The 131246-nt window shown below is 42.2% G+C and overlaps 4 protein-coding genes across 7 annotated transcripts; 1 reads left to right on the top strand and 3 right to left on the bottom strand.

Moving 5' to 3' along the window:
• Positions 1 to 40120: 40120 nt before the first annotated feature.
• Positions 40121 to 55109, bottom strand: LOC116782627 (cystatin-A-like). Its single transcript, XM_032679442.1, has 5 exons — positions 55085 to 55109; positions 54195 to 54712; positions 53627 to 53718; positions 52807 to 52908; positions 40121 to 40343 (listed from the first exon to the last, which is right to left on the bottom strand). The coding sequence occupies exons 2-5, from the start codon at positions 54412 to 54414 to the stop codon at positions 40215 to 40217; spliced, it is 543 nt and encodes a 180-aa protein (XP_032535333.1). The 5' UTR covers positions 54415 to 54712; positions 55085 to 55109; the 3' UTR covers positions 40121 to 40214.
• A 3814-nt stretch (positions 55110 to 58923) lies between these two features.
• On the bottom strand, positions 58924 to 67111 carry CCDC58 (coiled-coil domain containing 58). Its single transcript, XM_032679441.1, has 5 exons — positions 66909 to 67111; positions 65744 to 65869; positions 65094 to 65240; positions 62738 to 62797; positions 58924 to 59217 (listed from the first exon to the last, which is right to left on the bottom strand). The coding sequence occupies exons 1-5, from the start codon at positions 66957 to 66959 to the stop codon at positions 59167 to 59169; spliced, it is 435 nt and encodes a 144-aa protein (XP_032535332.1). The 5' UTR covers positions 66960 to 67111; the 3' UTR covers positions 58924 to 59166.
• FAM162A (family with sequence similarity 162 member A) lies at positions 67070 to 75340 on the top strand. The gene is made up of 5 exons (XM_032679443.1): positions 67070 to 67280; positions 68309 to 68434; positions 70699 to 70807; positions 73905 to 74013; positions 75091 to 75340. The coding sequence occupies exons 1-5, from the start codon at positions 67265 to 67267 to the stop codon at positions 75178 to 75180; spliced, it is 450 nt and encodes a 149-aa protein (XP_032535334.1). The 5' UTR covers positions 67070 to 67264; the 3' UTR covers positions 75181 to 75340.
• Positions 75341 to 79689: 4349 nt separating this feature from the next.
• On the bottom strand, positions 79690 to 131037 carry KPNA1 (karyopherin subunit alpha 1). 4 transcript variants are annotated; one of them, XM_032679438.1, is made up of 15 exons: positions 130932 to 130968; positions 123212 to 123269; positions 118675 to 118808; positions 117169 to 117276; positions 115353 to 115452; positions 114738 to 114832; positions 111316 to 111447; positions 103283 to 103371; positions 101907 to 102006; positions 101167 to 101330; positions 99927 to 100005; positions 97599 to 97724; positions 85010 to 85137; positions 84117 to 84295; positions 79690 to 82716 (listed from the first exon to the last, which is right to left on the bottom strand). In XM_032679438.1, the coding sequence occupies exons 3-15, from the start codon at positions 118801 to 118803 to the stop codon at positions 82529 to 82531; spliced, it is 1617 nt and encodes a 538-aa protein (XP_032535329.1). In that variant the 5' UTR covers positions 118804 to 118808; positions 123212 to 123269; positions 130932 to 130968; the 3' UTR covers positions 79690 to 82528. The 4 variants fall into 4 exon arrangements, with proteins under 4 accessions (XP_032535329.1, XP_032535328.1, XP_032535331.1 ...); XM_032679437.1 differs by lacking the exon at positions 123212 to 123269 and having other exon boundaries at positions 130932 to 131037; XM_032679440.1 differs by lacking the exons at positions 123212 to 123269; positions 130932 to 130968 and adding an exon at positions 125880 to 125896.
• Positions 131038 to 131246: the final 209 nt, after the last annotated feature.

The raw sequence follows: 131246 nt of genomic DNA, 5'->3' as shown, positions 1-131246 counted from the left end.
ATGGTTGGCACGTTCATACTCGGGCTTTTCTTTCACATCTACCACTTCAAATCCCATCCTTTCAAACATACATCCTTGATAAAATAAATCCAGAACCCCCACTCTAAATCGATTTACACCAGGACCTCCAGCCCTCCCTCCTAGCACTGCCTCCAGCACTATTTAAAATCCTGTGAGAAGGAGATTTCCTAATTGATTTCCCCTGCTCCAAAACTGTCCAGCTGAACAGTCTCCTGCTCACTACAGACAGCAAACTGCTACTTGCTGCCCCTTTTGATTCTGGATCAAAGGACGGAGGCACCAAGCCATGCCCCCTCTCAGGGTACACCCTGTGTCAACCACACTGTTACACAGAAGTGCAAGCCAGCTCCCCTCACCTGGAACACCAGTGCCCACGCCAGTCAGCCTGGGAGGCTGAAAATCCCTGCTCTGTTTCACAGCCTCAGAGCTGCACTCAGGTCCTCTGATGCTTTTCTTCTAAAATATGCACAGTCTGGAAGCACAGAAGGACTGCCCAACATAAGGGTATTTTCCTTAGAGAACTATACCCAAGCCTCTGTGATGGGGAGGGACCAGGAAGAGTTCTCTCTCCTGCTCTCAGTACAAGGCAGAAAATAAAGAGCAAAGAATCATCTGGTTTCATTCTCCTGAAGTTACTGAGAATGAAAGAACACCAAAATTAAGATCATTCCTCTTCTGGAATCAAACAGAAAATCTCTACATCCACATTTCAAATGCCATATTTGCCCTGTACTTTGGGAGCATTAGCACAGTGATGCCTTAAGCCCCTAATGGTTTTTTTATTTTTCTAAGATTTGTAAGACCTCTAAGTTTTATAAGTAGTGGAAGTAGATTTTAAAAGCAGCAACCTCCCCCCCCCCCCCTTTTTTGTCCCTTGTTCCTTTCCCTTTCTCCAGTACCCTTGTTTATACATTCCTTAACCCTCTTACCCCATTCTATGCTCCCCATATCAATCCTACTTCTGAAGCTAATAGAAATGTTTAGTCTTTTGTCAAGGCAAGGCCTAGATGGTTGACAGAAGAGCATATCAAGGCCTAAACCACAGAATACGGGGCTCAGGTGAGTGGGAAGACAAGACGGGACACACAGATGGAGTCTTCCCATGCCACGTTGCTCCCCTCCAGCTCCTAAGGATGCAATTTATACTTATTTGAAAAAGAGCTGCTGTACTGCAGGGCTGCTGCTATCGCAGCTGCTTCCAGGACAGGACCACTGCCTGTGACCAACCACCTGCCTGCCTTGTGCCAAGCTCACCTTGCCCCACGGGCTCACTATTTGCCCTTGCATCATACTTGTGACTCCAGAAAACAATGCCAGCAGAGAACATAGCATTTATCCATTGCCTTGTCCTGTTTAAATCATTTTTTAGGGCAGACTGGCATGTAGTTGGTCCCATCCATGGCCTTCAGGGAGGAATTAGTTCTACCACGTACAAACTTCTCCCTTCAAATACGCCTCCTCTCGTTTCCAACAAGCCACTTCAGTGCTGGCATAGCAGAGCTGGGCTTTGAACTACATGTGAACATTCACTGAAGCTAGCCAGTTTAAACCCTGCTTCAGTATCACCATCTGGTCTCTCAGCCTTTACGCAACCTTCAGCACTCAGCTCTTTGCACACAGAGACTTCATCTAGAGACTAGGCACAACTCACCTCGTTGGTGATATCCTGCACTTCTTGAGTAGCAGGCTCGGGGGGAGATAAGCCCTCAACGACAGTTGACATGACAGGTGGTTCTGAAGAGGGAAGTTTAGCACAGTCTGAGCAGAGTCACCAGGCATCTCGCATATATATATATACATACACACACACACATCGATACACAGAGACACGAGTGTGTTGAATTAAAAGTAAGAAATCTGTCAGGAAAATAAACCCCCCTGCATTCCAGCTGGGCCTTGGGGCAAGAGGGGCTGGGTATGGCTACACTTAATTTAGGATTAGAAGCAATTCATCACTGTAACTCTAGTCATGTTCAATAGGAACTTCCACCAGCACAGATTCACAAATAGTGTGTTTTACACTTTGATTGCAATCAAGGAGAACTTCTGCGCTCACAGATTCACAAACAGTTCGGTTTATTGAAGCAACAGAAATTCAGATGTGAAATTGCCATTGGTAAATGCACCTGCTGCAACAAAGCTCTAACAACAATAATAATGTTTTACTAACCCGGGGAATAGTAACAATCAGACACAAAGGCTTACCACGAAGACGTTCCTGCTTGGGATGAGAGAGAGGAGAGTAGTCCGTTGACTGTCCCTGAGGTCTTTTTGGGTCTTCCCCGTACTTCGATGAAGTTTCTACCCTCCTTATATACAGCCCAATGGTCTCCTCCTCCTCCTCCTGTTACGTATGGCGTGATCGAAGTGGAGAGCTGAGTAACGTAGTCATGTGTGGTAGCACGTACTTCATTAACCTTGCAGGGGGGTTGCGTTTCCTGTTCAATGACTCTTAATTTTTGGGCCTGGTATGCTTCTAGGTTCCGGTCTTACGATTTTGTTCTGGTCTGTTCTGTTTGTCAGAGCCAAAAGATGATCATCCTGGCTCCACTGAAGTAGAAATGAAAGTGAAATAAAATTTAGCTATGTTAATTTAGCTATGTAAGTGTGACTTTGCAAAATGTAAAACTGTTTAAAAGTTTCTGCCCAAACTGTGGGCAATTAAGATAAAAATAGTTTAGGGATCAGGGAATGCTTTTTAGCACGTAGAGAGGGGTGGGGAACCTGAAACTGTTTGAAATGATAAAACTTTATGTAACTACTCTATAATGGTAAGAATAGGAGGTAAAACTAAGTGTCTATTTAGATAAGGCAGACTGCAAGAAACTACCACAAGCGTGTGTATAGATAATTTTAAACTTGCTACTTTCAAACTGTAGAAAAAGTTAGGGTATTCCTTTCCTCAGTGGAGTGCACGGGGGAAAACACCTGCCCCTTTTGCATTCCCCAGCTGTAATAAAAGTGCTTTTCAGATTGTTCAAAGGTTTCTTTGAATCACACAGCACCTCCTCCTTCGGCCAACACATCCTTTCTTGACGTCAACCATGCCCATCTCCATCCGCAAAGATAACGTAGAGGGTACCCACTGTAGGCCATAAATAGGCAGCCTTAACCATTGCCTGGCTCCTGGGTCATCATCCCACAGTGTCATGGAATCATGGGACCTACAACACATGGAGCCTACCATTGCTGAACTGGAGAAACCAACTAACTGGGAAAACGGGGGGGGAAGCAATGTAAAATGCTGATAATATTAAAAATAAATGTAAAAAGCACTTTAAGATTTTTGAGTTCAGTCTTCAGGTTAATAAGAAAAGCAAACACTGGACCCCAGCCACCTACATCTCAAGACAATTGGTTTGGGCTGCAAATGGAATCTCTTGCCTCTCCACCCATGTGCAGACAACTGCTCTGTGCACTTAGGAAATGGATCAAAGTCACATCCCATAAGTCCCAATACCTTTCAAGATCAGAAGAAAGCATGCAGTAGTTTCCCTACTGCAGGTCCTGTTTAACTTCGCATTTTATTACCTCAGTATCCTTCCCAATGCGAAAGAGGAGCAGATTGCATCTTGTCTTCAGTGACTTGACTTCCCTCTGCCTAACCAGAAAGGTGCCAAGGTAAACACCAGCACCAGAACTAGAAAAAATTAAATTCCAGCTTCGCGTAAGTACTGCAAGAATGGTATTTCTGCTTCTTTCCCATCACAAGCTCTAGAGCTGCATTCAGGCAATACATAATAACAACTGACTATCCAGGAACATTTACATTTCAACTCAAACCCTAGTGCCAATTGCTGGGAAGACAAAGTACCATCCCTCTTGCTGGAGCAGCAGTGTGTGCACAATTGCTGTCCTAATGCCAAGGTACACTGCTGAAACAGGCAACATGCAGAATAGATAGTCAGAAGGATTAATTCCCAGTTACAGACATGGCACAGTCACATTCATGACCATATCTGAATGGAAAAAGCTCAAAACCTACTGAGGGACGACTAAGAAGTGTTACCAGCCCTCCTAGGTAAGGGAGGACTAACACTTCCAGACTACAAAAAAAATTACTCCCCTTTGGTATTCCTGCCATCCCTCTCTCCAGAAAACAGGAGGAATATTGTTCCAGAGCAAGGAGCAGAGAAGCAGCAAGAGACCAGCCAATTTGTAGTCTCCAGGGGTGGGTACGTGGGAGTAGGTGAAATGAGACTACGTGCTGCACACGGGCAAAGGGCATTTCTGCTGCAATCTAAAACGAGAAGATGCAAAAACGAGCTCGAGAGTCCGAGACACATCCTCAGAGAGGTACAGTCAATGCTCTGACTTTATTCCAAAAATACACACATTATCAAGGGTCCTACAGGGTTCACACGCTCTAGTCTAACTTTCTGTTGGTTACATTTAATTTCACACGCTATATCTATAACTTTCTTGGCTCTACTAGCCAAGGCACATTTCCAGGCCCCCCCCATCTTCTGGTTTCTCACACTCTGGATAACAACCTCCTTCCTTGTTTTCCTCTATGCAGCTTTCTGATATCTGTTACTCAAGGACACACATCTGCTGCTGGACAACACAGGTCCCTGCCGTCCGGCACGCAGGCCGGATTGTGCAAGCAGGCCTGAAGCAGTGTATGTCCTGCATCATCTAAGATTCTTTCAACAATTCCCCCGTTTTCTTTTGCACAATCCAGGCCTGACTGATGGTCTTTCGCTTGGTTCAACTCTTTGTTCCATGTGGTTCTTGAAAACTTTTATTTTGCAAATGAAACTTTATTTAACTCAGGGTTATGTGTCTCCCACTCTTTATCCAAAGCTGCTTATGCATATGTGAGGTAATATGGTTTATGCATTTGTGAGCAAAACCAGAATATATTAATAATCATATAGTCATACCTTCACATGCATACATTCACACAACTTTCATGCGGGATGGCCATCACTTCATGCTCTCACACAAACATACTTTTGAGTTGTATTTTACTGTGTTTTCTGGTTGTGGACTGAGAAATTATCATTCTTGTGTTTTGCCCTCAGATGAGCAAGATCTAATTATGCATTTCTTGTTTTTATCAGAGTATAACTTGGAAAAGAGGAAAACATGAACATATTTCTGCCTCACATTCAATTCAAACCCCAAATACATACAAACATTCTTATAATTGAAAGATAAATATATACTCCTATTTTTACAGCAAAACACACACTTCTCTATGCAAATGGGCTTTTGGACTTCAAAGAGAACTTGTCAGTAGTCACTACAAAAACTTCAAAAGCTCCACTTCTCCACCACCTTTAAAACAATTCTGGCTATTTAGGCAAGCAACCTCAAGAAACAGTCAGCAAGACCACCTCATGAACTTATCTTTCCTCACTCCCCCCCCCCACCTTTTTTTTTTTTTTTTTTGTACTGAAATTAAACTGTTAGGCTAGTTGTTGCATGAATAAAAAGCTTAGCTTTGTTGACTTTGAGCTTAGTGTCCCGTGTAAGGATGGGTCTTTATATGATTTGCCCGTGGCGTGCTGTATCTCGGGGGTCTGTCTTAACATCATCTTCTTTTTCACTGTTTCTCTCAAATGTTTTTGGAGAGTTGTCAACTAATAGCAAAATACCAATTAATCTCAAGTCATACAAGATGGTTGTTTCAGGGACAAAGTTCCCATCTATCAGCACTTGCATCAGCCAATTAAGCACAAATACATTCCCACCGCATGGTCTGTGGTTGGACCACGCCATTGTTGAACAAGTTAAGCAGCATATTGATGAAAAACAAGGAAAACAACATCGAATATCTACAACAAAGGACTAATAGGAAAAGGGTAGACAATAATATCTTCGTAACCATATCCATCTTTAGTGAAGAGATCGGAATAGGCTCTAGCTGTTCCTGCTTCACTGGGTCAGCCAGGGTCACTTGCATGCTGTGCCGTGGTTGCAGGTAATCATAATCTCTTTGCAGTCAGCATACAGGGGGTCAGCATCCTGCTGTTGAATGCAGACGTAAACTCCAAGTTGGAATAGACGAACAGGAGTGTTTCATCTCACGGGTTCGGATTACAGAATGAATCTGTGGAATTTCTGCAAAATAGAGCCTAGACTATTAAACAATTTTCACAAAAGAATTTCAAATTTCAGAATTTTTGTAACTTGACCGTACGAGAGGAAAATAGGTTTTATAGTACAAAGCGGTTGGCTGTCAGTTACTAATAAAAGGCTGCAGAGAATCATGTAGGACCAAGCAGGTGGTGCAATACAATCTGGCACCAGGCACTGTCACTGCTTGTGTTAAATGCTCAAAGCCTGTGTGCTGTGAAGAACCCAAGAGCATTAAGAGCATAAAGAAAAATATCCAGGACACGATTAAAAGTCACTCAACTAAGGCATGCAGTAAAGGAATGCACAAGTTAGATAAAGCATTCAAACAACAGAAACCATCCTGCTATGAAGTTAGCAGGCTATCGAAAGATTGCGGGCACGATGCGAGCTAGGGCCTATGGGGGGGAAAGGAGGGGGAGGTCCAAAAAACATCAGCCTTTCATTTACAGCTTTGCTAACTAGTCACTGTCTTGCTTTCTAACACAGGGCTCTTTTTCTGTGAGGCTCAGCACTTCATGCATTGTTATTTATACTCTTGTGCGGAGTTGTAAATTAAAAGATTTCTTTTAGAAGTTGCAGCAGTCAGAGAGGAGAGAGAGAGAGAGAGATTTTAAACAATTCTTGCCACTTGCTATAAAACTCCTGGGATAAAGCATATGCAAACAATATCAACTTCCATGAGAGACAGTAGAAATATAATATCAATAACTATAGTATTGTCTGGTAATTTGACAGTATTATTCAAACTATACTAGCAATCCATTCTTTTAAAGTTTTTCCAGTTTGGATATTATGAAGTAAATTCACCGAAGATATCTCTAAAGCTAGTGAGAGATCTTCAAAAGTCAGTTGATATAGAATGTGGAGTTTGTTTTCAAATTCCAGCTAAATTCATAATACAAATTTAATCAGATTATGACTTTCTATATTGGAGTCAAAATGTAAGTTTTAATCCTAACTCTGATTCTTGTTTACGAGCAATACAACATAGAACAATAAGTTAAAATACACTGTTGGTATACCAATCTAACAAGCAAAAACCTTCTTAGCTCTGGTAATATTTATTAAGGCAAGAGACCTGCTACATAAGAAAGAAAAAAAACCAATGTATTTTGTTCTTTAAGATACATGGCCTGCACCGAATGGCCAATGTATGGCTGTGGTTGTTGTCCTGATTAATAGAAAAAATGAAAAAGCAACCAGAGTAGTTTCCTTAATTTCCTGTATTCTGCATCATCTTCCCAGCTTCTGGTCAAGTTTGCTGGAGCCACAGATTGGCTCCTCTATTCATGAGAATTACTAATGACAGATTGAGAATGAATACATTTTTACTTGTGACTCTTTTCATTAATTTTAATATTATTTCTAACTTTGTTTGTTTGTTTGTGTTTGTTTTTTCTTTAAATCTCTGCTGTGGTATGTGACTCAGGTTTCAGTTTGCAGTGTTTCGCTTCTCCTCCCCCTATCCTGTAGGCAGGGAGATTCAAAGCGAGACGGGAGAGGTTTTTTAGATTTTTTTGCCCTTCCTCCCGCAAACTGTAAGGCAAAAATATTTCTTTCCCCAATCCGAAGATTGCAAAGTTGCAGCCTCTATAAAGCAGGACGGTTCTACACGCCCCCCCTTTTTTTTTGTTTTCTTTTTTCTTTTTTTCTTTTTTTTTTTTTTTTTTTTTTGGCCAGAGGAGGTCTCCTCCTCAGTTGCTCGGCAACAAACTAGCTCTATTGTGAGAGCCACTAACACCTTATCTCTTTCTCTTCGAAGGCAAAGGCAAAGTTTTGCAAGAGGGCTTTTTATCCTTTTTGTCAAAACCCTGCTTTTTGCTTTTTTCTTTTTGCTGAATACGATATTTTTTCAGAAGGGTTTTATAGGGGTAAAACAGCTAAGAATAAGGCATTTCACTAAGATTTTCGTACAAATACTCATTTCCCGCAAAAATTCCCTAAAACTGTCTGCATACTAGCTTGCAGGTAAACGCAAGTCTTTGGGTTTAAGTTATCTCCAAGTGAGTAGAAGGACTAAAGAGAGAGATTTTGCGTTCTTTTCTCGACCACTTGGTTTTCTTTCTCACTGCAGCCTCTGCTGCTGTTCCCGCTCGCTCTCCCCCCCTACCCTCCCGGGGGGGGGGAAGGGAGAGAGAACCCGCTGAAGTTTTTTAGGCTCTGTTCTGGCTGCTGCAGCCCCGAGCCGCCTCTCCGCTGCGGCTGCCGGCACCGGCGGCAGTTTGAATAATCTCAAAGGCAAATTCCTATGCTCCCGTGTCATCCGAGACACCTCTTCCGGACCCTCATCCCTGGGTTTTAACAGTTACTAACAAACCCATGGTCGCTTCTCCACACACACGCACAACCCCTAACACACACACACACACACACACTAGCACGGCATAGTTTAGCAACACCGTGAGCCCACAACGACACACTGGACAGACAACAGAGTCAACACGAGAGTTAACAGAAACACGGGAAAGCAGCCTTCTAGCCTGCTCCCCTTCTCAACAAGAAGCGATACTTTTCCGGGGTTGCTCCATCCCAGTTTCCCTCTGGGGCCGCTCCTGGCTTTTTCTTGCACCGCTACTGCCGGGCTGCTCTCCTGCCGGCTCTCGGGCGCTCCTGCTTTACCCCCGCCGTGCTGCCTCGCCCTGCTCTGCTACGCCGTGAGGCTTTCCCGGCCATAGCGTCTCTCTCGTGTTCGTCTGCACCACGATTCTGCACGGGGTGGCGGCGGCCACCGTTCCAATTCACACAGTTCGGTCGGGGCACTGTGTGCCAGGCCGCGACGCACTCCCCTGTTCAGCAGGATGACTGCACGGCCGAGAAGTTTCGTAGTAGCAGCGAGGGTAATCAAGTCCCAAAGTCTGTCTCCCAAACCCCGCCGTTCGTCAAAGGCGAAAACGAGAGGGGGCACTTGAAAGAAACCGTTTTCACACGTCCAAGCAAGAAGCTCGTCGAATACCTTCTCAGCTACTGTTTCCCCTTGCTTAGCAAGGAGAGCTAACAGCAGCTTTTTAGCTGCAGCGAACTCTGCTTCCATGCTTGCAGCAAATGACAGGGGGAAGGTAGCGACCCTTCCTACCTCGGCTCGCGCCGACTGGCCCACGACCGAAACTCCTCTGTCCGGCTTCTATCAGCCTCTCCCGTCTCCAACCGCGTCTCACCGCAAGGAGACCAATCGGCTATCCGCATTCTTCTACCGTTTCGCGCTTTTTAGCACCTTTCCGGGCGCCAGATAAAAGGAGAAGATGCAAAAACGAGCTCGAGAGTCCGAGACACATCCTCAGAGAGGTACAGTCAATGCTCTGACTTTATTCCAAAAATACACACATTATCAAGGGTCCGACAGGGTTCACACGCTCTAGTCTAACTTTCTATTGGTTACATTTACTTTCACACGCTATATCTATAACTTTCTTGGCTCTACTAGCCAAGGCACATTTCCAGGCCCCCCCCATCTTCTGGTTTCTCACACTCTGGATAACAACCTCCTTCCTTGTTTTCCTCTATGCAGCTTTCTGATATCTGCTGCTCAAGGACACACATCTGCTGCTGGACAACACAGGTCCCTGCCGTCCGGCACGCAGGCTGGATTGTGCAAGCAGGCCTGAAGCAGTGTATGTCCTGCATCATCTAAGATTCTTTCAACAGCAATCAGCACGAGGGAGTTTGCTCAAAACAAGTGTGTTTATGGCCACAACAGTGGGGTCTGTGTAGCACAGACTTACCAGTGTGCTACCCAGGCTACTGACCCTCCTCCTCACAGGTGACAAGTGATGCGACAGGCTCTAAACTTCACACCTCACTTCTAGGCCCCTTCTTGGTACAAAGGACCTGAGATTCAGAATCTGGGGCTCTAGGGGCCCTAAACTCAACAGTATATAGAGCAGTGTTGCCGCCACCACCTGCGTCTCCTAGAACGCTTCCATCAACGCTGTCTCCGTTCAATCCTAAACATCCACCGGTCAGATTATGTGACCAATACATCTGTTCTAGAACAAGCAGCAGTCGCAAGTATTGAGGTCATGTTGCTGAGAACACAGCTGCGTTGGGCAGGGCACTTCTCCAGGATGAAGGACCACCGCCTCCCTAAGATCCTGCTTTATGGTGAACTTGCCACCGGCTGCCGCAAGAGAGGAGCCCCGAAGAAAAGATACGAGGACTCCCTGAAACAACATCTCAGCCTTGGCCATATTGATCAACATAACTGCTCTACTCTGGCCTCCAATCGGGAGACCTGGAGACACACCATCTATAACGCTGCTGCTGCTTTTGAGAATGCACGCAGGATCACCCTTGAGGAGAAAAGGCAATGCAGAAAGAATCGTGTCTTGCAGAATATATCATCTAAGGAGTCTTTCTGTTGTGCCTTTTGCAACCGGACGTGCCTGTCTCGTATTGGCCTTTTTAGCCACCAGCGCACTTGTAACAAACGTGGGTAGAGCCCTCCCCAAATCTTCCTTCACGAAGCCCAGCCATGATGATACATGAGAGCTGTTACTGATAAAGGTGTTGCAGAATTTCCCAAACTTGAGCAGCAGTGCTATGGGAGGGCATGACAAACATTTGAGGAGAAACAGTTGCCTTGAGACAACATCTTTCTGAACCAGGAGAAAAATGCTTCCAGGTCTCAGGAAGAAAAGGAATGGGAGCTGCCTGTCCTCTTTTAGGATTTGTGACATCTGATATTACGTACCATTCCAGCCTGCACTCTGCGTTTGCACAGATGAGAATTTCCCTTCAGTTTACTGCTGTTATATTGGAGAATCTCTGCTGGCAGAACATCTCTGGCATTCTTTATAGTCGTGAAGCTGAGTAACATCTTGCACCATGTACTACCCCAATAAGGAAGAAACAAAGTTAACAGTTTGCAGGCCACTATGCCCTGGTCCTGTATATGCAAGTTGAAGAACTACAAGCTACAGTAAATAAAAACACTGATACAGTAACAAAACAAAGCAAACAAAAATATAAAAATCCTCTGACCAAAATCCAAACCCCAGATTTATGTATTTACAACTCATCTTTAAGCCAGAAACAAAGGCAGCTCTGGAGGAACGATTGTGAACGCCCGAGTCAGTAGTTCAGCCTTCTGGTTTCACAGCGTAAAGACACCTCATTGTGACTGGATTGTATGACACGTGGTCTGAATGTTTTCAAGAACTAGAGGAAAGCAGCCCTCCACGCACCAGTTGAAGATCTGTTTTCATGATCACAGGAACATCAGCCTTGACTTTCGCCACGCTGGTCTGAAAAAAAAGGTTTCCCCTTCTGCTCCTCATCCTGATTTCAAAAGATTTCTGACATCATACATCAAGAAAGATCAGTAGAATCCTGACTTTCAGCAGCACAAAGATCTCATCCCAGCCTATGCTGAGCCTGTGGTACCAGTAAAGAGCCTCCTCCTCTTAGTCTGCTTCATGACGACCAAATTCTTCCAGCCTTCATAATTCGATAATTCTATGATTTTATAGCAACAGAAAAATCATGATATATTTGCTGGAAAAGCCCCCCCTCCCCCCCCTCCCCCGTGAAGGACTAGGAATCAGAATGGGGAAAATCTCAGAAGTGGAAAAGGATGTACAGTGATTGAACGGACTTTATGATGCAGACTTTATAGTTATTAGGTACACACACATTGTAGCTCTAGGCCTCCAGCTCCACAGGCTGCCTGAGAGCCACTCCTGCAGCCAATGGCAGTGACACACACTCTGGGCACAAGGGAAGTTCAGGAGCAAGGACCCTCTTTGGGAAGGTGATTTACAACCAAACCCTTTTCCCATGCACAGACAAGGGGATATATTCTCGTCCGGCTGAGTCCAAGGGAAGAGGAGGTCTGGTCAGGCAGGTGCCCTAAAGCCTGTTGTGTGTCACACAACACAGCACTGATGAAGACAAGTTGAGGAACCTCATTCTCTTGAAAGCTGGAGCCTGAGAACCTCCATTGGCATGTCCTTCCAGAAGATGCTGACATGGATGGCTGCCCCATCCCACTCACCATGGCTCAAAATCCCACTGGAAAGTATGCCCCAGTGTGGTGTTTCCTGAACCATTTGTTAGTGAAGCAACAACAGAGTGGATCAGCTCTGCAGGGAGATTTCCATCAGCAAATTTGGCTGAAAGGCAGGGAACCATCTCAACAAAGAGCCTGATCCTGCATCCCCAGTCTCCTCACAAACTTGGCAGAGCTCTGCCTGCTCAAAGCCCCAGCAGAGCATTTATTTATAGGTGATGGCAGGGGAAACAATGCCTTCTTGCCCAGTCTGGTTCATGCTTCTCACCATGTCCTCCCTGTTAGTCCACCAGCTCCGTTTAGTTTCTAATACCTGCTGCTGTTAAATTTAGGGTTCTGTTGACCAACGGTGGAAGCAGACTGTCTTCCCATTCCTTCAAGGCACACGTTCCTGCTCCCCGCCCCACCACCCCTCTCCTCCCTGTGAGTGAAGCTGCACTTAAGGGAGGATAGTTTGGGTTCTCAGTTCCCCCGTGCCAGAAATTGTCTATCTCCCACTCTTTCTGACAAGTCGCCAGTAGCTTGCATTTAATGCACTGAAACAAACCCAAAAAGCCCAAGATACCCAACAGAGTTTTGGAAAGAGGAGCTGAAGTGGATGGGCCCTGTCTTACAGCTGTAGTACCCCAGGTGGCAGAAACAGCTTGAAACAGTATTTTGGAGCCTACTTGAGCTTTAGCCGGGCAGCGGCCCAAGGCATGACACACAGCAAAGGAACAAATAGCTTTCAAGCCTTATTTTATTTTCATGCATTTACTGTCATGGTCAGAACCCCCACGTGACTTGTAGAAGTGAAGCACTGCCCTCATCGTGTCTCAGAAGTAGTCCAGAGGATCATTTCTGGTCTTGTCAGTCTGATAATTGATAAGGGTAGGATATACGTTCTGTGCAGGAGGGCCCACAAGCACCTTTAAGTGGACATAGTCAGTACCACTAACTTGGACCTAGAAAACAAAACAGGGGGAAAGTGAGGAGCATGGGCTTGAAGCAGGTTCAAACAAAAGGATGCTCTTTACATACTTGAAAGACTGTCTTTGCCGTGGAGCTTAATTTGAGGTTCTATCTCCACTTTTTACTTCCACAGCTCTTCACCCAAGTCTGGGGAGTACTTGCTGTCTACACCTGGAGAAAACTCTATTAAAAACCTTCAGTCTCAGATGAAGGGAAAATGAGCAGGACTGCTTGAGGGTGGAAGCACCAGAAGGCGGAACAGGAGGAAGGTTTTGATGGTGTCCTGTTTTGGTCACCAAGATGGCAGCACATCAGCTCTCAGCCTCTTGGCACACTCAGGGTGGAAGACAAGACGCAGTGAGTCTTAATGACTCCGGGCTGGGACAAGATGCAGAGACAACATCTGCTCTTTGAAAGTACAGAAAGATCCTTCCAAAACCAGCATGTGGTCCTGAGAAGCAATGACAACCTGAAAGCCTTGTCTGCAGATTGGGAAAGAAGAGACAAATCTGGGATGCAACTGGGCATGACTTCTGGCTGGACTTCAGCCCTCTAGTAAATTGTTACTCTTCATTACTCAGTGCTTTGTCCACAACGTGAAAGCCCATCTCACAGGAGCAAGGAAAGGATAAATATCAATCATGTAGCTAAGACACTGACTAGCCACAGAAGAGGTAGTCTGTCAGTACAGTCCCCTGGTGCCCACAGAGCACAAACAACTGGTGTTATGTTAAAAAAGCACCTGGGAGAGATGTTTGGCACTGTCTGTCCTTCCTGTCATCAACTAAATATGAGAAGCGTGGAGCAAATGCTCACCACATCTCTCTGCAGAATTACTCTCCCACAAATGCTACCAGACAATTTCTTTCCTAAAGATTCTGACTCTTGTCAGGGGAGCATGTCCCACCAGGCACATGTCCCCACACACGTGGGGTTTGAGAGACAGCAGTCCCATGCCAGGTGTGCTCTGCTCCAGAAGGCCAGCCTGCTGCTCAGCAGTGCTTGCTGGCCTTCAGATGCAAACCACAGCCAGCAAGTTCTTCCCTGCTACTTCACAGGAAGCTGCTCACAGACGTGGGTAAAGTTTTCTAGTAGAGGATGAATGGTGCTCTCAGAGGGATCTAAACTAAGCAGGACCGGGTTAACCTCTGCAGCAGAGAGAGGGGTTTGAAAATACAGAAAGAACTATTCCTCTTCTACAGTAGTGCCGAAGAGAGGAATTTTATAAACATCCTGAGATACTCCTCTATTACTCTATTACTCACATCAGATGCTTTTCTACCACATCTGCTTCTCTTTCCAGCTCTAAGCTACTCTGCACGTCACCTATATTGTTTAACTGCAAAGCACTCCCTCCTATATCATATACAAACCTTAATGAAGTACATTGTCCCAGCAACTTTTTGAGTCCTGTAGAGTATGGCTCTAAAGATGCTATATTTCCTGTTTACCTGCTCTTCAAACTGTTGTTTCACCTGTAAAAGAAAAGGAAAAATGGTTGGCACGTTCATACTCGGGCTTTTCTTTCACATCTACCACTTCAAATCCCATCCTTTCAAACATACATCCTTGATAAAATAAATCCAGAACCCCCACTCTAAATCGATTTACACCAGGACCTCCAGCCCTCCCTCCTAGCACTGCCTCCAGCACTATTTAAAATCCTGTGAGAAGGAGATTTCCTAATTGATTTCCCCTGCTCCAAAACTGTCCAGCTGAACAGTCTCCTGCTCACTACAGACAGCAAACTGCTACTTGCTGCCCCTTTTGATTCTGGATCAAAGGACGGAGGCACCAAGCCATGCCCCCTCTCAGGGTACACCCTGTGTCAACCACACTGTTACACAGAAGTGCAAGCCAGCTCCCCTCACCTGGAACACCAGTGCCCACGCCAGTCAGCCTGGGAGGCTGAAAATCCCTGCTCTGTTTCACAGCCTCAGAGCTGCACTCAGGTCCTCTGATGCTTTTCTTCTAAAATATGCACAGTCTGGAAGCACAGAAGGACTGCCCAACATAAGGGTATTTTCCTTAGAGAACTATACCCAAGCCTCTGTGATGGGGAGGGACCAGGAAGAGTTCTCTCTCCTGCTCTCAGTACAAGGCAGAAAATAAAGAGCAAAGAATCATCTGGTTTCATTCTCCTGAAGTTACTGAGAATGAAAGAACACCAAAATTAAGATCATTCCTCTTCTGGAATCAAACAGAAAATCTCTACATCCACATTTCAAATGCCATATTTGCCCTGTACTTTGGGAGCATTAGCACAGTGATGCCTTAAGCCCCTAATGGTTTTTTTATTTTTCTAAGATTTGTAAGACCTCTAAGTTTTATAAGTAGTGGAAGTAGATTTTAAAAGCAGCAACCTCCCCCCCCCCCTTTTTTGTCCCTTGTTCCTTTCCCTTTCTCCAGTACCCTTGTTTATACATTCCTTAACCCTCTTACCCCATTCTATGCTCCCCATATCAATCCTACTTCTGAAGCTAATAGAAATGTTTAGTCTTTTGTCAAGGCAAGGCCTAGATGGTTGACAGAAGAGCATATCAAGGCCTAAACCACAGAATACGGGGCTCAGGTGAGTGGGAAGACAAGACGGGACACACAGATGGAGTCTTCCCATGCCACGTTGCTCCCCTCCAGCTCCTAAGGATGCAATTTATACTTATTTGAAAAAGAGCTGCTGTACTGCAGGGCTGCTGCTATCGCAGCTGCTTCCAGGACAGGACCACTGCCTGTGACCAACCACCTGCCTGCCTTGTGCCAAGCTCACCTTGCCCCACGGGCTCACTATTTGCCCTTGCATCATACTTGTGACTCCAGAAAACAATGCCAGCAGAGAACATAGCATTTATCCATTGCCTTGTCCTGTTTAAATCATTTTTTAGGGCAGACTGGCATGTAGTTGGTCCCATCCATGGCCTTCAGGGAGGAATTAGTTCTACCACGTACAAACTTCTCCCTTCAAATACGCCTCCTCTCGTTTCCAACAAGCCACTTCAGTGCTGGCATAGCAGAGCTGGGCTTTGAACTACATGTGAACATTCACTGAAGCTAGCCAGTTTAAACCCTGCTTCAGTATCACCATCTGGTCTCTCAGCCTTTACGCAACCTTCAGCACTCAGCTCTTTGCACACAGAGACTTCATCTAGAGACTAGGCACAACTCACCTGGTTGGTGATATCCTGCACTTCTTGAGTAGCAGGCTCGGGGGGAGATAAGCCCTCAACGACAGTTGACATGACAGGTGGTTCTGAAGAGGGAAGTTTAGCACAGTCTGAGCAGAGTCACCAGGCATCTCGCATATATATATATACATACACACACACACATCGATACACAGAGACACGAGTGTGTTGAATTAAAAGTAAGAAATCTGTCAGAAAATAAACCCCCCTGCATTCCAGCTGGGCCTTGGGGCAAGAGGGGCTGGGTATGGCTACACTTAATTTAGGATTAGAAGCAATTCATCACTGTAACTCTAGTCATGTTCAATAGGAACTTCCACCAGCACAGATTCACAAATAGTGTGTTTTACACTTTGATTGCAATCAAGGAGAACTTCTGCGCTCACAGATTCACAAACAGTTCGGTTTATTGAAGCAACAGAAATTCAGATGTGAAATTGCCATTGGTAAATGCACCTGCTGCAACAAAGCTCTAACAACAATAATAATGTTTTACTAACCCGGGGAATAGTAACAATCAGACACAAAGGCTTACCACGAAGACGTTCCTGCTTGGGATGAGAGAGAGGAGAGTAGTCCGTTGACTGTCCCTGAGGTCTTTTTGGGTCTTCCCCGTACTTCGATGAAGTTTCTACCCTCCTTATATACAGCCCAATGGTCTCCTCCTCCTCCTCCTGTTACGTATGGCGTGATCGAAGTGGAGAGCTGAGTAACGTAGTCATGTGTGGTAGCACGTACTTCATTAACCTTGCAGGGGGGTTGCGTTTCCTGTTCAATGACTTAATTTTTGGGCCTGGTATGCTTCTAGGTTCCGGTCTTACGATTTTGTTCTGGTCTGTTCTGTTTGTCAGAGCCAAAAGATGATCATCCTGGCTCCACTGAAGTAGAAATGAAAGTGAAATAAAATTTAGCTATGTTAATTTAGCTATGTAAGTGTGACTTTGCAAAATGTAAAACTGTTTAAAAGTTTCTGCCCAAACTGTGGGCAATTAAGATAAAAATAGTTTAGGGATCAGGGAATGCTTTTTAGCACGTAGAGAGGGGTGGGGAACCTGAAACTGTTTGAAATGATAAAACTTTATGTAACTACTCTATAATGGTAAGAATAGGAGGTAAAACTAAGTGTCTATTTAGATAAGGCAGACTGCAAGAAACCACCACAAGCGTGTGTATAGATAATTTTAAACTTGCTACTTTCAAACTGTAGAAAAAGTTAGGGTATTCCTTTCCTCAGTGGAGTGCACGGGGGAAAACACCTGCCCCTTTCGCATTCCCCAGCTGTAATAAAAGTGCTTTTCAGATTGTTCAAAGGTTTCTTTGAATCACACAGCACCTCCTCCTTCGGCCAACACATCCTTTCTTGACGTCAACCATGCCCATCTCCATCCGCAAAGATAACGTAGAGGGTACCCACTGTAGGCCATAAATAGGCAGCCTTAACCATTGCCTGGCTCCTGGGTCATCATCCCACAGTGTCATGGAATCATGGGACCTACAACACATGGAGCCTACCATTGCTGAACTGGAGAAACCAACTAACTGGGAAAACGGGGGGGGAAGCAATGTAAAATGCTGATAATATTAAAAATAAATGTAAAAAGCACTTTAAGATTTTTGAGTTCAGTCTTCAGGTTAATAAGAAAAGCAAACACTGGACCCCAGCCACCTACATCTCAAGACAATTGGTTTGGGCTGCAAATGGAATCTCTTGCCTCTCCACCCATGTGCAGACAACTGCTCTGTGCACTTAGGAAATGGATCAAAGTCACATCCCATAAGTCCCAATACCTTTCAAGATCAAAAGAAAGCATGCAGTAGTTTCCCTACTGCAGGTCCTGTTTAACTTCGCATTTTATTACCTCAGTATCCTTCCCAATGCGAAAGAGGAGCAGATTGCATCTTGTCTTCAGTGACTTGACTTCCCTCTGCCTAACCAGAAAGGTGCCAAGGTAAACACCAGCACCAGAACTAGAAAAAATTAAATTCCAGCTTCGCGTAAGTACTGCAAGAATGGTATTTCTGCTTCTTTCCCATCACAAGCTCTAGAGCTGCATTCAGGCAATACATAATAACAACTGACTATCCAGGAACATTTACATTTCAACTCAAACCCTAGTGCCAATTGCTGGGAAGACAAAGTACCATCCCTCTTGCTGGAGCAGCAGTGTGTGCACAATTGCTGTCCTAATGCCAAGGTACACTGCTGAAACAGGCAACATGCAGAATAGATAGTCAGAAGGATTAATTCCCAGTTACAGACACATGGCACAGTCACATTCATGACCATATCTGAATGGAAAAAGCTCAAAACCTACTGAGGGACGACTAAGAAGTGTTACCAGCCCTCCTAGGTAAGGGAGGACTAACACTTCCAGACTACAAAAAAAATTACTCCCCTTTGGTATTCCTGCCATCCCTCTCTCCAGAAAACAGGAGGAATATTGTTCCAGAGCAGGGACCAGAGAAGCAGCAAGAGACCAGCCAATTTGTAGTCTCCAGGGGTGGGTACGTGGGAGTAGGTGAAATGAGACTACGTGCTGCACACGGGCAAAGGGCATTTCTGCTGCAATCTAAAACGAGAAGATGCAAAAACGAGCTCGAGAGTCCGAGACACATCCTCAGAGAGGTACAGTCAATGCTCTGACTTTATTCCAAAAATACACACATTATCAAGGGTCCTACAGGGTTCACACGCTCTAGTCTAACTTTCTGTTGGTTACATTTAATTTCACACGCTATATCTATAACTTTCTTGGCTCTACTAGCCAAGGCACATTTCCAGGCCCCCCCCATCTTCTGGTTTCTCACACTCTGGATAACAACCTCCTTCCTTGTTTTCCTCTATGCAGCTTTCTGATATCTGTTACTCAAGGACACACATCTGCTGCTGGACAACACAGGTCCCTGCCGTCCGGCACGCAGGCTGGATTGTGCAAGCAGGCCTGAAGCAGTGTATGTCCTGCATCATCTAAGATTCTTTCAACAATTCCCCCGTTTTCTTTTGCACAATCCAGGCCTGACTGATGGTCTTTCGCTTGGTTCAACTCTTTGTTCCATGTGGTTCTTGAAAACTTTTATTTTGCAAATGAAACTTTATTTAACTCAGGGTTATGTGTCTCCCACTCTTTATCCAAAGCTGCTTATGCATATGTGAGGTAATATGGTTTATGCATTTGTGAGCAAAACCAGAATATATTAATAATCATATAGTCATACCTTCACATGCATACATTCACACAACTTTCATGCGGGATGGCCATCACTTCATGCTCTCACACAAACATACTTTTGAGTTGTATTTTACTGTGTTTTCTGGTTGTGGACTGAGAAATTATCATTCTTGTGTTTTGCCCTCAGATGAGCAAGATCTAATTATGCATTTCTTGTTTTTATCAGAGTATAACTTGGAAAAGAGGAAAACATGAACATATTTCTGCCTCACATTCAATTCAAACCCCAAATACATACAAACATTCTTATAATTGAAAGATAAATATATACTCCTATTTTTACAGCAAAACACACACTTCTCTATGCAAATGGGCTTTTGGACTTCAAAGAGAACTTGTCAGTAGTCACTACAAAAACTTCAAAAGCTCCACTTCTCCACCACCTTTAAAACAATTCTGGCTATTTAGGCAAGCAACCTCAAGAAACAGTCAGCAAGACCACCTCATGAACTTATCTTTCCTCACTCCCCCCCCCACCTTTTTTTTTTTTTTTTTGTACTGAAATTAAACTGTTAGGCTAGTTGTTGCATGAATAAAAAGCTTAGCTTTGTTGACTTTGAGCTTAGTGTCCCGTGTAAGGATGGGTCTTTATATGATTTGCCCGTGGCGTGCTGTATCTCGGGGGTCTGTCTTAACATCATCTTCTTTTTCACTGTTTCTCTCAAATGTTTTTGGAGAGTTGTCAACTAATAGCAAAATACCAATTAATCTCAAGTCATACAAGATGGTTGTTTCAGGGACAAAGTTCCCATCTATCAGCACTTGCATCAGCCAATTAAGCACAAATACATTCCCACCGCATGGTCTGTGGTTGGACCACGCCATTGTTGAACAAGTTAAGCAGCATATTGATGAAAAACAAGGAAAACAACATCGAATATCTACAACAAAGGACTAATAGGAAAAGGGTAGACAATAATATCTTCGTAACCATATCCATCTTTAGTGAAGAGATCGGAATAGGCTCTAGCTGTTCCTGCTTCACTGGGTCAGCCAGGGTCACTTGCATGCTGTGCCGTGGTTGCAGGTAATCATAATCTCTTTGCAGTCAGCATACAGGGGGTCAGCATCCTGCTGTTGAATGCAGACGTAAACTCCAAGTTGGAATAGACGAACAGGAGTGTTTCATCTCACGGGTTCGGATTACAGAATGAATCTGTGGAATTTCTGCAAAATAGAGCCTAGACTATTAAACAATTTTCACAAAAGAATTTCAAATTTCAGAATTTTTGTAACTTGACCGTACGAGAGGAAAATAGGTTTTATAGTACAAAGCGGTTGGCTGTCAGTTACTAATAAAAGGCTGCAGAGAATCATGTAGGACCAAGCAGGTGGTGCAATACAATCTGGCACCAGGCACTGTCACTGCTTGTGTTAAATGCTCAAAGCCTGTGTGCTGTGAAGAACCCAAGAGCATTAAGAGCATAAAGAAAAATATCCAGGACACGATTAAAAGTCACTCAACTAAGGCATGCAGTAAAGGAATGCACAAGTTAGATAAAGCATTCAAACAACAGAAACCATCCTGCTATGAAGTTAGCAGGCTATCGAAAGATTGCGGGCACGATGCGAGCTAGGGCCTATGGGGGGGAAAGGAGGGGGAGGTCCAAAAAACATCAGCCTTTCATTTACAGCTTTGCTAACTAGTCACTGTCTTGCTTTCTAACACAGGGCTCTTTTTCTGTGAGGCTCAGCACTTCATGCATTGTTATTTATACTCTTGTGCGGAGTTGTAAATTAAAAGATTTCTTTTAGAAGTTGCAGCAGTCAGAGAGGAGAGAGAGAGAGAGAGATTTTAAACAATTCTTGCCACTTGCTATAAAACTCCTGGGATAAAGCATATGCAAACAATATCAACTTCCATGAGAGACAGTAGAAATATAATATCAATAACTATAGTATTGTCTGGTAATTTGACAGTATTATTCAAACTATACTAGCAATCCATTCTTTTAAAGTTTTTCCAGTTTGGATATTATGAAGTAAATTCACCGAAGATATCTCTAAAGCTAGTGAGAGATCTTCAAAAGTCAGTTGATATAGAATGTGGAGTTTGTTTTCAAATTCCAGCTAAATTCATAATACAAATTTAATCAGATTATGACTTTCTATATTGGAGTCAAAATGTAAGTTTTAATCCTAACTCTGATTCTTGTTTACGAGCAATACAACATAGAACAATAAGTTAAAATACATTGTTGGTATACCAATCTAACAAGCAAAAACCTTCTTAGCTCTGGTAATATTTATTAAGGCAAGAGACCTGCTACATAAGAAAGAAAAAAAACCAATGTATTTTGTTCTTTAAGATACATGGCCTGCACCGAATGGCCAATGTATGGCTGTGGTTGTTGTCCTGATTAATAGAAAAAATGAAAAAGCAACCAGAGTAGTTTCCTTAATTTCCTGTATTCTGCATCATCTTCCCAGCTTCTGGTCAAGTTTGCTGGAGCCACAGATTGGCTCCTCTATTCATGAGAATTACTAATGACAGATTGAGAATGAATACATTTTTACTTGTGACTCTTTTCATTAATTTTAATATTATTTCTAACTTTGTTTGTTTGTTTGTGTTTGTTTTTTCTTTAAATCTCTGCTGTGGTATGTGACTCAGGTTTCAGTTTGCAGTGTTTCGCTTCTCCTCCCCCTATCCTGTAGGCAGGGAGATTCAAAGCGAGACGGGAGAGGTTTTTTAGATTTTTTTGCCCTTCCTCCCGCAAACTGTAAGGCAAAAATATTTCTTTCCCCAATCCGAAGATTGCAAAGTTGCAGCCTCTATAAAGCAGGACGGTTCTACACGCCCCCCCTTTTTTTTTGTTTTCTTTTTTCTTTTTTTCTTTTTTTTTTTTTTTTGAGTTTGGCCAGAGGAGGTCTCCTCCTCAGTTGCTCGGCAACAAACTAGCTCTATTGTGAGAGCCACTAACACCTTATCTCTTTCTCTTCGAAGGCAAAGGCAAAGTTTTGCAAGAGGGCTTTTTATCCTTTTTGTCAAAACCCTGCTTTTTGCTTTTTTCTTTTTGCTGAATACGATATTTTTTCAGAAGGGTTTTATAGGGGTAAAACAGCTAAGAATAAGGCATTTCACTAAGATTTTCGTACAAATACTCATTTCCCGCAAAAATTCCCTAAAACTGTCTGCATACTAGCTTGCAGGTAAACGCAAGTCTTTGGGTTTAAGTTATCTCCAAGTGAGTAGAAGGACTAAAGAGAGAGATTTTGCGTTCTTTTCTCGACCACTTGGTTTTCTTTCTCACTGCAGCCTCTGCTGCTGTTCCCGCTCGCTCTCCCCCCCTACCCTCCCGGGGGGGGGAAGGGAGAGAGAACCCGCTGAAGTTTTTTAGGCTCTGTTCTGGCTGCTGCAGCCCCGAGCCGCCTCTCCGCTGCGGCTGCCGGCACCGGCGGCAGTTTGAATAATCTCAAAGGCAAATTCCTATGCTCCCGTGTCATCCGAGACACCTCTTCCGGACCCTCATCCCTGGGTTTTAACAGTTACTAACAAACCCATGGTCGCTTCTCCACACACACGCACAACCCCTAACACACACACACACACACACACTAGCACGGCATAGTTTAGCAACACCGTGAGCCCACAACGACACACTGGACAGACAACAGAGTCAACACGAGAGTTAACAGAAACACGGGAAAGCAGCCTTCTAGCCTGCTCCCCTTCTCAACAAGAAGCGATACTTTTCCGGGGTTGCTCCATCCCAGTTTCCCTCTGGGGCCGCTCCTGGCTTTTTCTTGCACCGCTACTGCCGGGCTGCTCTCCTGCCGGCTCTCGGGCGCTCCTGCTTTACCCCCGCCGTGCTGCCTCGCCCTGCTCTGCTACGCCGTGAGGCTTTCCCGGCCATAGCGTCTCTCTCGTGTTCGTCTGCACCACGATTCTGCACGGGGTGGCGGCGGCCACCGTTCCAATTCACACAGTTCGGTCGGGGCACTGTGTGCCAGGCCGCGACGCACTCCCCTGTTCAGCAGGATGACTGCACGGCCGAGAAGTTTCGTAGTAGCAGCGAGGGTAATCAAGTCCCAAAGTCTGTCTCCCAAACCCCGCCGTTCGTCAAAGGCGAAAACGAGAGGGGGCACTTGAAAGAAACCGTTTTCACACGTCCAAGCAAGAAGCTCGTCGAATACCTTCTCAGCTACTGTTTCCCCTTGCTTAGCAAGGAGAGCTAACAGCAGCTTTTTAGCTGCAGCGAACTCTGCTTCCATGCTTGCAGCAAATGACAGGGGGAAGGTAGCGACCCTTCCTACCTCGGCTCGCGCCGACTGGCCCACGACCGAAACTCCTCTGTCCAGCTTCTATCAGCCTCTCCCGTCTCCAACCGCGTCTCACCGCAAGGAGACCAATCGGCTATCCGCATTCTTCTACCGTTTCGCGCTTTTTAGCACCTTTCCGGGCGCCAGATAAAAGGAGAAGATGCAAAAACGAGCTCGAGAGTCCGAGACACATCCTCAGAGAGGTACAGTCAATGCTCTGACTTTATTCCAAAAATACACACATTATCAAGGGTCCGACAGGGTTCACACGCTCTAGTCTAACTTTCTATTGGTTACATTTACTTTCACACGCTATATCTATAACTTTCTTGGCTCTACTAGCCAAGGCACATTTCCAGGCCCCCCCCATCTTCTGGTTTCTCACACTCTGGATAACAACCTCCTTCCTTGTTTTCCTCTATGCAGCTTTCTGATATCTGCTGCTCAAGGACACACATCTGCTGCTGGACAACACAGGTCCCTGCCGTCCGGCACGCAGGTCGGATTGTGCAAGCAGGCCTGAAGCAGTGTATGTCCTGCATCATCTAAGATTCTTTCAACAGCAATCAGCACGAGGGAGTTTGCTCAAAACAAGTGTGTTTATGGCCACAACAGTGGGGTCTGTGTAGCACAGACTTCCCAGTGTGCTACCCAGGCTACTGACCCTCCTCCTCACAGGTGACAAGTGATGCAACAGGCTCTAAACTTCACACCTCACTTCTAGGCCCCTTCTTGGTACAAAGGACCTGAGATTCAGAATCTGGGGCTCTAGGGGCCCTAAACTCAACAGTATATAGAGCAGTGTTGCCGCCACCACCTGCGTCTCCTAGAACGCTTCCATCAACGCTGTCTCCGTTCAATCCTAAACATCCACCGGTCAGATTATGTGACCAATACATCTGTTCTAGAACAAGCAGCAGTCTCAAGTATTGAGGTCATGTTGCTGAGAACGCAGCTGCGTTGGGCAGGGCACTTCTCCAGGATGAAGGACCACCGCCTCCCTAAGATCCTGCTTTATGGTGAACTTGCCACCGGCTGCCGCAAGAGAGGAGCCCCGAAGAAAAGATACAAGGACTCCCTGAAACAACATCTCAGCCTTGGCCATATTGATCAACATAACTGCTCTACTCTGGCCTCCAATCGGGAGACCTGGAGACACACCATCTATAACGCTGCTGCTGCTTTTGAGAATGCACGCAGGATCACCCTTGAGGAGAAAAGGCAATGCAGAAAGAATCGTGTCTTGCAGAATATATCATCTAAGGAGTCTTTCTGTTGTGCCTTTTGCAACCGGACGTGCCTGTCTCGTATTGGCCTTTTTAGCCACCAGCGCACTTGTAACAAACGTGGGTAGAGCCCTCCCCAAATCTTCCTTCACGAAGCCCAGCCATGATGATACATGAGAGCTGTTACTGATAAAGGTGTTGCAGAATTTCCCAAACTTGAGCAGCAGTGCTATGGGAGGGCATGACAAACATTTGAGGAGAAACAGTTGCCTTGAGACAACATCTTTCTGAACCAGGAGAAAAATGCTTCCAGGTCTCAGGAAGAAAAGGAATGGGAGCTGCCTCTCCTCTTTTAGGATTTGTGACATCTGATATTACGTACCATTCCAGCCTGCACTCTGCATTTGCACAGATGAGAATTTCCCTTCAGTTTACTGCTGTTATATTGGAGAATCTCTGCTGGCAGAACATCTCTGGCATTCTTTATAGTCGTGAAGCTGAGTAACATCTTGCACCATGTACTACCCCAATAAGGAAGAAACAAAGTTAACAGTTTGCAGGCCACTATGCCCTGGTCCTGTATATGCAAGTTGAAGAACTACAAGCTACAGTAAATAAAAACACTGATACAGTAACAAAACAAAGCAAACAAAAATATAAAAATCCTCTGACCAAAATCCAAACCCCAGATTTATGTATTTACAACTCATCTTTAAGCCAGAAACAAAGGCAGCTCTGGAGGAACGATTGTGAACGCCCGAGTCAGTAGTTCAGCCTTCTGGTTTCACAGCGTAAAGACACCTCATTGTGACTGGATTGTATGACACGTGGTCTGAATGTTTTCAAGAACTAGAGGAAAGCAGCCCTCCACGCACCAGTTGAAGATCTGTTTTCATGATCACAGGAACATCAGCCTTGACTTTCACCACGCTGGTCTGAAAAAAAAGGTTTCCCCTTCTGCTCCTCATCCTGATTTCAAAAGATTTCTGACATCATACATCAAGAAAGATCAGTAGAAACCTGACTTTCAGCAGCACAAAGATCTCAGCCCAGCCTATGCTGAGCCTGTGCTACCAGTAAAGAGCCTCCTCCTCTTAGTCTGCTTCATGACGACCAAATTCTTCCAACCTTCATAATTCGATAATTCTATGATTTTATAGCAACAGAAAAATCATGATATATTTGCTGGAAAAGCCCCCCCTCCTCCCCCCCCCCCCCCCCGTGAAGGACTAGGAATCAGAATGGGGAAAATCTCAGAAGTGGAAAAGGATGTACAGTGATTGAACGGACTTTATGATGCAGACTTTATAGTTATTAGGTACACACACACTGTACGTTCCCCCAGAATCTGTGTCTTTCAGCCACATCCCGGCCTCTTCGCCTCCCTGCTCCTCTGTTTCTCTGCCGATTGGCTGGAAAAGCTGCAGACAGGAGACAGCCCCCGTTCGCCCTTTCCTCCCCTGGTTCCTCCTGCGCTCCTCCCCTTTTTGCCCCTGTCCCTACCTTGGTTTGTTCCCCCGCTTGTCTGTCTCATGCTCTGTCCTGTCTTCTGGCCCTTTCCCCGAGCTGATAAAGACTGGGTGCACACGGGAATAAAGCATTCTACCTGCATCCCACTCTCCTGGCCCGGACTCGTGTAGTGCCACGGTCCTCCCCCCTTTTTCGCAACGCGGCACCCCCCCCCCCCCTTACTGTACTCTTACCTGGAGCTCTAGGCCTCCAGCTCCACAGGCTGCCTGAGAGCCACTCCTGCAGCCAATGGCAGTGACACACACTCTGGGCACAAGGGAAGTTCAGGAGCAAGGACCCTCTTTGGGAAGGTGATTTACAACCAAACCCTTTTCCCTTGCACAGACAAGGGGATATATTCTCGTCCGGCTGAGTCCAAGGGAAGAGGAGGTCTGGTCAGGCAGGTGCCCTAAAGCCTGTTGTGTGTCACACAACACAACACTGATGAAGACAAGTTGAGGAACCTCATTCTGTTGAAAGCTGGAGCCTGAGAACCTCCATTGGCATGTCCTTCCAGAAGATGCTGACATGGATGGCTGCCCCATCCCACTCACCATGGCTCAAAATCCCACTGGAAAGTATGCCCCAGTGTGGTGTTTCCTGAACCATTTGTTAGTGAAGCAACAACAGAGTGGATCAGCTCTGCAGGGAGATTTCCATCAGCAAATTTGGCTGAAAGGCAGGGAACCATCTCAACAAAGAGCTTGATCCTGCATCCCCAGTCTCCTCACAAACTTGGCAGAGCTCTGCCTGCTCAAAGCCCCAGCAGAGCATTTATTTATAGGTGATGGCAGGGGAAACAATGCCTTCTTGCCCAGTCTGGTTCATGCTTCTCACCATGTCCTCCCTGTTAGTCCACCAGCTCCGTTTAGTTTCTAATACCTGCTGCTGTTAAATTTAGGGTTCTGCTGACCAACGGTGGAAGCAGACTGTCTTCCCATTCCTTCAAGGCACACATTCCTGCTCCCCGCCCCACCACCCCTCTCCTCCCTGTGAGTGAAGCTGCACTTAAGGGAGGATAGTTTGGGTTCTCAGTTCCCCCGTGCCGGAAATTGTCTATCTCCCACTCTTTCTGACAAGTCGCCAGTAGCTTGCATTTAATGCACTGAAACAAACCCAAAAAGCCCAAGATACCCAACAGAGTTTTGGAAAGAGGAGCTGAAGTGGGTGGGCCCTGTCTTACAGCTGTAGTACCCCAGGTGGCAGAAACAGCTTGAAACAGTATTTTGGAGCCTACTTGAGCTTTAGCCGGGCAGCGGCCCAAGGCATGACACACAGCAAAGGAACAAATAGCTTTCAAGCCTTATTTTATTTTCATGCATTTACTGTCATGGTCAGAACCCCCACGTGACTTGTAGAAGTGAAGCACTGCCCTCATCGTGTCTCAGAAGTAGTCCAGAGGATCATTTCTGGTCTTGCCAGTCTGATATTCGATAAGGGTAGGATATACGTTCTGTGCAGGAGGGCCCACAAGCACCTTTAAGTGGACATAGTCAGTACCACTAACTTGGACCTAGAAAACAAAACAGGGGGAAAGTGAGGAGCATGGGCTTGAAGCAGGTTCAAACAAAAGGATGCTCTTTACATACTTGAAAGACTGTCTTTGCCGTGGAGCTTAATTTGAGGTTCTATCTCCACTTTTTACTTCCACAGCTCTTCACCCAAGTCTGGGGAGTACTTGCTGTCTACACCTGGAGAAAACTCTATTAAAAACCTTCAGTCTCAGATGAGGGAAAATGAGCAGGACTGCTTGAGGGTGGAAGCACCAGAAGGCGGAACAGGAGGAAGGTTTTGATGGTGTCCTGTTTTGGTCACCAAGATGGCAGCACATCAGCTCTCAGCCTCTTGGCACACTCAGGGTGGGAGACAAGATTCAGTGAGTCTTAATGACTCCGGGCTGGGACAAGATGCAGAGACAACATCTGCTCTTAGAAAGTACAGAAAGATCCTTCCAAAACCAGCATGTGGTCCTGAGAAGCAATGACAACCTGAAAGCCTTGTCTGCAGATTGGGAAAGAAGAGACAAATCTGGGATGCAACTGGGCATGACTTCTGGCTGGACTTCAGCCCTCTAGTAAATTGTTACTCTTCATTACTCAGTGCTTTGTCCACAACGTGAAAGCCCATCTCACAGGAGCAAGGAAAGGATAAATATCAATCATGTAGCTAAGACACTGACTAGCCACAGAAGAGGTAGTCTGTCAGTACAGTCCCCTGGTGCCCACAGAGCACAAACAACTGGTGTTATGTTAAAAAAGCACCTGGGAGAGATGTTTGGCACTGTCTGTCCTTCCTGTCATCAACTAAATATGAGAAGCGTGGAGCAAATGCTCACCACATCTCTCTGCAGAATTACTCTCCCACAAATGCTACCAGACAATTTCTTTCCTAAAGATTCTGACTCTTGTCAGGGGAGCGTGTCCCACCAGGCACATGTCCCCACACACGTGGGGTTTGAGAGACAGCAGTCCCATGCCAGGTGTGCTCTGCTCCAGAAGGCCAGCCTGCTGCTCAGCAGTGCTTGCTGGCCTTCAGATGCAAACCACAGCCAGCAAGTTCTTCCCTGCTACTTCACAGGAAGCTGCTCACAGACGTGGGTAAAGTTTTCTAGTAGAGGATGAATGGTGCTCTCAGAGGGATCTAAACTAAGCAGGACCGGGTTAACCTCTGCAGCAGAGAGAGGGGTTTGAAAATACAGAAAGAACTATTCCTCTTCTACAGTAGTGCCGAAGAGAGGAATTTTATAAACATCCTGAGATACTCCTCTATTACTCTATTACTCACATCAGATGCTTTTCTACCACATCTGCTTCTCTTTCCAGCTCTAAGCTACTCTGCACATCACCTATATTGTTTAACTGCAAAGCACTCCCTCCTATATCATATACAAACCTTAATGAAGTACATTGTCCCAGCAACTTTTTGAGTCCTGTAGAGTATGGCTCTAAAGATGCTATATTTCCTGTTTACCTGCTCTTCAAACTGTTGTTTCACCTGTAAAAGAAAAGGAAAAATGGTTGGCACGTTCATACTCGGGCTTTTCTTTCACATCTACCACTTCAAATCCCATCCTTTCAAACATACATCCTTGATAAAATAAATCCAGAACCCCCACTCTAAATCGATTTACACCAGGACCTCCAGCCCTCCCTCCTAGCACTGCCTCCAGCACTATTTAAAATCCTGTGAGAAGGAGATTTCCTAATTGATTTCCCCTGCTCCAAAACTGTCCAGCTGAACAGTCTCCTGCTCACTACAGACAGCAAACTGCTACTTGCTGCCCTTTTGATTCTGGATCAAAGGACGGAGGCACCAAGCCATGCCCCCTATCAGGGTACACCCTGTGTCAACCACACTGTTACACAGAAGTGCAAGCCAGCTCCCCTCACCTGGAACACCAGTGCCCACGCCAGTCAGCCTGGGAGGCTGAAAATCCCTGCTCTGTTTCACAGCCTCAGAGCTGCACTCAGGTCCTCTGATGCTTTTCTTCTAAAATATGCACAGTCTGGAAGCACAGAAGGACTGCCCAACATAAGGGTATTTTCCTTAGAGAACTATACCCAAGCCTCTGTGATGGGGAGGGACCAGGAAGAGTTCTCTCTCCTGCTCTCAGTACAAGGCAGAAAATAAAGAGCAAAGAATCATCTGGTTTCATTCTCCTGAAGTTACTGAGAATGAAAGAACACCAAAATTAAGATCATTCCTCTTCTGGAATCAAACAGAAAATCTCTACATCCACATTTCAAATGCCATATTTGCCCTGTACTTTGGGAGCATTAGCACAGTGATGCCTTAAGCCCCTAATGGTTTTTTTATTTTTCTAAGATTTGTAAGACCTCTAAGTTTTATAAGTAGTGGAAGTAGATTTTAAAAGCAGCAACCTCCCCCCCCCTTTTTTGTCCCTTGTTCCTTTCCCTTTCTCCAGTACCCTTGTTTATACATTCCTTAACCCTCTTACCCCATTCTATGCTCCCCATATCAATCCTACTTCTGAAGCTAATAGAAATGTTTAGTCTTTTGTCAAGGCAAGGCCTAGATGGTTGACAGAAGAGCATATCAAAGCCTAAACCACAGAATACGGGGCTCAGGTGAGTGGGAAGACAAGACGGGACACACAGACGGAGTCTTCCCATGCTACGTTGCTCCCCTCCAACTCCTAAGGATGCAATTTATACTTATTTGAAAAAGAGCTGCTGTACTGCAGGGCTGCTGCTATCGCAGCTGCTTCCAGGACAGGACCACTGCCTGTGACCAACCACCTGCCTGCCTTGTGCCAAGCTCACCTTGCCCCACGGGCTCACTATTTGCCCTTGCATCATAGTTGTGACTCCAGAAAACAATGCCAGCAGAGAACATACCATTTATCCATTGCCTTGTCCTGTTTAAATCATTTTTTAGGGCAGACTGGCATGTAATTGGTCCCATCCATGGCCTTCAGGGAGGAATTAGTTCTACCACGTACAAACTTCTCCCTTCAAATACGCCTCCTCTCGTTTCAAACAAGCCACTTCAGTGCTGGCATAGCAGAGCTGGGCTTTGAACTACATGTGAACATTCACTGAAGCTAGCCAGTTTAAACCCTGCTTCAGTATCACCATCTGGTCTCTCAGCCTTTACGCAACCTTCAGCACTCAGCTCTTTGCACACAGAGACTTCATCTAGAGACTAGGCACAACTCACCTGGTTGGTGATATCCTGCACTTCTTGAGTAGCAGGCTCAGGGGGAGATAAGCCCTCAACGACAGTTGACATGACAGGTGGTTCTGAAGAGGGAAGTTTAGCACAGTCTGAGCAGAGTCACCAGGCATCTTGCATATATATATATACATACACACACACACACAGACACACAGAGCCACGAGTGTGTTGAATTAAAAGTAAGAAATCTGTCGGAAAATAAACCCCCCTGCATTCCAGCTGGGCCTTGGGGCAAGAGGGGCTGGGTATGGCTACACTTAATTTAGGATTAGAAGCAATTCATCACTGTAACTCTAGTCATGTTCAATAGGAATTTCCACCAGCACAGATTCACAAATAGTGTGTTTTACACTTTGATTGCAATCAAGGAGAACTTCTGCGCTCACAGATTCACAAACAGTTCGGTTTATTGAAGCAACAGATATTCAGATGTGAAATTGCCATTGGTAAATGCACCTGCTGCAACAAAGCTCTAACAACAATAATAATGTTTTACTAACCCGGGGAATAGTAACAATCAGACACAAAGGCTTACCACGAAGACGTTCCTGCTTGGGATGAGAGAGAGGAGAGTAGTCCGTTGACTGTCCCTGAGGTCTTTTTGGGTCTTCCCCGTACTTCGATGAAGTTTCTACCCTCCTTATATACAGCCCAATGGTCTCCTCCTCCTCCTGTTACGTATGGCGTGATCGAAGTGGAGAGCTGAGTAACGTAGTCATGTGTGGTAGCACGTACTTCATTAACCTTGCAGGGGGGTTGCGTTTCCTGTTCAATGACTCTTAATTTTTGGGCCTGGTATGCTTCTAGGTTCCGGTCTTACGATTTTATTCTGGTCTGTTCTGTTTGTCAGAGCCAAAAGATGATCATCCTGGCTCCACTGAAATAGAAATGAAAGTGAAATAAAATTTAGCTATGTTAATTTAGCTCTGTAAGTGTGACTTTGCAAAATGTAAAACTGTTTAAAAGTTTCTGCCCAAACTGTGGGCAATTTAGATAAAAATAGTTTAGGGATCAGGGAATGCTTTTTAGCACGTAGAGAGGGGTGGGGAACCTGAAACTGTTTGAAATGATAAAACTTTATGTAACTACTCTATAATGGTAAGAATAGGAGGTAAAACTAAGTGTCTATTTAGATAAGGTAGACTGCAAGAAGAGCGTGTGTATAGATAATTTTAAACTTGCTACTTTCAAACAGTAGAAAAAGTTAGGGTATTCCTTTCCTCAGTGGAGTGCACGGGGGAAAACACCTGCCCCTTTCGCATTCCCCAGCTGTAATAAAAGTGCTTTTCAGATTGTTCAAAGGTTTCTTTGAATCACACAGCACCTCCTCCTTCGGCCAACACATCCTTTCTTGACATCGACCATGCCCATCTCCATCCGCAAAGATAACGTAGAGGGTACCCACTGTAGGCCATAAATAGGCAGCCTTAACCATTGCCTGGCTCCTGGGTCATCATCCCACAGTGTCATGGAATCATGGGACCTACAACACATGGAGCCTACCATTGCTGAACTGGAGAAGCCAACTAACTGGGAAAACGGGGGGGGGAAGCAATGTAAAATGCTGATAATATTAAAAATAAATGTAAAAAGCACTTTAAGATTTTTAAGTTGAGTTCAGTCTTCAGGTTAATAAGAAAAGCAAACACTGGACCCCAGCCACCTACATCTCAAGACAATTGGTTTGGGCTGCAAATGGAATCTCTTGCCTCTCCACCCATGTGCAGACAACTGCTCTGTGCACTTAGGAAATGGATCAAAGTCACATCCCATAAGTCCCAATACCTTTCAAGATCAGAAGAAAGCATGCAGTAGTTTCCCTACTGCAGGTCCTGTTTAACTTCGCATTTTATTACCTCAGTATCCTTCCCAATGCGAAAGAGGAGCAGATTGCATCTTGTCTTCAGTGACTTGACTTCCCTCTGCCTAACCAGAAAGGTGCCAAGGTAAACACCAGCACCAGAACTAGAAAAAATTAAATTCCAGCTTCGGCTAAGTACTGCAAGAATGGTATTTCTGCTTCTTTCCCATCACAAGCTCTAGAGCTGCATTCAGGCAATACATAATAACAACTGACTATCCAGGAACATTTACATTTCAACTCAAACCCTAGTGCCAATTGCTGGGAAGACAAAGTACCATCCCTCTTGCTGGAGCAGCAGTGTGTGTACAATTGCTGTCCTAATGCCAAGGTACACTGTTGAAACAGGCAACATGCAGAATGGATAGTCAGAAGGATTAATTCCCAGTTACAGACAGGGCACAGTCACATTCATGACCATATCTGAATGGAAAAAGCTCAAAACCTACTGAGGGACGACTAAGAAGTGTTACCAGCCCTCCTAGGTAAGGGAGGACTAACACTTCCAGACTACAAAAAAAATTACTCCCCTTTGGTATTCCTGCCGTCCCTCTCTCCAGAAAACAGGAGGAATATTGTTCCAGAGCAAGGAGCAGAGAAGCAGCAAGAGACCAGTCAATTTGTAGTCTCCAGGGGTGGGTACGTGGGAGTAGGTGAAATGAGACTACGTGCTGCACACGGGCAAAGGGCATTTCTGCTGCAATCTAAAACGAGAAGATGCAAAAACGAGCTCGAGAGTCCGAGACACATCCTCAGAGAGGTACAGTCAATGCTCTGACTTTATTCCAAAAATACACACATTATCAAGGGTCCTACAGGGTTCACACGCTGTATTCTAACTTTCTGTTGGTTACATTTAATTTCACACGCTATATCTATAACTTTCTTGGCTCTACTAGCCAAGGCACATTTCCAGGCCCCCCCCATCTTCTGGTTTCTCACACTCTGGATAACAACCTCCTTCCTTGTTTTCCTCTATGCAGCTTTCTGATATCTGCTGCTCAAGGACACACATCTGCTGCTGGAGAACACAGGTCCCTGCCGTCCGGCACGCAGGCCGGATTGTGCAAGCAGGCCTGAAGCAGTGTATGTCCTGCATCATCTAAGATTCTTTCAACAATTCCCCCTTTTTCTTTTGCACAATCCAGGTCTGTCTGATGGTCTTCATTTAACTCAGGGTTATGTGTCTCCCACTCTTTATCCAAAGGTGCTTATGCATATGTGAGGTAATATGGTTTATGCATTTGTGAGCAAAACCAGAATATATTAATAATCATATAGTCATACCTTCACATGCATACATTCACACAACTTTCATGCGGGATGGCCATCACTTCATGCTCTCACACAAACATACTTTTGAGTTGTATTTTACTGTGTTTTCTGGTTGTGGACTGAGAAATTATCATTCTTGTGTTTTGCCCTCAGATGAGCAAGATCTAATTATGCATTTCTTGTTTTTATCAGAGTATAACTTGGAAAAGAGGAAAACATAAACGTATTTCTGCCTCACATTCAATTCAAACCCCAAATACATACAAACATTCTTATAATTGAAAGATAAATATATACTCCTATTTTTACAGCAAAACACACACTTCTCTATGCAAATAGGCTTTTGGACTTCAAAGAGAACTTGTCAGTAGTCACTACAAAAACTTCAAAAGCTCCACTTCTCCACCACCTTTAAAACAATTCAGGCTATTTAGGCAAGCAACCTCAAGAAACAGTCAGCAAGACCACCTCATGAACTTATCTTTCCTCACTCCCCCCCCACCTTTTTTTTTTTTTTTTTTTTTTGTACTGAAATTAAACTGTTAGGCTAGTTGTTGCATGAATAAAAAGCTTAGCTTTGTTGACTTTGAGCTTAGTGTCCCATGTAAGGATGGGTCTTTATATGATTTGCCCGTGGCGTGCTGTATCTCGGGGGTCTGTCTTAACATCATCTTCTTTTTCACTGTTTCTCTCAAATGTTTTTGGAGAGTTGTCAACTAATAGCAAAATACCAATTAATCTCAAGTCATACAAGATGGTTGTTTCAGGGACAAAGTTCCCATCTATCAGCACTTGCATCAGCCAATTAAGCACAAATACATTCCCACCGCATGGTCTGTGGTTGGACCATGCCATTGTTGAACAAGTTAAGCAGCATATTGATGAAAAACAAGGAAAACAACATCGAATATCTACAACAAAGGACTAATAGGAAAAGGGTAGACAATAATATCTTCGTAACCATATCCATCTTTAGTGAAGAGATCGGAATAGGCTCTAGCTGTTCCTGCTTCACTGGGTCAGCCAGGGTCACTTGCATGCTGTGCCGTGGTTGCAGGTAATCATAATCTCTTTGCAGTCAGCATACAGGGGGTCAGCATCCTACTGTTGAATGTAGACGTAAACTCCAAGTTGGAATAGACGAACAGGAGTGTTTCATCTCACGGGTTCGGATTACAGAATGAATCTGTGGAATTTCTGCAAAATAGAGCCTAGACTATTAAACAATTTTCACAAAAGAATTTCAAATTTCAGAATTTTTGTAACTTGACCGTACGAGAGGAAAATAGGTTTTATAGTACAAAGCGGTTGGCTGTCAGTTACTAATAAAAGGCTGCAGAGAATCATGTAGGACCAAGCAGGTGGTGCAATACAATCTGGCACCAGGCACTGTCACTGCTTGTGTTAAATGCTCAAAGCCTGTGTGCTGTGAAGAACCCAAGAGCATTAAGAGCATAAAGAAAAATATCCAGGACACGATTAAAAGTCACTCAACTAAGGCATGCAGTAAAGGAATGCACAAGTTAGATAAAGCATTCAAACAACAGAAACCATCCTGCTATGAAGTTAACAGGCTATCGAAAGATTGCGGGCATGATGCGAGCTAGGGCCTATGGGGGGGAAAGGAGGGGGAGGTCCAAAAAACATCAGCCTTTCATTTACAGCTTTGCTAACTAGTCACTGTCTTGCTTTCTAACACAGGGCTCTTTTTCTGTGAGGCTCAGCACTTCATGCATTGTTATTTATAATCTTGTGTGGAGTTGTAAATTAAAAGATTTCTTTTATAAGTTGCAGCAGTCAGAGAGGAGAGACAGAGATTTTAAACAATTCTTGCCACTTGCTATAAAACTCCTGGGATAAAGCATATGCAAACAATATCAACTTCCATGAGAGACAGTAGAAATATAATATCAATAACTATAGTATTGTCTGGTAATTTGACAGTATTATTCAAACTATACTAGCAATCCATTCTTTTAAAGTTTTTCCAGTTTGGATATTATGAAGTAAATTGTGCAAGCAGGCCTGAAGCAGGATATGTCCTGCATCATCTAAGATTCTTTCAACAGCAATCAGCACGAGGGAGTTTGCTCAAAACAAGTGTGTTTATGGCCACAACAGTGGGGGTCTGTGTAGCACAGACTTCCCAGTGTGCTACCCAGCCTACTGACCCTCCTCCTCACAGGTGACAAGTGATGCAACAGGCTCTAAACTTCACACCTCACTTCTAGGCCCCTTCTTGGTACAAAGGACCTGAGATTCAGAATCTGGGGCTCTAGGGGCCCTAAACTCAACAGTATATAGAGCAGTGTTGCCGCCACCACCTGCGTCTCCTAGAACGCTTCCATCAACGCTGTCTCCGTTCAATCCTAAACATCCACCGGTCAGATTATGTGACCAATACATCTGTTCTAGAACAAGCAGCAGTCACAAGTATTGAGGTCATGTTGCTGAGAACACAGTTGCGTTGGGCAGGGCACTTCTCCAGGATGAAGGACCACCGCCTCCCTAAGATCCTGCTTTCTGGTGAACTTGTCACCGGCTGCCGCAAGAGAGGAGCCCCGAAGAAAAGATACAAGGACTCCCTGAAACAACATCTCAGCCTTGGCCATATTGATCAACATAACTGCTCTACTCTGGCCTCCAATCGGGAGACCTGGAGACACACCATCTATAACGCTGCTGCTGCTTTTGAGAATGCACGCAGGATCACCCTTGAGGAGAAAAGGCAATGCAGAAAGAATCGTGTCTTGCAGAATATATCATCTAAGGAGTCTTTCTGCTGTGCCTTTTGCAACCGGACGTGCCTGTCTCGTATTGGCCTTTTTAGCCACCAGCACACTTGTAACAAACGTGGGTAGAGCCCTTCTTCAAATCTTCGTTCACGAAGCCCAGCCAGGATGATACATGAGAGCTGTTACTGATAAAGGTGTTGCAGAATTTCCCAAACTTGAGCAGCAGTGCTATGGGAGGGCATGAAAAACATTTGAGGAGAAACAGTTGCCTTGAGACAACATCTTTCTGAACCAGGAGAAAAATGCTTCCAGGTCTCAGGAAGAAAAGGAATGGGAGCTGTTAAAACTGCTAATGGCTGCCCCAAAATCCAGGGATAGTTTTAAGACTGGGATGCAGTACTCATCCTGCACATATACTTCAGGAAGTCATTTTGAAGTGCTGACGTTTCACAGACCTGTCATCAAAGGTGATCAATGGCAATGGATTAACCTCATCCTAGGCAACCTTCGCCTACACCCCTCTCTAGTCAGCTTCAGATGTAACAAAACAGGATTTGGAACAAAAGCATGAAAAGAACGGCGGTTCCCATTCCATCTCTTGCACAACATCAACAAGCTAACGCCTGTCCTCTTTTAGGATTTGTGACATCTGATATTACGTACCATTCCAGCCTGCACTCTGCATTTGCACAGATGAGAATTTCCCTTCAATTTGCTGCTGTTATATTGGAGAATCTCTGCTGGCAGAACATCTCTGGCATTCTTTATAGTCGTGAAGATGAATAACATCTTGCACCATGTCCTACCCCAATAAGGAAGAAACAAAGTTGACAGCTTGCAGGCCACTACGGCCTGGTCCTGTATATGCAAGTTGAAGAACTACAAGCTACAGTAAATAAAAACACTGGTACAGTAACAAAACAAAGCAAACAAAAATATAAAAATCCTCTGACCAAAATCCAAACCCCAGATTTATGTATTTACAACTCATCTTTAAGCCAGAAACAAAGGCAGCTCTGGAGGAACGATTGTGAATGCCCGACTCAGTAGTTCAGCCTTCTGGTTTCACAGCGTAAAGACACCTCATTGTGACTGGGTTGTATGACACATGGTCTGAATGTTTTCAAGAACTAGAGGAAAGCAGCCCTCCACGTACCAGTTGAAGATCTGTTTTCATGATCACAGGAACATCAGCCTTGACTTTCACCACACTGGTCTGAAAAAAAGGTTTCCCCTTCTGCTCCTCATCCTGATTTCAAAAGATTTCTGACATCATACATCAAGAAAGATCAGTAGAAACCTGACTTTCAGCAGCACAAAGATCTCAGCCCAGCCTATGCTGAGCCTGTGCTACCAGTAAAGAGCCTCCTCCTCTTAGTCTGCTTCATGACGACCAAATTCTTCCAGCCTTCATAATTCGATAATTCTATGATTTTATAGCAACAGAAAAATCATGATATATTTGCTGGAAAAGCCCCCCCTCGCCCCCCCTCCGCCGTGAAGGACTAGGAATCAGAATGGGGAAAATCTCAGAAGTGGAAAAGGATGTACAGTGATTGAATGGACTTTATGATGCAGACTTTATAGTTATTAGGTACACACACATTGTACGTTCCCCCAGAATCTGTGTCTTTCGGCCACATCCCGGCCTGTTCGCCTCCCTGCTCCTCTGTTTCTCTGCCGATTGGCTGGAAAAGCTGCAGACAGGAGACAGCCCCCGTTCGCCCTTTCCTCCCCTGGTTCCTCCTGCGCTCCTCCCCTTTTTGCCCCTGTCCCTACCTTGGTTTGTCCCCCACTTGTCTGTCTCATGCTCTGCCCTGTCTTCTGGCCCTTTCCCCTCCCGAGCTGATAAAGACTGGGTGCACACGGGAATAAAGCATTCTACCTGCATCCCACTCTCCTGGCCCGGACTCGTGTAGTGCCACGGTCCTCCCCCCTTTTTTGCAACGCGGCACCCCCCCCCCCCCTTAATGTACTCTTACCTGGAGCTCTAGGCCTCCAGCTCCACAGGCTGCCTGAGAGCCACTCCTGCAGCCAATGGCAGTGACACACACTCTGGGCACAAGGGAAGTTCAGGAGCAAGGACCCTCTTTGGGAAGGTGATTTACAACCAAACCCTTTTCCCATGCACAGACAAGGGGATATATTCTCGTCCGGTTGAGTCCAAGGGAAGAGGAGGTCTGGTCAGGCAGGTGCCCTAAAGCCTGTTGTGTGTCACACAACACAGCACGGATGAAGACAAGTTGAGGAACCTCATTCTGTTGAAAGCTGGAGCCTGAGAACCTCCATTGGCATGTCCTTCCAGAAGATGCTGACATGGATGGCTGCCCCATCCCACTCACCATGGCTCAAAATCCCACTGGAAAGCATGCCCCAGTGTGGTGTTTCCTGAACCATTTATTAGTGAAGCAACAACAGAGTGGATCAGCTCTGCAGGGAGATTTCCATCAGCAAATTTGGCTGAAAGGCAGGGAACCATCTCAACAAAGAGCCTGATCCTGCATCCCCAGTCTCCTCACAAACTTGGCAGAGCTCTGCCTGCTCAAAGCCCCAGCAGAGCATTTATTTATAGGTGATGGCAGGGGAAACAATGCCTTCTTGCCCAGTCTGGTTCATGCTTCTCACCATGTCCTCCCTGTTAGTCCACCAGCTCCGTTTAGTTTCTAATACCTGCTGCTGTTAAATTTAGGGTTCTGCTGACCAACGGTGGAAGCAGACTGTCTTCCCATTCCTTCAAGGCACACATTCCTGCTCCCCGCCCCACCACCCCTCTCCTCCCTGTGAGTGAAGCTGCACTTAAGGGAGGATAGTTTGGGTTCTCAGTTCCCCCGTGCCAGAAATTGTCTATCTCCCACTCTTTCTGACAAGTCGCCAGTAGCTTGCATTTAATGCACTGAAACAAACCCAAAAAGCCCAAGTTACCCAACAGAGTTTTGGAAAGAGGAGCTGAAGTGGGTGGGCCCTGTCTTACAGCTGTAGTACCCCAGGTGGCAGAAACAGCTTGAAACAGTATTTTGGAGCCTACTTGAGCTTTAGCCGGGCAGCGGCCCAAGGCATGACACACAGCAAAGGAACAAATAGCTTTCAAGCCTTATTTTATTTTCATGCATTTACTGTCATGGTCAGAACCCCCACGTGACTTGTAGAAGTGAAGCACTGCCCTCATCGTGTCTCAGAAGTAGTCCAGAGGATCATTTCTGGTCTTGCCAGTCTGAAAATTGACAAGGACAGGATATACGTTCTCTGCAGGAAGGCCCACAAACACCTTTAAGTGGACATATTCAACACCATTAACTTGGACCTAGAAAACAAAACAGGGGGAAAGTGAGGAGCATGGGCTTGAAGCAGGTTCAAACAAAAGGATGCTCTTTACATACTTGAAAGACTGTCTTTGCCGTGGAGCTTAATTTGAGGTTCTATCTCCACTTTTTACTTCCACAGCTCTTCACCCAAGTCTGGGGAGTACTTGCTGTCTACACCTGGAGAAAACTCTATTAAAAACCTTCAGTCTCAGATGAAGGGAAAATGAGCAGGACTGCTTGAGGGTGGAAGCACCAGAAGGCGGAACAGGAGGAAGGTTTTGATGGTGTCCTGTTTTGGTCACCAAGATGGCAGCACATCAGCTCTCAGCCTCTTGGCACACTCAGGGTGGAAGACAAGACGCAGTGAGTCTTAATGACTCCGGGCTGGGACAAGATGCAGAGACAACATCTGCTCTTAGAAAGTACAGAAAGATCCTTCCAAAACCAGCATGTGGTCCTGAGAAGCAATGACAACCTGAAAGCCTTGTCTGCAGATTGGGAAAGAAGAGACAAATCTGGGATGCAACTGGGCATGACTTCTGGCTGGACTTCAGCCCTCTAGTAAATTGTTACTCTTCATTACTCAGTGCTTTGTCCACAACGTGAAAGCCCATCTCACAGGAGCAAGGAAAGGATAAATATCAATCATGTAGCTAAGGCACTGACTAGCCACAGAAGAGGTAGTCTGTCAGTACAGTCCCCTGGTGCCCACAGAGCACAAACAACTGGTGTTATGTTAAAAAAGCACCTGGGAGAGATGTTTGGCACTGTCTGTCCTTCCTGTCATCAACTAAATATGGGAAGCGTGGAGCAAATGCTCACCACATCTCTCTGCAGAATTACTCTCCCACAAATGCTACCAGACAATTTCTTTCCTAAAGATTCTGACTCTTGTCAGGGGAGCGTGTCCCTCCAGGCACATGTCCCCACACACGTGGGGTTTGAGAGACAGCAGTCCCATGCCAGGTGTGCTCTGCTCCAGAAGGCCAGCCTGCTGCTCAGCAGTGCTCGCTGGCTTTCAGATGCAAACCACAGCCAGCAAGTTCTTCCCTGCTACTTCACAGGAAGCTGCTCACAGATGTGGGTAAAGTTTTCTAGTAGAGGATGAATGGTGCTCTCAGAGGGATCTAAACTAAGCAGGACCGGGTTTCCCTCTACAGCAGAGAGAGGGGTTTGAAAATACAGAAAGAACTAATCCTCTTCTACAGTAGCGCCGAAGAGAGGAATTTTATAAACATCCTGAGATACTCCTCAACTCTATTACTCACATCAGATGCTTTTCTACCACATCTGCTTCTCTTTCCAGCTCTAAGCTACTCTGCACATCACCTATATTGTTTAACTGCAAAGCACTCCCTCCTATATCATATACAAACCTTAATGAAGTACATCGTCCCAGCAACTTTTTGAGTCCTGTAGAGTATGGCTCTAAAGATGTCATATCTCTCATCTACCCTGTCTTCAAACTGTTGTTTCACCTGTAAAAGAAAAGGAAAAATGGTTGGCACGTTCATACTCGGGCTTTTCTTTCACATCTACCACTTCAAATCCCATCCTTTCAAACATACATCCTTGATAAAATAAATCCAGAACCCTCACTCTAAATCGATTTACACCAGGACCTCCAGCCCTCCCTCCTAGCACTGCCTCCAGCACTATTTAAAATCCTGTGAGAAGGAGATTTCCTAATTGATTTCCCCTGCTCCAAAACTGTCCAGATGAACAGTCTCCTGCTCACTACAGACAGCAAACTGCTACTTGCTGCCCTTTTGATTCTGGATCAAAGGACGGAGGCACCAAGCCATGCCCCCTATCAGGGTACACCCTGTGTCAACCACACTGTTACACAGAAGTGCAAGCCAGCTCCCCTCACCTGGAACACCAGTGCCCACGCCAGTCAGCCTGGGAGGCTGAAAATCCCTGCTCTGTTTCACAGCCTCAGAGCTGCACTCAGGTCCTCTGATGCTTTTCTTCTAAAATATGCACAGTCTGGAAGCACAGAAGGACTGCCCAACATAAGGGTATTTTCCTTAGAGAACTATACCCAAGCCTCTGTGATGGGGAGGGACCAGGAAGAGTTCTCTCTCCTGCTCTCAGTACAAGGCAGAAAATAAAGAGCAAAGAATCATCTGGTTTCATTCTCCTGAAGTTACTGAGAATGAAAGAACACCAAAATTAAGATCATTCCTCTTCTGGAATCAAACAGAAAATCTCTACATCCACATTTCAAATGCCATATTTGCCCTGTACTTTGGGAGCATTAGCACAGTGATGCCTTAAGCCCCTAATGGTTTTTTTATTTTTCTAAGATTTGTAAGACCTCTAAGTTTTATAAGTAGTGGAAGTAGATTTTAAAAGCAGCAACCTCCCCCCCCCTTTTTTGTCCCTTGTTCCTTTCCCTTTCTCCAGTACCCTTGTTTATACATTCCTTAACCCTCTTACCCCATTCTATGCTCCCCATATCAATCCTACTTCTGAAGCTAATAGAAATGTTTAGTCTTTTGTCAAGGCAAGGCCTAGATGGTTGACAGAACAGCATATCAAGGCCTAAACCACAGAATACGGTCAAGAATTAGGTAACTATGTACCCTTTCTGCTCTGATGATGTTGAAGATGGGATGAATGGGGGGTCGCGAAATACACCCCAGACCCATTTTAAGGGGGTGGACCCGGGGCTGACCAGAGTAAAGGCCACAGGGTGGACACATCTGGGATTGGATGGATGGTATTATAAAATGTAACATCTCAGGCACAGCCGGCGCGCGTCTTGTAACATCTACTGCCTTGGCAAATAAACCCTTTCTTATCTCACCCCTAATTAACTGCTCCGGGAGATTTTTTCAGCACCTAAATCCCACGGCAACAACAGCCTGAAACCAGCATTCATATTTGGAATTTGAGCCTGTTTGCTCACTGACAGCCTAGTGCTGAAATACTTTTGATCACCCAGAAATGACACAGCCCAGCACTGAAAATGTAGCTCAGTATCTGGGACGCAGCACTGGCCCAGCCATGTTCAAAGGAAGCCCTTGAGGCATTTCACAAGACTCATTAGTCAAATTTCAAGGCACCGACCCCTTCCTGGTGACTGAGGAGCTTAGTGTCGTGACAGGGAGCATGTTATACAGACCAGCGACAGAGACCACACCAGTGTCATCACTGAACTGTGTATTGCAATTGCTATATTTTGCTAAGAGTAATCAGATCTGCATGGAGTTAGCAGAATATTTTTATCCCTCTGCTAAATCACAAGCCTTGTGTGACATTAAATACCTTCAAGTAAGCAAAGTGGGTTTTAAACAATATCCCTTCCACCTGTGCACTACCTAAATCAATCCTGCTGGGAGCCCTGCACAGGGAGTGTGCAGCAGTGTTGGCTGATGCCTTCAGCCTCACCCTTTCCTGGGGGTCCTTCCTCAAGGATGGCATAAGTTACACTTCATGCAATGGCTCAAGAGGGAAGAACTCGTCTTGCAGACAGAGGATGAAGGGGCTCAGGTGAGTGGGAAGACAAGACGGGACACACAGACGGAGTCTTCCCATGCCACGTTGCTCCCCTCCAGCTCCTAAGGATGCAATTTATACTTATTTGAAAAAGAGCTGCTGTACTGCAGGGCTGCTGCTATCGCAGCTGCTTCCAGGACAGGACCACTGCCTGTGACCAACCACCTGCCTGCCTTGTGCCAAGCTCACCTTGCCCCACGGGCTCACTATTTGCCCTTGCATCATAGTTGTGACTCCAGAAAACAATGCCAGCAGAGAACATACCATTTATCCATTGCCTTGTCCTGTTTAAATCATTTTTTAGGGCAGACTGGCATGTAGTTGGTCCCATCCATGGCCTTCAGGGAGGAATTAGTTCTACCACGTACAAACTTCTCCCTTCAAATACGCCTCCTCTCGTTTCAAACAAGCCACTTCAGTGCTGGCATAGCAGAGCTGGGCTTTGAACTACATGTGAACATTCACTGAAGCTAGCCAGTTTAAACCCTGCTTCAGTATCACCATCTGGTCTCTCAGCCTTTACGCAACCTTCAGCACTCAGCTCTTTGCACACAGAGACTTCATCTAGAGACTAGGCACAACTCACCTGGTTGGTGATACCCTGGACTTCTTTAGTAGCAGGCTCGGGGGGAGATAAGCCCCCAACAACAGTTGACATGACAGGTGGTTCTGAAGAGGGAAGTTTAGCACAGTCTGAGCAGAGTCACCAGGCATCTTGCATATATATAGAGAGAGATATATATATATACACACACAGATACACAGAGACACGAGTGTGTTGAATTAAAAGTAAGAAATCTGTCAGAAAATAAACCCCCCTGCATTCCAGCTGGGCCTTGGGGCAAGAGGGGCTGGGTATGGCTACACTTAATTTAGGATTAGAAGCAATTCATCACTGTAACTCTAGTCATGTTCAATAGGAATTTCCACCAGCACAGATTCACAAATAGTGTGTTTTACACTTTGATTGCAATCAAGGAGAACTTCTGCGCTCACAGATTCACAAACAGTTCGGTTTATTGAAGCAACAGATATTCAGATGTGAAATTGCCATTGGTAAATGCACCTGCTGCAACAAAGCTCTAACAACAATAATAATGTTTTACTAACCCGGGGAATAGTAACAATCAGACACAAAGGCTTACCACGAAGACGTTCCTACTTGGGATGAGAGAGAGGAGAGTAGTCCGTTGACTGTCCCTGAGGTCTTTTTGGGTCTTCCCCGTACTTCGATGAAGTTTCTACCCTCCTTATATACAGCCCAATGGTCTCCTCCTCCTCCTGTTACATATGGTGTGATCGAAGTGGAGAGCTGAGTAACGTAGTCATGTGTGGTAGCACATACTTCATTAACCTTGCAGGGGGGTTGCGTTTCCTGTTCAATGACTCTTAATTTTTGGGCCTGGTATGCTTCAAGGTTCCGGTCTTACGATTTTATTCTGGTCTGTTCTGTTTGTCAGAGCCAAAAGATGATCATCCTGGCTCCACTGAAATAGAAATGAAAGTGAAATAAAATTTAACTATGTTAATTTAGCTATGTAAGTGTGACTTTGCAAAATGTAAAACTGCTTAAAAGTTTCTGCCCAAACTGTGGGCAATTAAGATAAAAATAGTTTAGGGATCAGGGAATGCTTTTTAGCACGTAGAGAGGGGTGGGGAACCTGAAACTGTTTGAAATGATAAAACTTTATGTAACTACTCTATAATGGCAAGAATAGGAGGTAAAACTAAGTGTCTATTTAGATAAGGCAGACTGCAAGAAACCACCACAAGCGTGTGTATAGATAATTTTAAACTTGTTACTTTCAAACTGTAGAAAAAGTTAGGATATTCCTTTCCTCAGTGGAGTGCACGGGGGAAAACACCTGCCCCTTTCGCATTCCCCAGCTGTAATAAAAGTGCTTTTCACATTGTTCAATGGTTTCTTTGAATCACACAGCACCTCCTCCTTCGGCCAACACATCCTTTCTTGACGTCAACCATGCCCATCTCCATCCGCAAAGATAACGTAGAGGGTACCCACTGTAGACCATAAATAGGCAGCCTTAACCATTGCCTGGCTCCTGGGTCATCATCCCACAGTGTCATGGAATCATGGGACCTACAACACATGGAGCCTACCATTGCTGAACTGGAGAAACCAACTAACTGGGAAAACGGGGGGGGAAGCAATGTAAAATGCTGATAATATTAAAAATAAATGTAAAAAGCACTTTAAGATTCTTAAGTTGAGTTCAGTCCTCAGGTTAATAAGAAAAGCAAACACTGGACCCCAGCCACCTACATCTCAAGACAATTGGTTTGGGCTGCAAATGGAATCTCTTGCCTCTCCACCCATGTGCAGACAACTGCTCTGTGCACTTAGGAAATGGATCAAAGTCACATCCCATAAGTCCCAATACCTTTCAAGATCAGAAGAAAGCATGCAGTAGTTTCCCTACTGCAGGTCCTGTTTAACTTCGCATTTTATTACCTCAGTATCCTTCCCAATGCAAAAGAGGAGCAGATTGCATCTTGTCTTCAGTGACTTGACTTCCCTCTGCCTAACCAGAAAGGTGCCAAGGTAAACACCAGCACCAGAACTAGAAAAAATTAAATTCCAGCTTCGCGTAAGTACTGCAAGAATGGTATTTCTGCTTCTTTCCCATCACAAGCTCTAGAGCTGCATTCAGGCAATACATAATAACAACTGACTATCCAGGAACATTTACATTTCAACTCAAACCCTAGTGCCAATTGCTGGGAAGACAAAGTACCATCCCTCTTGCTGGAGCAGCAGTGTGTGCACAATTGCTGTCCTAATGCCAAGGTACACTGCTGAAACAGGCAACATGCAGAATAGATAGTCAGAAGGATTAATTCCCAGTTACAGACACATGGCACAGTCACATTCATGACCATATCTGAATGGAAAAAGCTCAAAACCTACTGAGGGACGACTAAGAAGTGTTACCAGCCCTCCTAGGTAAGGGAGGACTAACACTTCCAGACTACAAAAAAAATTACTCCCCTTTGGTATTCCTGCCGTCCCTCTCTCCAGAAAACAGGAGGAATATTGTTCCAGAGCAAGGAGCAGAGAAGCAGCAAGAGACCAGTCAATTTGTAGTCTCCAGGGGTGGGTACGTGGGAGTAGGTGAAATGAGACTACGTGCTGCACACGGGCAAAGGGCATTTCTGCTGCAATCTAAAACGAGAAGATGCAAAAACGAGCTCGAGAGTCCGAGACACATCCTCAGAGAGGTACAGTCAATGCTCTGACTTTATTCCAAAAATACACACATTATCAGGGGTCCTACAGGGTTCACACGCTCTAGTCTAACTTTCTATTGGTTACATTTAATTTCACACGCGATATCTATAACTTTCTTGGCTCTACTAGCCAAGGCACATTTCCAGGCCCCCCCATCTTCTGGTTTCTCACACTCTGGATAACAACCTCCTTCCTTGTTTTCCTCTATGCAGCTTTCTGATATCTGCTGCTCAAGGACACACATCTGCTGCTGGACAACACAGGTCCCTGCCGTCCGGCACGCAGGCCGGATTGTGCAAGCAGGCCTGAAGCAGTGTATGTCCTGCATCATCTAAGATTCTTTCAACAGCAATCAGCACGAGGGAGTTTGCTCAAAACAAGTGTGTTTATGGCCACAACAGTGGGGTCTGTGTAGCACAGACTTCCCAGTGTGCTACCCAGGCTACTGACCCTCCTCCTCACAGGTGACAAGTGATGCAACAGGCTCTAAACTTCACACCTCACTTCTAGGCCCCTTCTTGGTACAAAGGACCTGAGATTCAGAATCTGGGGCTCTAGGGGCCTTAAACTCAACAGTATATAGAGCAGTGTTGCCGCCACCACCTGCGTCTCCTAGAACGCTTCCATCAACGCTGTCTCCATTCAATCCTAAACATCCACCGGTCAGATTATGTGACCAATACATCTGTTCTAGAACAAGCAGCAGTCACAAGTATTGAGGTCATGTTGCTGAGAACACAGCTGCGTTGGGCAGGGCACTTCTCCAGGATGAAGGACCACCGCCTCCCTAAGATCCTGCTTTATGGTGAACTTGCCACCGGCTGCCGCAAGAGAGGAGCCCCGAAGAAAAGATACAAGGACTCCCTGAAACAACATCTCAGCCTTGGCCATATTGATCAACATAACTGCTCTACTCTGGCCTCCAATCGGGAGACCTGGAGACACACCATCTATAACGCTGCTGCTGCTTTTGAGAATGCACGCAGGATCACCCTTGAGGAGAAAAGGCAATGCAGAAAGAATCGTGTCTTGCAGAATATATCATCTAAGGAGTCTTTCTGTTGTGCCTTTTGCAACCGGACGTACCTGTCTCGTATTGGCCTTTTTAGCCACCAGCGCACTTGTAACAAACGTGGGTAGAGTCCTTCTTCAAATCTTCGTTCACGAAGCCCAGCCATGATGATACATGAGAGCTGTTACTGATAAAGGTGTTGCAGAATTTCCCAAACTTGAGCAGCAGTGCTATGGGAGGGCACGAAAAACATTTGAGGAGAAACAGTTGCCTTGAGACAACATCTTTCTGAACCAGGAGAAAAATGCTTCCAGGTCTCAGGAAGAAAAGGAATGGGAGCTGCTAAAACTGCTAATGGCTGCCCCAAAATCCAGGGATAGTTTTAAGACTGGGATGCAGTACTCATCCTACACATATACTTCAGGAAGTCATTTTGAAGTGCTGACCGACCTTTCACAGACCTGTCATCAAAGGTGATCAATGGCAATGGATTAACCTCATCCTAGGCAACCTTCGCCTACACCCCTCTCTAGTCAGCTTCAGATGTAACAAAACAGGATTTGGAACAAAAGCATGAAAAGAACAGCAGTTCCCATTCCATCTCTTGCACAACATCAACAAGCTAACGCCTGTCCTCTTTTAGGATTTGTGACATCTGATATTACGTACCATTCCAGCCTGCACTCTGCATTTGCACAGATGAGAATTTCCCTTCAATTTGCTGCTGTTATATTGGAGAATCTCTGCTGGCAGAACATCTCTGGCATTCTTTATAGTCGTGAAGATGAATAACATCTTGCACCATGTCCTACCCCAATAAGGAAGAAACAAAGTTGACAGCTTGCAGGCCACTACGGCCTGGTCCTGTATATGCAAGTTGAAGAACTACAAGCTACAGTAAATAAAAACACTGGTACAGGAAGAAAACAAAGCAAACAAAAATATAAAAATCCTCTGACCAAAATCCAAACCCCAGATTTATGTATTTACAACTCATCTTTAAGCCAGAAACAAAGGTAGTTCTGGAGGAACGATTGTGAACGCCCGAGTCAGTAGTTCAGCCTTCTGGTTTCACAGCGTAAAGACACCTCATTGTGACTGGGTTGTATGACACATGGTCTGAATGTTTTCAAGAACTAGAGGAAAGTAGCCCTCCACGTACCAGTTGAAGATCTGTTTTCATGATCACAGGAACATCAGCCTTGACTTTCACCACGCTGGTCTGAAAAAAAAGGTTTCCCCTTCTGCTCCTCATCCTGATTTCAAAAGATTTCTGACATCATACATCAAGAAAGATCAGTAGAAACCTGACTTTCAGCAGCACAAAGATCTCAGCCCAGCCTATGCTGAGCCTGTGGTACCAGTAAAGAGCCTCCTCCCCTCAGTCTGCTTCACGACGACCAAATTCTTCCAACTTTCATAATTTGATAATTCTATGATTTTATAGCAACAGAAAAATCATGATATATTTGCTGGAAAAGCCCCCTCCCCCGTGAAGGACTAGGAATCAGAATGGGGAAAATCTCAGAAGTGGAAAAGGATGTACAGTGATTGAATGGACTTTATGATGCAGACTTTATAGTTATTAGGTACACACACACTGTACGTTCCCCCAGAATCTGTGTCTTTCGGTCACATCCCGGCCTGTTCGCCTCCCTGCTCCTCTGTTTCTCTGCCGATTGGCTGGAAAAGCTGCAGACAGGAGACAGCCCCCGTTCGCCCTTTCCTCCCCTGGTTCCTCCTGCGCTCCTCCCCTTTTTGCCCCTATCCCTACCTTGATTTGTCCCCCGCTTGTCTGTCTCATGCTCTGTCCTGTCTTCTGGCCCTTTCCCCTCCCGAGCTGATAAAGACTGGGTGCACACGGGAATAAAGCATTCTACCTGCATCCCACTCTCCTGGCCCGGACTCGTGTAGTGCCACGGTCCTCCCCCCTTTTTTGCAACGCGGCACCCCCGCCCCCCCCCTTACTGTACTCTTACCTGGAGCTCTAGGCCTCCAGCTCCACAGGCTGCCTGAGAGCCACTCCCGCAGCCAATGGCAGTGACACACACTCTGGGCACAAGGGAAGTTCAGGAGCAAGGACCCTCTTTGGGAAGGTGATTTACAACCAAACCCTTTTCCCGTGCACAGACAAGGGGATATATTCTCATCCTACTGAGTCCAAGGGAAGAGGAGGTCTGGTCAGGCAGGTGCCCTAAAGCCTGTTGTGTGTCACACAACACAGCACGGATGAAGACAAGTTGAGGAACCTCATTCTGTTGAAAGCTGGAGCCTGAGAACCTCCATTGGCATGTCCTTCCAGAAGATGCTGACATGGATGGCTGCCCCATCCCACTCACCATGGCTCAAAATCCCACTGGAAAGCATGCCCCAGTGTGGTGTTTCCTGAACCATTCGTTAGTGAAGCAACAACAGAGTGGATCAGCTCTGCAGGGAGATTTCCATCAGCAAACTTGGCTGAAAGGCAGGGAACCATCTCAACAAAGAGCCTGATCCTGCATCCCCAGTCTCCTCACAAACTTGGCAGAGCTCTGCCTGCTCAAAACCCCAGCAGAGCATTTATTTATAGGTGATGGCAGGGGAAACAATGCCTTCTTGCCCAGTCTGGTTCATGCTTCTCACCATGTCCTCCCTGTTAGTCCACAAGCTCCGTTTAGTTTCTAATACCTGCTGCTGTTAAATTTAGGGTTCTGTTGACCAATGGTGGAAGCAGACTGTCTTCCCATTCCTTCAAGGCACACGTTCCTGCTCCCCGCCCCACCACCCCTCTCCTCCCTGTGAGTGAAGCTGCACTTAAGGGAGGATAGTTTGGGTTCTCAGTTCCCCCGTGCCAGAAATTGTCTATCTCCCACTCTTTCTGACAAGTCGCCAGTAGCTTGCATTTAATGCACTGAAACAAACCCAAAAAGCCCAAGATACCCAACAGAGTTTTGGAAAGAGGAGCTGAAGTGGGTGGGCCCTGTCTTACAGCTGTAGTACCCCAGGTGGCAGAAACAGCTTGAAACAGTATTTTGGAGCCTACTTGAGCTTTAGCCGGGCAGCGGCCCAAGGCATGACACACAGCAAAGGAACAAATAGCTTTCAAGCCTTATTTTATTTTCATGCATTTACTGTCATGGTCAGAACCCCCACGTGACTTGTAGAAGTGAAGCACTGCCCTCATCGTGTCTCAGAAGTAGTCCAGAGGATCATTTCTGGTCTTGCCAGTCTGATATTCGATAAGGGTAGGATATACGTTCTGTGCAGGAGGGCCCACAAGCACCTTTAAGTGGACATAGTCAGTACCACTAACTTGGACCTAGAAAACAAAACAGGGGGAAAGTGAGGAGCATGGGCTTGAAGCAGGTTCAAACAAAAGGATGCTCTTTACATACTTGAAAGACTGTCTTTGCCGTGGAGCTTAATTTGAGGTTCTATCTCCACTTTTTACTTCCACAGCTCTTCACCCAAGTCTGGGTAATACCTGCTGGCAGAAAACTTTCTACACCTGGAGAAAACTCTATTAAACTCTATTAAAAACCTTCAGTCTCAGATGAAGGGAAAATGAGCAGGACTGCTTGAGGGTGGAAGCACCAGAAGGCGGAACAGGAGGAAGGTTTTGATGGTGTCCTGTTTTGGTCACCAAGATGGCAGCACATCAGCTCTCAGCCTCTTGGCACACTCAGGGTGGAAGACAAGACGCAGTGAGTCTTAATGACTCCGGGCTGGGACAAGATGCAGAGACAACATCTGCTCTTAGAAAGTACAGAAAGATCCTTCCAAAACCAGCATGTGGTCCTGAGAAGCAATGACAACCTGAAAGCCTTGTCTGCAGATTGGGAAAGAAGAGACAAATCTGGGATGCAACTGGGCATGACTTCTGGTTGGACTTCAGCCCTCTAGTAAATTGTTACTCTTCATTACTCAGTGCTTTGTCCACAACGTGAAAGCCCATCTCACAGGAGCAAGGAAAGGATAAATATCAATCATGTAGCTAAGACACTGACTAGCCACAGAAGAGGTAGTCTGTCAGTACAGTCCCCTGGTGCCCACAGAGCACAAACAACTGGTGTTATGTTAAAAAAGCACCTGGGAGAGATGTTTGGCACTGTCTGTCCTTCCTGTCATCAACTAAATATGAGAAGCGTGGAGCAAATGCTCACCACATCTCTCTGCAGAATTACTCTCCCACAAATGCTACCAGACAATTTCTTTCCTAAAGATTCTGACTCTTGTCAGGGGAGCGTGTCCCTCCAGGCACATGTCCCCACACACGTGGGGTTTGAGAGACAGCAGTCCCATGCCAGGTGTGCTCTGCTCCAGAAGGCCAGCCTGCTGCTCAGCAGTGCTCGCTGGCTTTCAGATGCAAACCACAGCCAGCAAGTTCTTCCCTGCTACTTCACAGGAAGCTGCTCACAGATGTGGGTAACGTTTTCTAGTAGAGGATGAATGGTGCTCTCAGAGGGATCTAAACTAAGCAGGACCGGGTTTCCCTCTACAGCAGAGAGAGGGGTTTGAAAATACAGAAAGAACTAATCCTCTTCTACAGTAGCGCCGAAGAGAGGAATTTTATAAACATCCTGAGATACTCCTCAACTCTATTACTCACATCAGATGCTTTTCTACCACATCTGCTTCTCTTTCCAGCTCTAAGCTACTCTGCACGTCACCTATATTGTTTAACTGCAAAGCACTCCCTCCTATATCATATACAAACCTTAATGAAGTACATTGTCCCAGCAACTACTTGAGTCCTGTAGAGTATGGCTCTAAAGATGTCATAGCTCCCGTTTACTCTGACTCTAAATTGTAGTTTAACCTGTAAAAGAAAAGGAAAAATGGTTGGTACATTCATACTCGGGCTTTTCTTTCACATCTACCACTTCAAATCCCATCCTTTCAAACATACATCCTTGATAAAATAAATCCAGAACCCCCACTCTAAATCGATTTACACCAGGACCTCCAGCCCTCCCTCCTAGCACTGCCTCCAGCACTATTTAAAATCCTGTGAGAAGGAGATTTCCTAATTGATTTCCCCTGCTCCAAAACTGTCCAGCTGAACAGTCTCCTGCTCACTACAGACAGCAAACTGCTACTTGCTGCCCTTTTGATTCTGGATCAAAGGACGGAGGTACCAAGCCATGCCCCCTGTAAGGGTACACCCTGTGTCAACCACACTGTTACACAGAAATGCAAGCCAGCTCTCCTCACCTAGAAGACCAGTGCCTTGTCCTGTTTAAATCATTTTTTAGGGCAGACTGGCATGTAGTTGGTCCCATCCATGGCCTTCAGGGAGGAATTAGTTCTACCACGTACAAACTTCTCCCTTCAAATACGCCTCCTCTCGTTTCAAACAAGCCACTTCAGTGCTGGCATAGCAGAGCTGGGCTTTGAACTACATGTGAACATTCACTGAAGCTAGCCAGTTTAAACCCTGCTTCAGTATCACCATCTGGTCTCTCAGCCTTTACGCAACCTTCAGCACTCAGCTCTTTGCACACAGAGACTTCATCTAGAGACTAGGCACAACTCACCTGGTTGGTGATATCCTGCACTTCTTGAGTAGGAAGGTCGGGGGGAGATAAGCCCCCAGCGATAGGTGACTGCTTTAACATGACAGGTGGTTCTGAAGAGGGAAGTTTAGCACAGTCTGAGCAGAGTCACCAGGCATCTTGCATATATATAGAGAGAGATATATATATATACACACACAGATACACAGAGACACGAGTGTGTTGAATTAAAAGTAAGAAATCTGTCAGAAAATAAACCCCCCTGCATTCCAGCTGGGCCTTGGGGCAAGAGGGGCTGGGTATGGCTACACTTAATTTAGGATTAGAAGCAATTCATCACTGTAACTCTAGTCATGTTCAATAGGAATTTCCACCAGCACAGATTCACAAATAGTGTGTTTTACACTTTGATTGCAATCAAGGAGAACTTCTGCGCTCACAGATTCACAAACAGTTCGGTTTATTGAAGCAACAGAAATTCAGATGTGAAATTGCCATTGGTAAATGCACCTGCTGCAACAAAGCTCTAACAACAATAATAATGTTTTACTAACCCGGGGAATAGCAACAATCAGACACAAAGGCTTACCACGAAGACGTTCCTGCTTGGGATGAGAGAGAGGAGAGTAGTCCGTTGACTGTCCCTGAGGTCTTTTTGGGTCTTCCCTGTACTTCAGTGAAGTTTCTACCCTTCTTATATACAGCCCAATGGTCTCCTCCTCCTCCTTTTTTGTATGGCGTGATAGAAGTGGAGAGCTGAGTAACATAGTCATGTGTGGTAGCACGTAATTCATTAAGCTTATTGACATATGCAGGGTGGTTCTGTTTCCTGTTCAAATGAGTCTTAATTTTTGGGCCTGGCATGCTTCAAGGTTCCGGTCTTACGATTTTCTTCTGGTCTGTTCTGTTTGTCAGAGCCAAAAGATGATCATCCTGGCTCCACAGCACCTCCTCCGTCGGCCAACACATCCTTTCTTGACGTCAACCATGCCCATCTCCATCCGCAAAGATAACGTAGAGGGTACCCACTGTAGGCCATAAATAGGCAGCCTTAACCATTGCCTGGCTCCTGGGTCATCATCCCACAGTGTCATGGAATCATGGGACCTACAACACATGGAGCCTACCATTGCTGAACTGGAGAAGCCAACTAACTGGGAAAACGGGGGGGGAAACAATGTAAAATGCTGACAATATTAAAAATAAATGTAAAAAGCACTTTAAGATTCTTAAGTTGAGTTCAGTCTTCAGGTTAATAAGAAAAGCAAACACTGGACCCCAGCCACCTACATCTCAAGACAATTGGTTTGGGCTGCAAATGGAATCTCTTGCCTCTCCACCCATGTGCAGACAACTGCTCTGTGCACTTAGGAAATGGATCAAAGTCACATCCCATAAGTCCCAATACCTTTCAAGATCAGAAGAAAGCATGCAGTAGTTTCCCTACTGCAGGTCCTGTTTAACTTCGCATTTTATTACCTCAGTATCCTTCCCAATGCAAAAGAGGAGCAGATTGCATCTTGTCTTCAGTGACTTGACTTCCCTCTGTCTAACCAGAAAGGTGCCAAGGTAAACACCAGCACCAGAACTAGAAAAAATTAAATTCCAGCTTCGGCTAAGTACTGCAAGAATGGTATTTCTGCTTCTTTCCCATCACAAGCTCTAGAGCTGCATTCAGGCAATACATAATAACAACTGACTATCCAGGAACATTTACATTTCAACTCAAACCCTAGTGCCGATTGCTGGGAAGACAAAGTACCATCCCTCTTGCTGGAGCAGCAGTGTGTGCACAATTGCTGTCCTAATGCCAAGGTACACTGCTGAAACAGGCAACATGCAGAATAGATAGTCAGAAGGATTAATTCCCAGTTACAGACATGGCACAGTCACATTCATGACCATATCTGAATGGAAAAAGCTCAAAACCTACTGAGGGACGACTAAGAAGTGTTACCAGCCCTCCTAGATAAGGGAGGACTAACACTTCCAGACCACAGAAAAAATTACTCCCCTTTAGTATTCCTGCCATCCCTCTCTCCAGAAAACAGGAGGAATATTGTTCCAGAGCAAGGACCAGAGAAGCAGCAAGAGACCAGCCAATTTGTAGTCTCCAGGGGTGGGTACGTGGGAGTAGGTGAAATGAGACTACGTGCTGCACACGGGCAAAGGGCATTTCTGCTGCAATCAGCACGAGGGAGTTTGCCCATAACAAGTGTGTTTATGGCCACAGCAATGGGGGCTGTGTAGCACAGACTTCCCAGTGTGCTACCCAGGCTACTGACCCTCCTCCTCACAGGTGACAAGTGATGCAACAGGCTCTAAACAAGGACTTCACACCTGACTTCTAGGCCCGTTCTTGGTACAAAGGACCGGAGATTCAGAATCTGGGGCTCTAGGGGCCCTAAACTCAACAGTATATAGAGCAGTGTTAGAGCTGTTACTGATAAAGGTGTTGCAGAATTTCCCAAACTTGAGCAGCAGTGCTATGGGAGGGCATGAAAAGCATCTGAGGAGAAACAGTCGCCTTGAGACAACATCTTTCTGAACCAAGAGAAAAATGCTTCCAGGTCTCAGGAAGAAAAGGAATGGGAGCTGCTAAAACTGCTAATGGCTGCCCCAAAATCCAGTGATAGTTTTAAGACTGGGATGCAGTACTCATCCTGCACATATACTTCAGGAAGTCATTTTGAAGTGCTGACCTTTCACAGACCTGTCATCAAAGATGATCAGTGGCAATGGATTAACCTCACCCTAGGCAACCTTCGCCTACACCCCTCTCTAGTCAGCTTCAGATGTAACAAAACAGGATTTGGAACAAAAGCATGAAAAGAACAGCGGCTCCCATTCCATCTCTTGCACAACATCGACAAGCTAACGCCTGTCCTCTTTTAGGATTTGTGCTTTTACTTGCAGAAATAAAAGTTAAAACCAGGAAAAGGATTTAATCGTGCTCTTTGTAGCGTCCATTATTTGATTCCCATGTGACACCAAGGAGCCCAGTAGTTTTGTAACTACCTCCATGGTAACGCTGAAGCAAGGTTCAATCCAGACTAAGCCTGATCCTAGAATGGATGGGGTCACTAGACAGAGATTTTACCGGACTGTGTTCAGTGTGGCCCACAGCTCATACCAATGCCATTTCAGACCATCAGTAACCATCCCCCTTCACAGGCACATCTGAAAGACTCAGAAAATAGCAGAGTCATGTTCTCCTGCCCCGTGCCCCAAAGCACAGCATGCAATTCCACTTACTCACCTTCTTGTTCCACCAAGTTCAACAGCAAGATACAAACAGCCTCTGATCCACATGATTTGCCATGGACTATTGTAAGAGATATCCCTCAGCACTCAGAGCAAAACTAAATGGAGCAATACAACTTCTTAGTGCAAACCTCTGCATACAAGCTGCAGACACCCAAAGAAGGGATGTTTGGGACTTAGGAGTCTTCTTACGGTGTCTGAAGTATTTCAGAGACAGCTTTGTAGAGGGCTACTTCTTTGCCCTTATACTCAAAATGAAAATAATGTTACGTTGGATTGGCTTTCTGGTGTTTTAGTTTTACACAGTTTTCTCATAACAAATTTAAAAAAAAAAAATCTGTGTATGTATCACATCCATTTCACAGGTCATTTTTCACAGCATCTGCTAAAGTGAATAAGCTTTCCCACAACAGCTGAGCAAACATCTGGATGGATAAAGGAGGACAATGATTAATTCTCATTACAGTCTCTAGTTTCTACAGAAACACAAGCTTAAATTTCAAGAGTATTGATGCCAACTCTTTAAGCTAGCACAAGACTCTATCATACAACTGGCTTAAAAGGAGAATTTGTCCTTGCAGTTGACCCAAGCCACAGAGAGAACAAGTACTTTAGACACCTACAGAAGAGGTCACTATTAAAGTACTGACTTTGAAATAAAAGCTGACTGTTCTCAACATCTCATTAATCGTTCATGTCATGAATTTAGGTTACTGCTAATTCAGCCCATAGTTCTGAGCAGTATTTGATTTCCATTTTGATGAAAAACAATTATAAGAATTTAACAGTTGATGGACAAACATGTTTTCTGCTTTCAGAGTTGCAGAAAAACAATGAGAAATCTTCAAGAATGAGATGAGTGCTCCAACTCGAATAAAGTTCTGCATAGAACAGTTGCAGTACCTTGAGAAAAAAAAGAAAAAAAATGAAGTTTGAACATTAGGATTTACATCCTCAAAGATTTAAAATATATTTCTGCCTCATTCTCAGAAAAAAAAAAAAAGAGACTAAATGACCTTGCTGCCTAAAAATAAAAGGTCTCCAAGTAGTTGCAGTCTCTATTGGACAAAAAACTATAAAACAGATGATACTGTACAGATCTTTGCCAGTTTTCAGTGTCAAAGGTCCTGCACGTACTTGCCACCCCCCATATATGCACAGCTTTTAGGTATCTTGAGAGTATGCAGTAATTTCATTCCTCTTGCTGAATTCCAAAGTATTCCTCTTGCTGAATACAGGCAAGATGGAGCCTGTATTTTTAATGCTCTGTTTAAATACAGTGGTTATTAAAGATATATTGAAGATATATGACTGAGAAATAAAACTAGCTGGCAACCATGCAGACCTTGTAATTTGACTGACAGCTTGAGTTAGTAAAAAATAAAGGTATAATTACTATTAATTCAGTTTTCCTCATACTTATCTGTCTATTACTGCAGGGGTATTGCATTAAAGCTTCCTAACACAACACTATGGCCAGAATCAACAAGGTCAGCTATGCACAAGTCTTTTCTCAGCTCAAAAGCAATTCACTTGTAGAATTAATTTTAAAGGTTCAGAAGGTGGGACAAAAAATAATCACTGGACTGTTAACTGTCGCATTCCCAAAGGAGACATAGCTTCATCTCCAACTCAAAGTGGTTTTAATCAACACCTCATTCCCTATACAAAGGAAAAATTCAGAACTTGGTAACACAAACTAAAGGACAGTATGCAACAGATGTTGCCTGTCAGCATTGCAGGAACAATGGCAAACCTGTATTCACACGCAGCTCTGAGCCAATGTTGCTCCTGTTCAGCAGTTTGGAACAATGCTGGCAGTTTCTTACTTTCAGGGATGCTGAACCTACTACACATACTGATTATTCTGCAATTTTTATTTCCTTGCAGACTTTAGCAGATTTTCTGCACAAACATACCACGCTCACTTGATAGTTTAGCAGGCACCAGGTCAGGGAGAGCCTTGTCCTCCCCGCTCAGAGAGGCCTTTTACTGTTTCTTCCCCTCTGGGACTGCTGAAGTTGTAGAAGTTCAAGAAAGATGCCAGTTTTGCATTCCATTTGAAAATTATTTTAATACTATAAAACTCATTTGTTCACATATTTGGTACAAAAGATGAATTGTTTTCTCTCAATTACAGGAGAATCACTTCAGCCTTGAGATGTCAGCTAAGTAGGTCCAAAACAAAACAAGACTGGGTTCTACTGGTTCTGGAGGGTCCCAATACAGCTCACCCAAGGTCTCTTTCCAGTTTGGCTCTCACAGTTATGGACCACCTTGATGAAAAATATCCCAAATCATTGACTCTTCGGAGGCTTGTAGTGAATTCGGCACCGCTCATTAAATACCTGAGACACCAAAACAGAAGAGCAAAAGCAAATCAGCCCTCATCCAGGAGATCAGAAAAACTACACAGCTAGTTCAGGCAGTGACCTCTTCACATAGCACACATCTCAGACTGCCCAGTACTCATGTACCAATAAATGGCACTTACCAAGGCATCTGTCTCCATTCACCTTCTCTCCTGGCTTTAGTGAATGCAAAGTTTGTAGCCTGATGCTGGGGACTGCACAGCACTAAGTGTTCACCCTCAGACAAGGCAGACTCTTAATCCTGGTAGTCTGTTACCATCCAAGACGCCGCTGACTTTTTGTTTTTAAAAGGGAGCAATAGAATCACTGGAAGGCTCCTGAATGGTTGCGTTCCATTAAGTTCACTCTGACATTCAAACGTGGATGCTGTTTTCCTCTCTTTCCTGAGCAAACATATTTTACATTGTCATGACAACTAAGAGGGGCCAGGGCTCCTGGAAGCCATGGTGACACTCAGTTATCTGCCAGCAGGTGCCAGTGCTGCCAGCACTCCCATGCAAAGGGCACAGCACTCTTGCCTCACTCACTTCTGGCACCTTCTCTGGGTAAAATTTAGCACATAGAACCGGATCCTGATGATCCTGTATATTTAGCTTGACCTGCTGCAGGCCTTGTCAAGCAGACTGCCTGCCCTAAGGAAGGCCAATGAACAGGACTATTTAAAGGAAGGTAGTCTGAATCAAAAGCACAACATGCAGGCTCCCACCAAAGTTGCAGAGGTTCTCACAAGCCAGTCAGTTATGTAGTGACTGGCCTCCAAACTTGGTCCTGCATATGCCTCGAAAGTGATACGAGCACCACCCAGCAGCAAGCCGAGGTACTGGCAGCTGTTGGGTGCCCCACCAGCACTCCCACAAGAGTGCATTATGCCAAGCTGTCCAGGGACTTGGCAGACCCAAATGCCCGTGATCATCAGGATATCAAGTTTGGTGAACTCTCCCATTGGCTTTACAAAGTGAGTGATCTTGTAATTTTGGGGAAGTCATGCATTACTTTATATAAATATGTTATTTCAAGCTGTTTCTTCCTAGAACCTTCTACTTCTATAGCTGATCTCCTTATTCAGAGTTCAAAACCCACCTTGAGCAAAAGTTTGGAGCACACATTAGTTACAGCATTGATTCTCAACAATTTTTGATTAATTTTCAACTTACTTTCACATTTAATTTATTTTATAAAACAGACTTGCATTAGAAACTGCTTCATATTGTAGAAAACAGAAGTTGTGATATAGTTTCTTTCACTCATATGCAAATTATGTTACCATTATGTTACCACATGCAATGGACATCTCTGGCAGAGTTAAGACTATGTAAATGTTTGAGATCAGATCAGGGATAGGAGAAAACTGTAAAAATTAAGAGTAACAGAGGGTTTCAATTCAGAAGCATTTTAATATTAAACAAATTGCACCACTTTTGTCCATTGTCTATTAAAGACATTTAAATGGCATATAAGTCTAAAAGGATACTGGAAATACGCTCAAAAGCACTGCAAGGGTCTCTTGCATCAAAACCCACACTGGCTTGCTTGCTATCATATAAACTTTTTAAAGCATCTTTAACAGTTAACTCCACAACCCACAGAAGGAAGATCAATACTATAATCTTACTAACACTGTCTCTTACTTTCAGGATCATTGACTCAAGTGTGTTATTCGGGTCCCTTTAACTCCATTGGTCTACCTGTGAAGTGCTATTCTCATTTTTCAGACAGGAAAAACAGTGCCTGAGAAACCTTAACATTAATGTTGCTATGCAGAAGTTTGATTTTGCTGGCTTTTACATATTAGTATAAAATACTCCAATGATAAAACTCCAGTGTCGAGGTGCTGTACAGAGACTAATGCAAGTGGTTTGTTTTGAAAGTCAATGCCTTGTCTGGCATCATCCAAATTCCACTGCGTGCATTTCTATAAAGCAGCATCTTTCTGTATGCCACTACTGGTACAGCTAGCCAGAGTGTTTGAAATTAACTGTTTCCTAATCAGATTTTTCCAATCAGTTTACAGTTGGTTAGGGTTAAGGGAAATACGTGAGTGTATTTCCCAACTAGAAGTCTGCAACAGTAAAACACCAGCCTGCAAACCAATAACCACTTCCATGTAACAAACTGCATTTTACCCACAACTGTAAATGGTTCTAATTCCTTCAGTGATGTATTTTCACAGGCAGCTTAATAAGACAATTAAGTGTACATTCAGAGCATGATAGCAGAGCTGGAGATAAAATCTAGAAATAGTTATCTCCTCAAGCCTCACTGTTTAACACTTGTTGAGGAATACACTAGCAGGCTAAAATACCCCTGCACCGTTCATACCTTACTATTTATAAACTCTCCATCTTCTGGAAAAATTAGACAGTTCTGTCACTAGAAAAACCTTAGGGCAGCTACAAGAAAACACTGGGACCAGTATTAAATTTGGTATCAACTCAGTGCTTCATAATGAAGATGAGGGCAGGGGCTGTTACCCTATAGCAGAGTTGCCATAAAATATTTGCCACTGGGGACCTGCAGTGTGTTGTTAAGGCTCTGCCATTGCTTAGTCAGATCTGAGCTGGTTTAAAATTAATTAAACTTAAGGGCATGCTTAGCTTTTTGGGACAGTACAGAGGTAGCACTGATAGCAAAGCATACATGGAAACTGTGTAAATGCTCATCTCATCAGCCCACAGATGGGCTGAAGAACACACAAGACAAAGCTGTATCGCTTTTACAACGATGCAATCTAGGGAACTAAAATCATGAAGTAGAGATTGAAAATGGAGGTGCAGCTAGTACTAGCTATTTGCAAAAATCCTTTTTGGATTTAGAGAGGGAAAGAAATTCTCTCTGCAGTATTGAAAGCTCAGAAAAGCTACAACAAACCAAAGAAGGATGCTAGATGTGAAACGCTGCAGTGACACAATACAGCCACCTCAGAATTTAAGCTTAAGTGCTAAGATCACTCTATAACGAGACAGACTTTAGGGCCATCAAACCAGAGGGTGATCTGCACCCTCTACTGACACGGGAGAGTAACGGCAAGGCTGCCCTTTGCACCACGGAGTGTCAGTTCAGGCCTGAAGAAATTCGACTACAAAAAGGTTCAAATTCCACAGCCACACCCTCCCCTGGCTCAGCACTGGACAGACAAATTTGAAAGACCCATTTCTCTGGCACTGTTAGAGGCCTTGGAAAGCTTTTCAGATAGGCCACCACAGAAAAGTCTACAAAGTCCTTAGCCACTGGGCAAGGCGGAGAAAGAGACACAGGGAATAATCCACAGTCCTCTTCTTCCCACTAAATCAAACACTTTTCTTTTCCTTGTAGTGCAACTTTAAAGTTTAGGTCTCTGGGAACTGAGGAACTGGGGAAATGACTGACTTGAAACATTTACCCCAGCACTGCCCTCATATATTTCTAATTAACTTGCTTCATAAGGTACCAATCCCACGTTTCCAGTGCAGGACTGTCTGTTGGGACAGAACATCATCACGATTAAGTGATTGAGTACCTTCCAGCTTCTGTCGTTTACCACTTCTTCAACATTGAGCTCCGACTGCATCAATTTCAACTGTAAAAAGTAACCGAAAAAGAGATTATTGTCAAATGGGCCTCCCTGCAGCCTTCAGTATTTACTACCATTGCAACTTTCTAGCTCACAATCCCAGAACCAGGTGCGCATTCCACATCCCCCAGAAGGTGTAATCATCTTGAGAGCCTGGCCCTTCCATTCAGCCAATGCTCAGGGCAGAGGGAAGTCTGCAAGGACACGGTGAAGGCAGACTCAAAATGCAAGCCTAGCAGAAGCAGCTCCTGATTACTAATGCTCTAGTCTTAAAAATTGCCTGTCAAGATTTGCTAGCAATTAACTGATTAACATTAATGGCTTCTCAGACATAAATAACTGCACCTAATTGAAGCATTCAGCACAGTGAATGCCAGGGCTGGGGTTAGCTCTGCAGTCTTGAGTTGTCATTCTTGTACTATTAGAGTCATATAGGGACCTGGTAGCAAACCTGAACACAAACCTCAGATTCTGGATTCAAAATTAAGATCATAAAGAGACCCTCTCTACTTCCTTTGCCGTCTATTCTGTGCACTGACCAATAAGGGTTTGCAGTCTGATCACATATGTTTGTGTGATCTGAACCAATTTTTATTTTATATCATCACAGCAGGACAAATCAGGTGTGCACAGATACAAAAGCTCCAGCAAGAACTACCACAATACGCAGTTTGTGAGCACTCACTCAACCCACGAGAAACATAAGAATCTCTTTGGGGTCTTGTATCTATTGGATCTATTGTGTTCAGGTGATCTGCAGTAATTTGGTCCTGAAGTGATAGCAGGAGATATAAGAACCATCTGTCATTTTTGACCACATCTAGGATATATTTTGGTGGGAGTCTTTAACACAATAGACTGAAGATCAGAGTTGATCCATTTTCAATATATAGTTCCAACTAGAGTCTTGATGAATAGGTGCAAGCCAAGACAGAAGTCCCATCAAAAACCTTCCAAGTAAGATCTTCAGGCACACAGAGCAACTAGAGTTGTTGGGTGGACTTTCACCTACTCAACAAGACTTCAAACTGTTTGAAATAACAATCCAGCATCCACAGTGACTAGATGACCACAATAATTCCATAATATAAACACTCAGAGTATCTTCTGCAGTTCAGAGAAACTACTACTCCAAGTTTTCTCATTCAATGACCCAGAAGTAATGGGTCCACTAATTTGTACCACGAGCAGGATGACAGAAACACATATAAAGAGAGAAAAGAGATCTGTATTGCAATTGAGTGAATACACATTTGAAATGTATACCCTTAAAACCAGGATGTGTTCTGTCACACAGCTTTTCTGAGTCGTAGAAAAAACCACAACTCTTACGGAAAACAAAAAACCAAACAAAGCAGGGGGATTACACCTCATAAAGTCCAAGTGCAAATTTGAGGTAATCTCGTCAAAAAATTTCTGAGAGGTTTCCAAATCATGGACTGCTTTTAACATTTAAAATCACCTCTAATCATTAAACATTATCACTATGATCCTCCTAGTGGTTTCAGTGAGAAGTTCTGGGCTCAGTAACTAAACAATTTAAAGAATTGGCTCTGCAAACAAAATCTGTAGAAAATACTAAGCTACCATTCTGGTTTTACCCAAACTAATATGGATGCTCGTTAGCAGTTTAAGTGAGGTTTTAAGAATAAAACCACTCGCCTGCCACACAGTTTTTCCTGTATCCTTTCCCTTACCAAAGGAACCCAGCAGGGTTCCTTTCTTCACTACTGATACTCCATCTCAATCACCTCTGTTCACCTCTGGTGAAGCACACTTTCCACTCAGAGGCCAGAAGGCTGAGGGGGCATTTGCTCATTAGAATTTCTTATGCAAACCCAGAGGTCTTTCTCGCACCACCACGAGGTACTCAAAATATTAGTCCAAAAAAATATTAAATAGAAAAAAAGATGGTTAAGTGGAATTCAAGGTTGCCTGGTAGCTCCTTGTAGAGGACAGGAAAAGTAAGTTGTACCTCAGTGGTGTCAGTCAGTGAAGGTTGGAGTCCACCATGGGGAAGTGCAAGTGTTTTTCTATGGCATTTGGGGGAAGTGCAAGTGTTTTTCTATGGCATTTGTGTAACATAACCTCAGAAAAAGCTTCACTTGCACGATAAAAGAAGCTCTGTCTTGACAGACAGGGAAAATGGTTCTCACAAATCCAGTCAACAAGAACCCCAGAAAAGATTGCCTGAGTCAGGATCCACTTCAGGTTCTCTCCATTACTTCTTTCTCTCTTTCCACTTGGGAAAGATACCCTCTTCTTCCTCTATAAGAGATCTCTAAAAAGCTCCACCACTCACCTTTGTCTGCTCTTTCCTGAGTTGCTTTAATAATGCTACATCATCCTGGGCCTTTTCCCTCTCTTCTCTGAGAGTTTTCACTACACTGGAAGTCTGAGCGATGCAGTTTTTGATGATTCTTTCTCTATTGGTGTGAGCATTCATCAACTAAGTGGGAAGAGAAAGAAGGTCACAACAACTCAACAGAGAACAAAAAACTCTGAGGTACAAGTTAAAAGAGAAACTTTCTGAAGTCAGTATTGTTGTACCTACAGAAATCCCTTTGACTCCAGAATACACATGTTGGAAGCAACACCACTTTGAGCAGCAGCTACCAACTTGATCAAAAGTCAAAGGTATACATAAGGAGTCTTGCAGAACAGCAGGAAAAACATGCTAGCATCCTTTTTAAAAGAAAAAAATGGACTGGGCTAATGCCATCTGCTGAAGCCCGAAGTGCTCCCCAAAAGATCAGCTCTGCAGAACAAAGCGTGGTTTTAAACTGAAGCAGCTGTTACATGCATGTGGTTTAGATGTGCAGAGAAGCTGAGGGGCCAGTTATGAATACACAAAGCACGATATATCAAGGCAGTGTTTTCCTTAGACACTGGGCCCTGAACATGACAAAACAGCAAGGAAGTGTCCTGAAGGTCAAAGGTGTGCTCACTCACAGACTCATACAGCTCTTTACACGTCTGGCTAGGATCAACTTTCCCCACAAAGGAAGCTGTTGGAATTGTAGTGTTTAATTCATGGACAATTCTATCATCGATCGTCCTCATCACCCTGAGCAGCTCCTGTATTAAAAAAAAAAAATATATATAGCTTGATACTTGGTTCTATCTCCGAGAAAAGCTTACTACAAAAAAAAAATTACGTAATTAAGGTTTTTAATAGAAAACTAAGTAGGATTGATTACAAAGAGTTAAAAACGCACCAAAGGAACAATTCCCGCATGCAGGGGTATGTGCTGTAAAGCACTGAGCTTCCTTGGCAGCAAAGGCCAGAGATGGGGTGAGTAACTGATGCCCCCTAAAGCCCCCCGGCCCTGCCAGCAGTATGGACAGGCTGGAGAGCAGAGCCCTCCAGCCCAAGTCCCCATCTCCACTTCCAGGCAGGAATCTGGGCACGACCTGAACTGAAACTGCAAACTTCAAATAAAAACTCCCACTATTTTGGGGGACGTGAAGCTGAGTCGGGAGAAGTTTAGGTTGGATATCAGGAAAAGGTTCTTCACCCAGAGGGTGGTCAGGCACTGGAACAGGCTCCCCAGGAAGTCCTCACAACACCAAGTCTGACAGAGTTCAAGAAGTGTTTGGACAATGCTCTCAGGCACATGGTGTGACTCTTGGGGTGTTCTGTGCGCAGGACCAGGAGTTGGACTCGATGATCCTGATGGGTCCCTTCCAACTCGGCATATTTTGTGATTCTTTGTTCTAGAAACAGACCGGTCCCCACCGCCCCGGGCCATGTTCGCACCGCTGAAGACACGTGGTACTTCACGCTCACTTAAACGACACGAAGGCGCCCCCGGAGTTCCCGCAGCCCGCGGAGGCTCCCGAGCCGCGAGCGCTCCGTCCCGGGAAGGGGCCCCAGCGCGGGGGGATCCCCTGCCCCGCTCCCTGCCGGAGGGGCGAGGGCAGCGGGCTGAGGGAAGGCCGGACCCTGCCCCGCATCCCGGCGGCCGCGGGGATGGGGTGACCTCGCCGCCCCGCGCACGGGGCGCGCGCCGCCCCGGGGCCGGCGGCGGGAGGCGGCGGGAGCGCGCGGGGCGGCGGCGCGGGGAGGGCGCGGCGGGGGCGGCGGGAGCGCCCGCTCCGTCCCGGCGCGGGTTACCTGGAACTCGGCGAAGTCCTCGCAGCCCGCGGCTCCGCTGGGCGCCGCCATCCTGGATCGGCCGAGGGCGCGGCGGCGCCCAATCCGGCGGGGAGCCGGGATGACGCGTGGGGCGGAGCGGGGCGGGACTCGCCGGAGCGCGGCCCCTGGCGCAGCGGCCCCCGGCCGGGCATCTCCACCGGCGGTGGCCCCGCGACCCCTTCTCCGCTCGCAGCTGCGGGCACAGCTCCGGCCGCCCCAGCAGAGGCGGTGCCGGCGGCCCCGGGCGCTCCGCGGCGCGTTCCCCTCCAATCGCGGGTCCGGGGCGGGGCCCGGCGGTGACATTGAGGGGCGCCGAGCAGGGCCGAGGCAGCGCCATGTGGGGCCGCGCCGGTGAGTGAGGGACTGCCCCGGGACCGAGCACCAGCTACCGGGCGGGGGCTGCCGCCGGCTCGCCCCCTGCCCCGGGACCCCGCGGAGCCGGAGCCCGGCCCGGCGCGGTGGGAGCGCGGAGCGGGGCGGGCGCTGCGTTGGCGAAGCGAGGCGTGAGCGGCCTCGTCTGATGGGCTGGCGTTAAATACAGCGTCAGGAATGGAGTTGTGCCTCTTATTTTCCTTCTCTGAAGACCTTGAAAGGGGTCTGGTTCCGTTAGGGGCGGTCGCCTGTAAATGTAAATGATTTTATTTTTTCAGAGCGGGAACGCATTATTGCCTCCAAAGCGGTTTCTCTTAGGAGAGACACTTTCAGACGGCATAAAGGAGGAAAAAAAAACTCCTCATTTTATTTTTGTTTAAAAGTGCCCTTTTTGCCTTTCAGTGTTGGTTTGGGTTTTTTTCCCAGATTTTTTAAATTATGTTGATGAATTAGAAGCTCCTTCTAGAAAGTCTGTTCTTGTATAAGAGGTACCCTGACGTCTTCTAATGTATTAGAAAGTAGTTAATCTCTCTGTACAGCAAGATTCCGCTTTTTCGTCTTTTTCCTTGACTCTGGCATTGCTTTTGGGACATGACAGGATTGGTAGAATGCTGGTGTGCAGTCCCAGAAATAGCACCATCCAGAGTGTACCTGAAGCCTACGAATAGATGAGTTCCTGGAAATTGTGATATGCATTGTGTTTTAGAAATTGCTTGTAGGCTGTAATCTTGTATTCCTTTTTTTTTTAAATTATGTTAATTGCATTCTCATTTTTCTAATCAAAGTTAATGGACAAGCTTAAGGCATAGCTTATAGACAAGTTTTAATTTCATAGAGTATTACAACTAAATCTGGTACTTCTTGCCTTGTATTACATTTGTACTTATTGTTTTTCTTTCTTTTTTCTCTTGTGTTTAAAAAAAACCCCAAACGTTTCCATTGAAAAGCTAGTATTCTACTAGCTCTGAGTTAAATTTGACCTCTGCTTCCTCTGTTTTCTCTTCCAGATAGGGCTGTTAAACTGCTGGGAAGAAATATTCCCTCAATTCTAAGGATGACTGAAGGAGTGGATCTGAAGATAAGCAGAAGGCTTTGCATTAAACCCCAGGAAGGAAGTAAACTTCAGTCAAAGAGTAAGAGGTTTTGATAAGATCTTGCTATGTTTTATGCCACTAAATACTTGGATATCCATGCTGCAGTCATCTGAACAGGAATTTGGCTGACATAGATGCTAATGTCCCTGATTTTGTGAGAGTGAGTTTTGATCTGTAGACAGGAAAATTGAGCATTAAATTTAACAGTAAAGTCCTGTTTTCTAACAAAGCCAGGGGTCAATATTTCTGCTTGTGACGATAACACAGCTTTCACTTTGTAGCAGGTCACTAGTGTCTTATCTGGTGTGCATTCCTACATTGAGGCTCTTCGGCTGTGCTCTGGAAATGGCTGTTCAGCCTCAGTGTAAACTATTAATGTTTAGGAACATTGTATGAGCTAAAATACTTTTGCAGTTTTTCAGAGTGCAACCAGCTCCAGCTGTTCCCAAAATTGAACATGCCCTGCAGAAGAGAGTCTGAATCGTTGCCTCGATTCATGTTTAAGGGTGGAGCTGGTCAGGGAAAGCTCAGAAACATTTTTTCACTATATATGGGACAGATATGGTGCTCTAACCAGACTTCCTGTATAACAGGTTCCCTTTTGGCCCACTGATGCAGGATAAAAGGAGCACTCAGATGTGAAGCATTTGGCATGCTTCTGTTTTAAAAACATAACACAGCTGTACTGGGTAAGACAAGAGGTCTCCTTTAAAGTATGATGTTTCCACTAGTGCCTGGTAAAGGAGATCCCTTACATTTTTGTGAAGGCTAATGGGAATGTGACCTACAGCAAACATAGTGTTCCTCCTCTATACTGTCCCAGAGGTGGCATCTTTGTGTTTCATGGTCCTCACTGGATTTTTTTTTTCTTCATAAACTCGCCCAGTTTCTTGAAGCTGGATCTATTTTTAGCATCCACATTCTCCAAGAAGGAATTCCTCAGCTTAACCATGTTGTGAGAAAAACAAGTACTGTCTTGTATTGCTTTTTAACCTGAGGTGTACTTTTTTATAATCTGATTTTCCTTTATTCAGTACCCCTTCCAAAACAGGGCCTGTTTATTGTAACCCACGCTCCCAATGTCATTTACAATGCTCTTTTGTTCTGAGGAGAGCTTCAATTACTGGTTTTCCAGGCCAAAGGGTCTCAGTCTGTGACAGCGTTCCTTACATGGTGGCCATTCCATACCTGTGGTTGTCCTTACCAGTTTTCCCTGTGCCTGTTCTATTTCAGCTCCCTCTGAGATGAGGGATCAGTATTTCACATGCTTTCCAAAATGCTGGAGTTGCAGTTTTATACAATGGCACAGTAATGCTGTTGTGTTTGCCTGTGTTCTTAATCATTGCTAGTTATGCTGTTTTCCTTTCTATTACTGAACATCTTGCCAAAACCACTATTAAACCTCAAGGACTTACTCCTCAGGCTCAGGTAATAATTAATAAGTTAGGTTAGAGTCTGTCATTTGTATGTGAACTGGAATTGCTTCCTGTTTATATACAAGGGCTTTCACTCACGGGCCATCTCACTGACTCAGGATTCTGAAGCCCTGTGGCTCTTTGGGGTCAGCCCTCATGTTTTTTAATAACCTGGCATTGTCAGCAAACTGTGTGTCCACCCCACTACCTAGATAATTCATAAATCCACGAGGGAGCACAAATCCATACAGGATACCTCCCATTGTTTAAAAGGGGAAAAAAAAAAAAAGGGAAAAAGCTGTCTATCTTTGCCCTTTGCTAGATTTTAATGGTATTTTATGTATGAAAGCTTTCCTCTATTGCATTATGAATATTTAATATATGGTGTTTGAAAGACTGAGCTGAAAATTAAGGGTCTGATCTTGTCCTATGGTTATCTGTTATCTGTACCTCCAATAAGATAAAATCTTTCACTGCCTGAAAAGGTTAACAGTCTGTGATCAGACAGTGCAGCACAATGGCTTTTCTGTAGCTGTTCCATTTAATTTTCTTTTTTTTTTAAACTAATTCAAATGTAATAGAAAAACTATAATATCGCAGCACTTTAGGAAGTTTAGATGCCGGAGCAGCTTCTGCAAATTTAGACATGCTAATACAGAAGTCTTGGGATAGATTTAGCTTTCTTTACGTGGCCTCAGTTTAATGCATATTTCCACGTTTGTTAATCTGTGATACAATTCTTGTTCTCTAACCAACTCTAGCAGTCATATTTAAAATTCTGCATTGCTCACCCTAATTGGTTTTGTTACAGCTCTGGCAATCCAGCTTCCCTGACCATTGTTTTTGGTGGTATTTTTTTGTTTTTGTTTTGTTTGGGGGTTTTTTTAGGTCAGTCTCCTTTGAGGGTGCCTGGATACAAGCCTACAGACTGGGAGAAAAGATTTTTGTTGTGGGCAGGCCATTTCAAGAAACCAGAGGACATACCAGAGACTGTCTCGTAAGTGTCAGTTTTGAAGCTGTAAAAGAGACTTTGTCTGTGCTGGAATAAGTTACTTGAATGCAACTCCAGAATGACTCTTCTTAAATGGAATGGGTTTGCACAGCTGAAAAATCTTACACTGCTGTGTCTGGTGTAACATCTTGTAGATGAGATGACCTAAGCAATTCTGTTCTGCTGAGCTAATACATCCCTCTTGATTTGTTGTGCAAAGGGATGACCAGCATTTATCAGTTGTTTCATTAGAAAAACATCACAGATCAGTCAATTTTTCGCTCTTGTCTGACAATTAAAACGCTTTTTTCAAACATTAGTGTGAGCTTTTTTCTTTATATGTCAGCCTCCCCTTGTGGAAAACTTTCATGATATACTATAAAATAACTGAATCTTATATAAAATATTTATTAATGAATATCTAGAGGGCATGGGCCTACTTTCTTTAGTCTTGGAATTTAAACTAAGGAACAGTGGAGGGAAGGGCTCCCTAACAAAATATATATAGTCAAAATTTCTCCTGTTGCTGGTGGAGTCCAAATGTCAATGCTTTGTCCTGTGTGAAAAGTAGAAAATAAAACTGGTTGTTCTGGTTTGCATATCTAAAATGAAGATCAAACTTATCAACAACCAGCAACTATCAGTTTAAAAAACACTCCTAGTGGTAGTATAGTTATCCTTTAAAACATGCTCATAATGCTTTTAAATATAAGTATTTATTTAAATTAAAAAGATACAGTAAATCTTGCACTACTTGAGTAAGAAAACAATGTAGCTGCCCTCTAAATATTTTCTGGTTTTTTGGATGCACTGCATGGGAATTGGAAATCCACCCATGTATCTCAGTGTATCACAGTGAATAAATTTTGTTAAAATGGAATTCTTCAATTTTGTATTGAATTGTTTTTCTTAAATTTACATTTGAAATACATACAGGTGTAAATTATTAAAACTTATTATCACTTCATATATTTTCACATACCAAACACCCGTTTTTGAGGGTTTTTAAGAAAACAAAGTTAACAGTGATTGATTTCAGTAGTTTATTGAAAGGACAAACCAAATTCTGATAAAAGCTGACCATTTGTGCAAATGCATAGGGAATTCTTTTTATTTAGACAAATAATTCAGCCAAATGTGAGAAGACAATTGAGAACTATAAAAGCAGAAAAACTTGTTTTCCTGTTCTGAGATTAATTGTGGGTTGTAAGGGCTCGTGATATAACTTGTAAAATGTGGTGATCAGAAGTAACTCATTTATTAAATAAATATTAATCTTAGCCACCGACTTGATTTAAAATGCACATTGTGTTCAGATATCTACCTTTTGCTCTCATATATTCTTAACGCATCTAAGGTACTTCCAAAATTAATTAGCAAAGGTTTTTTTTTTAATCCTACTTCTGTGCATTTCAGCTTAATTGCAGCTTGCACTCAAGGCGTTCATTGCAGAGTATTAGCAGAAACAAATAACCCGGATGCTAAAATTAACTATTAGTTTCATTGTAGATGGATGTGTTTGTTCCCTATGATCAGAAATCTTGCAATCGAATCAATACTCTGACAAAAACAAGAGCAAAACTCTTTTCAGCTCTCAGGTCCTATGTCATTTACCACATTGAACTATTGTGGATCCTTAAGTATCTTTTTTTTCTTCCAAGTATAAGGGTCAAAATGTAGTAAAAGATTCCATATTCACTCATGTTTGTGTACAGTAATAATTTCCCAGTTCCATTAAATCCATTCCCCGTGTTAGTTTTGGGGTGTATAATTACCTAGTTTGATGTATTTATTCTTTTCACCATGCACTGTTGATGCTTTCCAAGTCTCCTGGAACTTTATAATGTGCCAAATTTGATCAGTGAGAATATGAGACCTCCTTGAGAAGGGAGTCACCTGCTCTAAATTCTGCAAGGAGAATATATAGGCTGTAGGTCTTTGGTTATTGTGGGAAGCGCATCCAAAAAGCATTAACGCTTCCTTGGCCCTTCTCACTTTGCTCTAACACAAACTTCAAATTTGTTGTAACCAGTATGTCATTTGGGTAGAATGATCTTCAGAGTTTAACCCAACTTAAAATAAATGGTCTTTTCTTTTAACTCTTCACATGTACAGCTGGAAGGTGTTAATAACCGCTACTCTTCTTGTGGAAGACTTCTGGTTTTTAAAGATAACAGCAGACTAGGCAACAGGTTTCCCAAAGGAGTAGTATAGCTACTGGTGTGGCTAGGTAAGCCCCCTGAAATTAGGGAGGGGAAAAAAAAAAGATGTAAAGGGTTCCTCTGTCCAGAGCTGATGGTGGAAAGCTTATGTTCCTCCACACCTCCTTAGTTTCTTACAAAAACAGATTACTTGAAGACTATTTACTGGGAGGGAAGTGCTAACCACTGGTCTTTTACCAAGTCCTATTCAGAATTTCTGAGTACCGTACTCAGCAGCCAGTGTATCATCTCTCAAATCCTGTAGTAGAGGAAGATGCCTTGCTGGAAAATAGACTGTATCATAAACAAAACTATTCTGAAGTTCAGGCAGTAGAAATGGCTTCCCTCAGCCCAAGAAAATCCCAGCTGTTAAACACTGTATGTTATTCTTGCTCACAAATGGTTTTTACCTTCTGTTATTGAGAGAAAAACACACATTTTACAATGCTAAATACATCAAAGTTATAGTATGGAGTTTTCCCTGGCTTTGCAGATATTGGAAGATGGTAGTGAGCACAGAGGGAGTTAACAGTAAGAAAAACATTGCATTACTAAACCCTCTCTTTTTCCTGTTCTTTCCATGATGAACATACATAGTTAAATGCTGCAGCCTTCCTCATTTGCATTGCAGTCAAGTGGTCTGCAAAGGCATCAATGTCTCTTAACAATGAAGTAACCAAAGATAAAAAAGCTGGGTTTGTTTCCAGCTTTGAGAGGAATGTCTTTGTGGCCAAGTATGTCCCAGGGTAGCTGGGATCAGTGTTTCCCATCTTGTAAAAGTTTTTTTGTGAAAACAGCCAAGTACTATTGGCATTAGCATGCTAGGAGAAATTAAACGATTAGTCAAGTGATTTACTTGGGTCTCTGATAATGAGTCTGTTCTTTTATTCTTATTTCTTGAGGATTGAAACAGTCAGAGCAGCAAAGACCACACTGCGTGTGAAGTTCAGCTATGTAATGATTGCCTTGACAGTAGTGGGATGCATCATCATGGTGATTAGAGGGAAGCAGGTAAGCACAGATTTTTGGCTGATGAGTGCAAATCAATCTTCACATAAACTTCTCGGTTCCTCTATGGATTTTTAGTACTGTCTTGCTTTGGGGCTTTGTTTTTTCATTTTATCACTGAACAAAAATTTTAAGTCCTCCTAGTTCCCCAGAAGTGACCCTCATTGACTAATTCCCATTGGAAAAGGGTGATGTCACTGTTAAGATTGCATGTGCTTCCTTTAAAAGAAAAAAAACCTCTGGGCTTAAACCATCTGCATGCACAGAAGAACCTTCCTTGTATGCTGCCTTTCTCTGAAGCAGTTCTGATGACAGTGTTCAGATCTTGTTTCTATGGACTGCTAAGTGTTCTAAAGAAACCTTAAAACTGTGACAGTCTCAATCCCAGTACTGTGAATTGCTGAATGTCAAATGACATTTCTGTCTGCAATTGTCTATGAAAATGAAAAGGATGCAGCACTCTAAATTAAACAGGGCAAAGATTTTTCCCTGGCTTTAGCAGAAGAGATCAAACACTGACAATTCCCAGAACATTTTCCTCTGTACTGGAGTAATATGAATGCAAACACCAGGAAGTGAGGACAGCTACTTTGGAAACTTTGTTTTCAAAGACTCTGAAACTATTTATGTTTCCTGAGATGAGTTCAGTTGGTTAGAGCATGGTGCTAATAACGCCAAGGTCACAGGTTCCATCCCTGGATGGGCCAGCCATTCACTAAAGAGCTGGACTTGATGGTCCTTGGGGATCCCTTCCATTTCAGAAGATTCTGTGATTCTGTTTAACTTTTGTTTCTAGTACTTCTGACTTGTGAAGATTGGAGATTAGTATTAAATACTGACCAGAACCACAGAATGTATCTTCTAGTGCCTTAACAAAAGGCTTTAATTTATTCCCAGAGAAGTAATTACTTTCAGCCAAAATAGTTTCTGGATATTTTATTTTACCCCTCTTGCTTCCTGGCATTACTGCTGACAGAAATGTGCCTTGGTAAGGATAGGCCAGATATTTTGTAAGCTATCAATTCAAGTTTCAATTCTGTGGTCCTTCAGGTGATAACTGATGATCTTATTACATTGTAGGCTGTAAAAAGACATGAAACTCTTACAAACATAAACTTGGAGAAGAAAGCCCAGTGGAGAGAGGAAAGTACTGCATCTGCTAAACCTTAAAAGAGGAAATGAAGAGCAAGAACTGGGGAAGAAAAGCGAAGTCCTTTTCAGCACTGAAAGGAGGATATAGTCACATCTTTCCTGTATATTAGTTCTGTACACTCACATTCAAGAAAGAATGAATACACTATCCATTAATAACTAAACCCAGAAATCCCTATTTTCTTTTGCTAATAACTGCCCCTTTCTTTAAAACTCTTTTCTTCGTGGTTAGTGGGACAGGACACATGAGCAAACTGGAGAGACAAAGTAATTGCTTCCCACATATGCTATGCACTAGACTAAGCGTCTTTTAAAATACTGCAGAAGCTGTACTTGCATTCTTGGTACCAATCCCCTTTATGAAAGGTCTTACTTACCACTTACAAGAAGGTAACTCTGACAAAAGGACAGTCCATTTAGTTTCCACTTGTACAAACAAAATGCCTTCACTGGGCAGTCATCCACTATCAGCAGCTCTTTCAGGTCCTTTCAGGTCCTTTCAGGTCCCCTCAGGAAGAATGGGGCTATATGGAAGAATGGGGCTATATGGAAGAATGGGGCTAGATGGAAGAATGGGGCTATATTTATTCTGTATGTTTCCCTTTGTGCAAGACAGAAAAATTATTAAGGGAGCCCTTGAGTCAGGAGTAATTGTCTGACCTGCATTAACATCATCAAAATGATCATAACTTAGCCTGCTTGCCCGCTCTAGGTCCAATTATTCTGGCTGCATTTAAGTGAGGGATTACTTTCTGTGAAGAACTGCCTGCCTTCAGTAAAACAAGGAGGAGATGGATAATGAAACAGCATTCCAGAGAACCACTGTGTTGCAGCTGACAACCTAATGGTTGTCACGCCAGAGCTGGAACAGAGATGACAATTTTGGGGAATAATGAGCAACAGCTTCAACCTGTACTGTCAGATTTAGTATTTTGAGGCACAGGAGTATGAGAAAGTCCATCAGGCATTCCTGCTCTCTGCTACTAAGCTCTTTTTTTTCAAACCTCATTTATTTGTATTTTCCCCCTTTAAGTTGTCATCTGTACTTTCATTATACTAGCCCACCTAGAGATCACCTGCCTCATGTTTTACATGTGGCAGTCCCAGTAATACCTGCAAAGAGCAACTCCCAACAGTTCTACTGGCATTGAGCCCAAAGAGTCACACACTTCATGCTGAACAGCTTGCAGCAGCCAGAGATAGTATTTTTCCTTCTCCTTACAGTTCATTTGGAAGGAAATGTAGATTGGAAATGTCAGGACTGCTCAAAACCTGTTACTTCCCAGCACTGCCTGCTCACTGGTCCTGAGGACTCCAAAAAGAGAAGAGACATATCAGTTTGACAGATTTAACTTGTGAACTTTCTCATAGCAGGAGGGAAATTATTTTTTTTGAAACTTTTTCCAGATTAGTTTTGTTATACTACTAAAAATTAGCACTATTGCTGAGTGAATCAAAAGCCCTACAAAAATGCATGGGAAATCTTCTCTTTTACCTGGAAAAGAGAAGCAGTAAAATCTCTACTGCAGTCCTTTCTAGTAGCTTTGTCCTTTACTCCAGAGCTAGAAAATCGTTGCTGTAGGCCATCTTTCTATGAATTGCAATTCTGGATATCACAATGAGATGTAACCAGTCAGACAAGCTGTGAAGTCAACTCAGCCACAAAAGCTACAACCTTCAGGTGATACCATGACCTGCCATCAGATTCTCTGAATGGAAATTATCACAAGATGTCAGTCAAGCAGAGCAGGCTTCCACAGCTTTGTCCACTTAATGAGCACTGAATACAAGTCACATTTAATTCCACTGCAGGTACGTGAACACATTTTCCGTGACAGTTCTAGTTCTTTGCCACACAGGTGAGAACCAAAATAAATCTTGCCAGATTACATGTGATCATGTATGTATTAAATAAGACCAAAGAAAGAGAACATGCAATTCAGACAGTATTTCAAGTTTCCTTGAAGAAAAACTTGTGATTTATGCTTGGTGATGGCAGAGCTTAAAACTGTGTGTTCCAAAAATATTACCCTTTCAATATGCACCTGAGTGCTCTTTTGAACAGAACTGGAAGATACCTCATTTAGTTTTGGAACAGTAAAACTATTTGGACTCATCCAGCTGGTAAAGTACTTCAAATAAAAATGTGCAAAATACCCCTTAGAAAGCAACACCTCAGAGCAGCAATGGTAATCAGTTTTCCATTTTACTTAAATTTCTATAAGCTTTTTACCATTTACTCAAATATCGAAGTCTGGTCCAGTGGTTTGACAAAAGCTCCATGTATCTTTCTGTCACTCTAGTATCTCCACCATTTCAGTATCTGTCATAAAAACTGTGTGCATCACTGCCCACCTTTGTGTTTTCTTTCAGCTTCCACATAGGCTCCAGAGTCTCAAACAGAACCCCAACACAATGAGCTTTGTGCTGTCTCCAGCTCACTCCCAAGCATTGCAGTATTTTCTTTACAAGTAGCTGGGTACTAGAAAAACGATGTAAATCTTTCTCAGAGAGGCAGTGAAAGAAACCACCTCTTTCCTAGTGTGATGGCTTCCAAGAAAGCACTTCTAAACACAGACAATGGTGACAAAACCAGTGCGTTTCTAGCTGAAGCAGCCTGTCCAGCTGACTGGAGAACTGAATACACCTCGGATCACCTGACAGCTCACAGCTTTAGCCTGCAGCCTTTTAACAGTGCGTGATGGAGAGGAACATACTAAGCCCTTAAACAGCATTTAATTTTCTTTCCTTTGGCTTGGTCTGTAACACCATTCACATTTATTCAAAACAGTCAAATTTATCAATTCGATACCGTATGCCATATTGCTGTACCTCTTCCAAAGGCAACTGAAACTTCCAAATGCAACGATCAATCTGACAACTTCAACACTGCCTCAGAAGAGCATGCAAGAGCCTTATGGACATGGCCACGGCAGTACACAAACAGGTCCTGTTTATTTTCTGCTACGACTCAGGCAACTGAAGAAAGACCTTCATGTCTAAAATTGGCATTGGAGAGTACCAACTGGCATTGGAGAGTACCAATGGCCACCAGTGGTGGCCAATTTCCAGAGACAAATCATACTGAAAAATGTGGGGAATTACTTTAAGCTGGCAGAGAGATAAGATAGCTGTTCTGGAAATCCTCAGAGAAGAACAGAGGTGGAATAGCAAGAGCACTGTCACATGTAGGACCATCTAGTTCTTCAACACTCTTGGTGCTAACATAAAAAAAAATGCAGTTTCAAGAACACACAGGTCTTTGGGGGTCATTGTCTTCCTCCATTCTCTTAATGTTAGAGGAAGGGACTTGAACCACCAGTATTTGGTTTGCAGCAAGGAACCAACACAGGAATTTAAGAACAGGCTGAAGTCTGTAGGCAGCAGTTGCCTCAAATAATTATGTGGTGTCTTCCCATGAGCCCCAGGCACTGGTCCTGGCTTAGTTATTGAGCTTTCAGTAACCTGCCCCATCATCTCTTGTATCCTCCTGAATCCAAGAGAGTGACCCTGCCTGCCGTGTTCCACTGGGAAATTTACCAACAAAAAAATAACAGCTCCTGTTTGCTGGTCCAACAAATATGCTACTTAAATGGCATTACTGATCTGTGGTCAGAACTGCAAGACAGCAATTCCAGGCAGTCTTGCATCTTCCTTTCTCTAACAGCCAGTTTAAAATAGACATTGTTAAAACCTGAGTGCAGTGTTTCCACCTCATTACTGATGTTGCAGAAAGAACTGGAGAAATTTTCATGAATCTTTTCACCTTAGCGGTCTGCGGGGCTTTTGGAAGGTGCTTAGATTGGATCTCCACAAGTAGACAGAAACAAATGCATACATTGCAATTTGGAAGAAAACACGAGATCACTTTTCTGGCACTACAGGCTGCTTGGCAGAGCTAAGAGAAGAACCCAAGAACTCCCAACAGTTCCCTCACCTATCCTCTATGCAAGAGCAGCTGCCTCCTATGTAGATACAAAACAACAACAGATCATGCAAAACACAGTGTGACCATCACAAAAGTGGCAGCTAGAGCCGTTCTCCGAGATGGTCCCTGTCTGAGCACATCCTTCAGGAGAGCAAAGAATACTGGTTTCAGTGTTTCTAGCAGGGGACATAGCTACATAGAATTGTGTTAGGAAGTAGTGTTCAAGCAGTAACATATAATGATCCTCATCTTTTCAGCAGCACTTTTCCTCCAGAAGAGAGTCCTCACCTGTGGCCTGAATGTTATTTATTAGAAGGGTAACGTTATGCCACATATTTGGGTCTGCTAAAATGCAAATAGTTTACTTGCCCTTGGCTTGCCAAGTAATTCTGATTAGTCTATATCATTTCTTTCATAATGCACAAGTCTGATCTCCCTTCCGTACCCATTTAATTTGCAGCCTTTGTTAGAAGCGGATTTTGTTTCTTTTCAACCTATTAAAAAGGCTAAGTAAAGCAACGCCAAGACTGGTTGCTGGAAGATCCTGATGGAAATACACTCAATTAAGCACCATTTAAAATTACATTGAGACCTATGAGTTAGCCACATTTTAATCCATTTAATGTGTGCCGTGTTGATTTTTGTATTGTTGTGGTTTTCGGTCAAAATATTATGCAGTACCAGTCAAATGCCTTACACAGTCCAAGTATTTATGACAACAATATTACCTGTGTCAACCAGATCCGTCACTTCAAACAAACATACCAAGTTTAAAGATTTATACTTATCTGCTCTGAATTCACATATCCACAGCAAAAGTAACAAATAATGGCCAGGCTCCTTACAGAGGAAGGCACACCATTCAGCTTAAATGGACTCTTTTTTAATTCACTCATTTAGAGGCAATTGTCATTACGTTCTTGGGGGGCAGGGGAGGGAAACGCCAATGCACCACATTGTTTTCACTAGCCTGGAAGAGAAAACACTTATATATATATAGATATATAGGTATGTATATATATATACACACACTTTATGCATGTATATATATATATGTGTGTGTGTGTGTATATATGTATATATACACACTAGTGTATATATACACAGAATATACATATATGAATATACAGAATATATGCACACACACTTTGCTCAGATTTGTTTACAAAATATGTAGCATTTTTATACCATCCAATAAGAGGTACATGGTTTTAAACAAATCTTATAGAAATGACATGTTATTGGAAATTTACACGTAAAAAAATCCAGCACAAAAAAATCCAAAAGCTAAAACAAGATTTTGCTACTAATCAGTGCTTCTATCACCCTTCAAGAAAAGAGAAACACAGTTATTTATATGTGATGTAAAGGCAACATTGAGGGGTTTTTTTGCTTTTTTAAATTAACCACCAAATTTAACCCCCTAAAATTACAAAGAATTGAAGTCCATTTACAGATCAAGTGCAGTAAACTAAATGTTCCTTCAGCACAAAGCAGCACTAGAGAAAATAACTGGGAGAGGGAAAGTGGAGGCCAACTGGCTTAGCTAGGGAGGCAGCAGGTGGCTTCTGCAGTGGCCACACAGGTCAGAGTCTCCATCCTGAAGCAGAGACAGAACTGAAGACTTTATTTAAATAATGGTCACACAGAGCTGATGTTCAGGCCTTTGCCTAGCTTCTTTCAGCAGTATGACAAGTGATTTATGTATTTTTATAACTGTATCCAATGGGCTGGTTTTGCTTTTGCAGTGGCTTATCACTGAGAGGAGTCATGAGGATCTTGCAGACAGTTCTGCCACTAACATTTACCACAGGTCCATGACGCTGCAGTTGGCAGTGGCGATTTTGAAATGTTTACATTGGACAAATGTGTGTTCCAAGCATCCAAAATGGCTTGAAAGAACATAGCCTGATGCAGGGGGGAGCGGACGGCCTAGGGAATCCATTGCATTTTTCAAAATGGAACTGCCACTTTCAATCACGTGGCATCTCCCCAGTTGTGTGAAGAGTTTGGTGTCAGTGTCAGCTGAACTCAAGTGAGGAGTGGCTGGCCTTTGCATCAGAGGTCTGTGATCCAAGCAGGTTGCGGAGCCAAGAACATGCTGCTAGCAGAAGGGCAGTCCACAGCTGCAAGTGGCAGCTGTCATGCAGTCAGCGATGCCTTACAGATGTCACCTGTAGGAACCATGCGTTCCATGCTAATTCACCTGAAGTCTCATAAACAGCAAAAGGGAAAAATGAAATGAGAGGGCCAGGTGGACCCGGGTGTAATAGTACTATCCTTTGAATGTAGTGTCACTTTAGTTGTTAAATAAGGGGCTTGACCAGGAGGACTCTATTCCATCAGGTGAGTTGGAGAGGAAGCTCTTGTCTTGTGAAAATGAAAAGGAGATCTAATGCTCCTTGTGCTAAGTTTTACAAATTAAGATTTCTGTGTTCGGAAGGTAATTTTTCAGAAGACAAATCTGTTCAAGTCACGCTGTGTAAAAATGTGAAGAGGCAGACAGGAGTTTTTCAGCCATAACTATAATAACAGACTCTGGAGCATGAAGTCAGAAAGGACTTGATTTTTAAGGAAGGCCCGGCTGTATCATACTGTGCTGGCAAGCAGAAGTGAGGGCAATTTCTCCATTCTAGAAGCTGTTTTGGAAACTCATTTCTGGGGAGGTGATAAGAGTGACCTATTCACAGGTTCTTTTTTTGTGGATGGAGAGGAAAAACTGGGAAGGTATACAAATCTCCACAGTGGTCTGCAATCCAACTTGGGAGCTCCGTGTTGAGACGGGATGGGGCCAGATGTGTTCAATATTCTTAAGAACCACAAAACATGTCCATTGCAGCCTGTTGTTGCACGGGATAGAGAACTTACTCCATTATTTGTAACATGTTCCTCATGCCAATAACCCCAGCTGGCACATACAGCAAAGCAGACACGCTGCATGTGAAGGTTTAATTCATCTCTCGCCGCTATCCAAAGAGGCATCCAGGGGAGAACGTGGGGGATGAATTCAGCTACGTTCTCAGAAAGGCTGAACATCTCCCTGAACTGCAGGCACATACTGCAGCAAATACAAGAGAAAAGCAGACAGCCTTCTCTTGGATGCCAGGAGCGTGGGGGCTAGTGGATGAGGGACTATTTTCCCGTAAGAGGAACAAGGAATATCTCAAAGTATAGAAAGGTGCCTCAACTCCACGAAGATGACAGTGGAGAGATTCAGAATCTAGAGGAGAAGGGTGATTCTGGTGACCCCTTGCCAAGGAGGGGGCATCCTGCCATGGAGAGCCAAAAGTTTTCCAGACGTATGTAAGAGCATGTGCACGAGGCAAGCGAATGAGCGCAAACAGGGTTATGGAAAACACTGAGAGAATCACTCCACGGGTGGCTTGTGGCTCGACAACAGGACTGGCTACGTAGAGGAGCACACAGCACAGGGGCACCTCAAAGCTGGAAGCCTTCCATGGGAGCCTCACACTGCTGGAAGATGTACTGTTGCTGGTTGATGTCCACTTGTGGGGCAATGCTGCTGTCTTCATCCTCTGTTCCAAAGTAGTGCTCAATCAGATCAAAGGCCTTCTGATAAATCTCTTGATTCTCATGGCTCTGCAAAAATTCAATCTTGTCCAGGCCTGCAAAGAAAAGAAGTACATAAAAGTTACAGCTCAGTGAAAGCATATGACAATGACAGTTTTCAGTCTGCTGTGAACACTTACATTCGATGACAACTGTCTCCAACCTTTGGAAAGAACAAAGTACTCAACTTGTACTCTCCACAACCAAGGAAAAACAGGTTGAACTACAGAGTTCCCTGTAACTGTGTTACGTGTTTCGTACTCTCTGTCTGCCTCTACCCTTTCACCCAAAAATTAAATCCACAGGCTTGAATGGGTAAAGACGAACAAGGCCTCAAATTCAAAGACTTTTCGAAGAGACTTTTGGGACCAAATTTCCTGAAAGTGTGTTCCCAGTGCTTTCCTTACGAGGACCATGACTACAGAATGACTCAAGTGCAAGTTGAAAGAGACTTCTGATAATCATCCAGTCCAACCTGCAACCCAGCCCAGGAGTACTAACCAACACCAGATTAGGTCTGCTGCATCTAGACGGGTATTCAAAACTTCCAGGGATGGAGACTCCATTATCTAATCTGTATCCCATATATATACAATGCAGTTAAACTCGGGCAACCAGTTTTCGGGCAGGCATTAAGCAAATGGGCAAATTCAGGCCTTGTAGTCAGATACAAAGGAAAATAATACAGCAAGGAATGATGCTATAACAAAATCCAAGTGTTAGCCATTTTAGTAAATCTCTAATATTGGGAACTGTACTAGCTTTCTTGTCTACTCCTTTTACTATGTATGAAGACTAGAGTACACAATTCTCTGATACTATATACACATTCCTGAAACACTGATATGAAAAGGGAAGTTGAAACCTAGAAGCAGGCAAGAAAAAATCCTATTCTGATATAACTGTTCCCAGGAAGTCAAGGTGACCATGAAGGGAACCAAGGTTCAAGAAACCATGTTCAATGATGCTATCTTGTTCTATACTGCTCTTGATACCCATTTTTATTTTTCTTAATAAGAACTTAAGAGCAGCAGTAGCTCAGAACTGTGCTGAAATCACACTGGTACATGCCAGAACCTTAGCATAGCAGAGGCAAACAAGGAATTTGCAGCTGCTGCCATAATTCTGCAGGGCAGCAGAAAGGGATGGGGGAAAGGTTTGAAACCTGAGCAACAGAGCACTGCACCTGAGCTTTTATCTGATATGACTGAATGACTCCCCGAAGGTTTTCTCAGGGACAAAAGAAATCAATAAAAGAAAATCTGCACATACTGTTTTCAGTCTACACACAGTCAAAGATAATGTAAAAAACCAGAGTACACTGAAGACTTATCAAAGAATAGGTTATTTTCAGATAACAGTGATAAGGTAATTAATAGAATTGGATCTGCTGAAACTCTAATGGGATCATGATCTTGGCTTTATGGCCTGACTTGCTTAGGTGTTTTGCTCATACCATACGCTTCTTCAATAAGAGCGCAGTAAGGATTAATGCCAGTGCCGCTGCGTTTGGATTCCTGCTCTCCGAGCCTCAGGATATTCTCCAGCCCGTTCAGTGCTACTTGCACGATCTTTGAGTCCATTACTGTAAGGAGGTCGCAGAGTGGTCTGATGCATCCCAGTTCTACTAAATACCTGAAAAACACCGTATGGAACCCAGTTAATTGTCTGCAAAATTGTAATTGGTGTAGCCATTTAAGCACTTAGCATGAAGGTCTAAGAACCAAAGCAATCAGATAAAATATCAACTTGACTGGAGAAACCAAAATTACAGACATCTAGTTGTGTCTAGTCAATGCTGCTGAAGCAAACAAAATAACTTTAAAATACCTTCTCTGAACCCTCATTTATGTAGCTATGAAATGACGACTTATTTTTTGTACCATAAATTTATATTTATATAAACAGCAACTATGTTAAAAGTTAATATGTTTATAAAGTTATTTTATTTTATACAAAATTGCATATAAGCATAATGTACCAGTTTAAGTTAAACAGGAAAAGCAATACACGTGATGCTACTGTCTGAGGTGCCAAACTATTCCTCTCCAGACTGCTAATGTACTTGGCTACATTCTACAACAACCACTTAGAAGTTAGTTTAAAAGTTGCATTTAGTTTTTTCATGTAAGAGAAATGGTTCAATTATTTAAATAAGCATTACAACTAAAATACTTTTGTGATTTCTCCCTAAAGGAATGAAAGGCTCATTCACGATAAGGACATGGTCTCTCTGGATACAACACTGAAAGCACACAGAAAGGTTTTCCAGTTTCTAGGTTGATAGTTTGTTTTCTTGCACAAACATCCATTCACATGTTGCATTGCAACATTTTAACAATTTCTTACTTGATCTGTTCAGCAGAGCCTCCAGATGTTGCATTTGTGATTGCCCAAGCAGCTTCTTTCCTTGTCCGAAACTCAGCCGTTTGCAAAATATTTATAAGAGCTGGGAAGATATGGGCATCTATGACTGTCTGCAAAAACAAATGACACGTCAGGGTTATAATAAAAACTAGAAATAACTTTCTTGTCCTGAGCTAGTTAATGTCTATGCTCAACACAACACACTAAACAATGAAATGTCACTTCATCAAGGGGCAAAACCAATAAATCAGTTTTCAGCTTTACATTCAAAATCCTAGTTATTGCCATGGTTTGTGCTCATCCCAAAAGAATTCAAAACACATTCAGACTGTAGTGACTGGCATATCTAAGGAGTTACTTAATCATACCCTGACAGCAAAACAATGCCGTACTTCCCTTATTTTTCCAGGTAGTGAACCACTCAGCTATTAAGTCAGTAAACCATTAAGTAATTAAGATCCCCTAAACTTCATATTCCTGTGTGCCAATACTACCTTTCCACTGGGCAAGACAATGAAGCAAAGAGAACACAAAGCAGCAGACGGTTCAGCAACAGGGTTAACTGCTTAGCTCAACAAAGTGATCTAAATCAAATGAGTATTTGGGCAGCAACTCCTAAGTTTCTAGTAACTTCCTGTGAAAACAGCCTTCTGCAATAAGACACAAATTAAACCAGTTTTGTTACACAGATAGGACAAGGATCTGAAACACTTTCATAAGGATCATTCAAAACACCAAGAGGTTAGGATTACATTTTTAAACTACCACTTTACATTTGTAACTCATCACAGAACTGATAAAGGAAAATTCAAAGAAAGCCAAAAAGATCCTTTTCACAGAGCTCTGTAGAAGAAAACTAACAGATTACACATAGCAAAAGGCTGTAGTCAATTCACAGCATGAATGGCTACCTGGTGAAAATAAAACAACTGTTTGATATTTCTTTTATCCTTGCTGTTTGTCTGGACATCCATACTGAATCTGCTTTGCAAATCCACAGTGCCTATAGTTGTATCAACAGTGCCATGAATACTGTCTCCTTTGCCAAAAAATCCACACTTCTCGTACAGAAATCTAGGGTCCCCAAGGAAAACCACTTATAGTTCCGTCATGCCACGTTATATTATACTTGTACACTGCTGAGAATATTTGAAAAAGTGTCCTTAACTGAAATTTTAGAACATGAATGCTGGAAGTGCTAGGTCACAAACAGGAGCCAGCTATTTTAGAACAAAACAAAACAAAACACAACCTAAAAAGATAAAAGAAAGTATCTTTAAAAATGCTTTTTGCCCCCTGACATATTTTACTGCAAAAGAACCCACTTAATTTTTAAAAAGATACCAAAGCAACACACTGTAAGGGTACTTGAATACAAGAGCACCTGCTTCATGAAGGTTAATCAAAGGGAGATACAAGTAACAAGAAAGTAATAAATAAAACACACAGTGATACACATGTGATAGAAGGGAGTTAAGAGAAACAATCACAAAGAAGGAAAGGCTCCAGTCACTAATTAACGGGTCATTAAGAACCTATAGGCAGAGAGCCAGCCCGGACTTAGTAACTGATGACAAGGACAGGTGAAACTGCAAAACTCAGTAAGGAATCTTTTCATGACTGTTTTACCATGTAACCCCCCTCTCTAGCCCCTTGAACGCTCTAAGGATTAGGTGCTCACAAACGACATTGGCATGACTGAATTTGGGCCAGGAACTAGATGAGATCACAGAAGAAACCTGTGTCTGTGGGGCCAGCAACTGGAGTGGGTGGGCATTTCAGCATCAGTAGCTGGAGGGGCCAAGAACCAAGGTCCCAGAAAACATGAATTCGGGGCCAGCAACTGTTGTCAAACGTTGGATGAAGGGGCCCCTAAAACTGGAGCAGGTGAGGGCCCCAGCATCAGCCACTGGGGCAGGATCATAGTCCATAGGGCCCCTTGTGCCTGGATGCCAGTGACTGGGGGACTGAAGTTAAGTGAAGATCTCAGCACCTCAGCTGGAATGGGACTGCAGGTCACAGGACCCATGGGCTTGGGCACCAGCTCTGTGTGATGAGGGAATTTACGTAATCCCAAAACATGGTGGTGGGTGTGGAGGATCACGATTTATTTAATTTGCTGGCAAACTGACTAGGCAGAGCAAGTGGGAGGCCCAGGATCCCAGGCATGGACAGGGGTCTGCAAGCATGTGCATCTGTTTGCTAGTGAGAATCAAGCTGAACAAGCCAGTGAGTAGAACCCAAGCACGGTGAGTGAAGACAGCTCACGATCCAGCCATGGACAGCAGCTGAGCAGAGAGCCCACAATGACCGTCAAGAGATCTGTGACTGTGTGTGTGTGCTTGTGGATCTAGAGAGTGTTTTTTCACTAGTAAACTTCAGTCCTCATCAGACAGAGAGGAAAAAGAGGACTTGTCAGTCTACATTTAGTTTTATGTGAGTCCAGAGAGTGCTACACAAGGGTGTTGTTAAGAAGCTCTTAAAAGAACAGTGTGTTAAAGGACATCAAATATTCTCTACTGAAAGATCTTGATATAGATCTAGGATAGGATACTTGAGGGCATTAGGTTTTACTATTGTGGCAAAGAATAAGTAAAAAAACATCCCATTAGCACTTCTTAAATCCTCTCCCCAAAACAAAACTTTCATAGGAGATTTATTTCCTTAGAAAGTGTCTTCTTAAAATCAACTTCTTTAGTAACTACTAAAACCAGAGTATGTTACATGATAGCTTGGAACTAAATCAGCACATCTTATCTGACAGGCTCTGAACCTTCTTACTGCCAAAAAAAAAAGTTACCTTGAAATGTTTCAACTTAAACTGGTAAAATACTACAAGAATTTCAGAATAAAGGGAACTAGCAACAGGAGGACAGTTAAGTAGAAGAAACGTAAAAGATTCTTATTGTTTTTCTTCTGGCTCAATCAATTTTAAACTCTCTGTTTCAGTGCTTCAGTCAGTAAAATTACTCTTCTTAAGAGCGGAGAAATGTGCACTTGAATGTTTTCAGAAAGAACTGAATTCAGATGTCGCATCTCTTGGGTGAGTGCTCTTATTTCCATTTATTTCTGTTTCTTACTCTATTGTATAAAAGGCTACGGGCACCCTGTTTACTTTCTGCTCAACAGTGATGTCGGGCACCCTGTTTACTTTCTGCTCAACAGTGATGTCGACTATCTTTACCCAAGCAGAACAGGTTAAAGTACAACGATGAGTCACAGCCTTTCATAGGTGAAAGAGAGTGGCTCAAGAGAGAAGCAGATTATCAGTCACTATATTTTTATGTTTCCTACTGCTTGACATGCATTGTAAGTGCTGTCACCACCTCAGCCCAGCATAAGTCTCAGTTAAAGGTATTTAACTGTCCCTCTGTAATACAGCAAAGCTTTTCAACTAGCAGTCTCTCAACAGTTGAAACTTTCAGAGTTCAACTTTAAGGAAAAAAAAATTAACTACGTCAGAAAATGGTTTGCTTTAACCTTAATATCTTTACTAGATTTCAGAAGTCAGTTAAGCTCAGCAAGGGTGGTAACAATAACACATTAATACAGAGAAAGCGCTAGCAGCATCTATGACTTACACCCTATGTCCTGTAGACCTGCCCACAGTAGTTTCTCTGGAAAGCACATTAGAATGCCTAAGGATTCCTATCTCTATAATATTTTATGTGGGAACAACAGTTACTGTGGAAACAGGTCATGTTTCCCTTTCAGTTAAATTTCTTTTAAGTGATAAAATAGTAAATGCTGAAACAGAATTTGGTTTTGCCTTTTCTTTCTTTTTTTCTTGAAGAAAAGCAAACCTCAGGCAGAGTAAAACTCTAAAAGACTGTGACAGGATGAAGTAGTTAAAACTTCTGAGGATTTAGAATGGCTTAATTCAAATTACTTCACTTTTTTACCATTCCTATACTGCATGTGCCTGACATGTGGAAGTATGCTGAAGACTAAAGTAATGCAGTGCATACAAAGCACTCAAGATAAGCATGGCTTTTAAACAAAATGAACACAATTCCAGGATTTCAGGTCAATAAGAAGTTTAAAAACTGAAAGGAAATAAAAAGGTTTTAGGCTGCTACTAATAGGCACAGAGGTGGTATTTACAAAATACAACAAAAATCTCTTTTCTGCACAATAAGTAATCCAACGCCCATCCTCTGATACGTTAAACTAACACTGAAGTTTTTACCCAGCTGCATCCATTGGTATTTGTTGGAACAGAACCCTCTCTGGAGTTGTAACTGTAAGTCTTTTGGAAAACTAAAATTCAATTTTAATTGAAACATGAATTTTCAAATTTAATTTGAACTGATTTGTAATGCTCAGTCCCTCAGCAAATCTGTCCTCACTTTCAAAGTGTCAACTTTTTTATGTTTATTTGGGGTGTGGGTTTGTCATTTTGGGTTTTTTTTAATAGTTGGTATCCCTGTGCTGCAGTCCTCCAAGAAGGTTGCCTGTCTTTTGGAAACATTCTATCCATCTTAATTTAATCAATCTTCTTCACTTTACAGTATTTGATTTTTAAAGAGTGAAGCTAGATAAAAAATGCATTTTCAGAGTGTTATTACACCTGCATGGATACGTAATCTAAATATATTGTAATCACTGTTAGGAAGGTCTTCAGCAGCAGTATATTAAATTAGTATTTTGAGCTGGTAGTACCATGTGAATTTGCTTTTCCCTCTTTGGGTTCCCACAACGAAATCACTTAAGATATGCAAAAACACACATACACATCTATTGTGCACATGTGGACACCATGTCTACATATGATTCATCACATAAATGTGAAGGCAAACAAGTTTTATACCGTGACCATTTCCCTGCTCCTGACAGCTCTCTCATTACCTTTAACAAATCAAGATTACACTCACCAGACAGCTGGCAGCTGCAAATACAGCCCTACTGCTCCTCCTGGCTGGAAATTATAGTTCATAGAGGCTGCTCAGTTACTTCTATTCAAGTTACCTTGTTTATTGATTCAATTTACAACTGCTTTATAAATAACACAGTAAATATTTGTAAGCCAAAACTATGTAACATGGTGGCATGAGTACAAAACCAACTGGCACCTGAGAGTCAGAAAGGAAGCCCTTCAGATCTCAGTTCCAATGAACTTTTATGTTGTTGACACAGTCACGTAAGCCTGTATACTCCAAACTGTGTATAAAGCAAGCCTCTAGACAGTTTACACAAGGCTGCTACTGCTGTCAGGAAGAACCTGTACTATAATGAACAGCACCTTGTTGAGCTGTCTTCTGCTTTTAGGGTCAGTCCTAAAAAAAACAAAACCAAGCAAAACCAAAACAAATAAACAACTCAAAACAAACAAACCAACCAAACTCCCAAAGGCAATACACACCACTGACTGTTATGGTTTTCAGGTAGAATAAAGGAATTAAAGGTATTCTAGCTCTGCTGCCCTCAGTGTGGTGTGAGGTATGGAATTCACCACATGCAGAAGTCTGAAAACAGATTTTGTACTTAAACACAAAGTTAAACCTGAAAGAGATTAATCTTTGACTTTCACTAGTCCACAAACTAATATGACCTTGTCAGTAATGACATATTTGCTCTTAATTAAAACACTTTTGAAGTCCTACTACCACAAACAGCATGTGAAGATTTTTAGATCACCTATGCAAACTACGATAAACCAAACACACTTTATAATTAAGGGAACTGGATGCCTGTGTAAACCACAACTCTGTGTGAATCGTGTCATTCTTTTTGAAGAAGAGCCTCTGAGAATTCTGAGCTTCTACCTTTATCACATTTTGTAAAAATGTGTTTCATTCCAGTGTTTTTAAAACTGACCAGGCAATGTATCATTTGCTACATGTGCCCATGTCACTCTTCAGCAAGGATAGGAAACCCTAAAAGAGGAAAAATACGGCACAGATGCTGTTGCTACCATGATGAGCCATACTCCATACTCCCACTTCCAGATGTTCTTGTGAAAATTTAAGGTATATTAGAAAAGAAGTGATAAGTTTCTTAACCTGTCAAGAGAAGAGAACTCCTATGATGTCTTCACTGTCAGACATGGAAGATTGTGTCTGATGTACTGCCTTTCATAGCTTTTCAACGGGTGGCGAAGTTAAGACAGATCATTTTCTGAGGTATGTGATAGCCTTTCATACCCTTCAGAAGGGTCCACAGTCAGGATTAAGCTTCAGTTGTGCAGTTCTCCTTCTGACTCCCAGGAAGATGTAGTTCCCCTTCTCCCTGACTGGGGAAGCTATCCACTGAAGTACAGCAAAGCTGTATACAAACTAGGAAATTAACAAACAAAAACTATACTTAGTGACAATCATGACTGCATCAGGATATACACATCCACCCCAAACTTAAAAGCACAGAAATAAAGAGGGGAAAGACTGCTGTATTCCACCACGCTTTTCAGTTGCCTAGGTACTGTTGATAACACACTCTGAAAGGCTTTCACATCCACCTTTGGTGGGGAAATAAACCCAAACCTTCTGTGCTTTAGTAAGAGCTACCAAAAAAAGTTCAGCACGCACGTTAACACATCTCATGCATGTTAGTTTACATTGCCTTAATGCTATAAAGAGTTTACTTGATTGTGTTGGAGTGCAAATCTAACAGTGAAGGCTGCTGCCTTATCTTTCAGGAATGGCAGTGAAAGCCTTTGGAGTGTGCTACCAAACAGCATTGTAGGCAGTATGGAAGTGGAGATGAATATAGAAGTCCTTCCCTCTAACTTTATATTTCTATACTTTACAGTGGGTGGATGGAGGGAATGTAACCCAATGCAATCTTAAACAACACTAAATATAGCTCTGTCTGTTAATATTGATTAGGTAAAATACCTATTAGATTTACCAAATATTTTATTCTCTTTGTGTGAAGAAGGGATTGCTAGATTATGGCTTGAGCCATAAGAATCTACCCAAAGATTCCATAGTATTCTAACATCTCGACTGATCTGGAGCAACAACCCACTAGTCAGATCAGCTGGTAACTTGCAATAATGTGGTTTACTATGCCAGGCAGACATGAAAAAAAAAACCTATCAGGTGCTCAAATTGTTCTTGTCTGATTTCTGGCTAAAGACCGTGCATGTTCAAGATCCAATCGGTATCACAGAGACTGGAATAGGTCTGGCTCCAGTCAACGACCTCCAGTAGGAACTGTTGAGCAATTTGGAGGGACTGGAGAGAAAGGAAAATAAATTATTTACTTTAGAGCTGCATCTAGTATTTTAGAATTTCTTACGTAAGGAAGACCAATTCTTAAGCAAAATGTTTTAATTCATCACAATGCGAAATTAACTTAGAGAAAGAAAAAAAAAAACTACCAACTCACAGATGAAACAGGTTCACCCATGAACTTAGTTAAGTCAGATATGGTTCCCAGATGGGAATTATCCTTTATCCTCACAGCTATTAAAAACAGACTATGCTTTTATTCTCCATTTTAGTATATGACCATTTTTAAGAAACACTTTACCAAACAGCATTTTCCAACTTCAGAAATTACTTTTTTATAGTGTTTTTCAGCTCAAATGTTTACAATGATTTTGACACTAAGTAGGAGTTGCCTGAAATAATACCTCAGAGGAGTTTTTTGACAAATACAGACCTGTCAGCTCTGGAGCTGAAAGGAGGTTTCATTACATCTTGTATCTCGCACAACATTCTCTGGGTTGAGACAAGAAACTAAAGAATCAAGACCCTTTCTGGAACTTGTTACACATGTGCAATGAGATTTGCCTTTGAACACAAGATAATTGGTTCAATTACACCTGCAATTGCCAATTTTACTTCCAAGAAATACTGGCTTTGAGATCAAGTGTGTTGTAAGTATTTTCTACTGTCCTTTACTTCACAATTTTCCTCCTTCTGCAGTTCCAAAAAATCTAATCCTCGTGATGGACATGATTTGAAATATGTCATCATTACCAGGATAGTTATCTCCCACTCAGAATCGGAAACACTATTTTTTTAATCTCATTTTTTTAACTGTCAGTATAGATTAAATTGGGTATGCACTTAAGGAAGTCAGTGTTTCACTACAAAGCATGTGTGTGCTTGCAGTTCGAAGGCAGCTCAGTTACTCTGAATGGGGCCTGAGGGACTTTTAAAATGAAACAAAGATTTCAGTTTTCAGAAGATGCTTCTTTTATTTTTTCCCTGGATTTGCATAATGAATCAACATGCTTCCAGCCTTGGCTGTGACATGTCCTAAGGCAGATGCTTTTAAGCTGGATTCTTTTAAATCTGCATGTATTCTAGTAATTTGACAGTGGTTTCTTCCTGATACAAGAATCCTGAGAATGAAAGCTTCTATCCACATAATCAAAATCATTTTTCTATGCGGAGTTAAGGGGCTTTTCTTGTACTTCTAGAGAGTCACTGTTAGAAATGAAGGTGCAATATTAATGGCTCATGGCATGAATTTCCCTCTCCCTACTTCCCACTTCACCTTTTCAACCTACAACGCAATTCTAGTCTGCTCTCAGTAGGAAGGCAGATGATCTGTCACAAGACACACCAAAACATTTAAACACTACTAAACACACACATGTATAGACTAATGATTTTGTTCAGGTAGGTTAGACAAATTTTGTTTTAACAAAGGAGAGATTATTTTATCCTTACTTGTTTTCAAATAAAGATGTGATAACAGTTTAGAAGACCAAGGATTACCAGGGGTATAGTTAAGACTCTTCAGTTAAAGCCTCACTTTTACATTGCCTGAGTAGTAGATACCAAGTGTAAGAACACTGTGCAAAGTAGGGCAGGCATTTACTCCTTCACTTTAAAACAGGGCAACGTGGTACAGTGAATACTTATATAGAACTCACAGAAGTAAGTACTCTATTGAAATAGCTTCTGCTGCACTAGAATTCAAGTTACCTCCAGGACTCTTCACAACCGTTATCTTCAGTAGATCAAGAATATGAAAACAGAGAACCTCAAGTTTTGAAAAAATGCTCTAATAATAAACTTTACTTTCCACTGCCACTTTTGATACTTCTTTATGGATTGACTTGTACGGATACCTGATTTTCTCAAGCCCTTCTTAAGTTTGCAACATCCCTATACAATTTTGCATCCTGATGCAACCCTCCAACAGGCTTGGGAAAAAAACACAAAGTTGAGAAAATGGCTGGACTGTTCCCCAGAAAATACTCTTAGACTTTCCAGAAAAAGCAGAAATGGCCCTCCAGAGAGAAAATACTGTTTCTAAAGTGGTAATAGCAGGGATAAAGCAGCCCAAATATTCTTCACTGGAAGAAACGAAAAGGCAAAAACATTTTTACCTTAGTACAAGCAGTAGTAACTACCTTCTCTGTACTGCTACTTACACAGCAATTACAACTGCTGATGAGGGAAAAAGCAGTGGTACAGTTGCTGATTTTACAAAGCACTTTTTGTTAGAAATTCAGCTAATCCATGGATTAATGCACAAACCACAATAAAGGCAGAATCAAAATTCCTGGAGCTCTACCAAGGTTAGATTAAGTGACCCTATCATTCTCTACGTCTGACAAAAAACCATGAACTTTGGTGGTAAAATCAAAATCCTGTCAGAGGAAGCCAGAGCAAATACCACTGCAGGAAGTTTCCTTCCTCACAGTTCCACTTCCATCTTAGTCACATCCTTACACAGACAAGAAGGACCTACAGAGCTTTCTACCTCCAAAAGTTTTTGCATTTTGCCTACTCATTTCCTAAGATAAGTATCACCAAAGTTCGATGAGGATTTGCTTTTATTTCCAGGCATTTCCAGAAGTTTAGCAGAGACTGAGTTATCTTCCACAAAAGTATTAACTTTATTTCCATCGCTTTCTGAGATGAAGAACTCACTCAAGGTATTAAGGCTTTTAGGCTGTCCCTTCAGCAGCTGAATGCTTTTTGTAAGGGAGAAACATGAAACCAAAAGATTCCAAGTGTCAGCTGCAAAGGAAAAATAGTGCAACCTTTTCATAATCTTGTGCAAGTTTTCTGCAGAAAGAGAAATAATTCCACCTCTTGGGTGAAGAGGGTCAACCACTTCATGCTAATTCTGATCATACAGAATGAATAACCCAGTCACCAGTTTTAAGACCAGCAAGTATCAAACTGCCTTCCAAGGAAAAGGAGAGAGGGGAAACAGGCACTCCTTGGCCACTTTTGCCAATCTATTGTGGGGCTTGGTTCACTTTCTGTGTAAATATGCACTGTTCCTGCCTGGTTACTAATGAGTGAGACAAATATTTCTAGCATCTAATATTTCTGTCATTTATTTCTATTCCTCAAGGAACAGATGTCTTCAGTTGGACTTTAATGCATCCTCTGCAATTTCTAAAAATACTCTGTATCCAGTGAGTGAGAAGTGAAAAACCTGACTTCAAAAGAATTCAATTTTATTTATGTGAGACTTATTGAACTGCCTTTGATGCAAACACTTGTATTTATCAGATAAAGCCTGGTTTCAAGGCCAGGGTAGATGGGGCCCTGGGCAATCTGATCTAGTGAGTGGCATCCTCAGCCATGGCAGGGGGGTTGGAACTAGATGATCTCTAAGGTCCCTTCCAACCCAAGCCTTCATGATTCTGTGATTCACTACAATCTGTTTTTTTAACACTTCTGAAAGAGAGAGGGAATGAGGCAATGTTTTTTGCATTGGGTTTGGGTGGCAAGGTTTGGGGCGGGGGGGGCAGTACTACAGAGATAGCTTCTTTGAGTAGCTGCCAGAAACTTCTCCTATGTCTGATAGAGCCAAAGCCAGCTGGCTCCAAAATGGGCCTGCAACTGGCCAAGGCCAAAGTCATCACCAATGGTTAGTAACACCTCTGTGCTAACATATTTAAAAAGGGAAAAAAATTATTAGGCCGAAGTAATTGCAGCCAGAGAAAAGTGAGAATGTGTGAGAGAAACAACTATGCAGGTACCAAGGTCAGGGAGGAAGGTGGGGGAGGAGGTGCTCCAGGCACTGGAGCTGAAATTCCCCTGCAGTCCATGACAAAGATCATGATGAGGCAGACTGTTCCCCTGTAGCCCATGGAGAACTCCACACCCAAGCAGGTGGATGCCTGAAGAAGGCTGTGACCCCATGGTAAGCCCACACTGGAGCAGCCTCCTGGCTGAACCTGTGGACCCGTGGAACGAGGAGCCCACGCTGGAGCAGGTTTGCTGGTGAGGCTTGTGACCCTATGGGGGACCCATGCTGGAGCAGCCAGTTCCTGAAAGACTGCCTCCTGTGGAAAGGGACCCACACTGGAGCATTTCATGAAGAACTGCAGCCTGCGGGATGGACTCACACTGGAGAAGTTTGTGGAGGCCTGTCTCCCACGAGAGGGACACGATGCTAAAGCAGGTGAAGAACTCCTCTCCCTGAGGAGGAAGCAGTGGCAGAAACAACCTGTGATGAACTGACCTGCACTCCACAGGGGAGGAGGTAGAGAATCAGGAATAAAGTTAAGTCCAGGAAGGAGTGAGGGGTGGGGGGAAGGTGTTTTTAAGATTTGTTTTACTTCTCATTATCCTACTCTGATTTTGATTGGTAATAAATTCTATTAGTTTCCCAAGTTGAGTCTGGTTTTGCCTCTGACAGTAACCAGTGAGTGATCTCTCCCTGTCCTTCTTTCAACTCATGAAACTTTCCTTGTATTTTATCTCCCCTCTCCAGCTGAGAAGGGGAGTGATAGAGCAGCTTTGGGGGATACCTGACACCCAGCCAAGCCAAACCAATATCCTTGAAAGCCAAGCAAAAAATTCCCCTATGACAGCTGTTCTTGAACGAAAGTCCACATTCAGGGAAAACAAAATGTATTGAGCTGTTTCTTCTTCATCTAGCCAAAGAAAAAATTTTCCCTGGGGAAAAGATGTTCCATCTCTCATTTATTCCAGCTAGAGGCAAGTCCTGAGAATTCTTACTGATGGCTGATACTCAGTCCAGACTCAGAACAAAGATCTGATCTTTTGGAGGCCTTTTAGAGACTGACATAAGGGAGTGAGACATTTGCTTCTGTGTGCTATCACTTAACAAGAAAGGATTACAAAATTTGGTATAATCAGAAAGGACAAATCCCAATGCAACATGTTAGACAGCCTCCATTATTGTTCAGTTTAATAAACAGCAATTTTAGATTCGGCTAAGCATGCCTCCCTGTATCAGAAATTATAAGAAAATATAAACAGGAATGAAGTATTTTACAATGTAGGGCTGTTTGTAAAGTTATTTGATTCTCAAAGGTTGTAGCTCATTCTTTTCATTACTTGAGAATTTCTGTATCTCAGCAATTGTTAAAAGCACAAAGCAAATTATTTAGGACAAAATTTTCTTGACCTTAGCTACATTTTGTCATTCTCTAACATGGCCATCTTCCCCCCTTATAATCCGTAGATGATTAGAAAATTAAATAATTTAGGAGATGACTGGGCCATTGAAATATTCTAATTACACACAGAGCCCCTAATGTACTTCTTACATATAATTATATACCCGTGACTGTACATACACACAAACATGCCCTTTATACACAAAAAAGTGTACCACCTGATGTGTGTTTCTTCTAGCCTGCAAGACAAAGATTACTGACCATAGCTGAAAAGGTTACCTGGATCTGTGCTCTGTTTCCAGCTGTTATATTAGATATTGTCCAGCATGCTTCCTTTTTGATAGATTCTTTCGGGCTGCTTAGCAAGTGCAGTAAACTCTGCAGGGCTGAACAATTCAGAATTACCTGAATACAAAAGGAAAAACAAAACAAAACAAAACAAACCACACCTTAGAAGAAATTTAGGATAAAGAATCACAGGAACAAGAATACAATGTCTTGAAAATCTAAAAGGCATACCCCATCAGATGATCCCAAAAAGTTTTAATAAAAACCCCAAACCACCAAACATGAACAAAATAAAAAAATAGCAAGAACTAAGAAATAGATCTTAGCAGGAAAGCTAATAAGTAAAACAACTCAGTCACTCAGGTAAAAGATCACACCTTTATAATGATTTCAGTGTGACCTGAACACAAGATGATAACAAGTCCATTATGATCAAACAAAAATAAGATGATGGTATTTTCCTATATTTTTGTATACTTGTAAGCTCCAACTACTTCTGTTTTCCACATCAGCTGGCACTGTGGAGCAGCTGTTGCCAGTGTTGTGTCCAGTGACATTATGAATGGCAATTCTTATTCAAAAAATTACCAAAAAATTGTAAAAAACTCACAATTTTACAGAGCAGAAAAACTGCAGAAAAATTTCCATTTCCAAAAATCAAAATTTTAAGTGCTGAAAGTACAACAGAAAATGCCCCAGAACTTGGATGTTACAAGACAGATTATTTGATTATGTCATGTGTGATAGTGAAGGGCTTTTTGACATTCTAAAAGGTCACAACAAGGTTCAAAGACTGAAAAATGAACTTTTTTTTTAATTAAATTCCAACTTGTTACAATTAAGCTAAAAATTGGGAAAGTCTATCAAGAAGCACAGCAGTTTTGCCTTGTGTGGCAAAAGCAGACAGCTTAGAAAGAACAGTGTGGTAGAGAATTTTATAAGAAATACTCCAGTTGAGCTGAATCATAATCATGATTTCTGATCATGGAATCTTTGGACTGAATTCACTTGTTCTTATGTCCCTGGGCCCATACTCTTCAAATTTTTCGACTAAGATTAAAAAAGCAAAGGTTATGATTCAGGATTGTATCAGGTATCTGCTAGGACAAATATACTTATTTTTTTCATGCCTATTATCTCTGGTTTTAGCTATCTCCAAGCACTGGTAATTGTTAACAGTTGGAAATGAGAGAAAAGAGAAAGCAGATTTGTGCTCTAAGATTGTACAGAGAAGTTCTCAGGCAACTGGCTTGTATCTTGCATTCATATTCAGAAATGTATCAGCTCTCAAAGCTGGGCTCTTCCTTCTGACTAATGATTTTTATATAAATCCTGTATCATTTTTTAGCATACAGCACAACCTTCGGGTAGGACCATCAAATTATCCTACTTAAACAGTTCTCTAGAATTTTAGGAAAGTTTATGGTATGCTCCTGAAAAAATCATGCACAACAAAAAACCTTACAGATTCTTTTAGCTAAAATCTAAGATCTGTGCAGTATTTAATAACCCACGTTACATTTTAATTAGTGATCCCTTGTGGTTTTATCTTCACTGAAATTATGAAATCACAAAACACACTTTAATCATTCTTTATGACTGATCTGTGAAACAAATGCCACTGAAAAAAATACAAGAATGCCTATGCAATTCAGCTACACAAAATACATTGTAACAATCAAAAAATCATCTTATCTTCCTCCTAGTGATAAGATATTCAAACAGTGCCATGGTGCTGCTAACTCATCTTTAACTCAAACCTCACTGTTACAGAACTACAGAAGCATCCCAGTGACAACCTAGTGCTTCTGAGAAGCATCAGGTTTCCTGGCTCCCAATTTAATTCCAATGAAGTGGAGGGAGTCACTGCTTCCTACTGATGCTTCTCCAAACATGTGCTCAGACACAGCTACATACCATGCTAAATCTGACCAGACACTTGTTTTTGGTATACTCATCTGAGATTGCCAACAACAGCATTCAATGTGACAGGCCTCAGATGGCCCTACCACGGCACATCAATCAGCATAAAATTCAGCCTAAGAGACAGACCTGCTTCAAACAAACAAAAAAAACCCACCCCACCCTTGAGGGGTATTGCACAGCTCTCTGTAAGTCCCAGACATAGCTACCTAGGAATCACCAGCAGTTCAGGACTGAACAGAAAAACTGAAAACCACCACATGTTTTGAAGCATTTAGTGTCATCAATCCTCACTTTTAAACTCCAAAAGGAACAAGAGGAGATGCTTGTGAACAGGTTACCACAACTGACAGAAAGATGAACTGCAGTACAACATAAGAGAAAGTGAATCCATACCTGGGTCTGGATGTCATCTCCTGTAACAATGTTGCCAACAGCTCGTAAGGCAGGAGATACAACTTTGTAGTCATTGTGCCTAGAATTGACAAGAAAAATTAAAGTATTAACCATCCTGAGGCATCTCCATCTTTACATTCTCAAGGAAGGAACATCCATCAGCCAAGGGGAAACTTCCCTGTTAAGTCTGACTTAACTCTCATTACCTGAATCAAAACATTCTGATTTTAAACTAATGGTAAGCCTTTCTAGGGTTTCTAAATATTTAGGCCTTCAGACATCATTCGGCAGCATAAAAATAAAATATCAGAAGAATACAAGTACTTCAAAGTTTAAGCATCCTTGGAAGGGAAAAATAATCAGCTTTAACTATAAAATATACTTAATGTAGCACACAAAAAGGCAGAGAATGAGACAGAATAATAAAAATAGAACCTGTGTGTTTAACTCATACAGCTGTTTGATCACCCTCTGTCATCATATGCATCCCTCCATCATCATTGTTAAATCAGGTTTAAAATAGGAAGGGTGAAGAAAGGAATTTTTTTCTCAAATGAAAACACTTGTTTATAAAAAGCTACTTACAGGCACTATGTTCTATTCATTAATCCAGTATCACATTCGCTTTAATGTTAAAAACCTTAATAACCTTTTTATTTACATCAGTGAAAATCATTATTCCTTTTTCTTAGGCAACTGAATGTTCCACGTCCTGACCTTAGGCCTGAAGAAATGGCTCTGAACAAGGCCAGTCTCTGACCCCAACTCTCACAGCTACACCTTACTGACCAAAGTGTGCATATACTCTTCTACAGTAAGGGCTTAGGAAATTATTTATATTTCAAGTTCCTGGTACTGTCAATTCTAGTAAATTTAACTATTTCTTACATTTCTATCTTTGTTATCCTTTTGCAATTTCCTTTTCGGGAAATATAACATGGCCTTCAACAGCACAGGGAAAATTCCAGTATATATTATGGATTTTACAAAAGTGTAACTGTTAGATGCAGGGAAAAAAAATCTCTTAAGAAATAGCAAAACTAGCACAAGAAAAGTTCCATTGTTTCTGTTACTCATGACAAACAGAGAACATTGAACAGACAGGTAAAATTAAAGCTCGCATCTTGCTCTTTGGAAAATTATGACATTTCAAGACGTATTTAATTGAACTTCCTATTGTTACAACCTTGATTTTAGGGAAAAGAGTAGACAGTAAGCTTGCTCAGAACAAGTTTCTTACATTAGCAGTTCCACAAGTCTTCTGCAGACTCCTGCATCAATCACAGCCTGGATTTTATCATTGGGGCCATCAGACAAATAGGACAAAGCCCAGCAGGCATCAGCTAATACATCTGTATCATTGACAAAGAGCAGCCAGGAAAGCACGCTAAGACAAGGTGAAACCTGTAAAATATTAAGAGGAGAGACATAAACTGTACAATTAGAAGGGCCAGTAGATCTATGATTATGTCAGCTAATTTTGTATGTGTCATTATAGGCTAGGCACTGGCATATAGGCACTGGCATATTAAGGTTCAATACTTAGAACTAATTTCAGACCTAGGTAGCACTTCTGTGCAGGGCTGTAGCTACACATGCACAGAGGAGCGTGTCTGCAGAAAAGCACTATGACAATTCTTCAGCCTCTGCAGTACAATGTCTTAAGTTGTCTACGGCAACTTAAACTCATACTTGTCTGCTAAGATGTGCCACACATTGCACTACAGCAGCCAAGATGTACAGTGTTGTTCTGCTAAGGGATGGTCATCTCCAGTACAGGAACAGCAACAAAGTCAGGAGGCAGTCATATGAAAATAGTGGTTGTGAATGTCTGCCCAAAAAATTTCATCTATAAGAAGCCCATGATATATTTCAGAATTTCTCTGACCCGTTCTTTCCATTTTGTTTAACTTTCACCACCCTCACTGATTATTTGGCTATCACCACTTCACAACACATTTCCTTTCAAGCAGCTCTTACCTTGGCAAAATCAGGAGGAGGATTTTTCCCTCTGCAGAGGTTGGATAGAGCCCATACAGCATTTCGAGTCATAGTGAGACGGTTCTGTTTTGAAAGTAATCTAAAACAAACAACAAAAAATTCCAACCCTTGCCTTTTAAAAATCAAAGCCAGGCAACCCTGTAGGGTCAACTAAGTGAATCATTAAAACAAACTCACTGTAACATACACCAGGGCAAAATACAGTAAGATTTTTTCCTATAAAATTGCATTCTGAGGAAAATCATCCTTGATAGCTGGATACTAACACATATGCTAGATAAAGGAATCTAGTATCCCAATAAGTAAAATAACCATTACACTAAAAGTGTGTTTACTTAATTGCTTAGATACCAATGTGGCAGACTGACAGTCAAAAAATGCAAGAATTGTGACAAAATTACTCAAAGAAGGAGGACATGCAGGTAGTTTTGGAGAGTTCTCTCTTAGCCAAACTGAATTTCTATGTCAGCCTCAGACTATGAGCCCCACTTTGGCATAGGAAAATGCAGAAAGGCAAGACCCAGTTTTCCCACAGGACAGTTTCTTTTTTCCCATAGTTATCCCACAGTGTTTTTATGAGAGCACTGGAGAATTCTCCTGCTGCAAACAGAATCTGCAAAGGAGAGAGACTGAGTAATCGTAATTTGGACATGACAACACAAGATGGTGTCACTGTTTCAGCAATAATATGGTCCTTAAGCAAAGAACCATCAAGATAATTAGCAGACTAGAGAAATGGCATGCAATGGGATTTGTTCAGCCTTAGAAGGAGATTGTGTAAGGGGAGATATAACTGCCACTGGCAACAGTTTAACAGGTGGATTGAGAAAACAGGAAGCCAGATCCTTCTCACAGTTGCATAGTGACAGGACCAAGAGGCAACCATCACAAGGCAAAACAGAAAATTCTGATTAGGTATCAGAACACCACGTTTCACCATGCCACGGTCAAATAATGCAACAGGTTGCCACAGGTGGTTACGGAATCTACTTCTGATGTTCCAAATTTGACTGGTTAAGTAGTTGAGCAACCTAATCTGATCCCACCTGCTATGAAGAAAGGCTTTGAGTAGATGACCTCCAGAGGTGTCTTTCAATTTAAATTATTCTGTGACTCTAAAATAAGCCCAGGCATCCACCCACACTGTAGTATAAAACAGTTCCAGCTTAGCTGCTTCTAAAACATGTTCTCATTTTAGGTTCTCTAGTAAAGTAGTTCAGGACTCCCCACTAAAAAGTCTGATCAGACCACAATTAAAAAAAAAAAAATTATTATTATTTGAGGAAAAAAACCCAAATTTCAGTCTTATCAGACATGCAAGCAAAATTCTGGAAAACATATTAAAACAGACTTACTGCAATAAAGGAGGCAGGATATTACAGTCCAAAACATAATCTCTGCACATAGTGCTGTCTCCAGCAATGTTGCCAAGAGCCCACACTGCCTGTAAAGAAAAAACAGAATAGTAATTGCTTTTATTCTCAAAATTCCACCAATTTAACATATGTATTAGAGTTGGGAGATGCTCTGTTCTAACTGTTAGATCCTGGACAACATAAGAAGGGCAATGCATTCTGGTTGAATATTACAGTCAAGCTCATTATATGATTCAGGAATATTTATACAGATCTGAGAGGAATACCATAACAGCCAACACATATATCTCCAAAGACTCTGTAGGCAGACATAGCCTTGCTCTGTCTGCAATATAAGAGATAAGCTCGTCTCCCCAGGCTTAGTAACATTCTGTTCTACACTCCTCCTTGTTCAGAGCTAATTTAAATCCAGATGTTCATACCACAGGTCAAGCAAGTCTGTATCTACCCAAAAATGCTGGTGTGGAACAGCCCATGTTAGTATTTCCTAAAAGCCATAAAAGCATGCATTATTTACACAGTCAGATAAGGATGATGACAACAACTAAGATAAAGATGAGAATCTATATGCAAGATAAACCAATATTCACAATCAAAGAGTTTTGATGAGTATTGACATATATTCTTTAAGATAAAACTATAGAAGACAACCACTGTTGCTGATTAAGCCATATGCATGGCAAATTGCAAGGACAGATACTTTCTCCCTTGGGCATCAGTACTACCATAACACCTCATTTTGAGAAGATCAAAAATATCAGAATTAAAGATGCATGAAATCCATCCTCTGTAATATGATGAGAATAAAATATTCCATTGTTTTTGATTTATACATTTGGGCCAAGTGGCATTTTTGATATCACTGTCCACTAGTATGAGAGCTATAACTAAAAAAAATTACTAGCATTCTATGTGAAATATAAAAGCGATTTTATGAATTCCATGCAAATTGCAGACAATATTTCGTCACACAAGAAAGCATACAAAATTCACATTTGCTATTTATTTCAAGTTAGCAGAAGGCTAAGTCACATCAAATAGATACATGTATCTGCTTATTTGGTTGGTTTATTTGGCATTTGGCTTCATAGATACATGTATCTATACAACCACTGGAAATACCTCCAATTCTGCATAGAGGACAAAAGCAATCTTACTTATCATGGATAGCAGCTGAATGTCCTCCTCAAATTTCTCTTCAGTTAAAGGCTATGTATTTAGCTGTAGTAAAATGTGTTACAGTGCATAACTTTCTCCAATTGAACATAGGCAAGTTCCTCAAACAAAATAAATGTGTTTTTCCCTACCCCTATAAACTGCTCCTCTAAAATAATTGACAGAATAAGCCGAATTTGTTACCTAAAGGTAATTCTTGGACAATCCAAAATAAACTTATTTATTCACTTTCAACGTGATGTCAATTGATTTACTGCATTAGATTTTTCCTGTAACATGTTTGTAAACAGTGGTAAAGAGATGCTACTTTGAAAACAAGACTTCAACCACTCTGGAGGCCCAAATCCACTAGCAAACCCTGCAAAACTAATACAGCTAAAACCAGATGTATATACAGATGTCAGCTTGCTAGATGCAAAATAAAAAGATGACTCCTCTGTACCAGTACTACTAACAATACCATAGGATCGGAGGTCATTAAACTGCAAGTTGTGAAGAGACTAGGAGACTGTTCTGGGGAAGGATTAGTCTGTTTTGTTTCCTACTGTTTTCCAGGCTTCTGCTGTCAGCCACAGCCAGAGGCAGGGCACGAGACTATACTGACCTTTGCTGTAAAACAGCACAGACATTATTACTACGCAACATTTCCCCAAAACTGACCCTTGTCATGAAAACTTATTTTTCATTCCAATTCTTACTCTTTCAAACCTTTCAAACAGGTTATCTGAAAAGTATAACCGTGGGTCTGGCAGCTTCATGGACTCAAGATGCAGAAGACAGCTACCAGAAAAATTTAGCTTAAGAGACATTCTGGAAAACATCACTTGTGTTAGAACTGCAAGGAACCAAACCTGTTGCTCACCGCAGTGTTTGCATTTCTGCAGCAATGAGAAGCCTAAGATTTCAGACGGGTTCTAAAAAAACTTGTGGATCTTCTAAAAACATTTAGGGGTGAAGAAAGTTAGAATCTGCAATAATTTCCCCTCATTGAACAATGACTGACTGTGTGAAGATAGAGCCTCCTTGCCTGGACACCCTCACACATACTAAAATGAGGAAGCCGCATTTTACTTGTCTGTGGTCTTTGTTTGGCCATTATAGCAGTTATCTATTTTTAGGGTTGACAACAGTGATAATCACTTAATCCAAGAATCCATTCTGATCCCGAATGACAGGCTAGCTTTGCAACAGCAAGTCTCACATCAAAAAGTCTGACCAGAGAAGTCAAATAGCATCTCTACTGCTTTACCCCTCTTGATTTTTTTTTTTATGGCAATAAGACTTGGCCAAGTAGTCTGATATCACAGTAAGAGAGGATTGTTGAAAGAAATTCTTGTAATGATAATGACTGACAGGACACCAAGACACAAATAATTAAAATTGAAATGTCTTTAGAAAAATATGCAAGGTTTCCTTCAGCAAGAAAACATCTTTCCTTAAGGATTTACTTTAGCTCTTCAGATAAGTGATGAACGTAAATAATTTAAATTTTCCTCAACAGACATTACCATAAATACAAAGCTCTGTCACGGTTCCCACAGACAACACACAAACAATGGAAGTTTTGTCAGGGTTTGTTTGTTTGAATAATGTTCAGTGATTTCCATTTCTTCTTTTGTGCACTCCTCAATATCCAAATGCTTGCCATAACATTTTGGCTTTGTGCTACACATCCCCTATGTTTTTATCTTCTTTCCTGGATAGTTGCAGGGATATCTAATTCCGTTAAATTTCAGAGCTTATTAAATAAAAAAAAATTGACTCTAAAAACAAATTCCATTTCAGTACTTCCTAATATCTACATCCAGACCTGAAGATGGCAAGAACCTGTAATTTTAAAATTTGTAGCCTGACTTTTTAACTCACATCTTAGATAGAAAGTTGTGTGTAAACTGAACATGCAAATGTTGCCTCGTCAATTGACAGCACCTATTTTTATACACCTGTATAAATTTCCATCTGTTGCTAATAATGGAGTAGGGATTGTCACAGGTCTCCTGTTAATTTTACTCATCGTTGAACTACAGTGTTTTTTCCTGTAGTGCTGGATGACTTCAGTAGTCAGTAACAGTAAAGTGGAAGTTCTGTAGGGTACTGTTAAACCATATGGTGCCTTCTGTGAGTAATCCACGTGTTTTTTGACAACCCTCCACTTTCTCCTGGATGCCGAAGACTTTTAGCCATTATTTCATTATGCCTTTGGATATTTAAACCAAGTGCTAAACCAGCCACCAACAGTGCATAGAGTCTGTGCCTCTCAGTGGTGAAGAACTATTATGAAGTAAGAATCAACACTTTCTCTACATTTGGCTGTTGACATGGAAAATGGATCTAATGCTGGGATAACGATGGTGAAGACTGACTTGCACACAGGTGTGATTTGGTGATCACAAAGAAGGATACCAGAAGGCCATATTCCTAGGAGATGACTCCTACTATGTCCTAACAGAGAAAACACCTTTCTTTCAGTGGCTGGGTGATCATAGTTCCTTATTTCTCTCATTCACCAAACAGAGAAAGTAGCTCATACTCACACCTTGGCTGTGTTTCCTTATTTTGATTACTAAGACCCAGCTAGTAGGACCGCTGAGGTAAAAGCCAAACAGCACTTGGACACCAGACTTACAGGTCACCTCGGGGAAGCAAACAATGGTTTCCAAAAGGAATAGCAATACAACTAGAAATGGAAAAATACCAAGGGAAAAACACATAGGTTACTTCAGCTGAAAATGCAAACCTCTCCAAAGCAGAACAGGACAGCTGGGGATGCTCGTGCCATGGGCCATCCAGCAGAGCATGATGACACAGATCTGTCACCGTGAGACAACCTCAGTCATCATCGACAGGGAGCACAATGCCTTGCATGGTTTTTGAAGAAAATTCAATGTTCATCACAAATTGACATCTGGGTTTTAAATACTGCAGCATGGACAGTCAGGAAAGAACTGCAGCTAAAACACTGCTGAAGCAAGATCAGCCTTAAGCATGTCTAAAGGCTTGGATGGAGTTCTTCTATATAAATAATTTCAGGCAAGCATATCAACATTTCTAGATGTCTTCTGGAAGAAAACAATTGTGATAAGTGGAAGAAGGCTAGGACATATGCCACTGACTAAATCTAAAAATCAGTACACAGAAACAGGGAGAGGTGAGGAGACGTAGCCAAAGTGTTTTTCATAAATAATGTAGATTCTGTGATAAATTCAATTTCACTGACAGGTAAAATGGATGCCAAATGGTTTGACCACTGCTCAAAGAGAAAGACCGACATATAATCTGAGAAAGACTGATATACAATGCAAGCAATGAAAGAGTTTAAGGATAATAGGGTAATTAAATGTCAGTTCAATGGGAAACAGATCTTGTAAGATAAATAATTTCAATACATATCTTATTTATTAAACACAGTTACAGAGATTCCCTCACAGAGTACTATAAATCTGCTGATTTAGAATCTTCACTGGACTGTAACTAGCATACACAAAGGAAAATGTGCCACACATTAGTTTAAAACTGGCTTATAAATATGAAAATACACGTGGGAAAATCATGATCAGAAGATAAGGTAAACTGGATTCTGTTCCTGAGCCACTGTTAAGGGAAGTTTCAAATAAAAGACAAAAACAATGGTAAATCTTTAAGACTGACTTACTAGAAGGCAAACACAGTGGATAATAACTAGCCAGTAAGTAAAATAAAAATATTAAAAATATTTTTGTTTATGTTATATTACATATTGAAAATTATATTACCACTAACATTTCCTTCTACAGAATTGCTATCCCCTTTAGAACAAAGAATGGCTTACTGAACATAGCCTTCAATATTTCTGTTTCTCTTCACCTTTTGCTATATGATTGTAGGGTTAGCTTCTGGCCCATCTGCCCTGAACATGTAGTTAATTTTTTTTGTATTTTCCTGCAATTTTTGTAATTTGTTGCAAATGTAGCAGGAGTTGCTTGCAAATAATAATCTTCCACTGTGAGACATGATCAGGATGATCATTTTACAGGAGAGAAAATTATGACCAAATATCTTCCAGTTTCAAAAATACAGCTTGAGAAGCCCAGGACCAGATCTGCTCAAAACACAGGCCTAACCATAAAAAAAATGCTGCTGAGTTGTCCTCAACTACTTAAAAAATGGAAATATTTCGCATTGAGCATATAAAAGCCACAGAACTAGTATCCACTTACTGAACACTGATAGGAGCAAATCACCCAGCATCAGACATCAAGCAATAGAAACATTTTTCTCACAAACCTACAGTCTCCTTAATTGTAAGAACTTCTTTCCTATTCTCCTTCATACACTATAATGTGTTCCAACTTTAACAAACAGGATCACAGTGTGACAAATAAAAGCCTTCTTTACTACCCATTCATCTGTTACCAGGGCAACAAGCTGTGCATATACTGCATGAGACAAGAGTCATCTGGAAAAATACTATGCAATTGTGTACTAATGCTATCCTGTAATATAGAAGTACAAGAGCTAACTTTTCAGTGCTTAATGCTTTTAATTTTTGTCTTGGATGATATTGTGGTGAAGTGCTTGGGTTTTTTTAAAGCTGTTGGAAAAAAAAAGAGAATTTCTTTTATGTTGGCCTGTATTAAAGCAAGGTGTGAGCAGGGCTGCAATCTCCAGAGCTGCAGCACAGAAGCCCACTATGAAAAGGTGTAGGTAACACTCTGCAGGGTACACTTTCCTTCTTTAGCACAGCTTACTACAGAGCAATTTTTAACTGGTATTTAGAGATTACTGGCAATAGAGAGATCATGGATTTAGCAGCACCTGAACTGCATAGAAGAATATTTTTTGGTAATTACAACCAACCCACTCTGCCTGCCAGCAATCTGAACTTTAACAAGTCAGCAGTTTATTAGGAGGCAAAGGGGGAAGGAGACAGATAAACTACGTAACTGTGGCCCCTAAGCTCTTCTGTTATTTCACCCATCTTAAGACTGAAGGCTGCACAACTTAATGTAACCAGGTTCACTCTTCCCACCTGCTCTCTGAACATCAGCAACAACCTAATGAAAAAAGCAAGTTAGGTCTTGCACAGAAGACTGACCACTAGGAAAAGTAAAAAATAAGAGTAGCCCTTACCATACAATTTGGAAAGTAATGCCACCAAGTTCAAAAAACAAACTCTAAAAGGCATCATATAGCTAAGTATGGATGGATTTTCACATGGGCAGAACATAGCATTTATGTGCCATTTCAGCAAGCTCCCTATCACATTTCTAATTTCTACAACAGCAGCAGATTCATTTACTCAAAGCTAAAAAAATGGACACAAAAATACCCCTTATTTTCTTTAACATTTTCTCAAACAACTGAATTCATTTTCTCCTAAAAAAGCCTTTTCAAAAATAATTTAGCCTGAGACAGAACACTGAAAATGGAAAGTTGCAAAGTGGAAGAACTTGAAAGCTATTAAGCAACTGAGGGAAAAAAAAAAAAAATCTATCTTGTGGAAAAAGTTAGGGAACCTGAAGTACAGGTGGTACATTCTGAACCAGCTATAAGAAAGAAAGGTAAGTTACACAAAGCAATCCAATGTTTATGAGTCGGGACTCCTCCAGTCATGCATCTCAATACAGCCAAATGCAAGGTCAGACATCCAGGAACAGAGAATAGAGGTCACACTTACAGGATGGAGAACTGAACCCTGGAAGTCAGTGACTCTGAAAAGAACAACGGATCATAGGGGATAATCAGCTTAACCTGAGCTCGCAGCCAGCTCCTGTGGCAAAGGGTCCGCAAAGACATCTTGGATATTTACACACCAAAGTATCAAGTAGAAATGAAAACGAGGTACTACTCCTGCAAACAGCATTGCTGAAAGAGTGCTACTGAAATATCCAGTGCTTGTAATTTCACCACCACAAAAAGATATTGAAATAAAGGAACATTCAGGAAAGGGTCACCAAAAAACAAACCAAACACCACAGAAATACTCCTACACGAGAATTCAGCACTTAAGTTCATTTGCTCAAGCAAAGCTTAAGCTATGGCCTGCAAGTAGCTATAAGAAAAAACACAGAACTAAATGAGCAGACAACGAAAAAAAAACCCAAATACCTGGACCCAAATTTGTACAGTAAAGGTACTTATTTTCAATTTGGAATTAAGATTGGCTGAAACTAAATCTGTTAACACCATTAATGTTTCATCACCCTAAGTCTTCAAAGCAAGACTATATGTCTGAAATTCATCCTTGTTCAAACACAAGTTATGGACCTAATGTGGAAACTACTGAATCAAATGTTTGGTCTGTGCTTTACACTGATCCCTGTGGGCCTTAAAGAATATCCATCTGTGCTGTAACAAACTTAGAGAACAAACTACAATTTTCTTTTTAGGGAACAAACTATAATTTCCACTCATGCTTTATTTTCAGAAGAAACAGGCATGAACTTTCCATCTCTAAAGCAATTATTCAAACAAGGCTCCCTGAATTCCTCAATACACAGAAAAATACTAACCCATTAGAGATCAGAATACTAACCCATTATCCCATCAGCTGTGGTTAAATATATCACTTCTAGAAAGAGGAAAACACAATACTTGCTTAGATATCTTAACACACACTAAGCAGAAAGGAACTGTTGTGCAAAACTGCCAAATACTACATTTTCTCTAAAGGCCTTCTTACAGGATAGCCTTGTTCCTTTCTGGGGAAGGAAAACAAACAAACAAACAAACAAAACCACAAAAAAACCCCAACAAAACCAACACCCAAACAAACAAAACAAAATCAAACAAAAAATGCCCCAACTCCACAAACCAAGACATACACACACAAATTCAAAACTGTTTTCAATCTTTACCTGTTCCTGTACATCTTCAAACTCTGAACTAAGCAGCTCTATGAAGATGGGGACAGCTCCTGCTTGGATCACTATTCGAGTCTGGAGGGAATTTCCCGAGGCAATATTTGTCAGCACCCATGCAGCTTCAAACTGGAAAACAAAGTACAAAAGACAGTTTACAAGGAATTTTCTATGCTACACCAAACATGAAGACTAAATGTCTTTTAAAAATAGAAAGAATTGGCTTAGGAAAAATGTGAGATATTATTAACAGACAATTTGCAAAGTAAGATTCAGAATCATAGTGTTAAGAGTTATCGCTATCACTTGAAATAAAAATTGCAGAAGTTCCTTACAAGAACATCGGGTTTGCTGTGGCTTTTCAAATATTTCTTTTTGCTATGCATTCATGTTACCTTCGCCTTTCCTTACTGCCTAAGAGCCTATACACAAAAAAAGGTGCTTTCCCACGTGGCATGACACCTGCATTCATTGAATCACCAATGAAATTCCTGAAGATGCACGAAAAGACACTGTTTGAAAAAGCTTGACTGATATGAAGCAAATAAAAGACTCAAAGGAGACTAAAAAAAAAAGGAGATTTCTAAAACAATTCAAAGTGCTTGTCTCCAACTCTGGTGATCAGTATCGCTGCCAAGCGTTATTAAATGTACGATGGCTTTTGTCAAGACTTGAAGCAAAACCGAGATCCTGAATTAACACTAAGCATATTTTAATTGGTTTTTTAATTTATTTTTATTTTAATCTCAACCTGCAAAAGCATTAACTTTTTAAGATGAAATGCAAATTTTAATACTACCTGACACAGGCCCAAGAAAACACAGATTCTAGAAATCCAGACTTTGGTAGATTTCTGTATCCTTTTGGTTCAAAAATCAGTACATTACAGTAGCAAATTTAAATCTTATCAGACACTTTCAGAATCTATAGAATGAAAAGGTTATGAAAAGCTGAATGAAAAGGCAAACATCAAGAAACAATAGAAATGGAAAGCTGTAAGCTATAAATGACCAATTTTGATATTACTGATACTGATCCAGAAGGATTCCACTAAAAATCCTGTTGTATCTTCCAAAACTACTTGTCTCTGAAGAGCAGCAAGGACTTATATTTAGGGTTTAATCATAAAAACAACTCCTGCTAAGGAAATGCACCAAATTTGGAAATAGGCCTGAATAATAACTCAAGAATTAAGCCTAGACTTGTAAGGCTTTTCATTTTTAAGTGTTATTAAAGACTTTAGTTTTGAAAATACAATTAATCATGTCCTCCTGATCAGCTACAGGAGAAATTATCTTCTAGTAAGATGTGATCAGAATAAACAATTCCAAAATACATCACTGTAATACACAAAGAGAATGGTCTGCAAAATAAAGTGGAAACACAATGTCAAAACAGCAAGGTCCATCATTAATGAACTAGAAGCAAAACACTCAGGCCAGAGTTTAAGGCCAGCATAAAATGTACTTGTTTTCCTGTAATTTTACTTTCCCTGAAGTGCGTATCCAGCGTATTGAGACAGAGTGTAACACAACTATTAGTCATCTTTCAACCACAGAGGTTTCTTACTCATATTTTAGAACTTGCCCTTAGGCTTCCTAATGGAAGCCACCAGCTTGAACTATGCACAGCTTGGAGACTCACACTGTCTCCAGTATAAGTCATGGAAAGGTGAGTGACAGTTCCTCCCTCTCTGTGGACACCTGACTCTCCAGGATGTAGAAACCAAGAACAGTTACATGCAAATGGCAAAGGTATCTGTGTAGTATTGTTCTTTTTTAACATTTCTTCCCCTCATCACAACAATATTTTCCACATGAAACAAATGTATTTGTTCATGTATTGTGTAAGTGACCATAGAGAAGAGGGGAGCTTTTTTAAGCCTGGAATTCACCTTGAGTAAAAACAGGACAGAGGAATTCCTAATAAATTAGGCCTTCCTACCACTGATATCAGAAGTCTAGTTTTTACAGAATATTCCATTGACAACAGTAAAGAAAATGGAGCATAAAATCCCATAAACATTCAAGTTCATTAACATGGAAGTTTCCATATTCAATCCACTATACAAGTAGCTATACTTCCTACTTCACTATTTCAGAATGAGTTGAAAGTCCTTTCCTTCTACAGCTAGGCTACAGTCAGGAATGCCTAGAATACCAAGGTCAAAGGAATACTTCTGGAAACAAGACAAACAATAAAAAGTGAAGACAAGAGGAACTTCCTAACTGATCACAATAAAAATCCCACATACAGACCCTGAATTGCCAAGCAGGTAGAGAGATTTGGCAAGATGAAGAAAAACTACCCAGGTTGAATGAAATATCAAGAGCAACAAATTCACTTATATTTTCGCTACTTTCTTAAAAATTCTTCAAAGGACAAACTTGCAAGTTTCCACTGACTGATTTTTCCTATTTCCATGTAAAAATCAATACAGGTTACACAAATAAGGCCACAAGAATTGCTTCCATTTATTTGCCTGTCTTAGGTTCTACGTTAAACCCCTACAACTGATAAAAATCATTCCATTTTTTTTACATCAGACAGCTTACAAATTCTCCACTGAATTGCAAACTAACCAGCTTAAATCTGACACATACTCTTAGTTACTGTCCACAAACTCCTCAAAGGAGAATTCCAGCCCTCTGGAATTCTGTGGATATCAATCTGAAAAGTAATACCTATAAAAAATTTCTCTAATGTGTAAGAAAGCTATCAATTTTCTGTATATCTCCATCCGCAAAATTTGGACTTCGCGTGGCATTAACAAACCTGTTGCCCTAGGGATTTTGAAACAACACTGATTCTAGCATATATGTTGTATTTAATGGTTACATGTTAAATTAACATGTTTTACTAGATGATTTGTTTTTCTTCACTTTCTACTAGCCCAGAACAACTCTGGTCAGGAAAAAGGACAGCTGAAAATGAGACAAAGGTCCAAGAAAAATTAACCACCATTGTAGCAGATGCAATTCAGTTTTTCAAACCATACTAAGTTTCAAAGTTTATATGTTTATAATTACAGATTGTAATTCTAATTCTAAACTGTTTTTTAAATTAATCAAAAATTTAAGTCATAATTCTAAAGATTTAAAACTGTCAATTAGTAAAAAAAAAAAAAAGACGAACATTAAAAGCTCCAAAGTTTTTTAACTGTTGAGTTCCAAATTTCGAGCTCTGTTTTTGCTGAAGTGCACAGATCCCATCCTATCCATCACACAATGCATCTCAGACCTCTCTCTCTCCCATCCTGTCCCCAGAGGTCTTGCCAGAAACTCTGAAGATAAAACAGGATTTTTAATACAGTGAAGAAAGAAGGGTAGTAGAGCTAAACAAATCACTGATTTTTTTTTTCTTCTAATTTGCATCACCAAATGCCTTCCTAATCTAGGAAGACAAATATATTTATATACCTGTAATGTACAGTTTTCTTTTCGTTTGAGGAACTCCACAAACCTGGCCACCACTCCTTGTGTGCTTATGACTTCATCTATTGGGGGATTTGGTTCTGTTTAAAATAAAAAGTAAAGTTAGATTTCTTTGTAGGGAAGTTCTCAAATTACTGCATCATAATAATATCCACTAAATACTGACGGCTCTTTTTTGAGAGTTTGTTCTTTTTCTACAATACTTTACTAAAAGGTATCAGATTCCTATCTGTCAACATAAGAAAACTTCAGTCTGAATTTTAAGGTAACGAGGTAACATGATTCAAAACGCTAATGCACTCAGTAATTTAGGCAGATCAACTTCACAGCAGCAGTTCATGTGCAGAGAAACCTCAGTATATCAGCATATTTGAGCCACAGAGACACTGCCTACAACATTTAAACTTGCATTCAAGAGGAGATATCACATCTGCAACACTTAAAACAGATTTCAAGACAAAAAGTGACTATATCTAGCTGATAGTTTGCAAAGCAGAGCTTGACCCAGAAATTTCAGTGTGAAATTCAATCCTTATTGTTGTCAAAGTAAAAACATGTACCAGGGAGGTTTCTACATTTTTCTCCACATAATTTCCTTACCTTTAGAAAGGAGCTTTCGGAACTTCTGGGTGGCTGAAAGCTGCTGTTCTGGACTATTGGAGAAAATCATCTCAATCATATCAGACGTGATGACTGCACTCTAGGGTTCACATGCAGAAACAGAATGACAGTGATAAGAGAGCAAAACGGGGGGAAAAAAAATCTGGGATTAGTGGTAAACAGGTTATTACATATGTTAAACCAGTATCGAGTTAATCTCTTATTGGGTAAAAACCTAGGTAAGACCATTATAGACAACGAAGGTACATCTACGCAAGCAGCATAATTTCAAGAGCAACATTTCTTTACTGGAAGCCAAAATTCAAATTTTACTCAAGATATGGTAAAAAATTACTCTCCAGAATCGTTTACTGGTATTCTCTCCCCTCCTTTAAAATAAATGTAAAATTGTCAGGTTCAACAGAAGGTAGTTTAAAATGGAATTGCAATTACTCTTATGCAAGAACACCACTTTGACTGTGTTATTGTTTAGATTTTTCTAACATGTAAATTTTGACTTATTCTGTTACACCAAAAAGTACAGGACCTGTCATTTCCAGAAGAGTTGCCAAACCTAATGCTTGTCATCATCATCAAGTAAGAGTATTAAATTTTCCATAATACTAATGGTTTCCAACAATATGGCTAATTAAATCAGCAACCTTTCTTATGCAAGGTAAGATCTGACATTCTGTTTACCACACATGTATTTAAAGAAGCATAAGAAAAGTTAGATTTTTTTTTTCCACTTCTAATCTAAATCTGATCCCAATCTTTAGACAGGGAGATAGATGACAGTGCTGAAAATACTTAAGCTTTGTCTGTAACAGCTAACTGCTCCAACTATTAATGGCCTGAAACTAATGATATTTAACAATGCAAACTGTATAATGACAATATCTCAGTTAAGCAGAATCCTTTCCTAACTATCTACATAAGCTTCCACACAAACAATTATTGGTATTTAGGATTTGTCTGATATTTTAAGACAAACTCTTGAGGAGTAAAACTATATATTCTATTAATGAACTTCCACATTGTTTCTAAGCACTTCTCTGTTTCTCGGTAATTTTCAAGGCCCATATAACCACCAACAGAATACAAACCTCAGCCTGATTTCTATGAAAATACCACTTGTGTAGTCTCAGTATAGACAGTGTGAAGATCAGTGGTCAATCTTTTAAGTGAGGACTGTACTTTCCTCAAACCTCTGTTATAGCCTGAAAACCTTACCATTTGTCTTTTCAGAAAGAGAACAGCGGTAAAGAAACAAGGAGAGAGGGTTTTTTTCTAGCTTGTAAAGGAGTTTACAGCCTTGTGCAGACAGATAAGCTATATCCAGCTGTATTTCCAATACTCTGGCTAAAAGTGGTGCCACTTGAATGTCTGTTAAGAAAGATTTCCATTGATCCTGTTTTATACTTTGTAAACTGCAATAACACACTGCCTGATTTGCATGTTCATGTTTCAAGTATTATAAATTTCAGATTAAAAAGAAACCAAGAACTTTGGGCAACAGTTGATAAAATCACCCATAATGGTGAACATCAGAACCAGGCAGTAATCAGCCTGCCAGGACAAGGATGTTTTATTTAATTTTCTGGAGCACACAACCTCTAAACAACCACTCACCCCATCCATAACATTTTTCTCTCATGTAATCTGTTTCAGGGTAGTTCACTGAGACAGATGTTTCAGAGCTGTCCATAAGCTGCATTTTTCACATTCTTCTGGAATTCCATTCCCCTCAAGTCACTGCACAGCAGACCTGCCCAGTTTCAACAAAAAACGACTGTATTCCTTTCTCATCACTTACAGAAGTCATCTCCATGTTGTTCATCTGAGCCTCGTGGAAGCCACCATCTGACATTACTTCCTCCTCCGCTTCTTCCTCAGCCGTTGCAACATTTCGGCGTTTAAACAACTAAAGAGAAAAAGTGTTTCATATATATTATACAACCAATACATACACAGCACATCATGTTAGGCTGCAATAAAAATTACACATGCTATTACATGAAAGAAGTTTATATGCTGGCTACAGGACTTCACCTGACAGTACATGGAGAAAGTTTAGCCATGGAGTAAATGAAAAAACCAACGCTAAAAGACTGGTTCCTAACATTTCTGAAAAACTTTCACTGATGTTCCCTTCTCTTCTTCACCATCCACCTCTACCTACAAGCATCTCCAGCTTCCAGACAATTGCTTTCTTGTAGAAGTTCTGGGGCTCAAAGACCTGATAAATTGGTCTGTACTACAGATCTTCATAGAACACCTGCACACTGGGATAAGCAGAATTTGATTGCTATGACTTAGAGAAGGTCCCCAGTTAAGAGATGTCATGAGGAGAGCTGGAGAGGCTACAGCTTCTCTCCTTAATCCAGCTGTCTCATTGGAAGAAACATTAGCCGTAAGAAGATGGCTCTGAGGGTGCTGTTGAGCACAGGAAGGAAGACTCCAGCATTAAGCCATGTCAGATTTGCACCACTGCAGACAGGCAAAGCAGAGCCCTAACACAGACCTATCGCTAGTCTTTTCTCCAGAGAAGACAGGGAGGAAACTGTATGTAAAACTGCTAAGTGTACAGAACTCCAGGTCAGTGATAGGCATTCCTATGGAATGCTTTTCCTACTAAACTACTGTATGATGTACCCACTTAAGCTCAACGAATGTCCAAAAATATAATCTTAAACCAAAATTTATACATTGTCAAGTTATAAGAAAATTCAGAGGCCTGAGGTTGTTTTTGTGATGTTGTTCAGCTAAAAAAAACCACAAAAAAACCCCAAGAAACCCCACCAAACAAAAAAATTAATTGAAACTTCAAGACAACAACCTGAGAAGAACCAGGTCAACAAATTATTTCTTCCCTCAAGAAAACCATTACTGCAGCTTCTAAGGACTTGGTCGTATCTTTTCATCCTTCTACTCTAGCTGTAATGTTTCCTTCCATTTCACCTCAGTTTACCACTCTTTGAACAGATTAGAGCCACCACGACTCAGAGGAAAATAAATAAACAAAGAACAAAATAGGAGTTCCTCAATCACCTTCAGTGCAAGGTCAGTCAGTTCTGTGAAATCTTTAGGCTGCTCTGGCCAATGTTGCACTTGAGTGAATGAGGAGCAGTCACTCTGAGTCTCGTGGAGCCTGCAGAAGAGGCAGTGAAGTCTGCAAGCGATTCTGATTTCAGACTGACTACCTATGAACTTTGAGGGCAGGAACAGCTAAGGAAGGGCTTGGGAGAAGCAAAAGCCAAAGACAATGCAAGACAAGACTGTTTCAGGACTGGTCCCAGTTACCATAACTCCCATGCATTACCTGCTCTTCTCTCTTTTGCTTCCGCAGCTGAAGACCCTCTTCCTCCCGCCTGCGACGCATCTCATCAGGGTTCAGAGATTTGTTCTTGTAGCTCTTCAGTCGGAAATTCTCTTTTCCTGAGGTCGTCATGATTCCTTCACAATACAAATAAAAAGAGAAGACAGAAAAAATTACTCTTCAACACATCATTTCATATTCTGTCTCCACTCCTTAAAATCTGTAGCCATGAATTTCCAGCCACTGCCTCCCTATATCCCATCACCTAACTTCCAAAAATTTAGAAGGTGTAAAGGAAAACTTCACAGAATTGTCACTTTGGTGTGCCAGTTCTTCACATCAGTCGAACAAACTTATATTTTATTCTCTGAGGCTGCAGAGAGTAAGTGAAATATTTTATTAAGAAAGAATTGAGGTCTCTAAGGCAAAGTATATAGCCTGGGCTAAAAAGAAAACTGCACAACTGATTTTTAGCATTTCTCCACACAGAGAATTAGCCAAACCACTTACATACCCCTGTCTTCACCCAGAAGTAAAGGTGTCTTAGGTGCTTTTTAGCTTGATTTACTTTGCGAGTCGGTAGAGGGGCTTTTTTTTGAACTTCAAATACACACTTGAAGTAAATTTAACAAAACCCTGTTGAAGAAACCCTGTGTTCTTTCTATCCAGACAAGGCCTACAACGAGATGGAAATGAAAAGAAAAATTTTAGATGAGGATGGTTTAACCATTGAAAATGCTCTGTTCTGCAAAGAAAGCAGTGCTATTGTTCCCCTCCTCCCCACCCCCAGTCTCTAATCCTGTCACTGTTTAGGTAGAGGGGCCTTTTTTCAGTCCGTGCTTTCCAAGTACCATCTGTCTTATGTAACTCAGTGGATCAGCATTTTTAACCACCCATGAAAATTTTCACATGTACACCACCACACTTTGGAGTTACTTAGCATAAAACAGTAGGTATAATACTGTGTGGAAGGAGCACATCCCCCCGAAATCAATGGGCTGTGGATCAAGTCTCTACTCTTAGTGCTCCATTCTGCTGCTACTCCTCTCCTTACATCACCCCCTTAAATCCAAAAGGGGTTGGGAATCAAATTCTCAGCATGTCAGGATTTCCATGCATCTTCATAGAGACGCACGACCTTCAATACATTGTAACTATCTGTAACACGAAATTTAGGGAGCTACACTATACATAAAGTTACTCTACAAGGCTTTAAAGCTCTCTTTCAAAAGCCCTAACGCATTATATAAAATACCTATCTCAAATTCCATAAGCCCAGCATCACCAGATGATAAATGATCTCCTGTGCACTTTTTACTTTAAAATGGAGCAATATGAATGTATACAGACTCTCAACAGCTAAGGCTTCCTATTAAAAATACATCAAATCAAGTCTGCTCTAACCTCCTCTTCTTTCAGTTAGCACAAAGAATTTTAAGAGAACAAAAAATAAAGAGGATTCTCAAATGTGCTTCTTGTTAGAGCCTCTTTTTAAGTTGTTGCTATCTGACAATCAATTTGAAGAATTCTGACGATCAGAACTTACTTTAACAGAAAACATTTTGGGCATCACTTCAAGAGTCATTGTATTCTGACAACTGAAATTTAAAAAACTGTTCAGGAACACAAACTACTATATTGATTATCAGTCAGTCACAATTTGCACCAAATGCAACATAAAAACCTGAGCATACAGGTAGGTAATTCAGCAGCCTAATTTTGCTGAAAAGGCAGTTCTGGAAATTACTTTTTTTTTTTTTAATAAAGGTACTACAAAAAGATAAATCTCAGAATGACAGAAGTTCCCTACATCATTCTTAACATCTTTGAGACTCCCTTCTCTTCCTGTGTTTACACATTTGTGCTTTAAGTGTTTGTGTTTCTTATAGTATGCTTGGCAACTACATTTTCTTCCCATTTTTAGTTCAAGTGACTACTACCTGTATATTAAACTTACATACTATCTGAAGAAGCCCCGAATTTTAACTGTAAAAAGAAGTTCAGGCTAACAAGTACTCAGAATTTCTTTTGTTCCTAAAATATTTTGAATAAAACATGTGGTGTATTTTAGAATTAGCAAGATGAACTGAAACACCAGATGGACAACCATGAGCTAAAAGGACATGCCAAACAAAAACGGCTTTGCAGACACTCCAGTCATTCTTTCCCTGAACATGAACAAACAGGGGCACATGCCACAGTCCAAACAAGATCTCAGGCCCTCCATAACGTTATTAATAATTCTCCACTTTTGCCTGAAACCTGTCTTCTCAAACTCACAAGACTGTATTTGCCTTTATTTGGGATTTCAGGACTTTGATAAATTCCTGTGGTCCTCTCACACCTTCACTTTCAACCCCTACAAGTTCTTAATCTCAATAAATCCTTGACAGGGAACATCTTCATCCCTTAATACTGAAATTCATCTAATTTCTATTATGTAGCCTCTCCATATAATGTTCTACTGTTTCAAAATTTCAATGACAGTACCAACTTCATCATAAATAAGTTTCTTCAGTGTATTCTTCCTTACTGTATTTTTGTAACTAGTTTCCCCTCGTCTCCCAACTTGCATATAAATTTTCTTTTGATTAATTTTGCTTCTGACTTTAAGGTAATAATTTCCATTTTCCTTTCAGAATTCTATTAGCTCACTCCTGCTGTACCTCATGTCATTGTTTCATTTATTGAAAACACAGACACGGGATTTACTCTCTGATTTTACCTCAACCCCTCTAGCCAACAGTTTCACAAGAATTATCTTCTACTTCTTACACCCTTTAAAAGCTCTAGCCACAACTTTTGGCTATGTTCATTTCTGACTTTCAAGACAGCTCATTTTGCTGACCAACCCCTTCCTCTATCTTCTGAGTAAACTCTACACTTAAAATCCTTTCAAAATAGTATATTGTACTTTACCTGGGAGTACAAATGCCTGCCACCAAATGACTTGGAAGAGTTTCTTTTATTAAAGGTGAAAAAATTAAACTCCCTCCACCACTGAGAAGTTACCAATTCAACTAGCAATCAGTTCAATAATTTATTTTATAGCAGGCCCTCACTGGCAGTAAATAAGCAAAATCCCAGCACATAGCCACAAATCCATTTTACATACCTGCCAATCTAACCTGTATAACTATTAAATCCATAGTTATTTTCTAAAAGTAGCTTTTATGTCCTGAATAGATCTTAAAATCAATTATTTCTTCACCATTCTTTTACTGGTTTCCTGACTACTGATGAAAAATTCAATGACTCCATCAGGGATTCCATCTAGCCCACACATGCTGCTAACATCTTCAGACCTACTCAAGTGTGTGAGCACACAATGGCTTTTCAGGACTGAAAATACAACAATTCTATGTTAGTTGTTACAGTCATCCAAGGATTGTTTGCTATAAATCTCCTCCTCTATTTTTCAGGATGCAGCCTTTCCCCCACACTAAGCAAGAGAAGCAAACCAACTTCAAATTGGCCTTCAGCAGCTTTGTTGTGACTTAGCTGAAAATCTTTCAGCGGTCACTAAGTTCACCCATGTAGCAAATAGCAAACCCTGGATTTTCTCTGCATTGTCAAAATTAATGCTACTTCTGGTGAGAATCTGTGGTGGTTGTCATGGAAATGTTCTACACTTCTTTTCTTTCCTAAAGATAGCACAGTATTGTCCACATTTTTTACACTCCTGGCTACAGATAAAAACCTCTGGAGACCTGGAAAGGAACTTTCATGGTGTATTTTCAGGCTTTTGTGCAATACCACTCAAACTCCATATGACACTTTCTCCTCCTCAGTTTGGCTACCATTAAAAAAAAAATTAGTAAATTAAACTGTCTATTCCTCAATGTTTGCATTTCTCTAAGGAAAATATGATTCCAATTTTTTTGCTGATTAAGACAGGAACCCTACCAAATGTCAATGTGTTCCAAGCACACACTTCTAGGGGAAATAAAAAATACTGCATTTCTCCTTGCTCATCAAGTAAAAGAAATTCAGAAGCACTGGGAAATACAGAGTCACTTACTGCCATGACCTACCTTGTCCCAAGCAATCATCTATATAGGAACAAAAATGAACTCCCTGCCTTCTTAAATCAGATATCACTGTCACTAGACTTAAGAGCTTTGCCAGAAGGAATGCCATGTGACTAATACTCTTGGATATTCCACACGTCAGAGGTACCGAGATGTAAAAATAAAGCCCTTACAAATCAAGACCTACATCCATTTTTATATGTAAGAGTATACATATACACCATGTATATAGAGCTGAAACCAAGATTATGAAATACACTGCTGATATTAAAGACTGCTGGAGACAAACTTTCCTTCTTTGGAAGTAGGAGTGGGAATAGCAAACCTATATAAGACATTCTACCTTCTAAGAGGAGTATAATGGAAGCAGAAGACTTGAAACTTAAGGCAGAGAAGGAGGCTGAAGAGAAACAGTGTGGAAAAAAAAGTATCTAAACATCCACGATCTTCCATAATATCAGTGTACATTTCCTAACTAACACAGCAGTTGACAAAAGGAAAGGACTCACTGGAGGCAGACTTGTGAGCTTTGGTGTGCTGTCAAACTGCTGTCTCTCCTTTTGATTCCTGCCACAGAGAGAGGGAAACAACCCTGAAAGGACAAGCCATGCTGGAAATGGCACTGTCAGGACGGAACTCCAAGCAGTGAGAGAAGCTGGAATCACGCAAGGTAATCAATGTACAAACACCTTTACTTCCAAGGAGATTTTAGCTTGTGCATGGGCTCTGCCATGGGACTCTACACTTCCTAGAGAAGTTACATCACAATCATGCTTCTTGACATAATGCCAAATACCTACAGCACAGCCTGGACAGATGTTTGAGCAATTCACTGAGGTGTGATTACAGGATGCATCACCCTCTGACACTCTGTAGTGTGAGACTAGAAAACCTATCCAATTTAAAGAAACTAACTTGAAAGTAGCACTTGATCATTCTTTGCTCTCGTCAACACACTCTCTACAAATTCAACATTTTGGCCACAAATGTGTTTAGTTTTTTTTCCCCACGAAGCACAGATTTTAGAAAGTCCTTCTAATTTGCTTTTTAGCAATTCAAAGGCAACAGATCAGAATGCTAACAGAACTACTTAAATCTTGTGGAAGTAAACAGTTAGATTTCTTGGAGGTGACAGACAATGAAAGGTCTTCGTAATAGAACCATGAATAATACAGGGCATAGAATGACAAAAAATATCATCTGGGATTCATGCTATTTCCCAGGAAAAACTTCCAGAGCAAAATCCTATGTACACATCCACCAAGTCTCCATACTGTTGACAGTGCTATCTGAGGGGAAAAAAGAAATTAAAAGAAAAACAGCAGACTGACTTCACTCTTCACTGTCACCTCCTGTTGTTTGAAAAACCAGCTCGGCCAGATTAACATTTTGGTGAGGATGTATCTGCTTCTTTTCCAAAATTATTTGACCAAAACATACTGGATTACAAGGGTCTGTTGGAATGCCCATCAGGAGAAACACCCATATGACCTGAGGGACAGGTATTACTTTCTAATTTCAAATGGCTTCAGACTCCTGTAAAGCTCAGGACATCTAGAGGAAAGGATATTTAATCATCTCATCTGCAAAAAGCTACTGTTCAAGCACAGCCATTTCTCAAACCTATGCTTAACCTTCTCTAGCTGTAAAATGGGATGGGGAAACGTCTTAAAGGTACCATAAAATTAACAGTTACAGTATTTGTAAAGACTTGTAAAGTAAGTTTTGCTGATGATATATCAAATCCTAGCACTTAGAAGGAAACAAAATTGTGTGAATTTCATTTTCTGTGGTTTATGGAAGCTGCAGCAGCAGAACAGCAGGGACCCACACTCCTAGGGCAACCATCACAGGAGAATGATGGAGAAGAAATGAAACCACCACCTTCTGCTACACAAAAGGCCACAGGATTAAAAGAGCTTCAACTCCTTTAACCCAAGAGTTGTAGCAAAACATGGATAGAACATATAGCCTTGAAACAGGGTTTAGACTTGAAGGGACTTTCTGTCAAAAACTGGAAACAAGAAGGGGACTTCTTCATGGAACTGCTGCCCATCTCCATATTTGTCAAATGCAGGCTTCCTAGTCCTCCTAGTGTTTTTCCCTGCCCAACAGTAGGCCTTAATTCACAACTGCTTCTGTTCTAGCACTTTTATAAACCTGTCAAAGAGCAAACAAGTACTAACCCACCTAATCTACAGCTAATTTAGCTTTAGGCCGCTTGGCAAGTTGGACTGGTACCTGCTTAATAATGAGAATAACCTTAAAACAATTCATACAAGGTCTGAAAAGAAACAACACTGCACAATATGGAATGTGATACTACAGACCAATTACAAACCTCAACATTGACTGTTGTTCAAAAGCAAACAAAAAAAAAATTGAGAAAAAATAGACTGTGTTGCCTGAATGATGTCAAGGCCACCTGATGTCAAGTCTGCAGGGATGTCTCATTTTGACACCTCATCTTGACAAGATGAAAACGTGGTTAAAATAAGACACCATATCAAAGGTATTTCTGCAGAATTACCAATCTTGAAGGGTAAAACAATTATACTCCCAGGTAACATTCAGAAAAATTTTCTGTGCTTACAAAAATAGGTATTTATTAAGACATGTGCTTAAAATCAGGCCAATACCAGCTTGCCAGGCCCCTGGTCTTCTTTACACTAAAAAAACCCCACAGTCAAAACAAAAAAACAAGGAAGCATATTTCTGGTTGCAGCAAAAAACAACCACTAACAGAAATAGAATTACCTGACACTTGGTGCTGTCTCAGAAACTGATCTGACACATCAGCCTGTACTACTACCTAAGCACACTGACAGCCACATAAACAGACAATTTTTAAAAGCTTGAGGATGATGCACTTTTTCTTTCTTTTTTGAAGAAACACTGATGACGACATTAAGCAGTAATACATTGGTGGAAGAAGAGGACACCCCCCCCCAATAAAAGATTATAGACAGTATATCCAGCACTTCACTATACATTTTCTATCATAAAGACATTTCCAACATGTTTGAGTCCCATTTTTTAAAGGTCCACTTTGACTTAACAAGGCAGCAGATACAGCTTTCCAAGTTCCAGAAAGCTTTTAACTTGAGCAAGAGGGCAATAAAACCTGACTGTCAAAGCCAGGTCAACTTAAAATGAAAACTTCTTCAAATTTGTTACCTGAGACCTTCTGATTTGAGTTGAAAATGCAAAACTCCTTTACTGTATTCAAAGACACTGCAGCACAATAAATCTGTTTAAATGAAAAAAACCCCTCATTTCTATGAGGTTTCTATTTTCTACAGTCCACAATCAACCTGTGACCAAAAAGTTCCCACAAGTCATAAAACAAAGCAGCTAGTGATGGGGAATTAAACTTTTCAGCTGCAAAGGATTATACTAACATTAAAAAAATAACCTCACGTTAATGTGCCCATCTACATGAAACAACAGAAGCGATTATTCCTGTGTAATGTAATCTGTTTTTCTTTTAAAGCAGAGATACATTTGTATTTTGATTAAGATTACAGCATATCCTCCCTGCACTTACAGAATGGGCTGGCCAACAATGTATTTTCTGTAAGGTCATATCTGAAAAAGAGACTGTTTTAGAAACAACATTTGACAGTCATCATCTGTCAGAAAAAAGATCACCCTAAAATTGCTAACACCCTGAACATTCTTTACAAGAGAACAAGAGTGCACCTTTCAGCATTTCACATCATGAAAAAAAGAAATCCCTAACACTTTAAAACAAACTGGGGTAAAAATAAACTAAATTATTAATTGACTTCGTAGTTTCACACAACTTTTTTGTGGGGTTGGGAATATCAGAAGGTACAGAAACCAAAGCCACCTTATCCTTCCCGTGATGACAAATTTGCCTGCAACAACTGTATTATTTGCTGTGACTCAGCACTATGCAAGGCGTGTGCAAACCCACAAAATAACGGTAAGTCAAAATTCTACTGATTTCATACTAACTTTGGACATCAGCAACCAAAAGAGTCGTATAACAATGATGCATCAGCCACATCAAGAAAAAACCCATAGGCACTTTAAAGCTTGGTTATGCTCATTTTTCCTCCCTAGTACCCCTCCTACCAAAAGCTCTTGAATCCAACACGCAGCACAGAGAGACACCTCTTTCTCCTTTCTGAGCACTTCTCAATACAAAAAAAAAAAAGGTAGAACAGGAACACATAGGCCAGTTGAAGAAGGGATCATGTAGAAGCTCTACAAGGAATCCTTGTATCTTTGAAGAGGCAATCTTGCCCTACTTCAGACAAAACCCACAACAATCTAATAATCACAACATTATTACCTGACTTTACTTATAGGTACATTGCAGCTTGTGTGTCACCAGTAGCTGGCTTGTTTGCCAAAATGACATTTTCATAATTCAGCTGGTGAATTTGCTTTCAAGTACAACCATAGCACTAAATTTGGTAGTCGTGCAATGCGTTGTTTGGAGATAAATACATTCAGGATGTTTAGTCACAGATTATTTCTTTTATGGTTCTAGAATTGACATATCACTTACATTTAATCTCAACTTTACTTAAAATAAAGCATCAAACCAGTTAGCTTCTCGCAGAACACATGAATCCTCCTGCTGAGCCTGACAAGCAGTCTGAACTACCAAATAAAAATGGAAAAAGATAAAATAATTACTCTGGATCATAAGGAAAGCTGTCAGCAGCTGGTGACTAGCTAAGTCTTAAGCCTTATGTCACACTCTGCAAACTCAGTCTATTACTCTCCATACAAATCCAGGAATAGTTGTATTTCTTTCAGTTCCAATGCTTTTAGCTTCTGCCTCCTCATGATCCTAAGCAGTAATTATGTTTCAAGAAAGTCTTCACATTATCCCAATTCAAAATTTCTTCTATGTCACTGAACTCCATTTACTCCTCTGTTATATGAATGAACCAACAGAAGCGACCCCATGATGTCCAGTCTACCATCACTTTCTAACACTCTTTCATACCCGCCTACTACCACCATCCTTTATAAACCAATTCTGGGGAAAGGAAATTTAATGTCACCTGTCTTAGACTGCCTCTATTTTTTATCCTCAAAATGAATTATTAAGCCTGCATGAAGTTTAATGCAGTTCAAGATATTCATGAGGTGGCATCATATAATTTCCAGTCCTACCGTTCCACAGATTTTATATTTAGCAGAGATTTCCACTGAGTTTTTAGTTTAAACTTACCTTTGCTGGTTTTCCAGAATCACTCTACCTTCTCCAATGTAACTTAAAAGTACTGACATTTCTACAGGCTTTGCATTCTATTGCTGGCATTTTGTGTCTTGAAAACTCCATGTTCATTCTTGGAAATAACATCGGGCAGTTTAATCCACTTACTTGCTTGACAGACTTCAAAAATTGTAACAGACCAGATTTTTTTTTTCTTCCGAGTGGAAAAAAAGTTGACTTGCTATTACAATGCTGCCCCTTTGCTCTGCAATTTACATCAGCATTTTTCTCATTACTATTATTATATTATTTAAACAAGTACTTTCATTATGCTTTAGTCCCTCAGTATGAAGCTGAATAATTTTCTTATCAGTTCAGCTTCCACTCATGTTCTCTGAAAAAGAGGTGGCCTGGTCTTTCTAACTTGTTTGTGCATTACATCATTCCAGAACCTCCTGTTCAGATATTTCAGCCACTCAGAGTATTTCATCAAGTGAGTAATTCCTTTAATAGCTTTTATTTTTCTTGACTTGCTCATGGCCTACTAGGCTCACTCACTATTCCCTCTGGCCTTCAGAAGTATTTAAGCAAATACAATAAATTAGCTATTTGCTGCTGTTCTTCTATATCGCTTATGTTTCAAATCTACATTAAAATCCCTAACCCTAAATCACATCACCATTTTTTTAATCTGCCACATGCTTTTTTTGCATAAACTTGATTTCAGTTTTTCAGGAAGGCACTGTTTTACACCCATTAACCTCTTGCCAGTAAGTTAAATTTTCCAACCTAGCAAGTTGTTTACTGTTGCCCTAACAAGTAAACTTTTATCTTTAAGAACACAAAAGCAAAGTGAAGTCCCTCATTCCTCCCCTCGAGAACCCGTAAAACACTTTAGAAGAATAATTCCCCAACCTTACGGAGGGACAAACAGAAAGATATCAAAGCAAGCCTGTCAGATACAGGATAGTAAAAAAAAAACAAACTACCACTCTGTTCACTTTAGCTTATTCACACAGAAGGGAAAGAAATAAAAAAAAGAAAGAAAGGATCACCGTATTGAAACACTGAAGTTGAAATAAAACGTCAGCAAGCCAGCTCTGAAATCATCAACACAGAGAATGCAACATTGGAAAAAATCAACGTATGGCACTCTGACAGCAAAAGTCAAACATCCTGGTGCAGTGTTAAAATGAGAGATGTGATGTGACCAAGACTGTTTAGAAGTTGGGCGCCAATGAGGGAGCCAAGCCCACAAAATAGTCACATTTCTCAGAAAGGGAAGCACTTCTCAGGAGTGAAGCATCATTACATATGTTTAAAAGACTGTAACAAGGGAACCCACGCTGAGAAAAACCTCTACCTCCCATGTCATCATCTCAAGTTACCATGCCTTGAGCTACGACTCATTTCCCCTGTGCCTAAGGATATTTGTAAAGGGTAACTAAAAGGTGCAACTACAGCTCAAGCAGAAATTTTAAACGCTGTTTTGAACGAGCCAGTTCACATGTCAGTGCAGGTGGTAATGCTGAAGGGAGAACAGTGAAGTTACAATAAAAAACAAGGACAAATTCAAAGATTAGCTTGATTCAATATATTAATTTACACTCTATTTACAATCTACTAATTAACTACTCTATTCTAGCTATTAATTGTTAGAGGTATATAGAAAGTAGCTTTAAAATAACTAGTTTCTAGGGATAAAGTTAAAATTCCATTTCCTGAGAGCTCATAGACATATCCCAACTTTATTGAGTCTTTCATTAACATCAAGCAGTCAAAGCAGAAAATATACAGCAAACAAAAAAATCCAGAAGAACAGCAGCTTGAATAAAGGATAAAGGGACCATTAAACACAACCATTCAGCACCATTTGGGAATTCTGCAGAAACAGCAGCCCAGTATTTTCACAGCTCATGACGTATCTTTTCAGCTCGGAGTTTCAGTTTTCATGAAACGCCCTCAAGAGGCAAAGCTTAAAATCATCGTTCCATGTGCCGCGGTACGGGCAACACAGACTTGGGGACTATGAATGGGACGAGTTTCTGCCGGATACGGTCTCTAGAATAGGACAACTGGAAACGGCCACCGAGCGCAAATCCCTTCATCGTATGCAGGGAGTCAAAGAGATCACGCTGTGGGTGAGATAATGTGAGGATACGAAGCGATGTTTGCAGGGAGAAGGCAGAGCTTTAGTAAGATCACCTAACATCACTGGCGGGGGGGGAAGGGGGGGGGAAGGGAAAGCTTGGAAGATCCAGGAGAAAGTTTCCCTTCCCTTCCACAGAACCACAAAATCAATCAGGTTGGAAAAGACCTCTCAGATCACCGAGTCCAACCTATGACCGAACACCACCCTGTCAACTAGACCATGACACTGAGTAGCACTTGCAGTCTTTCCTTAAACACCTCGACTCCACGACCTTCCTGGGCAATCCATTCCAATGCTTAACACTCCTTTCAGTGAAGAAATTCCCCCAAATGTCCCACCCAAACATCCCCTGGCGCAGCTCAAGACTATGTCCTCTCGTCCAGCTGAGGCTCTGCCTCTCCTCACACCCCGTCCCGCAGCAGTCCGCGTCCCGCAGCCAATCCCGGAGACTTCCAAAGCCGGCGCGCGGCCACGCCACCAGCAGAAGCCCCGGGAGCCCGTCCGGCCGCGCGGGGGTTCTCCCTGGGCAGGAGGGTCCCGTCTCTCCCCGCAGCCCCCGCGCAGTCCCGGTCCCGATCCCGATCCCGGCCCACGCGCGCGCCGTTCCCGCCGCGCCGGCGGCGGCCCCGCCCCGCGCGCGGCCCCCGCGCGCCTGTTGCGCGCGCGCGTGCCGGGGGCGGGGGGGGCTCCCGCGGCGCGCGGCACCCCCGGCACGGGCCTTCCCCCCTCCCCCACCGCCCCGCCACGGCCCGGGCCGCCCCTCAGCCCATCCACACCCGCTCCCTCCTCCCCGCGGACCCGGCCCCGCGCGCCGCCCGGCCGCCGCCACTCCCGCCCCACTGGCCCCGCGGTGACGGGCCCCCACCGCCCCCCATACCTGCCGCCGGCCCCGCCGGCCCCGCGCTGTCTCCTCTCGGGCCCGAGGCGCGCGAGCGCCGCTCCCTCCCCGCCACCCTCCTTCCCTCCCTGCCTGCCCGGCGCTGGCTGGCCGCCGCACTGCGCACGCGCGCGGGGCGCCGCGGCGCCCTCTGGGAGAGGGAGCCCTTCCGGCGAGACCGGCCGACCGGCGGCGCCCTCATGAGGGGCGGTGCGGTCCCTGGGGGAAGACTACGATTCCCGGCATGCAGTCCGCGTCCCCCGCGCTGGCCAGGGGTACCGCTCCCTCCGCGGGCCATGCTGGGGGTTGTAGTTC

This window comes from Chiroxiphia lanceolata, chromosome 2 (assembly GCF_009829145.1).
Source record: "Chiroxiphia lanceolata isolate bChiLan1 chromosome 2, bChiLan1.pri, whole genome shotgun sequence".
NCBI classification, from domain to species: Eukaryota; Metazoa; Chordata; class Aves; order Passeriformes; family Pipridae; genus Chiroxiphia; species Chiroxiphia lanceolata.
Note: the sequence above shows the minus strand (reverse complement) of the source record. Positions and strands in the feature narration are given on the sequence as shown.

Coding starts and splice junctions, on each gene's coding strand:
- LOC116782627 (XM_032679442.1), bottom strand. CDS start 54,414: ATGTCAATAAGCTTAATGAATTACGTGCTACCACACATGACTATGTTA. Junction 52,909..53,626: donor TGCAGGATATCACCAACCAG/GTGAGTTGTGCC, acceptor TTTCTTTTACAG/GTTAAACTACAATTTAGAGT. Junction 40,344..52,806: donor GGACAATGTACTTCATTAAG/GTTTGTATATGA, acceptor TTTGTTTTCTAG/GTCCAAGTTAATGGTGTTGA.
- CCDC58 (XM_032679441.1), bottom strand. CDS start 66,959: ATGGCGGCGCCCAGCGGAGCCGCGGGCTGCGAGGACTTCGCCGAGTTC. Junction 65,241..65,743: donor GTAAAGAGCTGTATGAGTCT/GTGAGTGAGCAC, acceptor CTTCCCACTTAG/TTGATGAATGCTCACACCAA. Junction 59,218..62,737: donor TAAACGACAGAAGCTGGAAG/GTACTCAATCAC, acceptor TTGGTGTCTCAG/GTATTTAATGAGCGGTGCCG.
- FAM162A (XM_032679443.1), top strand. Junction 70,808..73,904: donor GACATACCAGAGACTGTCTC/GTAAGTGTCAGT, acceptor TTATTTCTTGAG/GATTGAAACAGTCAGAGCAG. Junction 74,014..75,090: donor TGGTGATTAGAGGGAAGCAG/GTAAGCACAGAT, acceptor ATTACATTGTAG/GCTGTAAAAAGACATGAAAC.
- KPNA1 (XM_032679437.1), bottom strand. CDS start 118,803: ATGACGACCTCAGGAAAAGAGAATTTCCGACTGAAGAGCTACAAGAAC. Junction 100,006..101,166: donor AGACTTGTGGAACTGCTAAT/GTAAGAAACTTG, acceptor TGTCAATTCTAG/GCACAATGACTACAAAGTTG. Junction 84,296..85,009: donor GGCTCTGCTGAACAGATCAA/GTAAGAAATTGT, acceptor GGTGTTTTTCAG/GTATTTAGTAGAACTGGGAT.